At 39.0% G+C, this 144,179-nt stretch overlaps 1 pseudogene; it reads left to right on the top strand.

The window, feature by feature from the left end:
* Window positions 1-42,342: 42,342 nt before the first annotated feature.
* Window positions 42,343-102,155, top strand: LOC127195486 (igE-binding protein-like; annotated as a pseudogene).
* The last annotated feature ends 42,024 nt before the right edge of the window (window positions 102,156-144,179 follow it).

Genomic DNA, 144,179 nt, shown 5'->3' with positions numbered 1-144,179 from the left:
TAGAAGGGCCAGATTAGAGTCCCAGCTCTCACATCCCTTTGAAATTCCATTTTCTGGTGCACCAACATCTTTTTTTGGCTTCTGTAGGCACCCAGTGCACATGTGGTACGCAGACATACATACAGTGCAAAACACCTACCAACATAAATAAATATCTTTATTTTTTTAAGATAGCATTTCTCTCTTCCAGGTAGTATTGAAGAAATGCTTGGGCACCACAATGGAAGAAGCTTTACATTTCTTTAGGATGTCAAGGATGGTTTTTCAGAGAAATGGCATATGATAGAAGAACAGAACCCAGTGGAAAAATTAACCAGAAAAAGGCCAGATGAGAAGTAGGGAATTGGTACTCTAGGCCAAGAGTATGGTACATTCTACGTTTCTTTATTGAAATTGATCAATGTAGGCCTCCAGAATAGTTCTCAATGGCACACAAAAGGTGGAGGCAAGCAATTTGATTAAAAGGTAGTGAAAGATCAGGTCAATTATTTTATAATTAAGATTAAAATTTAGTTTTTTCTGTTCACTATTTGCTAGTATTGCATTGATAAGCAAGTTGAGATTTTTCATTTCTGTGGTCCAGAACTCTTTCTAATCTCATCATGTGGAACTTTTATCTTTTGCACTGTGCTTCAGCCACTTTGTCACCTACGCATTCACGTTATGTCAATGATGTCCCCAGTTTCCCACTCCTCACTTTCTTTTGACCTTTGCTGAAATGTCAGCTTCTCAGTCAGACCTCCAGTGTTCATTCTATTTGTAAGATCAATCTTTCTTCCTAACATTTTCTACTGGCTCCTCTCCACAGTCATATTTGCCACTGTCTGATATACTATGTAACTTATTTTTTTCCAGAGCTCTACTGCACACAGAGACTTTTGGTTATTGTGATATCCCTAGACCCAAGCGCACATGTGCACACACACACACACACACACACACACACACACACACACATGCACAAACACATAAAACACATACATATGACACATATAGTATATAGTATTATATATGTGTATATATGTGTGTGTGTGTGTATATATATATATATATATATATATATATATATATATATTTGTTAAAGACAGAAAATCTAAAACAGTTATAGGATGAATATTAAATCTTCAATATATAGTGAGATTGAGTAGCTGACCTATATCTGGAGATACAGGTTACAGCTACTGCAGATGTCCAGACAAGGGTGAAGGTGAGGTCTCAGACATAGATTCTAGAAACTTACAGAAAATTCAGCCATTAGGGATTAGGGCTTAGTGATGCACTGGATATGCTAGTGGTAAATGTAATAGTATCTGTAGATAACAGAAACAATAATATTTTAGGGTTCTCTATAGGGAAGCAGTCAGATAGATGAATATATGGATGGATAGACAGACAGACAGATGTCATTTGTGATTGGCTGTCTGCATATCAGAAAGATAGAAAATCTATCCAGGAGAGTCATTGTTGTTAAGTCTGTTTTGAAAGGCGGAAGAATCTGCAGTAACCAGACAATGGTAAGAGCCATAGACACTCATTCATAAAGAAAAGGGGTTTTCATCCTGCAATAAGTTTCTTTCATTCAAGCTGCCAACGCATTAGATGGTTCTGTCTACCATCAAGGCAGGTTTAACCCCATTAGTCACTATCTCATGCACTAATGCTTTCTGTTAGTACGTGGATAGTCACATGGGAGTGCTTTACTATTCCTATGCAACTCTTAACCTAGTCAAGCTGACAACCAAGACTAACTATGTCACTAAAACTGTTCAGCTGTAAGAGACTGCATTATTTCTACAAAATTATTTACTTCCACCCCAATTGCCGTTGAATTTTGCCAAGTTATTCACTTTTGCCAGTAGAATAGTTTTGGGAAAATATGTACAAATACCTTAAGTGGTTTTGCTGTCTTGTACACAAATGTTATTTAATGTGGTATCTGCTAAATTTCAGAACAGTCACTTTCTTTTCAGCCCAATATATATATTATGGAGCTGACCCAGAACCATTCCATAATTCTAGCCATGATAATTGATATAAAACATAAAACAGAGCTTTCCAGCCACATTTCACATAAAACAACCCCAGTGGCAGTCAACTTTTAGACATATAGTGTGGTAATACATGCTAGTGTATGTCAATGAATTTTGAGGGTGACATTGTACATTATCATTGTAGCAGTAGATAATATACCTATGTTCTGTTCTGGACTTGGTAGATAGTCAGTGCCTTCTATGGACATGAGAAAACTAGAAAGAGTAGGTTAAGGGAGAAAACCTAGGTTTGAAGTGCCTGTTGAGGCATCTAAATGATTTATTCAGTAGATATGTACCTAATTTGGTTGTAAGCCTAAGATTTAAAGCTAGCCAATGGCTGAGCTTTGGCATCCGGCACTGCACAGCCAATTATGAATACAGTGAAAGACCATGTGGCATGAGAAGAAAAACACAGGACAGAGGCCCAAGTGGCATCTCATTTTATAAGGGACGTACAGTGTTCATTTGAGCTAAAGAATGACCCAAAAGCTAAATTTGGGGGCTAAACTAAGAGCAGTGCATTTAGGTTTTGGTTTAGAAGATATGTGATGGACACGAGAAGTCCAGTCCTATGTTGACCGCTCTTTGATTTTGCCGCTTTCAACTGGTCATATCCTTCATAGTTCTCAACAGGAAAACATTGACCCAAAGGACATGACAGATCATTTTGTACAGTCCCTTCCCAGACTGCAGGCAAAGGTCATTTCTGAACTTCTTCTCTTTATGGAAACACATAACAAGTTACAGGTTTCTTTGATTATGGAGAAGGACATGGAAGGGCAGGAATGCTCTTGTATGCTCAATGACCCGTGCAACTTGAACAATATCCATTGTAGGCAAATTCACAGAAGAGATAAGTTGATGCACAGCCCAGCAGCTCTCATAAATGAATTTAGTTCAGGTTGAATTAAAGTGATCTGTGAAAATGTGTTTCAAAATGATTCTCTTCAGTATTTGGGACACCAAATCATTCTTAGAAATGGTTTATTGCTCTTAGTAACCATTTCTATGAAACTTCCAAAATTCCATAGAAGTTAGTCTAGGGATCTCTAATATGCTCTTAAAACAGATGAATACTAAATGCTTTTTAATGTTTGCTGTCACTTTCGGAGAGAAAAAAAGGAACTTTCCCTTCATTTTGTTTTTGCTGACTGACAGCTGCTATATTGTGAATGATTAAAAAGACCATATTTGCCAACTATAGGAAAAGAACACCACCATCAATGTGGTAAAATTGGAAATTAAAAATGATTGTTCTTGGCTTTTAAAGGGGGATTTTTCTTGTGGATATTTTTACCAGCAGAATTTTCATATTTCACGGAAAGTATCTGGGTTTCTGACTTGTCTTATTGCTTATTGATCTACCTATGTCAAAATCTTTTGAATTGCCAGATTCCCACACTATGATCTGCCCCAGGGAACAGGGAGATGTCAGGGAGCCTTGAGAAGTTTGTGACAGGAAGGAACACATCTGGAAGAGGGCTAAGCTACAATTTCCCTGGCTCCTGGAGAAAACGGGTTGCTCTCTCTGTTCAGTAAACTGGGGACTCCTTAAGTGTTTCAAATATGTAAGGACCACAGTAAGATTTATTTTTAAGAAAAGACCACTGGGTCAGCAATGAAACAGGAGGCTGCCCAGTAAGATATACTGAGAGACTGCACTAGGTTGAAAGTAGTGACTATGGACATGTTGTGTCTGAGAGACAGAAAGTAGCCTGGCAGGATATAAGATGGTGCAGGATAAAGTAAAAACCTGCTATACGAATCAATAACACATGGGATCTATCAAGAAAATTGTTCATTTCATTTAGATTTTCCAATTTCTTGGAGTACAAGATTTGGAGTTCAAACCTATTGTTTCTTTGGATTTCCTCATTGTCTGTTATGCCCTCCTTTTCATTTCTGATTTTGTTAATTTGGATATTGTCTCTTAAATTGGGTAAGGGTTTGTCTATTTTGTTTATTTTCTCAAAAAACCAGCTCTTGGTTTCATTGATACTTTGTGCTGTTCTGTTTGTTTCTAATTTATTGATTTAAGCCACGAGTTTCATTATTTCCTGCTATCTACTCCTCTTAAGTGTGTTTGCTTATTTTTGTTCTAGAACATTCAGTTGTACTATAAAGTCATTATTGTTAGATCTCTCCAATTTCTTTATAAAAGCACTTGCTACTAAGAACTTTCTTCTTAACACTGCTGTGATTGTGTTCCATAAGTTTGAGTATATTGTGTCCTCACTTTCATGAAAATTTAGGAATTGTTTAATTTCTTTCTTTGTTTCTATCGTGACTCAGTTATCACTGAATAGAGCATTTTTTAATTGTGTAAGTTTTCTCTTGTTCCTTTTGTTTTGAAGTCCAGCTTTTATGTATGGCGACTTGATAAGATGCAAAGGGTTTTTCAATTTTCTTGTATTGGTTGAGGCTTGGTTTGTGACTGACTACTTATAAACTTAAATCAAGACCAGGAAAAGAAAAACAATGTCTTATAACTCCTAATGAAATAGAAATAGTCATTAAAATACTCCCAACCTAAAAGACCAAGGGCCAGCTAGATTTAGTGCAGAATTATACTAGACTTTCAAAGATCAGCTAATGCCAGCACTCTTCAAAGTATTCCACAAAATAGAAACAGAAAGAACACTGGCAAACTCATCTTATGAGGCCATAGTCACCTTGATACCTAAACCACACAAAGACCCAATAAAGAAACATAATTTAAGACCAATTTCCCCTATAAACACTGGTGTAAAAATATTCAATAAAATACTCACAAACTGAACAATCCAAGAACACATAAAACTTGTCTACCATGATCAAATAGGCTTCATTACAGGGATGCAGGGATACTTTAACCTATAGAAATCTATCAATGTAATGCACCATATAAACAAACTAAAAGAAAAAAAAACACATGATCATCTTATTAAATGTTGAATATTTCACAAAACTCAAAGCCCCTTCATGTTAAAAGTTAAAGAAATTCTACTACAATTATGGACAAGACAAAGCTTCCCACTCTTTCCATATCTCTTTAAAATAGCGCTTGAAGTCTTAGCTAGAACAATAAGGTAGTTAAAGGTCAAGGAGATACAAATTGGAAAGGAAGAAGTCAAAGTATTGCTATTCAAAGATGATATGATAGTATATATAGGTGACCCCCAAAATTCTACCAGGGAATTCCTAGAGCTGATAAACACCTTCAGTAGTCCTCCTGAATACAAATGACAAACAGGATGGGAAAGAAATTAGGGAACTAACACCCTTCACAATAGTCACAAATAATATAAAATATCTTGGTATAGCTTTAACTAGGCCAGTGGCATACTGGTATGACAAGTCTCAAGTCTCTGAAGAAAGAAATTGAAGAAGATATCAGAAAAAGAAAGATCTCTCATGATCATGGATTGGTAGGATTAGCATAGTAAAAATGGTCGCCTTACCAAAAGCAATCTATAGATTCAAGGCAATTCTCGTAAAAATATCAACACAATTCTTTTTTCTTTTTCTTTATTAATTTAATCTTTTTAAGCTTGTTCCCAACCTCCTCCCTCCTCTCCTTCTGGTCCCACTCTTATTCCCCCACCACCTTCTCCTTTTTCTCAAAAAAGTGAGGCCCCCCCAAGGAATATCAATGTACCTATGCACCTCAAGTCACAACAAGACTAAGCACATTATCTCCCACTGGGGACTGACAAGGTAGCTCAGCTAAAGGGAAAGGATCAGTGGCAGGCAAGAGTCAGAGACAACCTCTACTCCTATTGTCAACACATTCTTTACAGACCTTGAAAGAGAAATTCTCAATTTCATATGTGAAAACAAAGAAAAAACAGAATAGTCAAAATAATCCTGTACAATAAAAGAAGTTCTTGAGGAATCCCTATGCCTGATTTCAATCTGTACTACAGGGGAATAGTAATAAAAATTGCACAGTATTACCATAGAAACAGACTGGTTGATCAATGGAATCAAACCAAAGACCAAGAAATAAACCTACTCACTTCTGGACACTTTACTTTTGACAGAGAAACCAAAACAATATAATGGAAAAGAGAAAACTTCTTCAATAAATGGTGCTGGTCTAACTGATGTCTACATGCAAAATAATACAATAAACCCATATTTATCATCCTGAACACTCAAGTCCAATGGATGAAAGACCTCAATACCTCAATATAAAACCAGATACACTAAATCTGTTAGAAGAAAATGTGGGGAAGAACCTTGAACTCATTGGCACAGGAGACAACTTCCTGAACAGAACACCAACAGCTCAGGCTCTAAGATCAACAGTTAATAAATGGACATCATGAAACTGAGAAGCTTCTGCAAGGCAAAATAACCTGTCAATAGAGCAAAACTGCAGCCTGCAGATTAGGAAAACATCTTCACCAACCCTATACCTGAAAGAGGAGTAATATCCAAAATATATAAAGAACTCAAGAAATTAAAAACCAACAAACCAAATAATCCAATTAAAAATGGGGTACACAGCTAAACTGAGACTTTTCAACAAAGGACTCTCTAACAGCTGAGAAGCACTTAAAGAAATGTTCAAAGGCTTTTTCATCATGTGATGAAATGATAATGCGATATACAACTGACAAACTGACTGAGACAACATGCTTCACAATAGTCACAAATAATATAAAGTATTCTGGTGTAACTATAACCAAGCAAGTGAAATACCTATATGAAAAGAACTTCTAGTCACCAAAGAAAGAAACTGAAGAAGATATGACAAGATGGAAAGATCTTTCATGTTCAGGGATCAGTAAGATTAACATAGTAAAAATGCCCATCTTACCAAAAGAATCTACAGATTCAATGCAATCCCCACAAAAATATACCAAAATAGTTTCTTAAAGACCATGAAAGATTGATTATAAAGTTCATGTGGAAAAATAAAATGCCCAGAATAGCTAAAACAATGCTTTATGATAAAAGAATTTCTGGACATATCGCCATATCTGACCTCAAGCTATACTACAGGTCAATAGTAATAAAAACAGCACTGTACTGGCATAGAAATATATTTGTTGATGATTGAAATGAAAATGAAGACACAAAATAAACCCCTAGATCTACAGCACTTGATCTTCACCAAAGGGACTAAAACCATACAATGGAAACGAGAACATCTTCAACAAATGATGCTTGTCTACCTGGATGTCTACATGTAGAAAATGTATATAGAATGATATTTATCACTCGGAGCAAAACCCAAGTCCAAGTGGATCATATACCTCAATATAAAACTAGACACACTAAGCCTATTAGAAGAGAAACTGGGGAAAGTACCTCAAAATCATTGACACAGTAAACAATTTTCTGAACCGAAACCAACAGCTCAGACTCTAAGATCAACAATTAATGAGACCTCTTAAAACTGAAATGCTTCTGTGAGGCAAAGTAAACTGCCAAAAGAATGAAATGACAGTCAACAGAATGAGAAAACATCTTCACCAACCCTATATCCAACAAAAAGCTAATATCCAATATATATAAAGAACTGAAGAAATTAAACAAATTCTGTGCTCAGTTTAAAAATGGCGCACAGAATTAAACAGAGAATTCTCAGTAGAGGAATCCAAAATGGCTGAGAAGCAGTGTCCGTAGTCATTAAATGCAAATCAAATGACTTTAAGATTCCATCTTATACCTCTCAGAATGGCTAAGATAAAAAATCAAGTGACAACACATGCTGGTTAGGATGTAGAGAAAGGAGAATTTTCCTCTATTGCTGGTGGGAGTGCAAACTTGTACAACTACTTTGGAAATCAATCTGGTACTTTCTCAGAAAATTGGGAACAGTGATATCTCAAAATCTACTCTTAGGTATATATCCAAAAAATGTTACACCATACAATAGGGACACTTGGTCAATTATGTTCATAGTAGCTTTTGTCATAATAGCTAGAATCTAGAAACAACCTACATGTCCCTCAAATGAAGAATGGATAAAGAAACTGGCACATTTACATAATGGAATACTATTCAGTTATCAAAACCGAAGAAATCATGAAAATTTCAGGCAAATGGATGGAACTAGAAAAGACCATCCTGGGTGAAGTAACCCAACCCAGAGAGACACAAATTTTATTAATTTATTCAGATTACAAATAAATTTTTATCCCATCACTTATATCTTTCTATTCCTCACTCCTTCCAGTTTTCACCTTATTCCTCTCCCTTAGATCTATGACTGAGGGGGGCTCCTCCCCCACTATATGGTCATAGACTATAAAGTCTCATCTTGGTAGCCTGCTTCTTTTTCTTTGAGTGCCATCAAGCCTCCCCATCAAGGGGAGGTGGTCAAATTTGGAGCACCAGAATTCATGTCAAAGTCAGTCCCCAATCTCCACATAACTGTGGAGAATTTCCTGTCCATTGGGTATATCAGAGTAGGGGTTCAATGTTTACTACTGTATTGTCCTTGGTTAGTGCAATAGTTTGAGTAGAACCCCTGGGCCCCAATCCACCCATCAGGATGTTCTTCTTGTAGCTTTCTAGGATCCTATGGGTCCTTCTATTTCCCCATCTCCTATATTTCTCTTACCTAGAGTCTCAGTAGGATGTCCTCACATCTATTCACAATTAATAAATGAAACCTCATGAGGCTGAGAAGCTTCTGTAAGGCAGGAGACACTATCAACAGAACAAAGTGACAGTCTACAGACTGGAAAAAGATCTTTACCAACCTTACATTTGACAAATGTCTAATATCCAAAATATATAAAGAACTCAAGAAATTAAACACCACCAAACCAAATAATCCAGTTGAGAAATGGGGCTCAGAATTAAACAGAGAATTCTCAACAGAAGAATATCAAATGGCTGAGAAACATTAAAAAAATGCTCAACGTCTTTAGTCATCAGAGAAATGCAAATCAAATGACTCTGAGATTCCATCTTACACCCATCAGAATGGCTAAGATAAAAAAATTCAAGTGACACCACATGCTGGCGAGGATGTGGGGAGAGAGGAACACTCCTTCATTGCTGGTGGGAATGCAAACTAGTACAACCACATCGGAAATCTATCTAGGACTTTCTCAGAAATCTGGGAATAGGGCTTCCTCAAGTCTCAGCTATTCCACTCCTTGGAATATACCCAGAAGATGCTCCACCACACAACAAGGACAAATGCTCAACCATGTTCATAGCAGCCTTATTCATAATATCCAGAACCTGGAAACAGCCTAAATGTCCCTCAGTAGAAGAATGGATAAAGAAACTCTGGTACATTTACAATATGGAATACTACTCAGCTATTAAAAACAAGGAAATCATGAAATTTGTGGACGAATGGATGGGACTAGAAATCATCATATTGAGTGAGTTAACCCAGAAGTAGAAACACCCACATGGTATATATTTACTTATAATTGGGCACTAGCACAAAAGGCGCACCCCACAAAAGCATGTACTCACTTATAAGAGGACTTTAGCCATATAGCTCAGGATAAACATACTACAAAGCACAGAGCCAAAGAAGATAAGTAACAAAGAGGACCTAAGGTGAAATGCTTAAATATCACCCAAAAGGGGAAGTAGAATAGACAATGGTAGTGGATGAATAGAGGGAGCAAGATAGGAGAGGAAGCACATAGAAAATTAAGGGTGGAGATCAGACATGGGGAGAGCAGGGTGGGGCTCATAGGGGGTAACGTATGTGAAGGGGAAGGAGAACAGAAGAAGAGGGAGGAGAACACCAATGCACCTACACAAACTTCAACCTAAAACTCACCATGCCTACAAAGCTGTGCAGGGATATAGATAGACCAGATAGAGCAGAGATTAAGAGAATGTCCATCCAATTCCTGAATTAAGCCAAGACACACAAAATGGGAGAGAGGCAGTCCCTGATACTATTAATAATACTCTGATATGCTTGCAGACAGGAGCCTAGCAAAATTGTTCTCTGAGGGGCTCCACCCAGCAGCAGTTCAAAACAGATGCTGGGACTCACAGCCAAACATTGGACAATGTGCAGGAAGTCTTGAGGAAAAGTGAGGGGAAAGGAGAAAAAGTCCTGGAGATGACAGAAGCTTCATAACAAAACCAACAGAGCCAATACTAACCAGGGCCCAAAGGAGATTTGCTGAGCCTGAAGTATCACCCAAAGAAGGCACATGGACTTGACCTAGATCCCCTACAAAGACAATGAGCAGCTCAGGCTTTATGTGGGATCTCTCATAAGCGGAGCAGGGGCTTTCTTTACATGGATTCTGTTGCCAGCTTTTGATCACTTCTTCCTGGTGGGACTGTCTTGCCAAGCCACAAGGAAAGAGGACATGATCAGTTCTGATGCAACTTGAAGAGCTGGCATAAATTGAAAATAGTGCTCCTCTTTTCTGAGAAATAGAGGAAGGGGAGGAAGAAGCAGATGGAAACTGGGAAGTGAGAAGGGACAGGGCTATGACCAGGATATAAAGTAAATCAATCAATCAATAAATGAATAACAACAACAATAATGAACTATAATTACATAGAAAAAGAATGTTCAACATCTTTAATTATTGGGGGAAATGCAGATCAAAATGACTCTGTGATTTCATTTTACACACATCAGAATTGCTAAGGTCAAAATCTCAAGTGACAGCCCATGCTGGTTAAGATGCAGAGAAAGGAGAACTCTCCTCTACTGCTGGTGGGAGTGCAAACTTGTACAACCACTTTGGAAATAAATCTTGTGCTTTCTCAGAAAATTGAGAATAAATGATACCTCAAAACCCAGCTATAGTGCTCTTGAGAATATACTCAAAAGACGCTTCACATACCACAAGGACATTTGCTCAACTATGTTCCTAGAAGCTCTTTTTGTAATAGCCTGAAATTGGAAACAGCCCAGATGTCCCTCAACCAAGGAATGGATAAAGAAAATGTGATACATTTACACAATGGAATAGTACTCAGCTATTAAAAACAAGGAGATCATGAAATTTGCAGGAAAATGGATAGAGCTAGAGACTATAATCCTAAGGGAGGTAATCCAGACTTAGAAAGAGTACATATGGTATATACTCACTTATAAGTGGATATTAACTAGATAGTACAGGATAACCATTCTAAAATCCACGGAACCAAAGAGGCCAAAGTGGGCCCTAGGAGGATGTTTGAATTCTACTCAGAAGAGGAAATAAAATAAACATCGGAAGTGGATGAAATGATGGAGCTGGGTGGTATAAAGTGTTGGGAGGGTGGGAATAATTTGTGGTAAGAGCAGAGGTAGGAGGTGAAAGGGTGGGAGAAATAAGAAAAATTGAGGAGTGGAGGGAATCTCTGGGATAAGCTTGAGACCTGCAACAGCATAACTTCCTACAAGGATGTGGGGGTGACTCCAGTTGACACTTCTAAAAGATGGAGTCATAGAAACTTATGTGGCCACCTCTTAGCCCAGTAGGATTTCCAATGGAGGGAATGGGACATTAACCCATCCATAAAACCTTTGACCCAAAATTTACCCTGCCTATAATTTGTGCAGAGATAATGATGGAACAGAGACCGAGAGAAAGACCAACTAATGACTGACCCAACCTTGGACCCACCCCATAGTAGAGAGTCAACCCCTGACACTATTAAAGATACTCTTCTATGCTTACTGACAGAAGCCTAGCAGAGTTCTCCTTTGGGAGGCTCTACCCAGGAGCAGATCAAAGCAGATGCTGAGTAAAACATCACGTGGAGCTTGTGTAGTCTTGGGGAAGAGTGGGCAAGAAAGATAGAAGGGCATGGAAAAAACAATAGCTCCATAAGAAGACCAATAGAGTCAACCAACCTAAGCCCATGGGGGCTTACAAGACTGAAGCACCAAGCAAAGACCATGCATGGAATGGACATAGGCCCCTGACATATATGTAACTGATGGGCAGATTGGTCTTCATGTGGGTCCCCTATCAAGTGGAGTAGGGGCTTCTATGACATGAACTCTGTTGCTTGCCTTTGGATCACTTCCCTGTAGCTTCGGTGCCTTGTCTGACTTCTGTTGGAAGATGATATTCTTAGTTCTGAAATGACTTGATGTCTGTGGTGGGTTGGTATGAAGTTGGGGGTGAATTCCCTTTTTCTGCTGGGATGGGAAGGGAGACAAGGGCAAAAAGGGTGGGAGAGTGGGGCCCCCTCTCTGCCACACACCACACACCTTCATCCTCAGGACACTGAGGCTCAGAGAGGTTGTGAAATAAAGTCCATAACTAAGAAGCAAGCCATAATCAAACCTCATCTCCAGTCAAATGCATAGTAATGTCCCATTGCCTCTTGTTACCCATACTTTGGTAAATATGGTATGTAACACTTTTCCAGTCATTGGTGAACACATTAAGAAATGTATTATTTCCAGAATAAAAGATAAAATAATAAATACAGATGAGGATGTGTCCAAGATGTAGGTAGATGCATAGCACATTATTCTCTAATTTATGCATTATTAATTTTAATTTATATGGTGCCATATTATTTGTATTTGTGGGGATTTGTTTATATTTAAAATAAACCCAATGAAATTACTTTGAAAAACACCAACAAAAACATACAAACAACAACAACAAAAAAGAACCATAGCAAGTTGACCAAACTCCAAAAGAGGAATGGGCTTTGCTATTATTTATTCAATAAAGTTGTATGTATGGTGGGATGACATTATACAAGATGATCACACAGTCTAAGGATGAAGAATTACTGAGACATCAAAGGATAATACCTAGTAGACAGGCAGAGGTGTTGGCCTAGATTTCTTAGATATGCTTGTGTGGAGACATAAGGACTGTTGGGTAATTTGCATTGGTTCTAATTAAAGCTGAAGTCATGGATCATATCTTAATGCCTAGGGTAAAGAAGATAAGATTTGGAGATTGCACAGGTAAAAGGAGAGTGAAATAGACACCTCGAGGATAGGGACAGAGGGCTGTGAGAGAGGGAGGCAGTTAGCTGCATCCATAGTATGAGAACGAGGTCTACGATTCTATGAAGAGAAGATGCTGAGGAGAAAGTACATTGCCATGAAATATGAATGATGAGTTCATTGGACTTCTGAGGAAAATTTGACTGTGAAGGGATTAGAGAAATGGAATCTTAGATGAATTGGGAGGGACATGCCTACTCTGAGGGTTTGAAGAATGAAGTTCATAGAAAACAAGAACGCTGAGTTTTAAAAAGGGGTTTTATTATAGGGAGAATATATAAAGAAGAAAGAAAGATGTAATGGCTGCAGAAAGAAAGCAGAGCCTTGGACAGCCAGCAAGGTCAGAGTAGGTTCTATATGGGAGGGGTTGCCCTCAAAGAGGGAAAAGCCTACAGAGTTATGTTGCAGGTGCATTTTTATAGGACTTGTGAGAGAAGCTGAACAAAGATAGAGGTAACTTCTATTATGTATGGTTAATTCATATATCCTCTTCCCTGTTGAGCGCAGGGGGTCCACAGACTGTATGCACTTTCTCCTGGCCTAACCAAGGAGACACCCATGTACACTATTCATATTCAGCTCACTGATTAGGCGAGTGTTCACACTTTGAAGCCCCTGCCTTCTGATTTGGTAGCTGTTGCCTTTGGTTTCTCGGCTGGCCCTGACAGCATGGCTACTGTCTGATCTGTGGAGTCTCGAGGTCTTAGGTTCTCGGAGTCTCAGCCTTTGGTACTGATTGCTAGGTTAATCAGCCTGTGCTTCCTTTTCTCTCACATTTATATAACCAACTTATAGTTTTACTGTTGCAGAAGGCTAACTCTATTAAAGCTACCAAGACATAGTTGCAGTTTTCTTGTTTATTTGAATCTCACTTCCTGTCTATAGGGTCATCTAAGTGCTCTTCCTTCATGAAGAGGTAGACGCTTCCTGTGAATGGTAACAGAACCTTGAGTCTATTCCATTGTCCGGGCAAGAGAAGCTCCCATTGTCTACATCAGAAAAGCTGTACTGCCAGGAATGGGTCATTCTATTAGTAACACAGGAAGCTGCTATAGATATTCATAGGTCCAAAAAGTACTTAGTAAGCAGATGGCTACAAACTGTCCTTTTCACCCCAACTTACTGCCTGGTACCCACTAAAAGAAATATGCCAAGGCATCTGTTAGTACTCAGACAAGCAGATGTTTTGTTGTTGTTACTCCCATATTTGTATGCATTTTTCCTCCTTGAGATGTACTTAGCTTAGTTTGAGGGAGATTAGACAATTTGGTTTTCTCATCAAAATGTTGAAGCAATAGAATATATTTCTCAATGAAAAATTTTAACTAGAACTTTTTAGTAACTGGCTAGCTGAATCAGGAGTAGTAGCAGGAATTCTGAGATTGAGTTTTGACAGCTTAACAGAAGTATATTATTCATAGACACCTATATTGCCAACTGTGATTTTAGAATCTGGTTCTAATATTTTCCCCTCCCCCATCTCATATATATAACAAGCATGAAGGCTAACAACTGCCAGACAAGAAACATGAGCCCACCCATAGCAGAAGAATTCTAAAGGTCATAGTTATTACAGCCAATGGCAGAACATCTCTGCCCAATTTGTTATAAGAGTAAGAATGTAACAACGACTTGAGATCTCAAAGTCACAGTCACATTGGAAAAGTGAAGAAAATGTAATTTTCCAATGTCCCCATTAGAGCCATCTGTGCTTTCTTAGTGTGGGTCCCTGATGCGTTCCAATGCAAAATAGCCTCTTCCTTGTTTATTTTGGAACACAGCTGTTGTCTTAATTGAGCCTAACAGATAATAGAAGCATTGTTGCTTTCTCCATGCTCACCACTTCTTCAGTGAAACAGTTTGACGGATATGAGGAAGACTCAAAGGAATCAGTTTTCCTAGAAAATCTGTCTGTCTGTTTTATTTCTCCAAAGGTGAATACTGTTTTACAAATAATGCATGTGAGCTCAGTGTGGTGGTGTACACCTTTCATCCTCCCAGCACACAGGGAGGCAGAGGCAGGTGGATCACTGTGAGTTTGAGGCCAGTCTGGTCTACAAAGTGAATCCAGGACAGTCAAAGCTACACTGAGAAACCTTGTCTCAGAAAAACCAAGTAATAAACAAAAAATAAATAAATGAATGAATGATGAATATGGACTATACATGTACATGCAAATGCATATTGTATGCAATTACATGTGTCCATGTGTGCACAGTATATGGGTGTCAACTCTAATGAACTTTGAACAATTGCTATTCCTTTTTGATAGACACTCAATCCCACAATGCCATATTCCCACACCCTTATCACACGAACCATTAGCGGTACAGGTTGAACCTTAAGCTTTTTCCTTTGGCATTTTCCTTCTTTAAACTGAAGGTGTTAAAACAATAGTGCATAGGTTGATCTGCTCTTTTCTCCTTATCTGTGCCTCTCTGAAAACCCTGTGCTGTTCTTTGAGCCTTTGAGCAAAAGTTAAACAACTTCAAATTCAATTCTTTTCTTGATTGCTAGAAAGTTACTTAATGTTGTCGCAGGTATTTCAGTCTTGTGAAAGAGAGGTTTTGGCAACCATAAACTGTCCATAATCTTACAGGCTCTCATTAAAGGGAAAAGCACAAATGTTTAGAGTTAATGCACATAAAACTCAATAAAAGCAAAGTTTTTGTTAACTGCCTAAAGCACCTCTATAAAAATCATTCTGTCCCTAATATTCTAGTTCCACAGAGTTTGATTATATTTTCATTTGGCAAGAAGTTTATACAATTATTTTCTATTGAGGGAATAAAAAGATGAAAGTGTTTCCCCTTGGGTTTTTTTTTTTATAAGATTATAGCTAGTTATAATATATAAAATTTGTGAATCAACACAGAGCTACACCGACTGTTTTTAATATTGCCACAAGTTAGTGCCATATAAATATACACATACACAAACATACAGACACAGAGACACAGAGACACACACATATGACGATTACTGTCAAAATAGAAAATGAAAGGAAATGTACAAAATTTCCATCTATGGTGTGATCGGTTCTAGTCATAAACTGTAACCCTGGGCAAATGAATATGAAAGACGTTTTTACATACTGCTCCTCTTATGAACAGAAGACCCCAGATGCATGGCCTCACATCCACCATGGCTTTCTGATGGATCGCTTTGCTGACCTGACCCAGAAGCAGTGCTGCAGCAAGAGCTACGAGTGGTGGTGGGTGAGGTTTATGGAACCCATTGGCAAGCTCCAGGAGAGGGAAGAGCTCTATGTACGGGTATGCAGATGTCTTCAACCATGACTAAGGAAGGGTACAGGATGAGATTCCTTGAACCTTTTCAGAACAGCTGCCATGAAGAAGAAAATGAAGTTAAGTTGTGAAGGCTCATACTGCACTGTCTAGAATTAGCTGCTCTCCCCCAGCTAGTATGAAAAAGGATGTGATCTTGTGAATATCCAATTTCCTATTGAAGACACCAGAAGGAGCATGCCTTTGAGTGTGAACAATTCCCTAGAAGAAGGGCAGCTCTCAAAGTTCAACAGTGCAGCGCCTGCGCTGCATATACCCCGATGTATCCAGCGAGGGACAGCGGGTTGAAGAATCACTCCAGACAGCGGATCATCCATTCTAAGAGAATGCAGTTTAATGAGGAGGGACCAAGGCCTTTTACACAGTACAGAAGCAGGTGGAAAAATATAAGACTATGTAGATGGAAAGTCCCCAGGACAAGAGGAACCATGTAACCAAGGTAACCAGGGTGCAAAACAGGAACTTGTGGTCAGCTCAGGGAGGCACAATGTTCACAACAGGAAGCTGCCAGGACAGAATAACAATTGCATACCAGCCAGGGCATGGCCCCAGGGGGCGCAAGCCTAACAGTTCCCAACACTACAGGATCACGGAGAATTGCCAAATTTTTAACTTCCTGTCCTCTAAGAGAAACAAAACAAAAGCAGCTCAATGCTCTTTAGTGGAGGACAGTATACTCCCCCTCATGCCGCCCCACATACACACTAAATCTTGTATAATGTCCTTTGGATTTAATAATACAGAAATTATATAGATAATATTGCTAACTATTTAAAAATTCAGGCCTATAAGATTTCAGTGAGTAAAGATGCTTGATGCAAAGCCTAATGACCTCAGTTCTACTCTCTGGACTGGCATGTGTTAATCAGGAGCTCTTACACCTTACACCTTGTCACTGATCTGCACACATGAGCTTTGACACTCATGCACACACACATACATGCACACACACATATGCACACTCATTCACAGATACTTATGCACATTCACAAAAACAAATAAAAGTGACAATCTGGGCTTTTTATTTAAAATATTTACATTTTAGTTCATTAACCTTTTTGCTTATTATTTAGTATGTCTATGTTTTGTGGTGGACAGGCACATATTTGCCAGAATATACTTGTGGAGGTCAGTGGAGAGTATTTTGGAGGTGCTTCTCACTTCGCTCCTTGTTGAAGAAAAAATCTTCTCTTGGTTATTTCTGTTGGGCTCTCTAAGCTTCCTTCTTATTTCCCAGCCTCTAACTCATGTCACTAGGTAGGAGTTCTGGGATGACAAATTGTCCCCACCGTATCTGTTTTCCATAGACTGAAGTGTTGTCAGGTTTATGTAGCCTTTTACCCACTGAGCCGTCTCCGCAGCCCCCCTCAAAGTCAAGACATATGAAGAAACATGAAGATCCATCAAGGGCAGTGACTGGTGTGGCAATTAAAGAGTCATTAGAAATTGTGGTTTGTAATTTAGAAATAGCATAGAGGCTGGGAATGTGTTGTTGAAAGATCCTTGCCTTCACTGCATAAGAAAGTCAACTGAAAATGGTGGAATGTGACTGCCAGCATTAGCTACTTGTGGACTATGACAAGTCAAAGATGCAACCCCTAAAAAGTAAAAACCTCAGTACAGTGAGTGCAATTTACCACTTGATATTAATTTGAAATTTCTGTGAACCTAAGGCATACCTTTAAAGTTTCTAAAGCAAAAATGGACAAAAGTAATGAAAGAAATAAACCCACAATTATAGTTGGAGATTTTAATATTCTACACTCAGCAATTGTGGAATGAATTGTTAGAGGAATTAAATGGCAAAAAGATGCAAAATCATAATGTTCAAGAATGCAATACAATCAATTCATGCACATGACTTACACGTACAGAATAGTATCTCCAATAAACATGGAGCACATATTTAAAAGACTGTCTTAGCTAAAGATAGCTCAGTGGTTAAATCTGGGTCCTGCTCCTGAGGGAGAGGGCAAGTGTGGTTCCCAACAATCATGTGGGGTGGTTCTAACTGTCTAGTAATTCCAGCTCCAGGTGACTCAACTCCCTCTTCTGGCCTCTGCATGCACTGCAGTCATATGCACACACACACACACACACACACACACACACACACAAATACATTTAATTGCAAATAAAATTAAAGTAAAGGTAACTAAACTATCAGAACATTTGGAAATCTTTAAATCCTACAGCATTCTTCATCTATAATGTAATTAAATTAAAAATTAACAACAATAAGATGCTTATAGAACTCCCAAATAATTAGAATTTATAAAACATTGCTAAATACCTCATGAATCATTGAGCAAATCACTTGGGCACAGATTTCAAACTGAATAATAAAGCAAAGATAACTCTTTGCAAATTTTATAAAATAAAATAATCAATTCTTTGAGCTATATTCATAGCTAAACTGTGTACTTTTAAAAGGAAATATGTTTAAAATTAATAATCTGGGTTTGTACACTAGGAAACCAAGAAGGGAACAGAAACTTAATCAATGAAATCAGATAAAAGACATTAATGATGCAGTAAGAACCAATGAAAGTAAGCAGTTAAAATCAACACAGCCAAAATTGAGTACTTTAAAAAGCCTGGGGTTGGGGGAGGGAGAGGAAGACACACATTTCCAATACAAGATGAAAGACTAAATGACAATACAATTTTATAACTACAAAAAGTTAATAACATTTATGAATAACTTTGTATTTGGTAAATCTGATAGCAGAGATGGAATCAAATATTTACCAGGAACTATTTATAGCTAGAACCTATAATGATAGAATAAAAACCCTAAATATTAAAGTCAGGGATGAAATTGAATCTATAACCAAAAATCTTTCCTGAAAATACATCTGTGTTTATATAATATTGTATTAATAAAGTTTGTCTTCTATATGAAGAAATAATTTTACACTCTTAAGATTAAAAACTACTAATTTATATTTATTATGTCAAAAATATCAATGATATATTAAAATAATATCTCATAATAATATTAGAATATTAGAAAATATTTAACTCTATAATATACAATTAAAATGTCATGAGCAAGAATTAGGGTTATTATAAAAAATAAAAAGAATTAAAGCATTTGAAAGTCATTCAATCTTGGTTATCCTATAATAATAGAATAAAGGAGAAAATCATATAATTCTGAAAAGAAAAACAAAAAATTAATTTTCAAGACTGACTCATGAGAATCAACAAGAATCAGCCAAACATCAACCCTTAATATAGGGAACTCATGGACACAATGTGTGCTGTCCCACAAGACTGCTGAAAGATGATGCTGGTGACTTTAACATTATACCAAGTAAAATGATAGAGGCTCTACCCAATATAATTATCAGGAAATAGTGTACAGATGAGAAAGAAAATGCATGTTTTATAAAGAGTATATTAATAAATATAAAAATATAAAATTTAATAAGTGAATTTGATAATGACATAGAATGAAGAAGTCAATTTATGAGCTGGAGAGATGCCTCAGTTTTTAAAGGATAGGCTCAAAACCAGAAATGTAAAAAGTCAATTTACTTAAGTGAATAATTAGAAAGGAAAGTAAAAGTAAATTGTATCATCAAAAAATCAAATGTTTAAATATGGATTAAAAATCTGCACAGTTAATTTGAGTATTTATGTATATATGGATATAAAGTATCATACACACATATATTGATTTTTTAAAAGTTTGTTTATGTTTAAAAATGCTGAACGTCACCTGGTTTCTCATTCACATGTAGAATGTTTTTTGTTTAGTTTGGTTTGGTTTGGTTTAGTTTTTTGGTTTTTTGAGACAGGCTTTCTTGGTGTAACAGCCCTGGCTATCCTGGACTCACTTTGTAGCTCAGGCTGTCCTCGAACTCACAGAGATCCACCTGCCTCTGCCTCCTGAGTTCTGGGACTAACGTTGTGAGCCACCATGCCAGAGCCATATGTAGTTTTATGATTTCTTATGTCAACTGAGAAAGAAATCCACAAGAGAAAATGTTTAAAAAGAGGAAAGGAATTGTTTTATATAAAGTTGTATAATAAGTATCTTCAGTTAAGAAAACCAAATAAGCAGAACCAAACTAACAAGTGACAAAGGACACTTTTCCATGAGACCACAGAGAGTGATGTTGTCTCCATCACACAGAAGAGCTCATTTGCCTCAGGCTCACACATACTGAGCTAGAGTTGGCTATTGTTATGTGATGGCCCAGTACTTCCAGAGCTTCTGAATTTTTAGAGGACAGATACTAGGATGATTGTATAAAAGCTTCCAGTTGTTAATTTTTAGAATAATTCAATGTATTCCTTGCTAAGGGAATAAGAAAATAAACTGTGATGTGAGGTTCCTATAGAATCTTAATGTTCCATGATGCAGACTCTAAGACATACAGTTTTACAAAAAAAACAGTGTATGAAGAATAGAGTTGAATTTGAATGGAAAACATAGTACTTCTATATGTCAAGCAATGACTTCCTTCAGGTAAGAAAACTAAGTCTTCAAACACTCAAGAGGAAAGCAGGAGGAATGGCTCAGTCAGTGATGCACCTTCTACAAAAGTATCAGCATCCAGTGGCTGTAACTCACATGAAAATGCTGAGCTGGGCATAGTGGAATGTGCGTTTAATCCCAGAGCTGTGGAGGCTGAGACTGGAGAAAATCTAGGGCTCAATTGCTGGCCAATCTATTGTGATTGGTGCACTTCAGAGCAATGAGAGACCTTCTCAAAGGAGATGGGCAACGTTCACGGGATGACACCTCTCTGTCTCTCTGTTTCTCTATCTGCCAGTCTGTCTATCCATCTCTGGTTCTGTCTCAGTCTCTGTCTCTGTCTCTCTGTCTCTCTGTCTCTCTGTCTCTGTCTCTCTGTCTCTCTCTGTCTCTCTTTCTCTCTCTCTCTCTCTCTCTCTCTCTCTCTCTCTCTCTCTCTCACACACACACACACTCACACACAGAGTTAAAAACAGTGTATACACAGTAAAGAAGGATTTGTGTTACTTGTATTATTCTAGAATAGGAACACTCAACTGTAAAATATTTCTCCTAGTGGAGAGTAAAGTCCTAGTACAGAAAGTTTTATTACTATGGAGGGAAATTTTTACAGAGTGTGTCCCTTATTGTCCATGAGTGTGTCTCCTCAAGAGGTGTCTGTGTACATCAAGAGCAAAACTTTTCTCACAAGGCCTGCCCCTAGACAATCGGCACACTGAGAACATTCCTCCGAGAATGACACTTTTGATGTTTATCAACTGTTCTGCATGCAAAGCCCATACTCTTGATTTAGAGAGCATAGCAATTTTAAGACAGGGAACAGATAATCTACTTGAATATTTGTGAGTCTATCAAAGTGAAGTACATTATCGATTGCATTCTATTTATAAAGTCAGAATGCAACTATGGGCTCATAAAGCATGTTTATGCAGGACATCCAAAAGAATTCTCCTCAGTCTGATTGACTCCCAGGCTTTCATTTTCATCACCAAGGACATTGACCAGTATTCCAAGTATGAATGTCCTCACCCCCAGAAAAGCCATGTAGGTCCTCATGCAAACTGAGGTTGGGGTTTCCTGCTATGGCATGAAGAGGAGAAAATCAACTGAAAGATGAGGGTGATAGATCAGCCTGTCCTACTTAGTAGGATCTTTGGTGTCTTAAGATGCACTCTATATTTTCCACTCACCAATACTTCTCTTTGACTTTTATTGCATCTGCTTCTTAATTCTCCCAACAACTATTAACATCAGAAATAGCAAGATTAAATGTGAAGCAAAGTAGTTAGTCATGAAATGTTTCAACATTTCTACCATGGAGAATGCTGTTGACCATGATTGTAAGGACAGTTTCTAAAAGTGATGTACATTCCTTAGAACGCTCAGAACCAGTGGATGAGACAGACACGGCTACAGTGTAATCAAGGTTGCAGGGAAACGTTCCGGTGCTGAAGGCCTGTATGAGTAGAGACAAGGAAATGCTCCTTTGTTTAAGTTGGGTTTCTGGGTTTCCTTTCAGTTGCTGTTATAAAATACTCTGACCAAAGTCAGCTTACAGGAGGAAAAGCTCCATTCAGCTTACAATTACAAGTCCGGTTAGAAACTCTAAGCTAGGCCTGCTTGCCCCTAACCAAGGAACTCATTTAACAGTTAAATAAGTGTGGCTGACACCATGGAGAGTGCTGCTTGCTGGCTGGCCAGTAAGCTTATGTCCGGCTACCCTTCTTAAACATCACTTTTTACACCTACTAAGAGTCAAGGCATTCTCCCACAGATAGGCCAATCTGGACAAGGCCATTCCTTGATTGAGATTCTCTCTCTCTCTCTCTCTCTCTCTCTCTCTCTCTCTCTCTCTCTCTCTCTCTCTTTTAATTTACTTATTTATTATTATGTGCTTTGCTTGCATGTACTCCTACAAGCCAGAAGAGGGCGCCATATCACAGTACAGATGGTTATGAGCCACCATGTGGTTGCTGGGAATTGAACTCAGGACCTTTGGAAGAGCAGGCGGTGTTCTTAACCACTGAGCCATCTCTCCAGCCCGATTGAGATTCTCTTTTCTGATAATTCTAGGTCATTTCCAGTTGAGAGCTAAAGCTACCAGGTAATGGAGGTTAGAACAATACAACTGGCGGTCTGCACAAGGCCAAGAATGTCTCTCTCCAGTCCTATTCACAACCCAGTTGTGCAATAAAAACCTCTCTATGAGCTACTGCCAAAACTGGAGCCATTTCAATGATAGTTTTTATCACATGCTGGCATACCTTCCTATTCTCCATCCAGTCCTTTAGGTGATAATTGGCTTGTGCCTTCACAGGAGGGTTATGAAACATCCTGCTGACTGCAGAGGATTGTCCCTCCTTGTGGAGAGTCTGACTCTTTGTTCTGGCTCTTTCTGTGATTTATATTTGGTGAATGCAAAAGTAATTATGTTTTTTTGCATTGTTCAAGTTTGCAATTTGATATTGGAATATCTTCTTAAATAAGTTGGTTATATTATACATTGTTTTAATAAGTATTTCTTGTTTTACGGTGTTTTGTTCTTGCTAATGACCCATTACTCACTGTCTATTTTCTAATTATTTTGTGCTATGGAAATGATATTAGATAGAAAGCAAATTTAAGCTGATGATCTAATTTGACTTCAAAATGGATAGTAAATAAAGTGATGGAAATAACTTGGAACAGCAACAACATATTTTGCACGGGGACTGCAGAGGGTCATACAGGACAGTGGGTTTCAAGAGGTTTTGGATCAAAAGAGGAATCCTTGGAGAAGAGAAGCACGGGAGTTCACCATGGGAAGCTGACAAGGACCAACTGAGAGCAGTAATCAAAACTGATCCTTTTACAACCACAGAAGTTGTCAAGAAATCCAGTGTGGACCATTAAAGCTTTCTTAAATCCGGTTGAAAATGTAAATGCCTTGATTAAGTAGGCACTTTATGAGTTGACTATTTAAAACAAAAATAAACAAAAAGGTTGTTCTGAACTGTTCTTCCTCTCTTATTCTATAAAACATAATCAAACCATTTAGCAATTAGATTGTAAGAGGCATGGGTTGCATTGGACAAATAGCAAGGGTTGGCTCAGTGATTGAACAGAGAAGTGCCAAAGCACTTCCCTAAAAAAATTTGTGCTCACACACAAAGGTCTCAGTCACTGGTGATTGCTGGTGCTCTGATCCACTACTGCTTCCTGAATTCTGGGGAAACCATTACAGCTAAGATGTGTACTCAGCAAATTATTTAGATGAGCACAACACTGACATGCTGGCTGCTGGCGCTGGTCAGCAGGAAGGATTTCTTCATGATAATCCCTGACCACACAGCCAGTGCTTCCAAAGGAGGAATGAGAGTAAGGGCTGCACATTTTGTGTCACCCACTGCATTAACTTGCTCACCAACTGACTACCACTTCTTTAACCATTTCCACAACCTTTTGCAGGGAAAACACTTACTTTCATAACAAAGAATGTAGACAATGTGTCTTCCAAGAGTTCACAAATACTGAAGCTCAGAATTTTGGGCTATAGGAATAAACAACCGTTTTTTCTATTGGCAAAGCGTGTTGATTGCTATGTTTCTATTTTGTTAATATAGATGTGTTTGGAACTAGTTGTAACATTTTAAAGTCCATGGTCCCCAACTGTAATCCCTTTGCACTAACCTAATAAGAGGTGGGCTTCACCATCAGGCGACACTGGGCTTTCCTTGGACAAGTCACCCATGCTCTCTTAATCTTAGTTTCCTCTTATCTAAAATGGTTATGATGATGAGGCTGGAGAGTGGAGCTGAGTGAGCCTGTGTAAAAGTTTCAAAACAAGCATTAAAACAAGCAAACAACACTTGGTAAAGAGGAAGGTTGCAACCTTTCCTCCAAGTAGATGCAATCACTGGCACAGAGGCACTCTGACGATAGTCTGGGTAGAGATTTAAGGTGTTAATGAGACATGTGCCACTTGAAGTTGTAAATACATGTGACAGAACATGTGGGAGAGAGCCCACCATGACAGCTCTTTGTGCAGCCAGGCCATTCAGGCTGCTTTAACTCTTTCTTTGTTCTGTCCTGCTTCTTCTTTTGCAAGTGTGTCTTCCTTAGTAACCTGCCCCTGTCTTGGCTGCCATTGTGTCTCTGCTCAATTATTTGTTATAAGACACAAGAACCTGGGATGCCCCTGGAGGTAGGTGAGCACCATCGCCCCTGGAAACAAGTTTAATAGCTGTATCTCCTACTTCAGAGTTGAGAGTATTTAATGAAATCGTGCCTAATGCTATTTAACATAGAACAGAAAATACAGAAAAATTTCAAAAAATATAATTGCTATTTACTGTACCAAGTGCCACCAGTAACACATAATAGATGTTTGCTGGTCATTATGCAAATCAACAGGGAAATATCGAAAATAAGGAGACACACAGACCACTGCTAATAACACACAGGCACACACGGGGGAGATGATTATAGTAACTGAGTGAAGTGTAGGGAACCACCCTGTACATTGAACCTTCTGCAAAGCTGATTAACTGATTAGATTCTGGAGGTATTGGAACGCTACATGACCAGAGCTACAGTACAATTTATCTCAGCCTCTCTTTGGTTCCATGAAGAGTCATTCCTTGTCTACCTCTGTTTCTGAATTAACAGGCAAACTCTTATGGACTGCATTAACCTAAGAGGTCACAAGCTTCCACAAAGGGTAGGAATGTTACCAGACAGCATCTGGAGCCTATAGTAGGCATTTTTCTTGATTTGCTTGAACCCGACTACCTAATGTGTCCATCGGTGTGTTTGGATTGATGACTGTCTTTGTTCTCATACTAGAAAACCTCATGAAATGGTTAGCAATTAATTACATTAGTACGTGAGATCTGATATAGACCTGAGTCCGTGTTATGAGGCCACTAACATGGGGCTTCAGAATAAACTCTCCCTGATCCCCTTTGATGTCAGAGTTTGACCTTTTCATTGACATTATAGGGAAATCTGCTGCCTATTTTATTCTCACAGTTTCCTTTCCTTGCCTGGAATACTACAGTGGGCTGACCAGAAGAGAAAAGATCTCCATTGCTCTGACTTCTGCTGTATTGAGGCTAGAAGCCATTACTCCATTGGTCACAATCTCTGGCTGTGTTGGAGTGACTTACTGAAGCAGTGAGATCTGCCACCTCTCAATTCAGAAACACTAAACAACCATGTAATGCAGTGTGGAGATTAAGTCTGATATGCTATATCAGTCTTAGGCACATTAGCATACATTGAAAATGGCTTCACACTTAGACATTTTCAATGGATGATAAATAGGGTTAATGGACTGTGACTGAAATACCCCTATCCTACTAAGTCTTCCAGGAAGCTTTTTTAAACTGGTAAATACATATTCTTCATGATGGCTTGTGAAAGTCTTCTCTAATTCAATTTCAATCTGCTTAGGACTGTGCAAAATGCAAAAACCTGCTTTCCCAGACATTCAAGCCTTAGCACTTCAAAAAAAAGAGAGAGATAAAAATATTGGAAATGAAGCTCTAAATGATATACCCAGCTTTGGAGGCTTTTGCTGTCCTGCACATTAGCATTGTCCAGTAGATTCTGACGTCTATTGTTTTGCTGTTTTATCTCTGAAAGTGTTGGAATGGTCAGGGATGTTCTTTGAATACATTTGTGTAATGCTTCCCAGGTTTGGAAAGCAGAAAAGGGATGGGGAAGCTGTGTGTACTGTCTTGTGGGAAACAGTGCATCTTGCTGTCCTGTGTGGAGCCTTGGAAGAGCTAGACATGATCACGTTGGCCAGAAGAGGGATGCGATAGACAGCCACACTGGGTGGAGCTGGTGTAGGCTGTTTGAGTATTAAGGTCTTTCCCTGCTCTTGATCAGCCGAACTCCAGGAGCTAGAGTGGCAAGTAATGAGTGGCAATCAAAGCCACCGTGACCCAGGGCCTTCTCCATTCATAGCCTCACACACAGGAAGATTTACGACATACAGCAAGGAGTAATTAAGAAAAAGTAAGAAAGAGCTCGTGAGCATCAGAAGGATTTTAAGGGGCTAACGGCAATGTATTGTTCTGTTTAGTGTCTCTTTATGAGTCTTTTGATGTAATCTGCTGCATGACTTCTAGTCCCAGCTGAAACTGTGATCATGTGTTACTTCTCCACTCAATAAGGTCGTCAGGCATCATGGTCACCTTCATCTATTATTTCCTCCCCACTGATTTTACTTATTTTGTAGGTTATTGACTTTTACTTTAGGCCACATAATTGGTTCCTTTCTTGTTCTTAGGCTACATGAATAGCCTAAAATCTAACATGGATTCTCTTTATCTTTTTTTTTTTTTTTTTTTTTTGAGAATTATCTCCTGCCTCAGAGTTATCTGGCATGGATTCTTAAGTATGGCTTCCAGATTTTCATGGATATAGTTCATGAACAGCTTTGTGATCCAGTTGCTAACCTGAATTTTTGGTAGATCAAAGGTTTCTGCCTGAGTTTCAAGGGAGACACTGAGACAGATTGTCTTCTTGAGTGAGACTATTTAGAGAAGAAGAGTTTTAATGCATGAGTAGATAGACAGACAGACAGCAGCTTTTGGGTGTCCTGAAGAGAGCTCAAACTTGAATACATAGTCCTTTCCTATCTGTTTCTGAGAGACTGGGAAATTACACTGTGTGGATGATGTGTAGTCCATAGTATGTGCCTGAAATAAGGCTGTCTTTAATTCCCTCGCAGCAGAGAAAGGGAGGGAAGCTCTCATTCTGGGAATTGGGAAGAACAGTCCCATTAAGTTAATTTGTATCCATTATGTATGGTGCCACTCACAGCCTCTGAAAGCCTGGAGCCTGTTCATCTGGGGCCCTTACACAGAGTCAGGTAGGGGAACAGAGAAACACAGCTGTACATGGACATGATCTCAGCAGCAGCCTGATCTGTATTCTAACCGTAGCCATCTGAGGTACAGCCCTTGAGTGATAGTGATGAAATCACTAGTAGTAAGATACCCTGGCAGCAGTATCTATGGGAGAGATTACACACCAGGCACCAAAAAAAAAAAAAAAAAAAAAAAAAAAAAAAAAGATATGATATTTTAGCTATCTTGCCAAGAATATGGTGAACCCTAGATACTAAAAGCCGCCATGCCAGGAACTTGAAGTATGAGTGATGATCAGACTGCTAGTTAGAAATTATCAGACTCGAGGAGGATCATGGAGAGGAGAGCTCTCCTCCTAACCATTTTCTCCCTTCCCCTCCTGCATTAAGAGATGTGCACTAATTTTAAGGAAGTGTAAAGTATCAGAATTATCCATCCTTAGACTCTGAAATAGTATATGAAAGTAGGAAGGAAACATCATCATTGCCTCTGGCATCTGGACTTTGCTGGGCTTTGAAGGCAAGCTGCTTTCTTCTGTTTGTGTTTTTTGTTCGTTTGCGTTTTTTTGTTTTTGTATCCATGTACATCTTCATTTCTTCATTCTTTTAAACCTAGTTTGTTATATGACCTTTTTGGTGAAAAATATGGATAGGAATAGAATCTTTGGCCTTGGATAAAGATAAAAAATTGCACCAAAGTTTGTAACATCTAGTAAAGACTTTCTGGTAAAACACAAAATACATTGTATTACGCTCTTCTCTGAGAGTTAATAGAAATGCACCTATCAGTCACTTGCACTAGTGATGGCATGTCAGGACATCTATTTACTGCAGAGACTTTGACAACAATGTAAAGTCTATGGGCTGAGGAGATAGCTCAGTGGATAAGCTGCTTTCTGAGCAAGCCTAAGGACCTGAGTTCATATGTGGTAACGGGCTCCTGTGGTAATATGGCAGGTAGAGCAGCTCAGGGGCCAGCAGACACCAATTTTGAGTTTTTTGTCTGACTTCCACACACATACCATATGTACCTACATATGCATACATACATACATACACCCATAAAGAGATCTTAAAGAAGAGAAAATAGTGCATATATTGATACAATATTCTCTATAGTAATGGCCACTCTCTCACTGTGAGAATGGTCTTTTGCTGTGGCTCACTCTCTTCCCTTAAATGTGTTTCCCTTCCTTATCAGTCTGTGTACCACATCTGCATTAATTTGGAAGAGAACGTGAAGATGGGGAAGCCAAGGGTAGTTGAGTGTCAGATCCTACTAATAAGGCAGTTCAAGTTGTGACCAGATAGATTTGCCTTTCTTGAACTTATTTTGTTAGAGAGAAGAGGTAATGGGATCCACTGTTCTTCAAACCACATCCCAGGCATAACAGAAGTTATTCTGCTGTGTGACATGGAGGCATATGTAAGTGAGTAGGGAATCTTTGAGTATGAATCGACTGGAAATTTAGAGAAGATAAAACTAAAGGGGCAGTTGAATGCACAAGCCCCAATAAATAATAGCCATGAGAATCCGGAGATTCAGTCCCAAAGCTGTTCATCAGAAAAGGCGGAGGTACTGGATGGAGGAAGTTCCCTGTGGATCACAAGGAAGCAGAGTAGTAATGAGGTCACAGTTCTCGCATTTTGGCTGAGAACAAGAGTCAAGTCCTTGTCTCTGAACTGCCCCAGCAATTCCTATTCTGAGTTCACATCAGAAGCGCTGTATACACTTTATAGTCCTATATAAATGCTAATTATCTCCATTAACACAAGCATTAATTTCTTATTAGGAAATAAGCTGAAAAGAATGATTTATTTATCTTTATCAGGAACTGAACTATAGACTGCTAACATGACTATTGATTCTTTGTGAATAAATCATGTAATTTCCCACAATTTAGAGTTGTACCTTGATTGGATGTTTCTTTCAAAACACCTACACAATTAGCTAATTAAATACAATTTCTCCAACGATGTTGAGATACCAGTGTTAAATCCATTATTTTTTTGGTCTTAGACATATTTCCAGGGGGTGTAAAGGAAAACACTTGGTGGAGGTCAGCTTTTATACTCTGTTATTCCTGTTCCCTTCCACACTCCCCCTCCTCTCTCCTCCCTTTCTTCTCTTTCTTCACCTTGTTCCTTCCTGCACGCTCCGATTTTTGCTTTCCCTTTTTTTCTTCCCCATTCTGAAATCTTTATAGTTTTCAACAGCTCAGGAATGGAGAAAAATTTTGGAACAGATAAGAGTTTCCATATTTTATTTGACAGAAAAAAAAAGAAAGAAAGAAAAAGAAAAAAAAAAAGAAAACAAAATCGTCTATGTACATTTATTCTCATTTCAAAAGGACTGTTTCAACCCTTTTTTCAAGGCTAGAGGAGCATAGCAAAAGGTTTTTGTTGCTGCTGTTATGTTTTTCTTTTTAAAATGCTGTTGAAAATGTGATAAAAACCTTCTTGTGTCCTATGGAAGTCTAACGTTTTCAAGACAAATAGGGTCTGCGTGTCAGCATTTGAAATAGGTTACTGTCGTGTGCTGCATAGTGATGCCCCAGTTAAGAACAGATGACAGAAGTTATATACATACCACCAGGTAACATGACAGCCACTTCTTTCTGGGTAAGTACATTCTATTTACAGATGGAATTGCTAACGACTCTTTTCTTAAGATGTACCCTCAGCATTAGCCAGCACAAAAACACACACAGGTAGCTCAGTCTTCTGAGCCATCTCTCAATCCCAGAATCCCCTCACATCTTCTCTCATATGTCTAAGTGATACCATCTTCAGAAACAAGGACAGATGAGATAATAAAATTCATATTCCCAGAAGCTAGTAACTGTTATTATGGCACTTCCTGGAGTAATTGATTTCTTATTGCAGTGGGCATTTGATGGCCACACTCTTCTCTGTGCATGCCTTTCATCACAGACACAGAAACCAAACCACTTAGGATAATGGAATAAAGTACTGCATTAGGATCTGCTAGCATATGTGCATTTTCCATAACAATGTAGAATAGAATTAAAGCATTTAAACTAATTGCACATGTATTCACCATATAATTTAATTAGCAGTTATGGAAGGCACTGTAACGGCTCTTATTACAGTGTTTCTATTACAAATAATTACAAGTAAAAAATTTTTGGTAGCATTAGGGTTGGTGTTCCCTTTGTGATCACAAGAAGGTAATTTATTTAAAAGCTTCACTGACGTCATGCATACAATAGCTATGTACTGTTTCAGCAAAATACAATGAATGATATTTTCCACAGGGAATAGTATTTGTCAGTGCAGTACTTCACATTATTTAAAGTAAGTATACACAGTGAGGACGATAGTGCTAACTAATTGTGATCTACTTAAGTCATCTTGATTTTAAAATGAAGAAGGAATTTTGGTGGAGTAGAAGGTATGTTTAAACTTTGTGTAATAGTAAAAACAATAACCAGTGATTATTGGCTCGGTAGCTAGAGAAAACATCTATAATGTCTCTATTCTTTAAAACAAGACAAAGTCTTACAAGTAATGCTAACTTCACTTATTAGAAAACTGAAAATCACACAAAAACCTGGATAAACCGTACAATGCCAAGTTAAAGGGCTCAGTATGTAAAGTTATGCCAAACTATTAGTATTACTTCCAGCATAGAAAGCTGTCTTTACTGAAGCATTGCCGTCCTGTAAATGAAACATGGAAATCCATAGTGATTTTTCCCTAGGTTTCCTTTTCAGGAGACCTGATGGGTCTAAACTATGTGCAACAATGTGTCAATGATCCTTTAAAAAGTTACATGAGTTTAGAACACTTCAGTTATTTCCTTCTGGTAAACAAACATTCCTACTACCTTAGAACAAACAAAAATGGCCTCCTTCATTCTTCATAAAGAAACACATTTTTTTTTTCTTTCTGGGATCAGAGACAAAAGCACAATCAAAAGATGTCTGGCCACTTTCGAAGCCACAGGGGACCTGGTTCATGTTGGGACCTCACTGTTTCAGGGGAATTGCTCATGATCATAATGGTGGCAGCATGACAGCAGGCAGCAGGCATGGCACAGGGGCAATAGATGAGAACTCACATTTTCATCTGCAAGTGGGATGCATAGAAAGGCACACTGGAAATTGTGTGAATTTTTAAAACCTCAAAACTTGTTCCCAATGACATAACTCCTTCATTGATGACATATCTTCTAATCCTTCTCCAAAAGTTCAACTAAATAGGGACAATACATTCAAATATATGAGTGTATAGGGGCCAATATCATTAAACAAAATGAAACAAAAACAAACAGACAAAAAGCACCAATTACTTCCTGTTTTCCTTTTCAAATATTTATTTTTTATTATGTTTCTTTTTAACAGATACATTTATGTTATTACACATAGGTAAAATAAACTACATATAGCAAGAAGAACCTTGAGACATTCAGGAATTATATAAATGTTACAGTCATAGTGATTTGGCTGTTAGGATTTGGCAAACTTGAAGTAAACATCTCTCCTATCTTGTTGGGTCTAAATTTCTGAATGGAGATTAATATCTATCATATATCATCTCCATTAGCTTAAAACATCTATCTTGATTTAAAAACATCTTAACCCCTAACCTACTAAGCTTAATTGACAGACTAAACTATCTGGTCTTCAAACCCATCAGAGACTTGAGAAGGAATAAAAGTTAAATATTTGAGTGACCCAGTGGTCAGGTTAAAGCTTCCAAAATGAAAAAAATGACTGAGACATTTTACTACCTGAAAAGTCACCCAGCACTCTCTATAACATTGGAGCATCATCTTCAGCCTTCTGGCCCAATATCTCTGACAGACATATTTACAAGGCAGAAATTATTGAGGACTTGCTTACCCTGTCTTAGCAGAATTTGGTCATCGACTCTGTCTGCATCCAAACTTGCCCATTTTTAGGCAGAATTTTTCTGTAGCAGAAATGAGGACATTCTTCCTCGTGGCTGGTTTGCCACATTCGAAGCCAACTCCATAGGAGGTTCTTTGATGCTTATCTTCTTTTTTGAGGCAGACTGGGTGTTGCCAGGAGCTAACTTGTCTTGTTGTCAAAGAATCTTTAGAACAATAAAAACATCTTTAAATGTCATAGTCTGTCGGTCTCTGAGGGTTGTGAAGACCTTATTAAACTATTTTACCTCATGTATCTATAGAATTATATCTATTAGACCTAGAATATATATTCTTGTGATAAAATTAGACTAGCTTTTGACATGAGCATGATTTAAATCAATATACAAAATTTATCTTGCACCATCCATGATACAGGCCCAGGTGCCTCAGTTGCAGGTACCCATCAGAACAGGACAGCATTGTAGAAAGCTTCTGATCCCAATTGGTCCAGCAGTTCAGAGTGTCCCACGCAGGACCCCTATTAAGCCTGGAATTTCATAGCCTTAAATAAAAAATGGACCACAAATGCTATCCCTGGCTTACTTAACCATTTTCCCCAGTTTTTTTTTTTTTTTTTTTTTTTTTTTTTCCCGTGGTGGGGGGGAGACTTCAAAGGAATTATTCTCTCTAAATCAATCTGAAGAAATCTTAAGAGAATGATGTCCCTTTCAAATATTTTAATGACTTCCCAAAATCATAGCAGGGCTACCTTCAGGCCATTTATTCAAGAGAATACCAATTTGTTGAGTGTTGGCTCTGTTTCTTAACAATTAAACTTTATTATACAACCCAATTAGCTTACACAAAAGAGAAAAAAGGTTAAAGGGAAACAAGAGTGAACCTTCCAGTATCCGTTCCACAGGATGAGTCCCTAGGTGTCTCTGGCCTGCTTGCTGATCCGGCCTGTTCGCTGATCCGGCCTGTTCGCTGATCTGGCCTGTTCGCTGATCCTCTTCCTGATCCATATGCACTCAAGCTCTGTCTGAACCTGCTGCTCCTCTCTGTCCTTTCTGCCTGCCTGTCTCTCACGTGCAAGGGGCGGTCTCCCTCTCCCATTGAGGATCAATTAGAAACACAATAGTCCAGGTGGAGTCCCTCAGTCCCCTTCCTGGATTCCAGGCACAGGATGGCTCCACCCAGTCTATCTCAAGGTTAATCTCAGGGAGTATCCATGGTGTGTCAAAGGGCAAAGCCAGCCAAGACTGCTTTCACCTGTGACAAAGTTTACAATCCTTCTTACAGTTAAGTGGATGCACACATATGTTTTTGCTAGTACTTCAAAATGCTTTACTTAATGGAAATTGTCAAGTAATACTTTTAGATTGCAGGCTAGGACTTTAGTCTGTCTAAGATGAGAGGTCTTACAGTCAGAAGAAATCAGGCAGTCTTTCCTTGCAGCTCTCTTTCCAAGGGTGTCTGTAGACCCAATTATGTGGGCTTCTGTTTACCAGTCATCTGATTGTTACTGTTGCTGGTTGACCACCTGTCAGCAGCAGAGGCTGACCCAGAGCTATGATGCGATGTTTCTCAAGGAGACCAATCACACATTTAGTAGCAACTGACTATATTGGCGTGCTTACATCCTGAAAAGGACAGATATTTGTTTTAACAATAACAAATACTAATTCCAGGCATAAGTTTGCCTTTCTGAGTGGCACTAAGCCTGTATGACTTTTGTAGTGACTTCTATAGTTCAACCTACCAATATAGAAGCCTATGTATAAAACATTGGAGTCAGATATATTCATAAAACTCATTTTAATAATACAAATGCTGTGTGGACCTGTGAACTTGGGATCCACTGCTAGATCATACAGTATAGCATGGAAGAACCTGCTATGAAGGAAGCAAATTAAGAGGTATGTGAGCATCAGTAGGGTGCCAAAGGACATTTAGAATGAATATCAGAGGAAAGAAAAGTACAGAAGTGTAGCTTCTCCAACTTATTTTCTCTTCAAAATTTCCATCAGACATAGAAACCCAAGGGAGCACTAGAAGGGACTAGGAAGTATATCCGAGTCCCACACAGGGGATGACTGTGAGAAGCAATGATATGTGCTGCCCAAGTCCTCCTGAAAGGACAGCCAATCTTGCCCCAGCTGTCAGAAGCCTCAGCATCTCTCTTGTCTCCTGAATGATATTTGTACTAAAGGGTCACTCTTTCCGAGTCAGCCTGAATGCAATTAATGACGGAAGCATTTGTGCACAGGTCTTGTTGATTAGGGTACATGTACTGTGATGCTACATTAGGCACAGACTTACTGATTCCCTGCTGGACCCAAGTCTAGCCTCTTCCTCTGTAAATCTTGCTCTTCCCCCTTCCTTTCACAATTTTATACTGAAATACCCTTAATACTAATCTCCATTCTAACCATCTGCTTCAGGAGACCCCGTGAGGACAAGGATCTTCTAAACAATGGGTAGGGAAAGGTTGTACAAAACTAGAGAGAATGATTCCCATAGTTTTACTTACTAAATTCTGCAAAGGTAACATGTTTTTGGAATTATTGCCCCTGTATTTCCCACCTGAAATGGTCCAACTCAATTTTCTTTTATTTTATGCCTGATCATTAGCTTGGCACATGGATACAAATCAAATAAGAAGAAAGACAGGATGAAAGAAAGATAACATTAAATAGTTTCTCATGAGGCATTACTACCCCTGGAAAATATACAGGACTCTGTGGCAGGCTATGGTTCCAAGAAGATAGTACATTGCTTAGGACCTCTCAGAAAGAACAAGAAACAGTCAGTTAGAGATCATGATGCAATGGTCACAAAGTCCTTCACGATTAATATCCAAATGAGGTAGTCTAAAACTACATGCCTTAGAGGCCAGTGCTCACATAAAAGAGGCTGTAGTCAGCACACTAACAGAGAACACGAGAGAGAGAGAGAGAGAGAGAGAGAGAGAGAGAGAGAGAGAGAGAAACAAAATCAATCAAACAACCCCCCCCCAAACCACAGGAAATGAAGAAAGGAGGGAAGGAAGAAAGGAGGAGTAACTTTTAGCCATAGGAGGGATCTGAAAAGACTTGCGTGCTTCCTTCTGAATATAATTGTTCCTGTTTGAGAACAAAATGCTCATATTTTATTTACACAATCTCCACTGTTAAGGATGAGTTTGCAATTCAGTGGTCTTGCACTCACCTCACATGTATGAGGCCTTGAATTCAGTTTTCAGCTTGACAATAATATAAGATATATAATATAATGAAATCCTTACATTTCTGAGGCCTTGGAGCTATGTTTCAAGTATAGAAAACACTATGAACTAAAGCATTCCCCACACCTACTCTTAAAAATGTATTCATTGAAAGCCTGACCTCCAGTGTGAGTCTATTTGGAGACAGCGTTTTTATAGAATAATTATGGCACAATGAAATAATAAAGGTAGGATCCACATTGGATAAACCTGGTACTTTAAAGGATGGAAAGAAGAGGGGAGGTAGAAAGGAAGGATGGAGGGAGAAAGAGAGTCTGTGGGAGGAAGCTCAAGAGAGAAGGAGATTGGTTTCTTCTCGCTCTCATAGCCAGGCAGTAGAAGGCAAGACAGGTAAATGCTGGTGGAGTGGGCCTGGGAGCTAGGGTGGGAAACCTAGAATCAACTGATTGGCCCTTGGAATCTTAGCCTGGAATTACTCAGTCTCCAAAACTGTGAGAAAATAAATGTATGTTGTTAAAGCCACTCAGTTGTTAGTTATTATCTGGACAGCCTCAGCTGAAACAGAAATTATTCTAAACGATGAAACAGCTTCTTTAGGGAGTTCAGGACAAAACACTGGCAAGACCCATGTCAAGTGGAGATGGCATAGTGTGCAAGCAGAAGAGGAGGTGGGTAAAACTCTCAGAATGCCACTGCACCTCAGCTGCATGGAGAAGGCTTATTTGATTGTAAGGTATTTATAATTTTATAATCCAGCAAGTACAAAATGAACACAGGAGGGAAGGGAATTTTTCTTCGAGCCAGATCAAAGACTTTACAGAGAACTCCCAGCATCTCAGGGATGGAGGTGATGCAGGATACAGACCGACAATGATCCTTTGTTTTGCATAAGATCAGGCAATCAAAAATGAACAGAAGCCAGCACTCCTAAACGCAGAGCCACAGTGACATAGAAACAGGAACAGTTCATGTTCAGAAATGTCAGTTTTCTATAAATACATAGGTTCAGTCATTACCAGCAGAATTATTCATTATACTATGATTCAAAAACAAGATGAATCCTGGGCCAACATTAAGACTCCAATCCCTGAAGAGACCTTTAATGTATTTTTCAGAAATGACTTTGTCTATGCAAAAATAGAAGTTAGCTGAGTGTGGCACAGTCAGTAGACACTCGAGAGGCATTTAACTGAATTGTACAAGACCTTAATTTTAAAATTATTTTCAGTCTAAGAATTGTAAACATGAGAGCATTAATGAATTTCACACTTCAGTTGCCTTTGATCCCCTCCCCTTCTTACACACTTTTGCTCAATTCTCTGATTTCCTGTCGCACTTCTATTCTGCAAATCCAGAGACTGCTCATCCTTTCAGTCATTACTTGTGTCTTGTTTGTAGGATTATTTAGAGCACTGTGCATGGACACATGTGTGTGTGTGTATGTGTGTGTGTGTACATGTGTATGTGTATGTACATGTGTGTTGCATGCATGCATGCATGTGTGTGTGTGTGTGTGTGTGTGTGTGTGTGAGAGAGAGAGAGAGAGAGAGAGAGAGAGAGAGAGAGAGAGAGAGAGAGAGAGAGAGAGAGAGAGAGAGAGAGAGAGCTTTTATACACATTCACAGTTTTTTAAAAATCCTGTTTGACGTTTGAACATTTGAAACTGAAATTCTCTCTCTACACCTATTGCTCTTTTCTTAACTTTGTCACAGTCATCTCCTAGTCTCTATATCCAGAGCTCCCACTAGATGGACTACATCCATCTATGTTCCTGAGTGTGCAGATTTCTTAGATATTTCTTCTTTTCTCCACTTGGTTCCATAGTCACTACCACGCCACAATTTTTTAAATCCTATTCAGCAATCATACTTATAAGTAGGTTAAAAGTATCCATACACTTTTCTTGTCTTCTGTAATTTTTATCAAGGGATTCTCAGTTTCTATGTGTATATTAGTCTCTAATCTCATAGACACTGTAAATTTAAAAGTCTTCTTTTTTCAGACATCACAACTAGCTCAGCTTCTTCTAGGATATGGGTTTCTGTTTATTCTTCTCCTTTCTATTGTGTGTTGTCTATTTTACTAAAATGGATGATGGTCTTTCTGTTTGGTTTGTGTCCATGCATGAACTAAGTTAATGGATTCCCAGCCCATGGGATGAATCGAACCAGGGCTCACCTGAAAGAGGGAATGGGGCTTGAAAGTGGGGTACAGAGACAGGAGAGAAATAATAAGTCAGGTCTGGAAATGTCTGATCAAGACTCTCTTTAGTGCTACCGAGTAAGACTTTTTATAGCAAGGTCAATAGGATCTATTCTGATCCCCCCCCCCCCTTCCTTGGGTCCCAGGCAAGAAGAACACAATAGCCTGAGTAGCTCCTTGTAGGAACTTCCTTAATCCTCTGGGTGTCTCTCAGTAGGGATTTCCCTACTTCTTTCAAAGGTAAATAGTCCAAAGCTCAGCAATTGAAAGGCCACAGCATGCAGCCTAAGCACCGGATTTCAGACACTGCAGAATTTAACATGGCTCCCCACATCATGACACAGAGTTTACTTACACTTCTTCCAGATTTTTCTACCATATATTTCTTCCTGAATAGAAGGGCCCAGGTGAGTTCTTGGTATGTAGTCAGGTTGTTACACCACCACCCTAGACATGGATTTTTCTTATGGTCAAATATAGACATTTCTTTGGATAGCAGAGAGCATTGGTGTGCTTTTCTTCTCAGCAGAGTGGGTTACTGCTAACTCTCTTCTCTCTCATAGGCTCTTGGGAGTTTCCCCGCAGATTGAGTCTGTGCTTTACCAATGTAATCAGCGCTGGTCTCTCTCTGTCTATCTGTCTGCCTGCCTGCCTCTCTCTCTCTCTCTCTCTCTCTCTCTCTCTCTCTCTCTCTCTCTCTCTCTCTCTCTCTCGCTCGCTCTCTCGCTCTCTCCTCTCTCCCTCTCGCCTCGACTCCACTCGCTCCTCCCTCTCGCTCTACTCCTCTCTCTCTCTCTCTCTCCTCCTCTCTCTCTCTCTCTCTCTCTCTCTGTCTGTGTGTGTGTGTGTGTGTGCACATGCACACACATATACCAAGTCTGCCTAGCCTGAGTACTTTATTTATACTCCCTTAATAAGTAGCTCTGTTGTCTCGCTTTGCCTTGTTTTGCTCATGTGTGTCCTGAGTTTGGTGTTTCTCCATCTATGATCATCTTCAGGATGATGTTCACATCCTTATGCTTAGGATGCAGTTTCCCAGGCTCATTAGGCCCAATCCATCTGCTTTTTACGTTTCAGTACTGTTACACAAACTCTTAGATTTTCTTGTTTTCCATCTGCTAGGCCTCATGATAACCTAATCTAAAAAATACATATTCTTGTAACTTATTTTACTTACTTTGTTGACTGGAAAAACTGTAAATGAGAAAATAGAACTTCATTTTATCCCCTAAAATGTTAGTGTCTTGAATTTTTGAGAAGTATCAACAAAGAAACAACTTTGCGAACTCTTTTGGACAGAATTAGATCTTGGTCATATCTCGAGGCTACACAGACCTCCAGGCTGTTCATTACTGGCTTGAGATGTTTCTACTCTCAGGGACACATGCTCTACGGTGGGGAATTCTTGTAGCATAAAAGCCTTCAAAACTAAAAGAAATTAATCTCCAAGTGTGAACTTAGAGATATTACAATGAGGCTCTTGGGCAAAAAGGGAACAGGATTTTCAAATGGAAGGTGTCCCTCCACCTGTAAATTGTACCTTGTTTGTCATGAGGCAAGCTTCAATTGGGAATAGTAGAAAATTGTCTAACTCCATATTTCCTATAGGATGTGAAATTAATTTTCAACAGTCAAAAGTAATGAAGGAGTGTTAAGAGTTCGCCAAATTATTTATCAATTGCTTTAAAAAGCACACACCAAGGCTTTTATTTTTTACAGTGATATTGTTGATCATGGCACAAAATGCAACTCTGAATGATTACCTAGCTCAAACAATCTTCTTGCTCTTATTCCACCAAAGTTTGACAGATGACATGTCTGAATTATGCAGTATTGAATGCTACCAGGCAATGCTGGATGGAACCCATGAATCTGGATGCAGTGCTGGGCACAACATCAAGTATTTTGAAGTAATTAGTAATCTTGATGTTGGTACTCTTTTGAGTTTGATAAATGGCCAAACTTCAAAATTCCTATAAAGAAGACAGAAGTCATAATTATTAAATATGTGATTAAAGAAAACATTTTTGGTATTGGTCATCCCACAGACTGGCAAAGCAAATAAATAAATAATTCCATGAAATGCTTCCTAGAGATATTCTGCTATACCCATAGACTGGCACCTAGCCTAATTGCCATCAGGGAGACATTGCCCAGCAACTGATAGGAGCAGATGCAGAGGCTTACAGACAAACACCAGACACAGCCAGGGGAACCCTGAAAAAGAGTTGAGGGTAGGATTCTAGGAGCCAGAGAAGTCAAAGACACCTTAAGAACACAACTCATGGAAATCAGCTAAGCAGGGTTCCCAGGCCTCACAGAGACTGATCCAACAATCACAAACCCTGTATGGGTCAGAGCTAGGTTCTCAACATACATGTTATGGTTGCTTTGCTTGGTGTTCTTGTAGGACCCTTAATAATGGGAGTGGGGTTAGGTATCTCTGACTCTTTGCCTGCACGTGGGACCTTTTTCCTGCTATTCACCCAGCCTTGATAAGAGGGTATGTACCTGGTCTTATTGTAATTTGTTATACCATAGGCAGATGATAGATCTGGGAGGTCTGCTCTTTTCTGAAGCATAGTTGTCTTCTGAGAGGTTCCACCCAGCAGTGGATTGAAAACAGATGCCGGGAGTCACAGCCAAACACTGGGGAAAGTGCAGGGAGTCTTGTAGAAAAGTGGACAGGATAGAAGGACCTGAATGTGATAGGAGCTTCACAGGAAGACCAACAGAGCCAACTAATCAGTGCCCAGAGGAGCCTGAGGAGGCTGAAGCTCCACTAAAGAAGGATGAATAGAGTGGACACCTATAGAGCTGCAGCCACTGGGCAGCTCAGGCTTCATGTGGGTCCACCAGTAAGGGGAGCTGGGGCTAGGGGCTGTATCTGCCATCAACTCTGTTGCCTGCTTTTTGATCACTCCCTCATGATGGGGTTACCTTGCCAGGCCAAAGTGGAAGAAGATGTTCTCAGTCCTGTTGTGACTTGATGAGCTGGGGTGGGTTGATAGGAAGGCTCCCCTTTTCTGAGGAATAAGAGATGGGGGAAGAAGGAGGGAGTATGGGCTTGTGAGGAGGAAGTTGGCTATGATCATGATGCAAAGTGAGTAAATAAATGAATTTTTAAAACAAATAAACAAAACAAAAACAAAAAACTCAATCCAACCCAACCCAAACCAAACTAAACAACAACAACAACAACAACAACAACAACAACAAAACCCTCCAGCCTCTGTCTTCCTCCTTTGCAGCACCTATCAGACTGGCAAATGAGGCAGCTGTCACAAGGCTTCTAGAAATAAATTAAATTCTACTTTTATCTAAAAAAATAATAAAGACAAAAATTCTCATCATTGTGGGCATTTTCTCTCTGAACATTGAGTCCAATGATCACACTCTTGTATTTTCATGAAATGCCAAAGCTTTCTTAAAGCTGTAACTTATCTCCCTTTATCAAGTAGTCATTTTCTTAGCAATATCTCCTCTCCAAAATGAATTCCACACAGATGCTCAGAACTGTGGTAAGCTTTTGTGAGTGCTGCTGTGTGTCTGTTTTCTTGTTGGTCTTAGCTTATAACTGTCTGCCTGCCTTATTTCTTCTTGACTATAACAAACATTATTTTAGGCTGCTCTGGAAACAACAGATGTCACAGATAAAAAGAAGCACCTTTTAAGTCATGTGTCACAGCTAGAGCAGGTGCACCCTCAAGGGGAAAAAACTCTTGTTTTCATGCAATTATCTTTTTTAATGAGAATAAATGAAGGGGAAAAACTCACAGGACCATATCAGCATCAGATCCTTCTACACTTCTTCTCCCAAACATTTTTCTCTGAAGCTGAAACAGCTCTTTAACCTATTCAGTTCTTGAATTGTCTCTGAAGTAAGAGCTCATCAGAGCAAGTACTAAGGTCTGAAAAAAATCTCTCAGTGGTTCAGTTCCGTGCATATCCATTTACACCCACTCATAATGACAATTTAAATCAAACTCTTACTGGTAGGGAGGATTCATGAAGACGGTGGGTCATATACACGAGGTTATTAGAAATGCAGAGAGAATCTGGGATAACAGACATGAGAAGACATTCTAAATAGTGCACTCGAGTGTATTTTATGCTACAAGGCAAGAGGGCAGATGAGGAAGAAATATGAGATCATTATAGTCTAGAAGGAGAAATTAAGGAATTAAGATGCTTGGGTCCCAGTAGCAGATTGAAAGAGGTGTGGAGACTTACAGATAGACATTGGATGAAGCGTAGGGTGTCTTGTGGAAAAGTGTGTGTGTGTGTGGGGTGATGATGACTGTAGGTGACAGGAACTTCATAAGATAACCAAGACAGCCAACTAACCAGGACCCAGAGCTGACATCTCCCCCTACTCTAATACAGTGATGGGTGGGCAATTGCCAATTAACATAGTCTAGTCTCTTGTCAATCAAGGTCTCAACCCGGAGAGCGCTCGCCGTCGGGATGGCGGAAGGCGGAAACCAGCGCCAAGTCAGGGCATGGTACTTCGAAGCTCTCTGTGTTTTGCCCAAGTTTGACGAAACGGGTGAGAGTAGAGGTCTGATCTCCAGAGGGCACTGATATACGCAGGGCTGTCAACCCTGTGATCGGCCCCTATATGGCCACTAATATGCTCAGAGCTTAACTGAGTGCTCGGCCCCAGCCTGGCTCTGAATCCGACCGACACCTTTTGTCTGGAGGTGGGACATTGGGTGTCAACTCACATGCAATCAGACATGCTCCCCAGGAGGCCATTAACAGCAGGCAATGTACCTCCTGTGCAGTGCTTTGCCTCGCAACCCGAACGTGATGAGAATTAGGGCTTAAAGGCTGTCAGCCAAGCCTAAGGAGGCTACCTGGCCTTAATGGCAAGAAGGCATGAATAATAAGGGCATGGTCTCCGTCTGTGTGGACACCAGCCTGTATTAGAAAACCCGACTGTACAGTAGAATGAGGGGAGATTTTAGGGAGGAGCCACTAAGAGGTGTTTTTGCGGAGCCCTGCCAGCCAGCAGCCTCCTAGCCACTGCTTTTTGTCCAGGGCCCTGAAATTGAGGGGGCGGCCAAACGAGATTGGCCCAGGGTTGGAGGAAGTCCTGGGTGTAAAGTCAGCTGGGGGGGTCTTCGGTGTCCAAGCGATGATAATGGACCTGAACAGGGTTGGTAGCCGCATCCACCTGTGCTTTAACAAAACTGGAAAGGCGGTTAAGGGCCCAAGGACCAAAGGAGAGGAGGAGAATAATGCCCACAAAGGGTCCCAGAAGGCTGGGCAAGAGGGGTGGTGACCCAGGGGGAGGAGGAGAACCAGTTCTGATACCAGGACTCCTGTTTCTCTCTGGCTCGCTGGCGTTCCTCCAGGGCCTTGGAAACTTTGTCAAGGCTCTTTTGTGCTAAGCCTGTTTTACTGACATAGAAGCAACATTCCGCTTTAGGAGCAGCACAGAGCCCCCCTTCCTTGAGGAAAAGGGGTCGAGGCCTCTGCGGTTTTGAAGAACTACCTCTGCAAGGGAATCAAAGGAGTCGGAGGGAGGGAGCTCGCGGAAGGCCACAGGCAGCGAGAGGGTCCCATCTTCCGGAATTAGTACTGTTGAGGTGGTGGCACAGAGGTCCAGTCCTGGGCTGGGGGAAGGGGGGGACCAGACGGGAAGCGAATTGGCAGCGGGGAGAGGGATTAAAGGTGGTGGAAGGCTGGCTGGCGGCACCGGAGTCTGCTGGATCTGTCCCGTAGCGACTTTTGGAGACTGAGGCACCAACCAAAGACCATGCATACAATGGACTTAGGCCCTCTACACAGTTGTAGCAGATGGATAGCTCAAGCTTCATGTGGGTCGCCTAGTAAGGGGAGTGGGGGCTGTCACATCTTGTTGTGTACTTTTTGATCAGTTCTCTATGGTGGCACTGCCTTGCCAGGCCCCAGAGGAAGAGGATGTGTTCAGTACTGATGTTAATTAATGAGCTGGGCTGGAGGAATCCCCTTTTCTGAGGAAAAAAGGAGGAGTGGTGGGAGAAGAGGGAGGGAGAGAGGAATGAGGAGAAGAGGGAGGGGTTGCAATCAAGATTTAAAGCGAATAAATAAATAAATAAAATTTAAAACATTTAAAAGATACTGTCAGATATATTGAGTCAGAAGGCTGAAGATGATGCTCCAATGTTACAGGGAGATTTCGGTGACTGTTCAGGCATCAACCCATCCATGTCATTTTCTCATTGTGGAAGCGGCTTACCTGTACTTTCTGTCTACTCAGATAATTAATTTTATTCCTTCTAAAGTCTCGGATGGGCTTGAAGACCAGACAGTTTAGTTTTACAAGTAAGCTTAGTTGTTTAGGGCTTAAGATGTTACTAGGTCTAGATCAATGTTTTACGTTGATAAAGATGAGATATGATAGTGATTTACATTCAGAATTTTAGATGCACCAAGATAGGAAGATGTTCTCTTTAAGGTTGCCAATACAAATAGCCAAAACACTATGAATATAACATTTATATAATTCCTGATTGTTTTCTGGTTCTTCTTGCTATAGGTAGCTTAGTGTGTGTGTGTGTGTGTGTGTGTGTGTGTGTGTGCACTCTTCCAAAGATTCTGGGTTCATTTTCCAGCAACCACATGGTGGCTTACAACCATCTATAATGAGATGCCCTCTTCTGGCATGCAGACATATATGCAGGCAGAACACTGTATACATAATAAATAAATAAATAAATAAATAAATAAATAAATAAATAAATCTTTTAAAAAAAAAATATTTAGAGATTTGAGCAAAAGTACAAAATAAAAGAAGCCTTGAAAACAGATAGTCAATTATGAGAGATTGATCAGTGTCATATCTTAATGCACTTGAGCCTGTCTACATTGTAATGCGAAACACTGGCCTCAGAGCCATGTTGTTTATCATTCTTGTGTATTTTAAATGGTCCACTTTTGCTCATTTTCTATTCCATCAAGATTCTTTAAGGTCTATCTCTAAACATCCTTACTTCTTCTTTGGCTATTCTGTTCACATAGTTTTCTCAGTTGATGGTGTCAAAAAGTGAACAGTGCAATTAATAGAAAGGCATATCTAATCTGCTGGATATCTTATGTGTGTATTTGGATTAAACAAGTAGGTTGTTATTGACCAGAAATTAGGGTTAACATTTATGCTTATCTAGGACACTATGAACAGATCAAAACTAAGAATAACAGGAATAGAAGAAGGAGAATAATTCCAGCTTAAAGGCCTAAAAATATTTTTAACAAAATTATGGAATAAAAATTTCTTAACCTAAGGTAGGACATGTCTAAAAGTGTACAAGAAGCTTACAAAACACTAAATAGATTGGAACAGAATTGAAAGCTCCTTTACCACATAATAATCAAAACACTAAACATACAGAACAAACTAACGATATTAAAAATGTAAGGATATAATTTTAATCTTTAAGAATCATGTAAGACAAGAAATGAGAGGTGTCAGGATGAAGAGGAAACAGTAGTGAAGGAAAACAGGCTTAAACTTTGATTCAAAAGAAAATGCAAAATTCACAAGGACCAGAGATGTAGGGGAGTGAATCAAGAAGAAGGAAGAGAACTAGAGGAATAAGGGTAGGAGTAATGGCCCTCTTGAGGGAAGGGTGGACTTTAAAAATGCTAATATGATTGTGATCCTCTCCTGTATAAACTCTGCAGTGGCTGCTTATCATAAGTAGACAAGGTGCAAGCCACCTCCGTGAGCTCCAGGACCACACACCAGGCACAGTCTAGTGGCTTTTTGCAGCTCAGCATCTAGATAATTTTTATCCATTCTGATCCAGCCACTGACCTACTTATTTGCTGAGCAATTCAGGAAACAAGATAGTTGACACTGGAAAAAAACACTTTAACTCTGTGTAGCATTTTCCTCTGTGTAGAATGTCCTTTCTTTCCTACATCTTTGCCTGTTTAGTATCATTCAAGTCTCAAATCAAATATTGCCTCAGAGGCTTCATTTTGTTCTTTAGTCATAATAAGTTAAATAGTTAGTTTGTTAAGTTTTGTTGTGTCTGTATTTTACTGCAAGCTCAGGTAGAGTATGACCTATATGAGGGACTAGACCTTTTTTAGTCATGCCGACTGTTGAATCATAAGCATCTACCCCAGGCTGTTGCTCAGCACTATAAACTATACTTTGAGAGATTATGAGATCACTCAGTGAGTGAAAGCACTTGCTGCCAACACTCTCTGGGATTCAAATGCAGCCACAAATTGTCCTTTTTCCTCCACATATTTGCTGTGTCATGTACACACATTAATATAAACAAATTTAATAAAAAGTTTAAGATGCAAAAGTCTATGAGTTTCTTGTCATTAGTTTGACAAAAATCTGACAAAAACACAATGAGTTTTTCAATTAAAATGATTTTCTAGTGTTAGAGACATTGGCTGCTAGGTCATGATTTTGCCAGATGCATTGCCACAGGTATGTAATACAAGTCTTCTGTGGTGAGATTAGAGATGGAGACAGAAGAAATCATGAAAATTCTAAGGTCAGCAAGCCTGAACTGGCAGCTTTGAATAATAGACCATATATCAAACACACACTCACACACACACAATTGAGAGTAGTGATACGTGCTTTAAAATTCCAGGACCTCAGGAAGTGAGTCAGGGAGATGGAAAGCTCAAAGCCAGAAGATGAAGACAAATAGGAGGAAGATGCACAAGAAGTTATTTCTGTACTTCCACTAAAAACAATGGTTAAAATAAGCAATAAATAAATGCATGTACTTACATGGTTGATTTATGTATTCTATTACAAGATTTCTGTCTGTTCATAGTGTCTAATGATTTGTGGCCTTTTATTGTCTATAGACTCAGTTTTTCGATAACCCCTGAACTAGCTTATAGAAGGGTGTAAGATTTTGTTCCAGAAAAGACTAGAAGATAGTAGATGAGTGACCACATTCAGTCATGGGTGAGGCATGAGATTAAATATAGAGTGAACAGTGCTCCAAAGTGTTCTTTGTGTGTGTGTTGATATGTGTGATTGCCATAAAGTTATAATTTTTTGGTCATAGTTATAAAAAAAGTCTCATATGTTCTTTCATGAGGCTGGCCTTTAGAGGCTGAACCATACATCTCAGTGGGGAAAGAACTTACCCTTAAGGGTAGGCTGCCTGCCCACCACCACCTTCTTTCATAAAGTTCTGACAAGGCTTTTTCTTTTATTTTTAAGTTTTATTATTTATCTATTACCCCTCAACTCCACAGGTCCTTTGTGTATATGTTATACCTTCCGGACTTGTTTATTTTAATGGAATTCTTGAGTTTGTGAATGAAAGGGTTGTTACTATATTGATTTCCTGTGCTTTTTCTTGGGCTCTTTTCCTTCTGTTTGTTTTGTCCTACTCTGATGTGATTGTTCTATCTTATATTGTATTATAATTTTATCCTTTAAAAGCCCGTTTATTTTCTAAGGGGAGACAAAAAGAGGTGATTCTAGATGGGCAAGAAAATGAAGAGGAAGTGGGAGAGATAGAGGGAGAGCAAACCATAACCAGGCTATATAATATGAAAAAAATATATTTTCAATAAAAGGAACAAAAGTCTCTACTTAGGAATTCTTTTTTTTTTTTTTTTTGTATCTTGAACACTTTCCAGATTACCAAATTCTTGTAATAAGAAGATATCATCTGTTTCTGAATCAAACCTGTTAAGAAGGGCTTCCTCATGTAAGTCTACATAATGTGAGTTCATCCTTAAAACATTTTAACCCCTAAACAACTAAGCTTCATTGTAAAAGTAAGCTACCTGGTCTCAACCCCATCAGAGACTTGAGAAGGAATAAACTTGATTACTTGAGTATGCCGGGAGTGCAGGGTAGTATCTTTCCAAATGAAAAGATGACAGAGACAGTTTGCTACCTGAATAGTCACCCAGAACTCTCTATAACATTGGAGCATCTTCTTCAGCCTTCTGGCCCAATATAACTGATAGACATATTTGTGAGGCAGGAACTATTGAGGACTTGCTTACCCTGTCTTGGTAGTGTTTGGCCATCAACTCCACCTGTATCCAAGCTTGCCCTTTTTTAGGCAGAAATGAGGTAGAAATGAGGACATTTTTCCCAGTGGCTTGTTTGGCACATTTGAAGCCATCTCTACAAGGAGGTTCTTTGACGCTCATCATCCTTGTTGGCTCTGCATCTTTAATGATTCTACTTTATTAGTAATTTATTAAAGGAATGTACCTCCCTTACAACCCTACTACCCTAAATAGGTGGGAAAGGAGATTAAGGAGAACAGGAATGAAACCCCTGGGTATCAGTTCCTCGGGGCAAATCCCCTGGCATAATTCTCTGGAGTCTAGCAGACCCTCTGTCTCACAGAAGAAGCTGCACCCTCAGTGGTGGACCGAACCTGGAGGAATCCACCAAGCTCTCTGCCTCTCACCAAATCCTCTGACTCCACAGGCAGTAGGCAGGAACCTCTGATCTCTCTGACTCTAATTTCCACTTGTCCTTTCTCTCCTGCTTCCTTGTGCCAGCTTCCTCCTCCTAATTGATGGTACTTTTTGCAGTACAATACCCTGGGCAGAGTTGCCTGAGCCTGTCTTTTCTCTTGGGCTAAAACTTCTTCTCTCTCTGAGTCTATCTGAGATCTTTATTAGTTTGTAGAGACAAAGTCTCAGTGGGGTCAAGCCACCCAAGATAGCTTTCAGCTTGGGCATAGCCTAAGGCAAGGTTACATTCTCTTTGAGGTAGGCTGGGTGTTTCCAGGAGTTAACCTGTCTCATTTAGATGTTTTAGGTTGATAATGATTAGATATGATAGATAATCAATTTACATTCAGAATTTTAGACCCACCAATATAGGAAAGATGTGTTCTTCAAGGCTGTCAAATACAAATAGCCAAAACACTAAGAATGTAACATTTATATCTTTCCTGATTGTGTTATGGTTCTTCTTTCTGGAGGTAGTTTATTGTATATAACATTATATGTTAAAAATAAAAAGTGTTTAATAAAAAAGAATGAGTTCATCATGAAGAAGCCAGAGTCTTGTTCACCTCGACGCTGTGCTGTTTGGTAGTGTGAGGAAGGAAAGGCTACTGAAGCATTGCTTTAGAACACTTCCCACAACTTTTTTTCTAGGTTCAGCTTTGTTACATAGAGGAATTTTTTTGACACTGCCTTGCCCCTCCCAAGGCTCTGAAAAACTGTTCAACAAACTGACCTAAAATATTAGACATATGATTAGGGTCCTGTGGTAGAATAATGTCCTGGGGATGGAAAATCTGAATGAATGCAGTGTCATTCTCTGGGCAGGCAGCAGGAAGCCAGCTGTAAGCAACACCACTCTCTGAACAGCACACACTGTCTCATAATCAAATGGATAAACGTGGCTTTCAGAGTGAACTCTTCATATCAAAACCAAATGCATTAGGATTTTTTTTTTGTAACAATGAGTTGTTATTCTGTCTGACATTTTGGCATGTCACTCTGGCTGTTGAATTTATAAAAGAAAAAGAGAGAATCACACATCGGGTGTCCATGGAGTTTGACATGATCCTGAAGAAAATTTCAGAAACTGAGTAATTAAAGTTGAGAGTTAGCAACATGTTCTTCTATGTTCCCACTTTTGGCTTTGGATACAATTCAATTCTATATCTTCTTATGTCCATTGGAGAATGAATCTTTTGAAATCTACCCATGCCATGTGACTCTTATAACACTGTTAGGATCTCTTTTCCCAACTAATATTTTTAAGTGATTTAAAAATAATTTTGAAGAAAACAGTGAGACTATTTTAGTAAAGTGAATAGTGTATGTTTTCTTCTTGCCTGTGGGTATTTACATAGCATTGTGAAGCATGGCTGAGTAGTTTAATTATTAAGTTTGAGGTTGGTGAAAGTAAATCCTAAATGGAAATGTTACATGGCCTTGTGGTGAGAATTTTATAACTCTGGTTTCTTTAACACACACACACACACACACACACACACACACACACACACACACACACACACACCACATACCATATGGAGAGAGAGAGAGAGAGAGAGAGAGAGAGAGAGAGAGAGAGAGAGAGAGAGAGAAGAGAGAGAGAGAGAAAGAAATGTTATGGGAGTACACTTTCATTTTAATCCCAGCTATGGGGATATGGAACTGCTTCATAGCAGGCGACTATGATTTGCCTTGTTCTTTAGTAGGGGTGTGGTTTTGCCGGCTGCAGATAGTTTCTCTGAGTGTGCGATGTTTGGAATTTTGAGAACATTTCAGAAGATATATAGATGCTAGGGCCCCAAAAGACAGCATTGCTGGGTTTGTGGTTGTTGCTGTTGGTAGCTGTTTGTCAAGTAGTTGTGTGCAAGGAAACAGAGAAATCAAACTTGCCCCCAAGGAACTCAATACCACTAATCAGCAGTAAGTAGTTTAACAATAACTTTGTTCCCCTTCCCCTCTATCTGTTTTTTTTTTTTTTTTTTTTTTTTCTCCTATCTATTGTTAGTGGGTTAATAAGGGTTGAAGAGAGAAGAAACCCATGAAGTAAAAAAACCAAACCAAACCAAACAAACAAAAAACGCTGTGGCTACGTGGCCTGACCAGAATACTATATATTTGACTGAACTTATGAGCACTTATAAAAAAAACTTCATGCATTGCTTTAGTAAAAAATATAAAAATAAAAATAGGAGAGGTGTATTGACAGGTGTTTGCCTATCATTGGTTTATGTTCACTAGAGGACTATCAAGGCTATTATGAGAGATCAAGGATGTGAGGAACGGTCTTGGCCAGCTGCTATGAGCATATTCTGTTACAGTGTGAGGGTAGGAAGATAAATGAAACCTGAAAATGGGATGTCTCTGCTGAAGGATGCTTCCTATCTGTGTTCTCTCTAGATGCAGGCTGCTGTCACCAGCAGAGCACTCTCCTGGCCTGGATGCTCTCACAGTAAAGATAAGCCATGCTAAAGAAAATGAAGTATTTCTGCCAGTTCGTCATGCATGTAATTATGATATGTAGCTTTTGGTTTTCACTGCTTTGTTGTGGGACTGTAAAGAACGGAGGTTCTACTTCTTGTGTCTGATCTCTGCTTAAGCAACAATCCTTCCCAGAGCAGAAAAAGGAGAGAAGACGGGTCAAGGGTCAAACTACAATGAGGATGATTTATTCTTGTGAAACATGCATAAAGCATTCCTGTCACCTTGTCAGCTGTCAAAAATGCCACCAACCTTTTTATTTACTTGTTTCAGTACATGCTCCTAGAAATCATCAATCTTTGGAATTGGCACTTTAATTAAAACCTGAAGGGAAGCAGTTCGTGTGAGTGCACACATGTGTAAGTGCCCATGTGTGAACATGTGCTTTTAGATGCCACTGGTGTTTATGTGTGTTGCACGTATGTTGAAAGATTTATAATACATGTGCATTTCTAAGTGTCACTGTACTTTATGTACTTAGAAATTTTCAAAGGAAACAATTTTTGGCTTTTCAAGCACTGTAACTCACTGCAGTAAATTTGAAATACTATATTCCTTAAAGGAGACCTGCGGAAAAGTCATTCAAAACAAACATTTGTTCTAAAATGTGGGAACATTTCTCTCATAACATTGATGTGTTTTCATTACAGCTTTCTTAAATTTTAGATAACAAAGCCATGGGTGATGGTCCTGACTCTGTGAGTGCAGGCACAGTGAGACCCAAGGATTCTCCCAAATGGACCAATGCCTAGGAAGTTGGCACCTTGAGTCTCATATGTGAAGTGAGAGTTCTGCATAGGATTTTCAACACAGGGCTATCCCCAAGCAAGATGATAATATTTATGATTCTCTTCTCACAGTTCATGGACTGGGTTCCCTGCTTCTTGATGTCCCTTGAATAATTAATCAATTCTGATTGTTTCCCATCTAGCACATCAGACTTCAACCAGGAGAAACGTTCTCTTTTTACTCCAAACACTACCAGAAGTCTCTTTCAAGAAATTATATTTAGCAATTTCCATGCTAAAAACTATTCTTTAATGTAAAAATGTATGGAGGTATACCAAAAGGAATGTTTTTAGCTACCACAAAGGTATGGACAATATGAGAATGTCTATTGGAATGGCAGATTCAGCAGTTTAGTTTTTGAGACACATAGAGAACTTTTTCTTTTCCAAGTGCTTGTGCTCTCATTGTAGCTTAACTGTACATATATCATGTGCATTTAAAAAAGATATGTAATTGAATTTTGACTTAAAACAAACTGAGAGGTAAAGTTGGTTAATGGACTCAGATGTTCATTGTGTACACCAATAATAATAATAATAATAATAATAATAATAATAATAATAATAATAATAATTCAGTGAGCTTCCCGTGTCTTTTCTCTATTGACTTTTATGTGACAAGCACTAGAAACCACTACATGTTCTATCTTCTAGAGAAAATATTTTATTTAACCAAGCTTTCTTGAGTCAGGAATACATAAGAAAAAATATTATATTGCCAAGAAAGGAGCCACAAATAAGGTCTTTTTAGGACAATAGATCAAAACAAGGGTAGTGATGGGGGCAACAGAAGAAAACAACTAAATTGACAATTGATATTTGATGGGTTCTGTTTCATTGTGAATGCCCAGTCTGTAAGTAGATAAAGGATATGCCTGTCTTAATCCTTCAAGTTTCCATTCCTTGTTGCCCTGGTGTGAGTGATACTGGCCATCTTAGCAATCATCATTTTATGAAAAGGTGATCAAGAGAAAGATTTGAAAGGACAAGAAAAGAATACGTAAGAATTATTTTCATGAAATATGAGCATGGTATTTTTCAGAGTTATGGATAATGAATGGACAAACCTGATATGTTATGATATGATATGCTATGACATGACAGGACATTATAGAAAGCATTTCGGGGACTACACTGTATTCACCATTTTAGCAATATTGGCTCTTGATCTGTCTGGGCTATAATCCTATGTATTTGTCATCCTGCCTCATAATGCTGTCTATACTTCTGGTTGTATTAAGCTTTCATTGATAGTCATTCATGTAGTATAACTATATTCTAATGCTTATGCATCACTTTTGTATAGAGTTAGATCAGAAATACAAAACTAAATGCTTATGGGGAATGAGTATGCAGCATAAATTATTGATCTGGTCTAGGACAGGCCATGAGAAGTGTTCAAAAATGTGATGAGGTAGAAAATAGCAAAGTGCTATTGTGCTGCTGACCTCCAGATTATTGGAGGTGCTAGACCTTTTAAGTTTTTACTTATGCATTGTATGTGTTGGTTCATATCTGTGTGAAGGTGTGAGTACATATGTGTGCTTTTGGGGGCTAGAAGACTATTATGGTATCATCACTGGAATTGTCACCTATGTCCTGTGAGATGTGATCTTCCATTGTCTTTGACCTCATCAATCAAGGCAGACTAGCTGACCAATGAGCTTGAGGGATTCTCCTGTCTCTACCTCCCCAGAACTGTGTTATAAACACTTACCACAATGTGTTTTTAAAATCTAATTCCTACTAGTCAAACTCTGGTCTATGTACTTAAAAGACCATGTGTTTTAAAAATTAAGCCATGCCTCCTATCTGTGGAATTTCTACTTAAAAAAAAATTATCCAGGAATACAAATTTGAAGTAGATGTATACAATATTTAGATTTTGTGAACTATTGTAAAGAGGCCATTGTATAGACTTGCAGTCTATATTCCCTTATCAAGAATGTGTCTCCTATGTGCAATAGAGATAATGACGAATTACAATGTCTCATGTTGGAAAAAATAGGGTAGGGAGTACATTCTCTCTCTCTCTCTCTCTCTCTCTCTCTCTCTCTCTCTCTCTCTCATTTTCCTCTCCCTCTCTCTAATTATCTAGTGTCCTTTTAAGGAAAAGCATCAATATGTGTCCTCCTGAAAAAACGCCCTGATACTTAGAGTGAAAAGAAAAATGACATCATAAGAAATGCAAAACTGTTCATTTAAATCTCAAATCTTGAGTAGAGGGAAAGAAAGCTAAAGGAAGCAGAGAGAAGGGATGCAAAGGCAAGTCAGTCTATGAAATGGGAGAAGGGGTGGGAAGTCATATGAATATAAAAAAGACTTTATGAAATTGAGTGTGCCTGAGCTGGTATTAATACCTGAATAGAGTGTGGCCTTTGGTTTTAAGGTGAGATAAAGACAGAAACAGAAATTGTAGTTGTTTGGATAAGAATGAGTAGGTAGTGTGACTTAGTTGTGGTAGGTGTGACCTTATTGGAAAAAGTGTGCCACTGAGAGTGGGCTTTAAGGCTTCAAAAGCCCAAACCAGGCTCTATCTTCTTGCTGCCTACAGATCCAGATGGAGAATTCATAGTCACTTACCCAGGGCATGTCTCCTTGTGTGTTGCCATACTTTCCACTATGATGATAATGGACCAAACATCTAAAACTGTAAGTAAGCAAGCACCAATTAAATGTTTTCTTTTATTAGAGTGGGCATGGTCATGGTGTCTCTTCACAGCAATAGAACATTGACTAAGACAGTCTGACATTTGGAAAGCAGTATGGGATCTTAGATGAGAATTCTAAGAGCCCAGACGCAACTTCCACATGGTTAAATTAAACTAATTGGCTTTCTAGTGTGATTGTTCTAGGCTGAGTTTCCCAACCTTGTGATGTTTGAGAAAAAACAATAGGCCACAGTACAATGGCAAAGTCAAATAGCTAAAGTTTTTTTGGCCTTTTTTTTTTCCTTTAAGGTTTTTCTTTTTCTTTTGAGGTGTTAGGATAGAACTTAGGGTCTCCTACAAGGTAGGCAAACACCATACCACTGAGCTACACAATTTCTATGCCCTTTTTACTTGGAGATGGGCCTGGCTAAATTGCTCAAGCTGTCCTTGAACTCAGTCTGTAGGCCAGGCAGGCCTTGAGTTTATGGTCCTTCTTTGGTCTCTTGAGTAACAGGCCTCCACCAAAAGACCTATATTTAAAATTCTCTAATATAAAACAGAGATACAATTTTTTTTTCTGTTCAGGAATATATTATCTTTGTGAAAGCACTGAGTTCTGCAGTAATGCATAAAGCATAAATAGATGTGTGTGACTATGCTTGTATGGTGACCTGTAAAATTTTGTTAAGGATAAACCTTGGTGAAAGGCCATAGATTTCTGACCTCTGGTTTGGAGGGAAAAGCACACTAAGATAGAGAGGAGTGGGTGGAGAAAGAAGTTTATAAAGAAAGTGACTCTAAGTAAGGCAGGCACAGTAGTGGACATCTTCCAGAAGATGAATGGTTTTCTGAAACTCTGTTTCTAACTAAGGAAAAGGAAACAAAGTGACATCAGAATGATGAAAATGCGATAGTACCGAGTCAGGTCCAAGTGGAAAAGAAAAATGAGTCTGCTTGAGGAAGCTAATGGGAGAAGAAAAGCCAGAGCATGGCACTCAACTTATTTAGAGACACATTGAACATCAGGGCAGAAAGAAGGGTGATGATGTAATAAACTATTGCAATAAAAGCGTTCACAAAGTAGACACAGGTTCTTAATCTCCAGGGACTTCTCTGATCCAGGGGTTCACCGGCCTTATTAAACAAGGCCTGAGCTTCCTTTCAGCGACTGCCCTTGATTTCTTATTCCATTTCTAATCAACTATTCAAACCCTGGAAAGCATATAGGAAATTGAAAAATCATGGGGCAAGTTGGATCTCTTCTGTTCACGTTTCTCTGTGCCTCGTCAGCACCATGCCAAGTTAATATCGAGCCTGATTTCTGAATCAAGATTTGTCTAGTCTGGCAAGGAAGGTGTGGCTGATGCCACAGACACAGCATGGAGTCTGCAGAATATGGAGCCTTGCAGATGTCATTAATGCAATGTTCCCAGCTAATATAATAAATGCAGTCAGCAGGAGAACCATCAAATTGAGTTTATCAAGGGTACTGTTTTATTCTTATTATGTAGTTTAACAATTTGGGATCATCCCTTTTTGCCAATGTTTTCCCCTTTCTTTTCAAGATTCACCACTGAATCATTTCACAGTATGCTTTAATGACGGTGGATATGGGTTCACTGTTGTTTTGTAATAAATCTGCAGCTGCCAGACTTTTCTAAAGAATTACAGGGTATCTTTTCCAAGCACAAAGAATTGAAAATCACACCAGAAAGAAACACCTAGGATTTAAAGTAATGGCTCTTGATTCATCTTACAGGACAATGTTCTCTTTTAGTTTTTCTTCTACAGTGCCTCCTGATCTGAGATGATGCCATTTATGTGAAGTAGAGGATGAGGTAAAGATCTGGAGAGGATAGAGCTGCTCCAGTGCTCTCCATCTTCAACAAGCTCAATTGACACCTAGTTCATATCTCTGTATACAGGCTGGTGGCACCAACCTTGGTGCCTCACACATGAGTTCTTCAGTAAGTGGCAGGCAAGTCAGGCATATGATTGATTATAAATTTCACTGTTTTTCCCAGGCCTTGGGAGGCAGTGGAGAGGCCCTCCCTTCTTGTCATGACTGGGATGCATTCCAGGGATTTTTATTTAAGAACATGAAACCCATGCCACCCACTTTCTTAGTTTCTGTCACATGTAGACCAATTCTATGGAAATATTTTTGAAATGATAGACAACTACATCCTGTTTCTGCATCTCAGCTTACATCCTTGAACTTAGACCTCTAGTCATGCTTCAGGGAAGCTTGTTAATATCTATGCTAGGATCAGTACTAATTACATCCATAATTACTTTGAAATTATGCAAGTATTGTCATGTGGTTGGGTGTTTTTTCCTTAGGAGAAGCAAAGACAAAAAAAGATCATATTGACCATATTTGGATCACATTCTTTCTTTGTTATCTCTCTACTGTTTCTGCAGGTAATTAAAATCCATGAAAATTCAGAGCTAAATCTAGTGGTTAAATAATTCATTGTATATTTAACAGACAAGCTGTACTCTTCACTTATTGAAGGTACAATTAAAAACACATAAAACTTTAATTTATATAATGTTTAATTGGTAGGTTTGAAGGCAATTATGGTGCCAATGTACTCTTCTCTCAATTTTAACTCCTACATTATTTTTCATTAAAAATGTTAAATTAAAAGAAATTGACATTAAATAACAAAGAAAGCTGTCACTGAACCTAGCAGGAGGTAGATGTTTAAAAAGCTAGGGTTACTTACAGAAAAGCATCAGTGGACTTACTTTTAGATAATCACTATTAGTTAGGACAACACACACACACACACACACACACACACACACACACACACACACACACACACCACTGGCAATGTTATAATAAAATCCTAAGCATACATGTAAGGCAGAAAACTCGATAGTATCAGAAATATAAAGAGAATACTCAAATGGAGTAAGCATGAGTTAACATTTTTTAAAATAGTAAGTTAACAGGCTTAGAAAAAGATACATAATCCCTAAGAGTGGGATCACTCATCTTAAAATCTAGCTGTGGCAACATAAATCTCTTTAGGTTCTGTTCCTTATCTAGGAGAGTGTTTACATCTAAGAAAAGGGAGGAAAAACAAATCAAATGATGGCCAATTGTTAGGTTAAACACCTGATCTGCTAGAGACCTTATCTTTGTCCTTTGCTGTTTTCTTGAACTTCAGGGAAGGGTTGCAGCTGGTATTTGTACTTTTGATCAGAGGAATGCTAAAAAGCTGTCATTCACTGTTTTTGTCATCTCATTTTTTCCTCAATTTTTTTTTGTTGTTGTCTGTACAGATTTGGTAAAACACCTCAGTGAACAAACATTCTTACTAGAGAGTGAAGATGATATATGAGAATGGATAGAGTTAATGTTCTCATCAAAGAAAAATATAAATTAAATCACAGTTTTGGGCATCTATGCTTTTACTTCGTGGAAGTGCTTTCTAATATTGAGATGCCATATGTATTATTTGTGTCATTGCAGCAACAAAATACCTAACAAAGATGACCTAGGAAATAAGAGTTCGTCTTTGCTTAAGTTCCAGGGTGCACACTCTACAGTGTTGGAGAAGCATTACGTCAAGAACAGGAAGTGGCCATCACAGTGAGTCCACTGCCATGATGAGGTGATGAGTGCCTGTGCTCTGTTCCCTTTCTTCTCTTTATTCAGTCTTAGGTCACAGTCCATGGAATGGTGCTGTCACATTTAGGGTGGGTCTTCTCACCTTAGTTTATTCAATCTAAAGAATCCCTGACAGATGCACACAGGGGTTTGTTTCCATGGTAATTCTGCTTCCACCATGGACACAGGAGTAACTATCATGGGTGCTAGAGGATCCTTGAGGAGCTGCATCCTAGCTTTCTTGCATGATCACCTTCTGGGACTTGGTTTCTTTCTTTCATTTTTTTTTAATGAGAATTCTGCATTGGAAAGAATGTTATTTTACTTTATATTTCTTCTGAGACAGAAGACAGCCTAGAAACACCATAGTTTAGCTTATGCTAGACCATTTCCCGGGAAATCCAAATATCAGAAATTATGTACAGAACAGTTCCCACTAAGTAAAGTTTTCAAAATTGGGGTGCTCTAGAAATAATACAACTATAGTTTTATGACTCTGGAGCTGTGCCGTCGTCTCTGCTGCACTTAAACTTTGCTCTCCTGAGCTTGGAAGAGCTTTCAGACGTATTCAAAAGATGCTACTCCTCTCACCCTATCCATCTGCCCCCACCTCCACTAACATTTATGGAAAATGTCTTAGCCAGGCATGGTAGCACACACCCGTAATCCTCACAATTGGAGGCTGAAGGAGGTGGCTCTCAAGAGTGAGGCCAGCCTGGCCTATATAATAAGACCTTATCTCAAAACCCCAACTAACTAAAAACTTCTGGGACTAGAAAGGAGCAAAATCATGTGTGCTGACAGCAACTCTCTGGAGAAGAAATATAGAACGCATCTATAATGTGTCTTCGACTCAATCCCAGGCTTCTGTGTCCTTTGCCCTCTCCCATACTAGCACATCACAACAAGCTTTAGATAAATAAAGAGAGCAGGATTAGAATTCCCTATTCATAAGCATGTGTGTGTGTGTGTGTGTGTGTGTGTGTGTGTGTGTGAGAGAGAGAGAGAGAGAGAGAGAGAGAGAGAGAGAGAGAGAGAGAGAGAGAGAGAGAGAGAGAGAGAGAGGAGAGAGGAGAGGGAGAGGAGAGAGGAGAGAGAGAGAGGAGGAGGGAGGAGGAGGAGAGAGAGAGAGAGAGAGAGAGAGAGAGAGAGAGAGAGAGACACTAAGTTCTCACCAGAATGGAGAATATGACTAAGTGTGTAGTAGTCACCTTCCACTCAAATTCTGTGACCTGTGTGAGACATCACACCATGTCTGCCATGACTTGATATGATATAGTATTAGAATAGACATTCTGGATTTTGCTCCTAGCTATATTTCCTGTTAACTACATGCCTTGCTCTTCTTTTGCCCCACACTGGCTTTGAAAAATCTGTGTGGAGCTTTTTTTTTTTTTTTAGAATTGTTATTGGGATTTTAGTACTTTGATTAACAAATTACACAACCAAGAAAGGAAAACGGAAATCTTCCTAGGTTTTATGAAGTCTTTCCCGGAGCTGGTTTTCTCTATAGGCACTATGATTTTTAGTGATTAATTTGTAAAAAAATAAGATTTCTTGGAAATGTGTATATTGTGTTATAGCAGTTATGACTTCTAGTTTAAGTCAAGTACTTTCAAAAAGCTTACAAAAATAGCCCCAGGTTTATGCCTGAATCCTTGGACTCCTTCTTTTCTCTGGTGTTCCAAGATGTCATGATGTGCCTTTCTCTGGCTCTGCTTTCATTCATTTCACTCAGCACTCAGTGGGCACTTTTAGTCTGGAGTTATATATGTCTTTCACGGTTGGAAATTTCTGCTTGTATAATTTCTTTGATAATTCTCCTCTCATCATTTTTATAGAGCAACTATTAATATAATGAAAGCAGAAAAAAGTTTAAATGAAAGTTCCTCAGTTATATAATTCAAGCCTTAAAAATAGAAGTAGAAGGAGACAGACACCGGGTGTCAGCCAAAGAGTTGGAAAATATTTATCATAGGACTCTGAAGTTTAGTGCAAGCAATTCTTGCTATTATTTATTTAAAGTTTTCAATGACTAAATTATCTAAAATAAATCAGAGTATATAGAAGCTCATTATTTGTATAGTGCTTCCCTTTGAGCAAGAGGAAAATTTGGCTATTAAGAGCTGTTAGCAGAGAACAAAATGGAAAGGAGAAAATTAATGGTAAGATGACATGTAAGTAATATGCTCATGAACAGCCATTGCTGGGTATATGAGCTTAAATATAACAGCATACCCTTCTCCAGAGAACTGTCCTGTTCAGCTATAAGCTGTCTTTCTTAAGTAGCTCTGTGCCCACTCAATCAAGACAGCAACTATCTAGTGTTAAATGGCTGCACTCTTATCTTAAAGGGAGGTTGTTGCAATGGTGAGATGTATAGTATCATGTCTTTCTCAGTGGAAGCAGATTGAAAGACGCTCCCATCTGAGGCAACAGCCTTCCATAGGAGTTTCCTTGCCTTATCCCATGCTCTTCTACTGTCCAGAATAACCCCTATCAATCTATGGCTTAAACAAGAATCTCCCATCTTCTATGCATCCAGGTACTTGGCCTGAGGCAGCAATTAAAATTTAAAATTCGAAGAGTCCCCTTCCTTCCTATCTGATTATTCCTATTGCATAAGCATTCTGCTCCTATTAAAACAATGTGATATTTTGAAAGGTCTTTGCTCTATTATTTTTGCATCATATCTAATTTTCTTCAGTTGTCTGATTTAGTCTGTCCTTTACCATGCAGGATTTTATCAAATGACTTAAAGTTTTTTAATATATGTTCCTGCTTAAGACAGACACAGATACTGGAAAATTGTTTGAAGTTCTTTTTATCAAAGAGAGAAAAAAAAAAAAACTTTAAGAAGGGTGGATGGAGGGATGAATGCATAGACCAACAGGTACTTTACTACGTGAAGGTTTCACATGTTTGTGAAGGCTGGTATGGCTCACAGCAGGCTGGCTGCTAGCAAGAGACAAAGGAAACTAACTGGTACCATGGATAAGACTAAACATTGAAATTTCAGGGAAGTTAATGATCTCCATTCAGGGCCAAAGCCCCCCAAACCATAAATTTCAGATTCCTAATTCTGGAGAATACAGAGTTCTGCTATTTAGAGAAGGATGAACCAGCTCTAAGACAGATTCTGTTCCTTTCTTTTTGTTCTATATGAACTCCCATCAATCTGTTAGTGTCTGCAAACATTGCGATAAATCTCTGTTCCTCGGTCCAAGAACTCACGTACAAATTCCTTCAGGATTGGCTTCCTAGACATACCTGAAAATATGCTTACCAACTTTCAATCAAGTTGACATGCGAGATTACCAGCTTTAGATATTCCAAATGGACAGTGGCTTACATGGCTACCACCTGTGAGAGAGAAAGGAAGATAGACCGTGTACTGTCCGTGGGTAGGCCCAAATGGCTTACAGTTGAATTGTCACAGCTTTTCTGGAGGTGCCAAATCTGTGTCTCTGACCTAGGGTGTATGAGTTTGGCTGGCTGGTTCGTCTCCCAGAGTAGAGGAGCAGGGAAGGATTGTAGTCATTGTTTGATGTGGTTTTTATTAGGTCCTCTTATTTAAGTCCAGATGTTCATCATTACCTATGTCCAGCCTAATATTACTGCTCTCAAAGATTCTTACATTGTATTTTTCTAGAAGTTGAATCTAAATATCCTACAAAAATCATTTGAAGTAATCAAATGCCTAATTGCTGTAAGGACTTCCAGCTATACCCATTGTTTTAACAGACTTCTCTTTTTATGTCAACATTTCTGAATAGACTTTCCTTTTGTTATTCCCACCAGCATTTCTCTGATTGAAATAGATCTCTTTACAATATTTTACAAATGCTTATATATGACTTACTATCTATAATTGTGGAGCTAAGCATGGTTCAGACATATTCATTTCATTATCACAACAGAAGATGCTATTGTCACCAAGCAAAGGACCAGTTTCTCAAGCCCACATAGCCACTACAAGCAGTGCTAGCTTTCAAACTTAAGCAGTTTTGCTCCTTCTTATTCTGCTCTGCTTAGTCATTTGCCAAGTTGCCAAACCACCATTAAGACTTGGCAGTTAGAACACATGGGTCAGTCAAGGTAGAGTTTCTTTTTCCCTCTTGAGTTTTGGTATAAATTTGAAGAGGAAGGTTTTTGCAAGGTTTTCCCAGATGCTCTTTATGCTTAAATGTTTTGGCTGGATACAGATGTTTTTCCCAAAGCCATAACATCTGGTTAGAGGGACAGGAATATAAAAACAAATGTAGATTAGACAAAAAAAAAAAAAAAAAAAAAAAAAAAAAAAAAAAAAAAGCATAAAGCCACTTTGGTGAAGGGATTAGGTTCCTGGGCCTTTTGGTGTGTTCTCTGTCTGAGGAAACCATATGACTCTATATTTGTAACAGATTTACCAGTTATAACATACATAAGTAAAACATATGTAAACTATGTATTTAAAGAATACAGTATAATGCCTTGTCACATAATACTGAGACCATCATCCCAATCTAGATATCAAATATGTCAGTCACAGCTGTACTTTCTTTACCCCCCCCCCCGGCAATATTTCACGTGCTTCCTGTCTAAGCCAGCTCACCTCTCAGGCAGCTGATCCCAAGATGGCAGTGAGCAGTGTGGACCCTGTTTAGAAGCTCCAATAAACAATTCAGGGAATTGGACGGAATTCTTAACCAGGAACACCAAGCTCCCCACCCCACTACGGTGGGAGTACTCCACAGTTCAAAAGGCCCAAAATACAGAAAACCTGCATACCCATGCACATGGGAGGAGCACAGTTCTTGGACCACAGAGGCAGTGGGAGCGGCTGAGGTTTGCAGCTGGGAACCCTCCAACAGAGGTGATTGGTGACGTGATTGGTGGGAAGTGCTACGGGAGAGGGGACTCTGAAGATTCGGGCCCCGTGTCCCAATCTCAACTCAGAGCGCAGCTCACATCCAGAGACCCAAACTGGACTTAGCACATAGTTTGGGTGCAGAGTCCCTAGCTGAACTTGGCATGCGGTCCCAGCCCCCGGGACTCTGGCTGGCTCAGTGCACAGTTTGGGCTCAGAGTCCCTGGCTGAATGGGGCATGTGGTTTGGGCACAGAGTCCCTAGCTGAACTTGGTGTGCGGTCTCAGCCCCGAGACTCTGGCTGGACTCAGCGTGCCGTTTGGGTGCAGAGTCCCTAGCTGAATTAGGCACGTAGTTTGGGCACAAAGTCCCTAGCTGAACTTGGCATGGTCCCGACCCCAGGACTCTGGCCAGCTCAGCAAGCAGTTTGGGCGCAGAGTCCCTAGCGGAACTGGGCATGTGGTTTGGGCACAGAATCCCTTTCTAAACTTGGTATGCAGTCCTGGCCCTGAGACTCTAGTTGAGCTTGGCAAGCGATCCCAGTCCTGAGATTCTGGCTGAACTCAGTGAGCTCAGGGTATGGTTTGGGCCCTTGACCTTAATTGGACTCACTGCTAATGGGACTAAGTGCGTGGATTAGGCCCCAAGACCCATTTGGGTCCAGAGAGGCTAACTGGACTCAACGTTTAGGTTGGGTACATACATGCTAATTGGATTCAGCGTGTGTGCGGTTTAGGCCCTGTGACACTAACCTGGACTCTGCAAGCGGCCTGGGTCCCGAAACGTTACCAGGAACCACAGACTAGTGGAGCATCTGAGCTCTGGGACTAAGGAAATCTCAGGGAGACAGGGAGTAGAGTGGCCATCAGACCCCCTCTGCCTGACCTGTTTCAGGCCCTGGAGAGTTCTGGTGCTGCAAGGAGACCCAGAAGGCTGTGGACACTTTGGCTTGACTGAGAACACATTCTGAGACCCAGGACAACTACAGTGGAGCTGGGGATCACTGGCTGTGAGAGACCCAAACTACAGGGCTGGCCTCCTGCCATCCAGATCAGTGAAGCATCAGAGCTTCCAGCCTAGGGAAATCATGAGAAAACAGGTGAATTTATCTGCAGACTCCCTCACCCAACTGTGGAAGCTACCTGAGAAAACCAGAGATGGCAACCTGACTAAAGGACAGTGTAAAACCATGAGCAAAGAGCCCCAAAACAATATGGCGTCTCCAGATCCCAGCAATCCCCAAAGAAAACAACACAGAGAATTCAAAAACAATGGAAATACAGGAAAATGACATCAAATCCTTAGTAATGAGGATGGTAATGGAAGAAAGAAATAAATTCGTAATCAAATGAAGGAAGACGCTGCCAAACAGGTGGAAGACATAAAAAAGGCCTATAAAGAGGCACTGGAAAAAATTCAGGAAACAACCAGATGAAGGAAATCAATAAAGCAGTTCAAGATCTGAAGATGAAAATGGATTCAATGATAAACACACAGACAGAAGAAAGGTGAGCACCAGAGGCAAGCCTGTCTAACAGAATCCAAGAGATGGAAGAACGAATCTCAGGTCTAGAAGATACAATCATGGATCTTGAAGCAACCATTAAAGAAAATGCTAAATCTGGAAAAGTCCTGACACAAAACATCCAAGAAATCAAGGACACCACGAAAACAAGAAATCTGAGGATAATAGGCATTGAGGAAAGAGAAGATGCCAGACTTCAAGGCCCAGAAACTATTCTCAGCAAAATCATAGAAGAAAATTTCCCCAGTCTAAAGAAAGAGATGCCTATAAACAAACAAGAGGCTTACAGAACACCAAATAGAATAGACCAGAAAAGTAAGTCTTCTTGGCATATAGTAATCAAAACACAAAATATACAGAACAAAGAATAAATATTAAAAGCTGCAAGCGAAAAGGGCCAAATAATAGTTAATGGCAAAACTATCAGAATTACTCCCAACATCTCTGCAGAGACCATAAAAGCCAGAAGGGCCTGGACAGAGATCCTGCAAACCCTAAGAGATCACAGATGCCAGGCCAGACTACTTCACCTAGCAAAACTATCAATAGCCATTGATGGAGAAAACAATATTCCATGACAAAAACAAAATCAAACAGTACCTATCCAAAAATCCAGCCATACAGAAGGTACTAGAAGGAAAACTCCAAGCCAAAGGGACAAGCCACAACCAAAACTATACAGGAAATAGATAAATACACCATCGCAAAAACACAACCACACAAATGCTCTACTGGAACCAACATCAAAATTAAGACTCTTAACAGTCACTGGTCATTAATATCTCTCAACATCAATGGTCTCAATTCTCCAATAAAAAGACACAGACTAACTGAATGGATACATAAACAAGATCCAACATTCTTCTATACTCAAGAAACACACAGCAATAAGACAACAAAAGGAGATCGAGGGGATCCAAATGGGAAAGAGGAAGTAAAATTATCCCTATTTGCAGATGATATGGTAGTGTACATAAGTGACCCCAAAATTCCACCAGAGACTCCTACAGCTGATAAACACCTTCAGCACATTGGCTGGATATAAAATTAACTCAAAAAAGTCAGTAGCCTTCCAATATACAAATGACAATCATTCAGAGGAAGAAATTAGGCAAACTACACCCTTCATGTTAGCCACAAGCAATAATAAAATATTTAGGAGTTACTCTAACCAAGCAAGTGAAGGACTTGTTTGAAAAGAATTTCAAAACTCTGCAGAAAGAGATTGAAGATGACATGAGAAGATGGAAGGATCTTTCTTGCTCATGGATTGGGAGAATTAACATAGTAAAAATGGCCATCTTACCAAGTGCAATTTACAGATTCAATGAAATCCCTATCAAAATACCTGCATAATTTTTTAAAGGCATTGAAAGTTCAATTCTGAACTTCATATGGAAAAACAAAAACCCCAGAATAGCTAAAACAACCTTGTACAATAAAAGGTGCTCTGGAGGAATCTCCATACCTGATCTCAAACTCTACTATAAAGCAATAGTAATTAAAACAGCATGGTACTGGCACAGCAACAGGCTGGTTGATCAGTGGAATCGAATCAAAACCCAGATATGAATCCACACACATTTGGTCACTTGATTTATGATGGAGAAACCAAATCCATTCAATGGAAAAAGGATAGCATCTTCAACAAATGGTGCTGGTCTAACTGGATGTCTATGTGTAAAAAAATGCAATTGGACTCATATTTGTCACCTTGCACAGAACTCAAATCCAAGTGGACCAAAGACTTCAATATAAAATCAGAGACACTAAATCAATGAGAGGAAAAAGTGGGGAAGAGCCTGGAACACACTGGCACAGAAGACAACTTCCTGAGCAGAACTCCAACAGCCCAGGCCTTAAGGTCAGCAATTAATAAATGGGACCTCATGAGGCTGAGAAGCTTCTGTAAGGTAGGAGACACTGTCAGTAGAACAAAGCAACAGCCTACAGACTGGGAAAAGATCTTCACCAACCCTACATCTGACAAAGGTCTAATATCCAAAATAGATAAAGAACTCAGGAAACTAAACACCACCAAACCAAATAACCCAATTGAGAAATGGGGCTCAGAACTAAACAAAGAATTCTCAACAGAACAATATCAAATGGCTGAGAAACACTTAAAGAAATGCTCAACCTCTTTAGTCATCAAGGAAATGCAAATCAAAACAACTCTGAGATTCCGTCTTACACCCATCAGAATGGCTAAGATCAAAAACTCAAGTGACACCACATGCTGGTGAGGATGTGGGGAGAGAGGAACACTCCTTCATTGCTGGTGGGAATGCAGACGAGTACAGCCACTTTGGAAATCTATTTGGCACTATATCAGAAAACTGGGAATAGGGCTTCCTCAAGACCCAGCTATTCCACTCCTTGGAATATACCCAGAAGATGTGCCAGCACCCAACAAGAAAATTTGCTCAACCATGTTCATAGCATCCTTATTCATAATAGCCAGAACATGGAAACAGCCTAATTGTCCCTCAGTAGAAGAATGGAAAAAGAAACTGTGGTACATTTACACTATGGAATACTACTCAGCTATTAAAAACAAGGAATTCCTGAAATTTGTGGACAAATGGATTGAACTAGAAATGATCATAATGAGTGAGTTAACCCAGGAGTAGAAAGATTCAAATGGTATATATTCACTTATATATGGACACTAGTCCAAGGGGCATGTCCTATGAAAGTATTCACTCACCAGGAAAGTGGGTCAGAGGGGAGGACATCCTATTGTGACTCTAGGTGAGAGAAGCATGGGAGAATGGGGAAATAGAAGGATCCAGAGGGTCCTAGGAACCTATAAGAAGAACATTAAGATGAGCAGATTTGGGCCCAGGTATCCGGCGCAAACTATGGCACCAGCCAAGTACAATATGTGCAGTAAACTTCGAACCCCTACACAGATCTAGACAATGGATAGGACGTTCTTCACTGTTGAGTGGAGAGTGGGGTCTGACTTTCACACGAACTCTGGTGCCCCATATTTGACCACGTTCTGGATGGGTAGGCCTGGTGGCACTCAGAGTAAGGACAGCAGGTTACCAAGAAGAGATTTAATACCCTATGATCATATACAGGGGGAGCAAGCCCCCCTCAGTCACAGTCATAGGGGAGTGGAGTAAGGGGTAAACAGGAGGGAGAGAGGAATGGGAGGATATACAGGATGGTATAACCATTTAGATTTAATATGAATAAATTAATAAAATATATTTTAAAAAGAAAACAAATAAAGTATAAGACAAATCTTTGCATACATATTTATGTACAAATGTAGTTCTTACATGTATATACATATATTATGCTTAAGAGGCTTACTTCTTTACTCTACCTACATAATGAGATTAGCATAAAATTATATGAAAGTCTCAGGGATATTGGAATTTTTCTGCTTTTGATTTAGCTGCAGTAGATGAAGGACAATGAGAAATTCCTTACACAAGTTCAAAAAGTAATGATCCTGTATTCATTCATTTGCATGAAGGACTGTTGAAATGTAGATTTCAGAAATGTGGGAGCCACAGGGACAGGAAAAGAGTGTCCCACATGTTCAGGCTCTTCTCATTCAGTGTCATAATACATGGTTCCCTGAACACAAGCAAAATTCAATAAGACAAAGGAATAAAAAATCTAATTATATTAAAAAATTATAGGTGGCCATATAGAAATGAACAAGGATGGTAGAAAATACTGAAAGAAGTAAAAATACTATAAACATCATCATAATACTGTTGTAATTCAGCAGGAAAAGAGAAAGAAAACAAAATCCTTCATCTGTGTTTTCATCATACTAAAATCATCAGCAATGAGAATACTAACAGTTCAGTTGTCAAGTGGCTGTTTGCAGCCTAAAGCTCTCACAGCACTCCACCCCGCCACGCCTCCCATTTCTATTATCTTGGCCTGGTGATAATCGATTTGGAAAATCTTTTTGGCTGGATATTTTTTGGTCTGCCTTTTAACCCTGATTTTACCTAAGGTTCAATCTTGTTTGTTTCTTATTGATCACATTCTACAGTTGAAATTGTGTATTCCCATAGTATAATTTACTTATTAAAAATGAATGCTGTTTCCATGTATGTCTGGTTGTCAATTGCTTCCTCTAACACAGAACACTATCATTAACTACCAACTTAACATCTGAACTTGGTTGCCCCAAAGCACGTCAAGAGTGTATTTCATTGTTTATCTTTCTCCTGCTTTACCTATGCACTACACATTTTCCTCTGTACTTAGTGCTGGAAATACTTATTGAAATATCTAAATAAGCTAACGGTGAATAATTGCCATTTTGCTTTTCCCTCACACCATGTTCCCTCAGACATTTTTGACCGTGACACTTTAATGTTATGCCTGCTCATACTTCTACAACAAGAAATGTTCGTTCACATGTCTTGTCTCTCACAGAGTAAGCTTTTTAAATTAAATTAAGTTAAATTAAATTAAATATTTCACTTTACATCCCAATTGGAGCCCTGTCCCTCTTCTCTTCCAAATCCCACCCTTTCACCCTCTATTCCTTCCCCCCTTTTCCCATTCCCCCTCTCCTCAGAGAGGAAGGGCACCCACTACCAACACAGCAATTCAGTCACATCAGGACTAAGGGCATCCTATACCACTGAGGCCAGACAAGGAGACAAGCCCGGCTAGGAGAGAGTGATCCAAAAGCAGGCTGTCAGAGACAGGCCCTGATCCATTTCTAGGGGATGCACATGAAGACCAAGCTGCCCATCAGTTACATATGTGTAACTAGGTGCCTATGTGCAGTCCACGCATGTTCTTTAGTTGCTGCTTCAGTCTTTGTAAGTCCCCATGGGCTAGGTTAGTTGACTCTATTGCTCTTCGTATGGAGTTCTTGTCCCCTCCAGGCCCTTTTTTCCTTGAGCTCCTCCTAAGGGTTGGCTGTGTTGTCTCAGCATCTGTCTTGATCCACTTCTGGGCAGGGCCTCTCAGATGACAGTTATGTTAGGCTCCTGTCTGTAAGCATAGCCAAGAATCATTAATAGTGGCATGAGTTGGCTCTCTCTTATGGGGTGGGTCTCAGGTTGGGGCAGTCATTGGTTGGCCATTCCCTCAATATCTGCCCCATCTTTATCCCTGCATTTCTTGTAGGTAGAGTAAATTTTGGGTGGAAAGTTGTGTGGGTGGAAAGTTTTGTGTGTGGGTTGGCATCTCCCTCCCTCCACTGAAAATCCAGCTTAGCTATGAGGTGTCCACTTCAGTCTCCCCGTTCCCTGCTACTAGTTTTCTCATCTTGAGTCACCTCCATATCCTCCCAGGTGCCGATCCTGTCTCAAGTGTACATCTTGTCCTAGAGATGTGGCCCCTATGTTTCCTTTATCTCTCTAATCCCTTTTATATCTCACCCCTGCTTTCTCTACATCTGATCCTCATCCTGTCTCCCCTCCCCTACCAACCCCATTCTCACACTTCATCCATTTCCTATGTCTATTCTATTTTCCCTTCTGAGTGGGATAAAGGCATCCTCCATTGGGCCTTCCTTGTTACTTAGCTTCTTTGGGTCTGTAGCTTTTAGTAGGATTATTCTCTTAGTATATTGTTAAATCCCACTTGTAACTAAATATATACCAAGTATGTATTTCTGGGTTACTTTACTCAGCATGATCTTTCCTAGTTTCATCCATTTGCCTGCAAATTTTATGATGTCCTTGTTTTTAATAGCTAACTTGTATTCTGTTACAGTTTTTTTTTTTTTAGATAAAACTGTTTGTTTCTCAGTTTCTTTCTTAACCTGGCTATCAGCCAAATAATTGAGACTATATTATTTTAACAAGCTTCACAGCACAAGAACTGGGCAGTCATTAATCTATTCATAACCCTCTAAGCTAATTTGGTTTCCTCCCAGCATACATTCTAGAGATACTTGCACTTTGTAACTTTTTCTTTGTAACTTTCTCCTGGATCTCTTCAGTGACTGGATGCCCTATGTTTTCCTCTAGCTCCTCCTTCCCTGGCTGGCAGAAAGTCTAGCACTATTCTTTCCCCTGCTCAGCAAATGGAATTAGGCTGATTTATTAGCTTACCAGGGTACAATGGGGGGCAGTGTTTACACAACCCTGAGAAAAGAAATTCTTAGAACAACAAATTGGAACCAGATATGGGAGTAAAGAAATCAGAATTAAATGAAACAATAACCTTAATACTACAGTATTTCATTGTATAAATATACCACAGTTTCTTTGTGCTTCAGTTGAGGGACACCTGGGTTCTTTCCAGTTCTGCTATTATGAATAAAGCTGCTATGGACACAGTTGAGCAAATGTCCTTGTGGTATAGAGCATCTTTTGGGTATATGCCCAATAGTGGTATTGCTGGGTCTTGAGGTAGAACTATTCCTAATTTCCTGAGAAAATGCCAGGTTTCCAAAGTGGCTGTACAAGTTTGCATTCCAAAAAGTAATGGAGTAGTGTTTCCTTTTCTCCACATGTTTGCAAGCATCTACTGTCACTTGAATTTTTATTTTATTTTAATTTGTTCAGATTAAATCCTAATTCTTATAACCTACCTTGTATGTTCCTGTTCTTATCCTCCAGCTCTCTTTTGCCCTATTCCCCTCTCATAGACCTCTAACAGAAAGGTACCTCCTCCTCCACCATATTACCACAGCCTACCACATCTCATCTAGATAGCCTGCTTCCCCTTCCTCTGTGTGCTGGCCAGTGATCAAATAGGGGGCACCATAGTTCATGTCAGAGCCAATCCCTGCTTTCTCCACAACCATGGAGAATGAGCTGTCCATGGGCTATATCTGAACAGAGTGTCTAGGTTCACTGCATGTATTGTCTTTGGTTAGTGCAATAGTTTATGTACAGGTGCCCAGGAGTCCAGATCCATCAGCCTTGATGGTCTCCTTGTGGGTCCTGAACCCTCTGGGTACTTCCATTCCATCCCCTCATTGGGTAGGTATCCCTGAGATCTCTAAGACTTTTAACATGAGGAGATGAAAGTTTTGTGAAAAACTTTTTCAGCATTTAATGAGATGAGATCATATTTCTTTCACCTTGTTTATATGGTGGATTACATTGATGGATTTTTGTATGTTGAACCATCCTTGCATCCCTGGGATGAAGCCTACTTGATAATAGTGAATGATATATTTGATGTGTTCTTGGATCCAGTTTGCAAGTATTTTATTGGGCATTTTTGCATCGAAGTTCATAAAGAATATTTTTCTGAAATTTTTTTTCATGATTGAATCTTTATGGGGTTTAGGTATCAAGGTTACTGTAGATTTATAGAATTAGTTTGGTAATGTTACTTCAGTTTCTATTTGTTGAACAGTTTGAGGGCTATTGGTATTAGATCTTCTTTGAAAGTCTTGTAGAATTCTGCACTGAAACCATCTGGCGCTGAACATTTGTTGTTATTGTTTTGTTTTGTTTTGTTTTTGAGATAGAGATAAAGAATTTTAATGATTGCTTCTGTTTCCTTGGGAGTTATAGGACAATTTATACTGTCCTATATTAATCTAGATTTAACTTTCGTAGTGGAATCTATCAAGAAAATCATCTATTTTGTTTAGATTTTCAGTTTTGTGAAGTATAGGCTTTTGAAGTAAGACTTAATGATTCTTTGGATTGGCTCAGTGTCTGTTGTTATGTCCTCCTTTTCATTTTTGTTTTTGTTTTTTTGTTTTTGCATATTATTTGTCTGCCTTTTAGTTAGTTTGGCTAAGTGTTTGTCTATCCTGTTGATTTTCTCAAATAACCAGCTCTTTGTTTCATTGATTAGTTGTGTTGTGCACTTTGTTTTTAAGTTATTGATTTCAGACCTGAGTTTTATTACTTCCTGCTGTCTACCCATCTTTGATGTGCTTGCTTCCTTTGTTTTAGACCTTTAAGATGTGCTGTTAAGTTGCAAATATGGGATCTCTTCAATTTCTTTATGAAAATGCTTAATGCTGTGAACTCTTACCACTGCTTTCATTGTGTTCCATAAATTTGGGTATGTTGTGCCTTCGTTCTGTTGAATTCTAGAAAGTTTTTAATTTCTTACTTTATTTCTTCCTTGACCCCGTGATCATTGAGTATAAAGTTGTTCAGTTTTTATGTGTTTGTCAACTTTCTGTTGTTTCTGTTGTGGTTGAGTTACAGCTTTAATCCATGTTGGTCTAATAAGATACAAGGGTTTACTTCAGATTTTTTAAATCTGTTGAGGCTTGCTTTATGACTCAGTATATGGTAAATTTTGTAGAAGTTTCCATGTGGTCCTTAGAAGAAGATATTCTATTTTTTGCTTGGGTGAAATGTCTTGTAGGTATCTGTTAAGACCATTTAATTTATAATGTTGGTTAGTTTTTTAAAAAATATATCTCTGTCTGTATCATTTCCCTGTACACTGGTGAGAGTGTGGTGTTGAAGTCTGCTACTATTAATGTGTAGGTTAAATGTGTAATATAAGCTTTAGTAATTTTTCTTTTACAAATGTGGGTGGCCCACTATTTGGAGGCATAGATGGTCAGAATTGACATATTACGTTTGTGGATTTTTCCTTTAATGAGTACTAAGTGATCTTCCCCATTTCTTTTGGTTACTTTGGCTTGAAAGTCTATTTTATTAGAATTATAATACTACTTCTGATTGTTTTAGGTCTATTTGCTTGGAAAACATTTTTAGGCCTTTACTCTGAGATAATGTCTGTCTTTGTTGCTGAAGTGTGCTTCTGGTATGCAGTATATGCAATAGAATGATGGATCATGTTTCTTTATACTCTCTGTTAATGTTTCAGTGGTGGCTTTTTAATTTTAATTGGGAATTCATTCCATTAATGCTGATATATTAATAACCAATGATTATTGATATCTGTAAATTTGATATTGGTAATTGTAATCTGAGTGTGTATGCCTCTCTCTCTCTCTCTCTCTCTCTCTCTCTCTCTCTCTCTCTCTCCTGTGTGAAATTATTTATTTTTTGTGTTTTATTGGCTGTAGTTACTCTTGATATATTGGAGTTTTCCTTCTAGTATCCATTGTAGGGCTGGGTTAGTTCCTGTTCTCTTTCTTTGATTTTCCATTTCCAGGATTTCTGCAGATTGTGTTTTCTTTATTGTTTATATTTCCTCTTTCAGGTTTAAGCAGTTTTATTCATTACCTTCTCCTGTTTGCTTGTATTTTATGTATTTCTTTAAGGGATTTATTTATTTATTTCACTTGTTTGATTGCATTTTCCTTTATTTCTTTGAAGGATTTATTCATTTTCTGTTTAAAGTGCTCTATCATCATTATCAGATTAGATCTGGGGTTATTTTCCTGTGCTTCAAGTGTTCTAGAATATCCAAGGCTTGCTGTAGTATGATAGCTGAATTCTGGTGGTGAGATACTGCCCTGGGTTTCGTTGGGTGTGTTCTTTTACTGTCCTTTAGCCATCTGCTTGCCTCTGGTGTTGGCATGTGTAGACGTTCCTTGGTAGTCACTGTTGGCTTCTGCCTCTGGCATTGGAAGCAGAGCTGGGACCCAGGAACAGGTACCTCGAAGGCATAAGGCAGACCTCACCTCTCACTGCTGCTCATAATACCCAGTGACTGCTCTGGGGACTGCAGGCAGAGCTGGGGTCTGAGAAATCACACAGAGAGGTCACTGGGAAGACCTCAGTACTGTTGCTAGTCTTCATTGGCTGCTGTCTCTGGTACTGTACACAGTAAGTTTTTCAGATGGCATATTTAACATTATAAGACCCATCTTTAAAGATGTCACAAAAATGTTAGAGATTTATGTAAACCAGATATCTAGTTTGGACATCTTCACAGACATTTACTAGGTAGTACTCTGTTCATTGTATAGACAACTCAAGCATCAGATAATTGTTTTTTTCATCAGAACATCAGGTGTACCCTTCTACCCTTCTTAAACCACTGGATGATACATTTTTCCTTATCCTAACAAACTTGCCACATTGACAGAATTATCTTAAACCATATGCATATGGTCTCCCATACTCTGTAAATATCTTCCTTGGCTTTGTGGCCCTAAGAAGACTTTGTCAATGTGATGTTTATCCTGGTTTATGTATCTATGATAAATTCTGCATTTCCTGATCAACAGGTTTCTCTACTCGATGTTTGAGGGGTGTCAATAATTAATAGAACCAGTCAGTCCTAGACACATAGACACATAATCAAAGCTTGGCAAGTGTTGTTCATGCCTTTTTTCCCACCCCCTTTCCCCATTAAATAACAGACAGGAATTTGGCTAGGGTACTGTATAATATAAATGAGGGGGGGAGTAAGCAAAGAAGTAGAAATGAAAAGGAACAAAATTTAGTTGAGAAAAAGTGAGCCCTGCAGACCTACTGTATATCATAGTTACTATAGTAACACATAATCAAAAACTGAGAATCTATTTTTGTCATTTTGCTAAAATGGATCAGTTATCACAGTGTATTCTAAATATTTATATTTATAGACACAGATTACTTCTGTGCATAGCCTTGGTCAGAGAGCTTCTATTTGTACTGGGCAGATGAAGAGATCCATAATTGGTCAACATACTGAGAATAAATGACTGCCAAGTGATCAGCCCAATACATGTGTATCAAACACTCTGAGGTTTCAGATACTTTTCAGAAAAGGAACAGAAATGACGTCAAAGTGAGTGGATGGGGAATCATGCTGAAAGAGGTTCTTCTTAGATATGACACAGCCATTGCAGTCATGAACTCATCGTAGCAATGGTTACCTGTATAAGAGTTGAATAAGATTAAGCCCTCAAGCATTCTACAATGAATACATGATGGGCTTGGGAGTCTCTACTCCTCTCTGAAGACCAATTGGCAGGTAATAGCTATCAGATATGGGAGGAAGTGATTTCTTTAATGATATAGCTACTGGTTAATTTTTTGTGCTCAAATGACAATCAGCACATATTCATGAAAGTAACACTAGGTGGGTTACACAAATACAAGGACCTGGAAATAAGAGGGAAACTGGTTGGTAAGAGGGAGTCAGTGGTAGTTGAAAGGATAAAAGACATAATGTAGGGTGTACATGATCAGAATTATATACATATATAAAACTTTCTAAGAATAAATAAAATTAATTTGCAATAAAGTATGTATTATGTTAAATGTTTTTATCTCATAAAATATAAAAAGTAGCATGTTTTTGTCTATAATAGGTTTTGTTTCATGAGTATATATTAATATAGTTGTATATGCTAATTATGTACATATTTCTGAACATAAGAAAATAATTCTTAATTTTTGGTTGTGAGCTTAGCCTTTAACAGCTAAGCCATCTCTCCAGCCCAATAATCCTTAATTTTAAGAATAAAAATGCAGAAAGGACAGATGTGTCTTTCTATATACTTCAGAACTATTATATACATATTATTATATATGTATATATGTGTGTATATAATAGAATATATAACCTATATGATATATAAATTATATCTAATTATTTTATATTTTATATTCTGCATATATTATATATGTGTAAAAACTGATATGCACTAGAGTGTTATATATACTCAGTATTTGAACACTCTTACACTTGAAACAAATGAATGAACTGAGAACTCATTGGATGAGATTCATATAAAGAAAAAGATGAATAAATTAAATTTAACCAATCCTTCATATTCAGAAGGAATTGCCATGAAACCTTAAATTCCTGAATTACAAACACTTAATGGCCTTTGATCTAGCATTAAATGACTAAGTAGGAGTGCACAAGCAAATACTGTTGGATTTCAAACGTTATGTAGGTAAGCAAAAAGATACATTGTAAGCAAAATGTTCCCCTCTTAATTTCACCTCTACATATTTGTGAGACAACATCACCAAACCCATGCCTCTTCAGAATTCTCAATTGCTCCATTATAAGCTTTTATTGTAGTACCTGATGAAATAAGTACTCAATCTGAAAATGACAAAGTCCTGTACTAACAATTATACTCTCAATTACTCAATGGCAATCTTTCTGAGTCCTGAGCTCAAAGGTTTTTTCTTTTTCTCCTTGACACCAGCCATGAACACAATAAAAGTTTTTAATGAAGACCTAAATAAATTCTGCTAGCAGAAATGAAACATATAATGGTAATCTCCTGAGGTAACAAAAAAGTCAATAGTGCTGGCTGGTGAGGGAGACCACCCTTGACTCCTTCATTCCCATAGCTTAGGACGTGTCCAGAGTAAGAGCTTCGAAGGGGAGATAATAAATATGATCTAACACTGATCTTCTACCTCTGTATATTAAGTTGCATTAGCCATTTTTATTTTCTTTGGAACATGCTTTTCCTGGGTTTTGCTTGCTGGTATGTTTATTCTCAGTGGTCAATTTGTATTGAGAAATGCCTAAGGGACTAGTACATTATATGCCTAGCTGTGTCTCTGAAGGAATTCCCATATAAGGAGATCATGAGGGCTCTGGTTAGTTTACGGTTTAATCTACTGGTGAAGTCAGTATTGACTGACTAGATTAGGAGGGGGTAAAACAGGAAGACAGGGCCTAGTTGGAGGAAATGGTAGCTCAGAACATGCTTGTGGAGAGCAGATCTTGGCCTTTACTTCCAGGATACTGTACTAGGAGCAGCTTACCTCTGCCACTGTAGACTGGAGCCAGCCTCCCACGAAGTGACACCTCTGAAACCATGAGCAAGAATAAACCTCTTTTAGTCAGCTGTGTCAATTGCTTTGTCCTGGCATGGCTTACTAAAACAGAAGCTGGTTTGCTTCTTTTGGAGAGAAAGCACAAAAGCTAACTCATACAATGAAACATGTGGCCACAAAACTCAGAGAATTTGACTTCATGGTCTATAAAGTGCTAAAGCATTCACATTAGATTATTCATGTAGATTATTTACTAAATAAATAAATAAGGAAGCAATATGTGTGTGTGTGTTAGATGCACATGTGTGTGTGTGTGTGTGTGTGTGTGTGTGTGTGTGTGTGTTAGATGTACATGTGTGTGCTGGCTCACTCACTTATCAGATGAATAGATGTCAGTAAAGAATATTTTATGGCCTCCTCTATCACTCCTGGGTCATTCCTTTGAGGCAGGATCTTTCTCTGAGCCAAACACTCATGCCATACCAGCCATACTGCAAGCCAACAAGCCCTAAGAAATCCTCCTATGTCTACTCCTGTCTTAACTGAGGTTTATAGGAATTTATGGGGATGTCCAACCTATCATGTGGGTGCTGAGAGCCAAATTCCAGTCCTCATGCTTGTGTATAAAGTGCATTTAACTGCTAAGCCATATATTTAAACAAATAAACTTTCTTCATTTTCCAAATGGCTAAAGAGCAGAGTTAATTTAAAATCATAAGACCCTCACTCTCTGACCTTGTTGATTTCTCAGGAGAGGTATGTAATGTGAGAGATGGTTCTCAGCATTCTGGCTTTTTACAAAGAAAAGGCAACACCCATCCACTAGCTTTTGCAAGCGACACCATGAATTTGTCAAAATATCCTGCTTCCAGGACAGCTTTGTTCTGCACTTTTAGTTTAATATCAGGCCCCTGATTTGCCTGCATGGCCTAGTGGGAAGCAGACAGTTACTTACTCGGACATCTAGTGAGTACTTATTTATTACTTGGCATGTAAAAATCACCACTTTAGTTCCAGGTGAGACTGAGATGGATAGGACATACTAAAAGTTTTCAGGCATCTTTTGATATATTGAGCTATAGTTTTTTTTTTTCTCATAGAGAAGAAAATGAAAGTAAACAGCATTTTAGAGTTACACTATTCTAAAATAATGTTCATGTTCATAAGTCTTCAGACAATATCCTGTTGTTCCTCAAAGGTACCTACAAAAAGCAAAATTATCTTTTCTGGGAATATTCTTTCTGCTTTATAGAGACTCCTGTTAACTTAGGGAAACACTGTAGCCTGAGAAGCATTGTCAGTTGCATTTTGTGGCAGGGGAAACAACAAAAACCTTTTGTTGTGTGTTTTGTTTAAAGTAGCAGAACACTGAGTAAGTCTTGAAATGGAAAATGGCTCTTAAGATACCATATAAGGTAGTCATAGCCTTCAGCAAATACTGTACCCATCAGGCCACATTATTAGCAAGGCTCTTCAATGTGTTGAGTCCAAATCACACTCTGTCCTATAGATAACAGCTTCTAATGTCAGTGAATATTTTCTTGGGTCTTGGTGAGGACTCTAGGTGCAGGTCTCTAGGTTTTTACTTAGTAGAGGCGAAGAAACTTCAGCTGCTATTCTGGGAAGAAGAATGTTAGGGGCTTCCAGGAACTAAGCCATTAGTGCATCTATTGAGGTTTGTAAGACTGTAAATTATACTTTAGAAGATAACTGGTGCATGAAAGGAACTGAAAAATAATAACTCAAGTGATCTGACTGCCACGCATATATGGTCATGTCAAGAAAAAAGTCATGGGATTAGGAGACAAGGATAAACATTTAGGAGAGAATGGGAGGCCTGACTGAAGCAGACTAGAGACCTGGCCAGAAAGGAAGTCATTCCAGAGGAAATCAGCAGATTTACTTAGGCACATAATGCTTAAAGTAGATTTTACTTTTACTTATTCTCATTGTCAGGGATATGGAGCCAGGAGCTAACCACAAACAATAAGAGAATAAATTCATAGTGAAAGCTTCAAGTGCCTGACATGTTACAGAGAACAGAATGTGGCTTTAAGAGGAATGTTAGGAGCTCAATTGCAGGGCTAGATACTGTAGGAATGAGAAGCAGAAAATAATGCTTCTTAAAAGACAGCCAAGCAGAAGGTCTGAGAGGCAAGGCCAGTGATGCCAGGCTGGCTAGCCTGAGCAAAATCCTTGAGAAACATATGCTAGGCATGATGGCTTTTAAATATATTCTTTGTTTGTTTTCTTTCTTTTTTTGTTTTTTGTTTTTTGTTTTTTTGTTTTGTGTGTGTTATTTTGTGTTGTTGAGACAGGGTTTCTCTGTGTAGCCTTGGATGTCCTGAACTCCCTTTGTAGACCAGACTGGCCTTGAACTCACAGTGATCCTCCTGCCTCTGCCTCCCAAGGCTGAAATTAAAAGTGTGTACCACCACCCCCCACCTTGAATATATTTTTGCTCCCAATACAGACAGTATTAATGGTCTGAATTATAAATAATAATGAGTTTGAACAAGCATGAGAGACCCCAGACTATGCCATAGACAAAGAGTTAACTAAGAACAAATGTATCCACTTCTTTGAAGCTGAGAGGACCAAGAGAGCTCAGTATAATAAACAGCTATTGTGGGCTGGAAAGATGGCTGAGAGGTTAAGAGCAATGACTGTTCTTCTGAAGGTCCTGAGTTCAATTCCCAGCAACCACATGGTAGCTCATAACCATCTATAATGAGATCTGTTGCTCTCTTCTGGCCTGCAGGCACACATGCAGGCAGAATACTATATAAATAATAAGGAAAACCTTAAAAAATATTGTGATATCTGCAAGGTCAGATTTAGCAACACCAGCCAGGATAACTAGATAGCAGCAGTCACCATCATTAGCTGACAAAATACTTTAGGAGATGGACAGAGTGGCTCCAACCAGTCCTTCCTGTGTAGGCACTGTAAGAACAGAGCACATTCAAGTGTATTGTATATAGAGTGTGGGAGTCCTCCATTGGCTTGACCAATGGTAGTCTAAAGAGCTAACCAATCATATAGAAATTTCCCTAGCCTGATGTCCAATTTTTGGCATAATCCTATAAACACTCCAGGTGAGGAAATTTCTTGGCTTTTTCCTCTTTTGGAAACTCCTCCCACTCTTAGGACTTTCATTTTTCTTCATTTTTTCACTTTCCCTCAGTTTCTCACTTTGCTGTAATTGTTTTTGCATGCTTTTTGAGAATCTACATCTTTAGTCTTCACTGGAGACTTGGAGCCATTTGACTTGTGTTTCCAGCTCCTTATTTTCTTCATACAAGCATGAAGGGTATCGCCTATCCTGCTTAAAAACTCTGCTTCAAGGTGTTAAATAGTTTCATGAGAACAACCATTTTCTGTTTCCTCCACATGGAAGCATCTTTTCCCGAAAGGACACAGAAAGCTCATGCAACTTATAAACCCAAAGATCTCAGGAAATGAGGGTAACAACTGCTGTGGAGGAGACTCTCCATGCAGCTGATCTGCCTCAGAGATGTACAGGAAGCACCTAGAGTTTTCTGTACTGTAGCTGCCCTTGAGTGACCTCTGCTTCCATTAGTACTTCTAGTGAAGCTGCCACCTTGGCTGGCACCATTTCTTTGGTCCATCATCGATGGCCTATTATGGATGAATAGGCATCCTTTCACTTCTCTCTGAAGAAAATATACCACCATTCTTACTAAGAAATTCCTATTAAATATGAAAGAACAACATTCTCTTCTAGCCATTATTATGTTTTCATTAATCGGGTTCCAGATTCACTTTGAGAATTTTTCAAACTATGTTCATCAGTTTAGACATGGTTATCAATTCATATGGATGCTACAATTTTACATTTCCTGAAAAATATATTCCATGTTAATTTATGTTTGTTTCATCAATCAACTATATGTCACCACAATAAAGTTATCTAGTATAGTTCTAATACCTCATGCTGTTTACCTGTGAATTAATTAACATCCTTATCTGTCATGAGATTGTCAAACACAGTATTATTTTTTATGTACTGGAGTCACAGGGACCGGGGCAGGGGCAATGTGGCAGAATGTGCAAACACAGGATTTTGAGTTGACTATATCTGGCTTTGATTCTCAGGTCTGTCATTTATAGCTTGTGATCTTAAGCAACATATCTCACTTCCCTTGTGATTTGGTTTCCTAAACTATAAAATTAGCATCACTATGGTTACTCTGTAGTACTATTTTGAGAATGAGAATTAATAATTGAGAAGTGCTCAGAATGCTCCCTGGCTCTTAGTGGATGCTCAGTGAATAAGAGTTATTTTCAATAGTGTTACTAATTATTAGACTTGATTATTTTGTGGCTTTCCTTAAGGAAAGAGGGATGATGAGTGACACCATCCCCAGGGGACTAGGAGGATTCCATAGGAAAGTATGAAAAATGAACTCAAAGGTAAGTTCATAACCTGGTTTAATAGGATGGCATTCCAGCTCAAATCCTGCCTCAGCCTCTGGGAAACAAGGAGTTATTTGTAATTATACAGCAAGAAAGAATTTTAATCAAAGAAGTCAGTATTAGCAACTTCAATATTTTTAGCCTTTAATTATCAGCCATCATGCCTTCCACATTCATCTTTTGTCTTTTCCTGGAGCTTCTCACCTATGGTACTCCCAGTCCCATCTTACATGTACTTTATTCCTTGCTGGGTACACATTCACGATAAACATTTCAATGGCTTAACTGACAGCAAGCAAGCAAAAGCAAGAAAACGCTCAAGTCCAAATTCCAAATCCTTGTCCAGCACTGTGAACTAATTAGATGAGTCCTAATAAGAGATTTTATAAACTACCCAGGGAAATATTGTATCACTGAAGCTGAGAGAGAGAGAGAGAGAGAGAGAGAGAGAGAGAGAGAGAGAGAGAGTGTTTGCTTACATATGCTTTTAGAATGTTTCTTTTTTTTCTATAAACGGAGAGTTCAGGAAGACAGAGAACCTGTATAGGGCACCTGGCATTTAGACAACACAATTTTTAGCTCACTCTTAGCCTGAGTGACAATTACTACAGAGGTTCATGATGAAAAACCCTCATCCATTCTTTCTGTAGGTCAAGTGAGTTGACTAAGTTCTGCTTATACAGGATCAGAAATTCTGTATCTTTAAGAAACAGGCAAATAAACTTCCCAAATCTACCCAAATCAAAACCTACACAAAAAGTTTTCAAAATGCCATTGAAATGTGTTTTTTTAACTGTGATTTTGGCTCTTTAACTAAAATTAGTAAGTCATTGTGTACGTGGAATTTATTTTGTTTCTTAGGAATGAGTGGCAGTTGTGAATGGTTGGAATTTTGTAATACTCTTAGTGAAAGTATTTATTTTTATTTTTTATTGAAAATAGATTTTTATATAATATACTCTTATAAACCAACATAAAGAGCCATAGAAAAAGCATTAAAAAACACAGGCACTGAGACACACACAGAAAAGCCATAAAAGCAAAATTGAAAACTATAATATATAGGCAAAAGATTTTTAGGGGAAAATGCTCAGACTAAAGCACCGTAAGATAAAAAAACAACCATCACCCACAACATCAACCCTCCAAATACACCACTGAGTTCATTTTGTGTTGAGCCTCTACTGCTGGGTCTCATGCCTAACCTTGAGTGAGGTTTGTATACCCATTGAGTGGAAAATCTAATTTTTCCGTTATGAGCAGTAGTCAGTCAGAGCTACCTCCTGGCTAGGCATGGGCTTGTGTCTATTTCCTCTCTCAGCACTGGACCCCATCTCGCATAGGCCTGAGCAGGCCCTGTGGATCTTCTCAGTCTCTGTGAGCTCATTTGTCTGTCACTCCCTCTGTGTCTATAAGGAATTATTTCTTTGGTGTCTTCCATTCCCTCTGGTCTTACAGTCTTTCTGCCTTCTCTTCAGAGTTCCCTGAGCCCTGATGGGCAAGATCTGCTAGCAACATCCCACGTAGGACTGAATATTCCAAGGACTCTCACTCTCTGTGTGTTGTCCGGTTGTGTGTGGGGTAAGTCTCTGTATTGAGCCCATAGACTGCAGGAGGAAGCTTCTCTAATGATGGCTGAGCAAGATGATGGTCTGTTAGTCCAGAAGAATATCATTAGGAGTTATTTTATTGCTATGTTATTTTAACAGTACTGTAGTATTTAGTATTCCTCCAGCCGATGGCCTATCTAGTCTCAGGTTCTTGACCACCCGGGCAGTGCTGGGCATGGGTTCCATCTCATGGACTTAGCCTTATATCAAAGCAGGTAGTGGATGATTATGTCACAACTTCCATTTCACTATTGCAACAGTATAATCTGTCACCGTTGGACACTGCAGGTTCTTTTTGTTTGTTTTGTTCTGTTCTCTCTCTTTTTTTTTCAATCTGGGATTTAAAAGTGTTTTTTCAAAGTCCCTCCTCTTTATTTTTTCTTATAACTTATTCAGATTACATCCTGCTTGCTATCCCCTGTCTTGTATCTTCCCTTCCCCTCTCCCTTTTTTCTTATTCCCCTCCTTTAGACCTGTGAGGGAAAGGGACTCCTTCCCCACCATATGCTGCAGGTCTCATCCAGAGAGCCTGCTTCCCCTTTCTCTGAGTGCCACAGGGCTTCCGAACCAAGGGGAAGTGGTCCAACAGGGGGCACCAGAGTTCATGTTAGAGGCAGTCCCTGCTGTCCCCACCACCGTGGAGAATAAGCTCAACAGCTGGGTAAGCGTTTATCTTTCCCGTTGGTAGTGTGCAGAGGGCCTTTCGGTACCATGGATGAATCTGTAGGGTAAAGGCCCTAGGCAGGCACCAGCTCTGCTTTTCTGAGTTTAGTGAGTCTTATAGGTGTTGTCTTCAGCAACAGGTCCTTCACTGGTTTTTGGAGAACAACCGATAACCTTGACAATATTCTGGATTGTTTGGGAGTTTCCATAGGGATTGATTGTCCAACATTCCTGGCACGGGAGGCTTCATTTGGTGGTGAGAGAAGTCCATTTGGGGCTTTGTCACCCCCATTATTTGGTGATTCCAATTTAAATTTTTTTCATATTTTAAAAATCTTTTACCGAATTAGGTTTCCATGTTATCCCCAAAGTGGCTCTTAGTTTTAGCTGTCCCTTCCCTTACTCGGCCTTTCATTCTTTAGATCAACTTCTTTCTCCATGTATGCATAACAGATATCAATGAAGTTAAAGAAAAGCATATGAGTTTAGGAAATTCGCATCCAGAAATCAATTAAAAAAATGTATAAGGACATGTTCTTTCCTAAAAGTGAAATAGAACTAAGTTAATTTCTCAACAAACTCACCTTCCACTAGAGGTATGTGCTGGAACTTTGGAGGTTTTTCCTGCCTTCTAATTTACTCTGTCTCCTACTGTTAACTGTTTTCAAACATTTACACACATTAAGTGGGCTTCCACTTGAAGGCAGACAAAGCTCTGTTTTATTTTAATTTTTTAAAGATTTGTTTTGTTTTATAATGTTCTTCTTTAATGTAGTAAAGGTGTAGAGACAAGGAGACCTGGAGACTCTGTATTGACTGTGAGGGTGTTGAGGAAGTGGAAATAAGGTTGGGGTTTGGACCTTGAAGGCTGATGTTTAAAAGAGCCATTGCTACGGGTATATATCAATAATTCATGCTGATATTTTTAAACTTTTAAAATTGTTAATACGTAAGCTGTTTTCTTTGTTTATTAATCACCCTTTTTCCTGACTGCTTCCTCTCCATGAAAACTCAATATTGTATGTAGATATGCTATAAGTCTGTTTGTGCTCTGTGCTTCAAAAGGGTAAGAATTATTTTATTGTTCCCCCATGTTTGCTTGCATGGTATTACTGCTGCTCTCTGTGAACATCCGAAGCCCATGTGAGCTTACTGACTTTGAGAGATCAGTGCTAGAAATGATATGAGCTGGATATTTAGTAGGAGGTTGACAGGAGTCCAAACTACTGCACTATAGTAATTGAAAACTGCAGAATCAGTCCTCTGTCTAGGATATGAATAGCGGATCTCACTATCAAAATGTTCTTCCAGGAGCTACCTAACAGTGTGAGGCTGTTTTAAGGTATGAATTCACAGAGAAGATAGCTTTCTCAATGTATATGAAATCCATTCCTTCATTACACTAGTATGTATTTCTCCGTGTCTGCATTAGGGATTAAGGTATTTGCCCCATTAGCAGAGTCTGATATGTGAACACAGAACTGTGACAAGTGGTGTTGCTAATTTGGCTTCTTAAATAAGTTCTTGCTTCTCCTCACGGCACAGTCAGCTGTGGCAGGGGTTGCGTGGTGAGGGCCAACCAGCTGTGACAGTGAGGGAGCAGGCAAGTGTTCACACTGAGCATTCCTTCTGAGGTTGACTTACCTGTCTTTGGGGGAAAGGTTCCCAGGCACGGAAAAGGCCAAGTGTCTAAGACTCCCAACCTCCCTTGAGCAAGTCCTGTCCTTGCCTCATTACAACATTTTTGATTCAGAGACATTCTCCCTGATACTAAACCACAGGGCCAGAATTGATTTACATAACTCAGTGGGATTAACAGAATCCAACACGCATGCCATGGGCTCAAGGTTCTGACTCAGAAAGGAAGTGAAGATTAGCAAGATTCATTGTTCTGTCTAGTATAAAATCTCTCTCTCTCTCTCTCTCTCTCTCTCTCTCTCTCTCTCTCTCTCTCTCTCTCTCTCTCTCTTTCTCTCTCTCTGTCTCTCTGTCTTTCTCTTTGTCTCTCTCTCTCTCTCCCTCCCATCCCCCTCTGTTGTTAAAGATATAGATGTCTACATTTATTTTAGCCAGTTTTCTCAACAGGTTAAAATGTCAACACTCAGAGTGCCTTTTTATTTTCAGTGGTAGACGTTGAATTGCAATTTAATAGAAGTTGTTTACTTTTGTGAAGGAGAGGAAAATGGAGTGAAATCAACCGTGGGTTTTTAATGCCAGCTTTTCCTATTTAGAAGATTATTACTGATGATATGGCAGAAAACACATAGCTATATTAGCAAGGTCACTCAGTCACAAAATTCTGTTAATGTGGAAAATGACAACTCATGTTGTCTGCTGACAAATAAGGCCAGTGCTCACCTTTTCTTCTTAATATTTCTTTTCAAATAGTGATGGGAGGCTGGGAAAATGAATTCACATTCTAGGGATATGCAGGATCCTGGAAACAGCATTTCATAAATCATCAGTATGTACCAATTCTTCTAATTTTACTTTTTTGAAAAATGATGGCAGAAAACAGAATTAGGAAATAGAGTTTCAAATATACACTAATGTACACATTTAAAGGAACATGCTGTATAACAAATTCCATAATAAACCTGTGCACTAAAAATATCACTAATATGTTTGCTTTTGTCTTGTAACCAAATACACCAAATACTCAATTACATCTTTAAGTATTGTAAATGTTTTTCAGATTTAGTTGTAAATTTAATGAAGCTTAAAATATTGGTTTCAGCAAAACAGTAAAGTAGAAAAAAAACAAGTAGGGTTATTATAGCAGTGTCCCAGAGACAATTACTCAGGTCACTCTTGTTATTGATGAACTGTCTTTACTGATATGGATTGTACAAATAAGAACAGGATTGCCCTGATTTAGCTCAAGCAGGAAGAGAAATCTTGCTAGCTTATGGCATCATAAAACTATTCTAAATGTTCAGCATCCCTGGAAGAAGAGGCAAACAATGACGATACTATATTAAGGATGTAAAAACCAATACACTGGGGCAGGGGTTTAGTTTATACTTAGAGACTTGTTATCTCCATTCCTGTTTACACTGTGAAAGGTCCTCATTGGTTATTATCCAGTATGATAATACAGACATCGGCAACCATTTTACTTCTGAGTTTTAAGGTACCTATCTAATCAGTCATGGTGTCATGACTAACCTTCGTGTTGTATCCATGGTTATATAAATACTTTTTGGCTTTTCATTTTTGTTGACTACTGATAAATAATACACATTTTTGAGAGTGTAATGCTTTTCTACATAGTAGTAATTTAACTACTAGGACCTATAAAATACTCTTAATTTTGAAAGTTTTCCTTTTGACCTCTATATGTGTATGCCCATATCTACTCATTCATATAATGTACACATAAACCCACACACATATACACACCATAAATGTAAAAAAAAGTGTACAAACACAGAGAATATCTAAATCAAGAATTCTCATCCTACCTAATTCTGTGACCTTTTAATATAGTTCCTCATGTTGTGGTGACTGCCAACTATAAAGTTGTTTTTTGTTGCTACTTCATAACTGTAATTTTTAACTGTTATGAATTGTAATGTAAATATTTGTATTTTCTGAAAGTCTTAGGGGACCCTTGTGAAAGGATCACTTGACTTCTCCAACATGGTCGTGACCCACAGGTTGAGAACTTCTTGCCTAAAGTTCTTTCTCCATATTCTATTAGTAGTTCCAGAATAAAAGAGCAAGAGATGGTGTTACTCGGTTACTCCTACAGCCTCTTTCTTTTTTTAAACAGAAGGATAAGGAACTCTTGTTGTTTCTCCTATATTGAACATTCTTTTTTAAATATATTTATTAATTTATTCATATTACATCTCAATTGTTATCCCATCCCTTGTATCCTCCCATTCCTCCCTCCCTCTCACTTTCCCCCTACTCCCCTCCCCTATGATTAAGGGGGACCTCCTCCCCCTGTATATGCTCATGGGGTATCGTGTCTCTTCTTGGTAGCCTGCTATCCTTCCTCTGAGTGCCACCAGGCCTGACCATCCAGGAGACACGGTCAAATATGGGACACCAGAGTTCGTGTGAAAGTCAGACCCCACTCTCCACTCAACTGTGAAGAATGTCATGTCCATTGGGTAGATCTGGGTAGGGGTTTGAAGTTTACTGCACGTATTGTCCCTGGCTGGTGCCATAGTTTGAGCCGGACCCCTGGGCCCAGATCCGCCCATCATAATGTTCTTCTTGTAGGTTTCTAAGACCCTCTGGATCCTTCTATTTCCCTATTCTCCCATGCTTCTCTCACCTAGAGTCTCAATAGGATGTCCTCCCCTCTGTCCCAGTTTCCTGATAAGTGAAGACATTCATGAGACATCCCTCTTGGGCTAGTGTCCAGATATAAGTGAGTATATACCACTTGACTCTTTCTGCTTCTGGGTTAACTCACTCATTATGATCATTTCTAGTTCAATCCATTTGTCCACAAATTTTGGGAATTCCTTGTTTTTAATAGCTGAGTAGTATTCCACAGTATAAATATACCACAGTTTCTTTATCCATTCTTCTACTGAGGGACACTTAGGCTGTTTCCAGGTTCTGGTGATATTAACTTCCCTGAGACCAAACTTTGCCTAGAGAGCTACTACAACTGGGCTTCAAGACCCTGCTGTCTTTGTGTCACCTCAGCGAGCAATAGCGGTGGCTCTATAGGCTGCTGAGTGCTGTTAAGATCAAGACCTTCAGTTTGAGTCCCAGAAAGCTCCTCTGGGCCCTGGTTAGTTAGTTCTATTTGTCTTCTTGTGGCGCTCCTGTCACCTCGAGGTCCTTTTCTCCTTTCCCCCACTTTTACCCAAGAGTCCTTGCACAGCAGAACTGGATGCCAGTTTTTTTTTTATCACTTCCCACCTACCTTGCCTGGCCACAGGGGAAGAGGACATGGTTAGTCATGATGTGTCTTCATGAGCTGGGGAACGTGGTGGGGAGGGATGAGGGATGGGTCAGGGAGGAGAGGAAGGATTGGGTGATAACCAGAATGTAAAGTACAGATATGTAAAACTGACTGTGTTTCCACAAGCATTCATGAGGTACCAGAAGCTCCAAAGGAAAGAATGGGAATTGTGAGCCTTTCTTACTTTATACAAGAATGTGGAAAGACTTGAATATCAACATCGCCATCGTTGATGTGAATTTACAGTGGTGGAGTGATCCTATCATGTCCAAAAATTAAATTTTGCCGTTCTGTCACAAAAAAATCTTCAATTTGTACATATGGTCTTTTCCGTATACAAAACATATACTAACATACACGAGTGTGCTACTACACAGTTATCATAATAATGTGATAATGTTTGCTCTAGTTAATAACACATAAACCCTTTTGCCTCTAACATTACATTCATTATTTTCCCTGAGTGCGATTGATTGGTACTGACCCTACTCTTTAACTCCTATTAACAAATTTCATATTTCACAGTAGTGTTTCTTAAACACAAAATGACATATGACTAAATAAAAATGTATTGTATATTTGAAAATTATTCAATTAAAAAATCTTTTGTTTGCTACTGTGGTGATAGTTCTTTTGAAATCTGGTTTCTGCTTGAAATATGTGTCATTTAACAAATAGAGAAACTAATTACATATAGATAAACAAATTTTCTGTTTACAACAGAAGGTTTTACTAAGCGCATTCAGTTTAAGATCAGAATGATGACTCCACTGGGACATTTAAATTAGTCTGTGATTAGGATACAATTGGTTTGTTAAACTTGGGGTAAAACAATTTATGAGACTGCGTTAGTTTTAGAGGAAAGTTTGGGAAGAACATATTTAACATGTGTGTCTTCAAGCTGTCTTTAGGCGCTGAAAAAAAATAAGGTTGGTTGAATAAATGATATTAGTTATTTAAATAAAAACTTATCAATCACACCAAATACAGGTCCACATACCCACAACCACCTTAGTTTTTGTAAAGGTACAAAAGAAAACAAAGCCATATGTTGGAGAAAATATAGCATCTTTGGCAATGGCAAATGACACTTGGAAAACCACATGTCTATATGCAGAAGAATGAAATGTGATCCTTTCCTCTCCACCTTCACACAGATCAATTGAAGGGAACCAAAGACCCCACTGTTAGACCTGAAACTCTGAAGTGTCTAGAAGAGTAGGAAATATACTTTAAAAATGCAGGATCAGGTAACAACTTTTGTAAGTTGAATTCTCATCTGCCTTCACGAATCCACCAACCAGAGTCCATATGTGGGATTGACGTAGTCCTGAAGTGGAAGTTTCTGGTTTCTTTAAAAACTCAGTTGTGTCATGTGATGTTTTGCCAAAATATATGTTTTTCTGGAAACTGTCTTGTGAGAGGACAGGTGATGTTTTGCTAAAAATAGACATGTGAGAGTGTGTGCTTAGAAAGAATATAAATAAAGCCACACAGGGAGATGATGCTTTTGCATTGCTATGCAGTGCAATGCTTTGCTGGTCTTTGCAGAGAGAAAAGTTCCAGAGAACTCCTGGTACTCTAGCTAATTCTGGCCACTTCTGCTGACTTGTACCAATTTGGCCAAGCCTTGCTGTTTCTGATAGATTGTACCACCGCTATGGATTCCTGTTGTTGTTTGGTATTTGGACTGCTGATATCCTTACAACACCAAGTGGAATTGGCCTAAGAAATTGTGTCTAAACACGTCGAGGACTCCTTTTCCCCATTAGCATTCTTCCTTCCCTCCCTCTGGTCAGTGGGTTAGCGGTGAGGTTGAACTGTTAAAGAATCCTAAATAAAGTGTGGTTTGAAAAGTCTAAGCATACATAGGCCCTTTGCATAGATGTAACAGTTATGTAGCTTGGTCTTCATATGAAATTTATAACAGTGGGTGCAGCGACTGTGTTCGACTCTGTTGCCTGTCTTTTGGACTCTTTTTCCTAACTGAGCTACTTAGTCTAGCCTCAATAGGAGCAGATGTACTGCAACTTGATATCCACAGGAGGCCTCCTCTTCTCTAAAGATAAAGGGAGGGGTATGTGGGGTAGGTGGAGGGATGTGGGGGAAGAAGAATTGGGAGAAGAAGAGGGAGGGGAAACTGCAGTCCAGATGTAAAGTAAACTAATAAATTAATTAATTAAAATGGAAAAAATGCTTGTAAGGGTGTGGTGAAAGGAAAACCCCAAGACACTGCTTGTGGGAGTACAAATTGGTGCAACTACTATATAAACCAATATAATAGGCTGAGCATGGTGGCACACACCTTTAATCTCAGCGTTTTAGAGGCAGGTAGATATCTTGAGGCCAGCATGATCTGTATAGTGAATTCCAGGACAGCCAGGGCCATGAAGAGAGACCCTGTCTTAAACACACACACACACACACACACACACACACACACACACACACACTCACACATCAGTGTATTGTTTATCATAAAAGTAGAACTAGACATACTATATAACCGAGCTATATCACTTTTGGGCATATATCTAAAAATGACTTTGTTAACTACTACACAAATACATGTTTATTTATAATCATAGCTACAATAATCACAATAGTTATGGTACATAAACATCCTATGTGTCTGTCAACTGGAGAATTGATAATGATAGATGATATATGATATATATATTTATGTTCACATATATGGATTCAACTACAAAGAAAAAATTAACAAGAAAATTTCAGCTAAATTGATGGAGCTAGAATATGTACTGAATGAGGTTACTCAGACCAAGATATATAAATATTACCTTATTTCATACACATGTAGATCTTATCCTCAGATCTTTAGATTTGTATGTATAATTTGGAATACTCTATAGAATCCTCGAGACAAAAAATGGCCAATTGTTGGGAATGGAGAAGGAGAAGGAAGACATAAATGGTGGAAGAATAGTAGAGTACAGATAACATGAAGGTAAAAGGGCAGTGAATAATGGAAAGGGACGTCTAAGTAGGGAGAAGAATGGCATGATATAACAAAGAAGGATGTTAAAAAGAAAGATACAAGCAGCAATAATGTTTAGAAATGGTCTACCTACCTACTATTTTAAATTTTTTACATAGCTACATATATATAAAATTGTCTAGAATTACCTTACGCAGAGGATTATGTTCATCCTTAAGAGTTGTAGGTTGCCAAATTAAAAGCTCCATTTCATGAGTGAGATAACTTGTATCAGGTTGTTGGTCAGAGGTGTCCCTTGGATCCCTAAACAACGCAGGCTGTCACCTTTTGTCTTGGCTACCTACCATACTTGATGGCAAGAACCTATTGCAGAAGACACCACTCACATTAGTAAAAAGACATGGAAAAATCAAGTTGGTGTTCATCTTTCTCTTTGTTGGCTAGCTTCACAGTGCTAGAAGATCTTATGCAGGCCATGGTAGGAAAAAGTTCCATGAACTACAATAATGACCATCGTGGAAAGAGATGCTTATGAATAATGACATGGATGTTGTGGAGGGAACCAACCACTTTTTCACTCATACTTAAGGTCAGCTTCACAAAAGGAAATACTGATGAGAATTGTTATTCTGGCCAAGAATGTATATTTAGAAAGCTTATATGCATGAGGGACAAACCTACTACTATTATTTTGTTTGGTGGACATCATAACATCCTGTCTTCTTGATTGTGCTTTTATACCTGCAGATTGGTAATGGACCTCACATCTTGTTACAGAAGTTTTTGTGTGCAATGGATACTGGTTAACAAAGAAACTCACAATTGGCACAAGCATGATATTGTCGCAAAAACAGATATGATGGTTAATGGAATTGAATTGAACACTGAGAAATAAACACACACAGAGATAGACACCTGACTTTTTAAAATGAAGAATCCAGAAAAGATGGAATTTTCAACAAATGGTGCTGGTCAAATTATTTGGTTGCTTATACAAGAATGCAAATAAATCCATACTTATCACCCTGCAAAAAACTCAACTCCAGATGATTCAAAGACTTGGAAATGAGGCCCAGATACACTGAATCTGACAGAAGAGAAAATGGGAAATAATTTTGAACTCATTGGCAAAGAAAAGAACTCTCAGAATAGAACACAGATAGCACAGGTAGTAAGACCAATACTTCATGAAATTGAAAAACTTCTGTGTGGAAAAGGACACCATCACTTAGAAAAAGCAGCTACAAATGGAGAAACTATTTTAACAAATAACTCATCTGATAGGGGGTAATAATATCCAAAACATATAAATAACTCAAAAACTGATATCAAGAAAACAAATAATCCAATTGAAAATTAGATACAGATCCAAACAGAAAATTCTCAAAAGAGGAAACTCAAATGACTTGAAACACTTAAAGAAATGTTCAATATCATTAATCTTCAGGGAAATACAAATCAATACTACTTTGAGACTTCATTTCATACAAGTTAGACTGGCTCAGATCAATAAATCCAGTGACAGCTCATTCTGGTGAGCATGTGGAGCAAGGGGGAACATTCATCCATTTTTATTGGGAGGGAAACTTGTACAACCAGTATGAAAATCAGTGTGGCAGGTCATCTGGATGCTGAGAGTAGATGTATTTCAAGATCCAGCTATACCACTCGAGCATATACCCAGAGGAAGCTTAATTCTACTACAGAGATATTTGCTCAACCATGCTCACTACTGCTTTATTCATAACAGCCAGAAATTAGAAACAAGCTAAATGGAAATGGATAAAGAAAATGTGATATGTTTATTCAATAGTATATAACTCAGCCATTAAAAATTACAAAATCCATAAGTAAATTAATGGATCTAAAAAAAAGTAATACTGAGTGGGGATAATGCAGGTCCAGAAAGATGAATATGATATGTATTCTTATTATATATGGATATTAGCTGCTAAGACATTGATAAGCAATCTACAATTTGTATAACTAGAGAGGTTATGTATAGAATAATGGTCTAGTGGAGAAGGGTTGGATCTACATAGGAAGGATAAATAGAGTAGATAGTTGTGAATGGGCAAGGGGAAGAGGGTTGGATTGGGAGTCGCAGAGGGGAGAGGAAGAGAAGAGCGGAAGTAATGGAGGGAAGACGGAGAGGGAAAGATAATTAAGAGCTATTTGATCTCTTAATAGGAAACAATACAGTGAAGACTTTCTAAATTATATACATGTATCAAGATGATGTAATGCTATTACTAAGTAATGGGGGAGAAAAAGCCTCAACTAGAAACCTCTTCTCACCAAATGACACTTCTAGTATCAGGAGTGGGTAATTGAGTTGTTGGACGAAGGGGCCCCATGGAAACCCCCAAACAATGCAGGTCATTGCCAAGGCTATTGGTTGTTTTCCAAAAACTGATGCTAAACATGGAGCAGTCAATCTGGTTCTTATACAGGTGTTCACCCTATTAGACTAATGCTTATGGTACAGAAAAGAGTTCTTCAAGCTACCAAAGCTGAAAGGGAAAACCAGTCTAGCTACAATTTATTTTCTCTACAATGGTAACCTGTCTGAAAGATATGCTGGCGCAATAGTGACACAAATGTTGTGGAAGTAACCAACAAATATCTGCTTTGATTTGAGGCCCACCCCATGATTTGGAACCAATAACTGACACGTCTTGGGTGGCCAAGAACTTGAGATTATCTAGGCCAGGAATCTAGGAGAAAACCAAATATTGAAGTTCTGCTAAAGGAACATAGCATTAAGATGACTCCTAATGACATTTATTCTAAACTCACAGACTGTTCCTTGTATCATCAGAGACACTTCCTTCTGCAGCAGATGGGATCAAATACAAAGACTTGCAGCCAGGTAATGTGCAGAGTGAGAGACACTCAGCCCTAAATTGTTTGTCTCCATCAAATTCCTTCCTTTATGACTCACGGAACTTTGAAGAAGATGAATCAGAAAGAGTGAAAGTATCAGACGGAATGGTCGACCCTCAGGTAACTGAGGCTGCCTGGTCACCCCACAGACTTTCTCTCAGGGCAGCCTTCCAGACTGGAGCTGACTGTTACCGGCAATGGCTTTCACTCATAGTTGCAAACTGAGGGGCCAGAAGTCAATTGTTGATGGCAGGACAGTGCTTATAGCTTCCTGGCTGGGGCTTACAGTTGCCATGTAAGTTGGGGCTAGGGCTAGTGCACAGTGTCTAAAAACCAGAGAGAAAAGACACACACACACACACACACACACACACACACACACACACAAACACACACACACACACACACACACACACACTTGATGAAGACAGACGTCAGCATATAGGTTCCAACAAACTTCATTTAAGCTTCTCTTACTTTCCACACTCACACACACACATACATACACCCACATATACTCACATTAACGTATCTGGTGGATGGAAATGGATTCCAACGTCCTTATACACATGCATATACTCATACACACGTCTTGTACATAGAAACGAATTCTGGCAACATTACCTTTCTTCCCATAGTTTATATATCCCAGCAAAATCTTTCAAGCAGAACAAAAATCAAAATGGTTACATTCTATTTTTCTTTAAATGAATGATTACAATGAGTTTATGTGAGACAAACATGTTCCTCACTACCCTCACATGAACAAATGTTTTATGTATTATGGGTGAGAAACAAACATGAAAAACAAGTTATTTCCAAGAACCCATATACATTTGTAACTAAGCAACTTGATATATATATATATTTGTGTGTGTGTGTGTGTCTGTGTGTGTGTTTCGAGACAGGGTCTCTCTGTGTTAGCCTTGCCTATCCTGGACTCCCTTTGTAGACCAGGCTGGCCTCAAACTCACAGAGATCCATCTGCCTCTGCCTCTTGAGTGCTGGTATTAAAGGCATGCACCACCATGCTCAACTCAAGATTTGTTATATTTTAACAGAGGATAGGAAAGCAAGGTGATTTCTCAGCTAGTTTTTCTTTACCAGCAAGCTACAATTTGTGGTTACAAAGAAAGAATCAATTATCTTAAATAGTAATCTATAAAAATCTTAAAAGAATCACAAATCTAAAACTTCTGTATAAAAATAATGAGACATTTCTACTTTAAATCTTAAAGGTGCTCATCTACTCATTAATTTTTTTTTATTAAACCATATCAGGAAGTAGAGGGCAAAAATAAGAATAAGAAATTATGGGGCTGGAGAGATGGCTCAGAGGTTAAGAGCACTGTCTGCTCTTCCAGAGGTCCTGAGTTCAATTCCCAGCAACCACATGGTGGCTCACAACCATCTATAATGAGATCTGATGCCCTCTTCTGGCTTGCAGGTGTACATGTAGGCAGAGCACTGTATACAAAATAAAGATCTTAAAAAAAGAAAAAAAGAAAGAAAGAAATTAGTCACCTTGAAGCCGACTTCGGTGAGAGAGTCACGGCAGCTAGTGTGAACTGGCAGCTAGTGTGAACTGGCAGCTAGTGTGAACTGGCAGCTAGTGTGAATTGGCAGCTAGTGTGAACTGGGGTGTTGTTTTTGTTCACCAACCTTTAAAAGCCCCTAGCTTTACTATTAAGAGTGCACTTTTTCTTAACTTCAAATTGTTCCTTAAGATTTTCTGCATCAGAACAAGTTGCAAAAACATCTTTATCTAATCTTGCTAAACAATATATTTTTCTAAGAATAGCAGTCTACATCTGCAGGTTCTTTTCAAACGTGGTGTCTGAATCATTAACCTGCTCCAGCAGCAATGCCTGAAAGAGATCAAGCATTGTTACTGTGAGTGCCAAGTGATATTGCCCAGTGAGGGACTGGAAGGCCCCTTATAGTACTCACACAATGCATATATTAGGAGGACTGCAAAGGTAACAAGCAGAGCTATGTTCCATAATAGCATGAAGTCCTCAGAACACTTAGTGCCTGGATTTTTGCTTCCCCAAGACACATGTGCTAACTGGTGGGATGCATTCCATGAGTTCTAGAGATGGTTGGCTGTGGCTCCTGCATTGTCCCTGTCCTGCTAAAGGAACATAGCAATAAAATGACTCCTAATGACATTATTCTAAACTCTTAGATCTGTGCCTTGCTCAACCATCATCAGAGAAACTTCCTCGGGATCAATACAAAGACCCACACCCACATAATGTGCAGGGTGAGAGACACTCAGCCATAAATTGGATATCTCCATCAAATCCCTTCCTTTAAGACTCAGGGAACTTTGAAGATGAGGTGGAAAGAGTGTGAGAGCCAGAGGGAATGGAAGACACTCAGGAAAGAAAGCCTAAATAATGCAAGTCCAATACACATATGATCTCTCAGAGACGGTGGGACCTGAATCTGTCTGGACAGAAGTGGTCCTAGAGCTGAGTAAAGTGAGTACATGCCCCCTTCACAGCTCTAAAGCCATCTCTAATTGATAGCTACTTGCAAGTGAAACATTAGCTTTCTCCAAGGGAGTCCTACTGAGAAACAAACCTCTTTTAAAGATAGGCCCCATGCTCAGCAGGAAATGGCCAATGCAGAACAAACTCAACAGTATTTTTAGAGGTTGTTTGTTTCATATGCCAGGACATTTATTTTTTCTTTTAATATATATATATATATATATATATATATATATATATATATATATATATATATATATATATATATATAGAGAGAGAGAGAGAGAGAGAGAGAGAGAGAGAGAGAGAGTAGTCTTGTATTTCTTTGGGATTCCTATGTGCCTGAGTGTGTGTCTCTGTATCTCAACGTATTTCTTGTGTTCTTTTTTTCAATTGTTTCCCCCTATTTTAGTTTTATTTATTTTGTTTTACCTTATTTTATTTTTCTTCTTCAAATGTCCCTTTATGACATTTGATGGGAGAAAGGATGTGGATCTGGACTGGAGGGGAGGTAGGGAGAAATTGGAAAGAGGAAAAGGATGGTAAACTGTAATCAGAGTACATTTCATGAAAAAATCTATTGTCAATAAAAGAACAATATATGTTTAAACTACATAAGCAAACCCATGAATTTATAACTATAAAAATTGATGAGTAAATTTAAGAACCAGGCCTTTATGAACAACAATAGTTTTAAAATGTTCATGAAATTGTTACAAAGGCAACTGAGAAAAAAAAAAGAAAATAATTTTAAAGTATTAGATATGAGGAAGTAGAAAAAATCACAGATACAAAGAGCTTGTTTCAATGCAAATAAGATACCATCTGCTCAATCAGAAAATAAATCACATTATGAAGTTGCAATAATTGAATAGGGCCATTTCCGTGCAAGAATAAACTTACAGACTAATGAAACTGTAGGAATATCCAAAGACGCTCTAGATGCTCATGTAAATTAGATGCTTTATAAACATAGCAATGCAGGCCACCTAGATAAAGAAAGACACATAACTAAAGTGTGACAGTTGGGTGATCAATTATGAAATAACACACACACACTTTATATTATAAAACGACATTCTGGAAATGAACAAATTTCTATCACAGGAAAGCTAAATATTTTTATTAAAATTATTCAGCAAAAACAATGCTTTCTGTTTAGAAAACAATAGAACAAAATATGATTTGATGTAAAAACGAAACCTATTTTTCATTGCTAATGCATCAGTTATATGACGACTTTGAACATATGCACATGCAAACTTACATACAAAATATAAGGTTTTGAAATATATAAATGTTCATAAGTTGTCCCTGAGGGATTTTAGTTACAAACTGAAAATGGTTGTGGTCAAATGAGAAATGGAGCAATTGGGTATGAAAAGTTGGTGAATGGGTAACCATTTCTCTACAAAAAGATGCCAAACTAAACTTATATGATCAGGGCAGGACAGCAATATAAAGCATAGTCAAATCGGGCTACAGAGGCCTCTTCACTGCCTCTACTGACTATAAAAATTGTCTCGCTGCCTTGATAGCTTTCTGTCTCTCTCAGCACACACTAGAGGAAAGTAGGTTTACAGGAGAAGGCTTTATTTCAGCTCATGGTTTCTGAGGTTTCTGTCCATATACGTTGTTTGTTGTGAACTTGTATGTAAAACTACACTTCTCAGAGGTGATTGCAAGCTATATAATGGTAATGCAAGATAGGGTCAGAGTAATATATCTGCAGCAAAGACAAACTACTAAACTACTAATTACCTACTTCTTCCAACCTCGTCCTAAATTATTATTATTATTATTATTATTATTATTATTATTATTATTATTATCATCATCATCATCATCATCATCATCATCATCATCATTATTATTATTACAAATCCACCAAGGGATTAGTCCATTGCTTAAGTGAGACCTATCAGGATCCAGTACTTTCCAAAATTCCATCAACTCATAACCAAGCCTGCAGCAGACACTGCATATTTCATAACACTGCCATTGTCAGATGGAATTTTTCCCGTCTTTGATTCTTTGTGTCACAGAGGATTAGCCAAACCTTCAGTTTGGACCCCTGCCCTAGCAGCCAGGAAAGAGAGAGAAAATACCTGTTTGATTTCAGCTTCTGAATTTAGAGAGCACTGCCATTCTTACAACAACTTATTCTTTAAACTCAGAAAATACCTTGAATTTACAGAGTTGCTTGTGAATATTGTGTTGGGGGGGCACATATGCTAAGACTGCATTTGATATCATTATGTTATGAGGAAAATTATGCTACCAATAATGATATATGAAATATATATTAACTAGGACTTTACCAAATACATATCTATGTTGCCTACAAATGACTTTTCCTCATTGAGGCTTGTGCAGGTTGAGAAGCAAGAGTACCCTTTCTGGCATATCTAAGTTATGTAAATGTTTTAAAGCATAATATATTGCAAATGATAATTGCTGGGGATTTGCAAAGGAGGAATATAACTCATATGAACAGTTGAGATGTCACAATGGAGAAAGGACTCACTTGAATGGACTTTGAGGAATAATATTTATTACATAGTATCTGTGTATTAGTGTGTTTATGCTATTATATACGGATAAGTATAAGTGATAGTAATAATTATAAACATACTTTGATTGCTTAGTAAATTGTATATAGCTCATTTTCTGTGGGAATCAAATTTTCTCAAATAATGCTCAATTTTCATAATGAGTTCCTAAGCTAAAATAATTTTAATTATTTATAAGCTTATCTGTTAAGGAAATATATACAAAACTTTATATGCAAATTATAATATACATATCCTAATAAATTTTCTCAAAGTGAGTGCCTACTCGGAGACCCACACAGAGAAGAAATATATGATTTTGCTGGGTTGTGGTAGCACATGCCTTTAATATCAGCACTCAGGAGACAGAGACATCAGATGTCTGTGAATTTGAGGCCAGCCTCATCTACGGAGTGAGTTCCAAGACAAGCAGAAGCACATAGTGAAACCCTGTCTCAAACAACAAAACAAATAAACAAACATGGAAACATAATATCCTGTCATCCTAGGAGCTCCGTTGTATGCTTCAAAGCCACTGTCGTCGCATAGGTGAATGACATTTTTGGCAGTCATCATCATAGTGTAACACAGGTGGATGTGTTATTAATTTATATAAATAGAGGTCTGGAGAAATGGTTTCGTTGTCGAGGGCACATAGACCACTCTTGCAAGGAACCCAAGTTCCTAGTCTGTAAGAGGCCACACTCTTGTCCACCATTACAAGATGGCGTTGACAGCCTGTGCCCCAAACGGATAAACGGATAACCTGCGCGTGAGCAAAGGGACCTTCCACTTGTTGCGCTCTGCCTCTCCCGTGGCGTCATCTCGCCCGATGAGCAACAGCCAACCAGGGACTGACACATCCTAAGCGGAGGACAGTGTCCTATATAAGGGATGGGTTTCTTCAGTTTGGGGTCTCCATTTTACTCGCTGTAAGCTTATGCTCTCCCTCTCAAGATGCATTAAAGCTTTGCTGCAGAAGGATCCTGTACGTGTGCCGCGTCGTTCTTGCTGGCGAGACGGTTACGCGAGTCACATCTGGTGCCGAAACCCGGGAACTTGACCACATCATCGTCAGCACCTTCGGAGACCCCTTGACTTTAAGGAGGATTCAGAACTGCAGGGATAGGTAAGTTCGGAAAGGTATGCACGTTTCTGAACTTCTTGGGCCTATTCTAGGCATGATATTCCTTACCTTGGTTGCCCTTCTCTTGTTAAAAAATTGCCTAGAAGATAACAATTGCAGAGGGGCAATAGAGGAAGGACAGGTCGCCCTAGAAGAAGTTCAGGACAGCATGTCAGAAACCGAACGTAGTGAGAGGTTGGGTGCGCGCAAGAAAAAAGATACCCATAAAAAAAGGGAAACTAAGAACCCTCCCGTAAAAGGAGTGCAATCCCCCGATTCCCCAGAAGGGGCATCACAAGGACTTTACCCATTAAAAGAACTTGAGGTGTTAAATATTAACAGCTCCACAAGCTCTAGCCCTAATACCTCTGATAATGAGGCTCTTGATTCAGAGGAAGAAACAGAGCTGGAGGAGGAGGCTGCTAAATATGAGGAGGAGAGATATCATCCAGATGAGCGAGGAAGTAATAAAAAAACCCTCCCATAACTCCTCTCGTAGGGTAACACCCACTGCTCCTCCACCCTACGAACTACAGTCTGAATTTTCCTTTTGGCCGAGAAAAAATCGTCAAAAGTTATACAACATTTTTCCTGTTTATGAAACAGAGAATGGGGGGCGAGTACATGCCCCCATTGAATATAATTTGATTAAAGAGTTGGCTGAATCTGTCTGCAAATACGGGGTTAATGCAAATTTCACCCTGGTGATGCTAGACAGAATTGGCACGGGCACATTAACTCCTTCTGATTGGCAAGTGGTAGTAAAAGCAGCACTTCCAGATATGGGCCAATACATGGAATGGAGGGCTCTCTGGTATGAGGCCGCTCAAACACAAGCCCAGGCTAATGCTCTTGCCCTTACTCCTGAACAGAGAAATTGGACCTTTGACTTGCTAACAGGTCAAGGTCAATTTACCGCACATCAAACAAATTACCATTAGGGAGCCTATGTTCAAGTTTCACAAACGGCTATTAGAGCCTGGAAGGCACTTTCTAAAAAAGGGGAGGCCAATAGGCCCCTTACAAAAATCATTCAGGGCCCTGAATAATCATTTTCCGATTTCGTGGCTAGAATGACAGAAGCAGCTGGACGTATCTTTGGGGATGCAGAACAGGTTGAGCCTTTTATTGAACAACTGATATTTGAACAAGCCACTCAAGAATGCAGAGCTGCTATAGCCCCAAGGAGAAATAAAGGCTTGCAAGACTGGCTCAGAGTATGTAGGTACCTTGGGGGGCCTCTTACTAATGCGGGCTTAGCAGCTGCTATTCTTCAGTCTCAAAGGCGCCCTACGGGCAAAGCTAATCAGAAGACTTGCTATAACTGTGGTAATCCTGGACATTTTAAAAGAGATTGCAAAAATTTAGACAAAAAAAGAGAGATAACAACTCTCTGTAACCGTTGCGGCAAAGGATATCATAAGGTTAGCCAATGTCGCTCCGTGAGAGACATGCAAGGGAGACTTCTCCCACCTATCAACCATCAGTCGGTTGACGGCCACCAGGTTTCCGACATGCCAAAAAACGGGTCATCGGGCCCTCGGTCCCAGGGCCCTCAAAGATATGGGAACCGATTCACCAAAACCCAGGAGGACAACAAGGACGCAACTTAAAACACTCTTCAAGAGTGGACCTGCGTGCCGCCTCCGACTTCTTACTGATGCCACAAATGAATATTCAACCAATTCCTATAGAAACTATCACACCCTTGCCCCAAGGAACTGTCAGCCTCATACTTGGTCGAGGCGCACTTACTTTACAAGGCTTAATAGTACATCCTGGGATTATAGATAATCAACATTCTACAGAGATACAAATTTTATGTTCTAGCCCCAAAGGGATTTTTTTCAATTTCAAAAGGGGACAGGATTGCTCAGCTGATACTCCTCCCCGATCTAGGGGGAGGATCTTCTGGACCCAATATGACAAAAATGGGCTCCACAGGCAATGATTCAGCTTACTTAATGATCCCTCTAAATGAGAGACCAAGACTCCCTTTAAAAATTAATGGTAAGACATTTGAAGGCATTCTAGACACAGGGGCAGATAAAAGCATAATTTCATCTCATTGGTGGCCCAAAACATGGACCATCACCCAATCATCTCACGCCCTACAAGGGCTGGGATACCAGTCCTGTCCCTCGATTAGTTCAATGGCCCTAACATGGGAAACTTCCGAAGGCCAACGGGGAAAATTTATACCATATGTGCTTCCTCTCCCGGTCAACTTATGGGGGAGGGATGTTATGCAACATATGGGCCTGACCCTATCAAATGAGGGCGCCCCCTCTGAATGATACTCACCACAGGCCAAAAGTATAATGCTAAAAATGGGATATCAGACAGGAAAAGGGTTAGGTAAACAAGAACAGGGCAACATCGAACCCATCTCACCAACAGGAAACCTAAACAAACATGGTTTGGGTTTTTCCTAGGGGCCATTGAGGCTACACGACCTATACCTTGGAAAACAGAGGACCCTGTATGGGTTCCTCAATGGCCCCTGTCCTCTGAAAAATTGGATGCTGTGACACAACTGGTAAAAGAACAATTAAATTTGGGCCACATTGAACCGTCCACATCTCCATGGAACACTCCAATTTTCGTGATTAAGAAAAAATCAGGAAATTGGAGATTATTACATGATTTGAGGGCCATTAATGAACAAATGAATACATTTGGTCCCATACAAAGAGGTCTTCCTCTGCTGTCTGCCTTGCCCAGAGGCTGGAACTTAATTATCGTGGACATTAAGGACTGCTTTTTCTCCATACCTTTATTTCCCAAAGATAGGCCCAGATTTGCTTTTACCATTCCCTCCATTAATCATGCAGAGCCTGATAGACGCTATCAATGGAAAGTTCTGCCACAGGGAATGACTAATAGCCCCACTATATGTCAACTTTATGTACAAGAGGCACTGCTGCCACTACGGAGACAATACCCTTTATTGATTCTCCTTCATTATATGGACGATATTCTTTTATGCCATGAAGATCTGACAATGCTTCACAAAGCTTATTCCCTTTTAATAAAAACATTAGAGCGATGGGGACTACATGTGGCCACAGACAAAGTACAAATTGCAGACACTGGACAATTCCTGGGATCTATAGTGTCCCCCACAACCATTGTACCTCAAAAAATAGAGATTAGAAGAGACCATCTCCATACTTTAAATGACTTTCAAAAGTTGTTAGGCGATGTCAATTGGCTCCGACCTTTCTTAAAAATCCCCACGGCTGAATTAAAGCCTTTGTTTGACATCTTGGAAGGAGACTCTCATATCTCTTCTCCCAGAAAGCTTACGTCTGCGGCCAGCCAGGCCCTACAAAAGGTAGAATTGGCTTTACAAAGTGCACAGTTACAACGTATTGATAATACACGACCTTTTAATTTGTGTGTCTTTAAGACACATCAACTGCCAACCACTGTGCTATGGCAAGAAGGACCACTTTTATGGATTCATCCAAATGCTTCTCCTGCTAAGATTATAGACTGGTACCCCAATGCTGTTGCACAGTTAGCCCTTAGGGGACTAAAAGCTGCAATTACCCACTTTGGACAAGAGCCCAAACTTTTAATTATACCGTACACTGCTACACAGGTTCAAACCCTGGCGGCTACTTCCAACGACTGGGCCATTTTGATAACTTCCTTTTCAGGACAGATTGACAATCATTACCCAAAACATCCTATTTTACAATTTGCATTAAATCAAGCCGTGGTTTTTCCACAAGTGACCGCTAAGTCCCCACTTACAGGTGGAATAACAGTATATACAGACGGTTCAAAAACTGGAATTGGTGCTTATGTAGTTAATAATAAGATAGTAACAAAAAATTACCAAGAAACCTCACCCCAAATAGTAGAATGTTTAGTAGTTTTAGAAGTATTAAAAACCTTCCCCGGGCCGCTAAATATCGTTTCAGACTCCTATTATGTGGTTAATGCTACAAATTCATTAGAAGCAGCAGGAATCATTAAGCCTTCTAGTAAGGTCGCCTCTATTTTCCAACAAATACAATTGGCTCTACAGCATAGAAGAGCACCTATATACATTACTCATATCAGGGCACATTCGGGCCTACCGGGCCCGATGTCCCAAGGCAATGATTTGGCGGATAAGGCCACACGGCTCATAGCTACTGCACTGTCCTCCCAGACGGAGGCAGCAAAAAACTTTCACCAACACTTCCATGTGACAGCTGAAACTCTCCGCCGCTGCTTTGCCATAACTAGAAAGGAAGCTAGGGACATTGTGACTCAATGTCAGAATTGCTGTGAATTTTTGCCCACACCCCATGTGGGGATAAATCCACGGGGCATAAGATCCTTACAAGTCTGGCAAATGGATGTCACACATGTCTCTTCCTTCGGCAAACTTCAATATCTACATGTGTCCATTGATACATGCTCGGGCATTATATTCGCCACACCACTTATGAGTGAAAAAGCCACTCACGTAATACAACATTGCCTTGAAGCATGGAGTGCTTGGGGGATGCCAAAAATTCTCAAAACTGACAACGGACCTGCATACACCTCACAAAAATTTCAACAGTTCTGTCATCAAATGAATGTGATTCACCTAACAGGCCTTCCCTACAACCCTCAGGGACAAGGGATTGTAGAATGTGCGCACCGCACACTCAAATCCTATTTAATAAAACAAAAAAGGGGAATAGAAACTGCTCTCCCATTAATACCAAGAGTGGCCGTCTCCATGGCACTTTTTACCCTAAATTTTTAAATATGGATGATAAAGGCCATACTGCAGCAGAAAGACATTATTTGGAGCCTAACAGGCCAAAAGAAATGGTCAAATGGAAGGATGTTTTGAGTAACCAATGGAAGGGACCGGATCCTATTCTCATAAGATCCAGGGGAGCGGTATGTGTTTTTCCACAGGATGAAGACAATCCATTCTGGGTCCCAGAAAGACTTACCAGAAAAATCCAGATGGTTTCAGAGGATGCTGATACTCGGCCTGATGATGACCCAAGCGATAGCAGCGAAAGAGGAACAATGCTGGGGGATCATGTCAATGTTCCCACTCCCGATGCCGGTGATGTATAATGCACAGGTTTTCTTCCGGTTCTTTTTCACCAATAAGGAATTGGGCCTCACCTACCTGCCCAAGGACAACCAAATAGAACAGCTAAAGGAAAATAGATCAATACCCCTAAGAGCAAGTCTTTGTTTTACCCTGACTTATAACTCCAGTCAAAAGTGTGATGATCTGGGTCTAGACTGCATGATCTTTCTTAACAAACCAATCAGCAGCCTGGCTAAAAGAGGCCACCTGGGGAAAAAGTGGGAAGATAGTAGCCGCCAATGCCTCTGTCCTCTACGGATGGTGGCCCATGTTACAAAAGAAAAGTGAGTCCGATATCGTGCCCAATCAGCCGAAACTGGCTCCCTTTTGTACAGGAACACAAAGCGAAAATCTGGCATGGGCCCTCCCAAATATAACCTCCTTTTCACCCAATCTAGGAGAAAATTTCTTAAATCAGTCTCTTGATACGGTTAATTCGAACCCTTTTGATCAATGGCTTCTATGTGGAGTTAATGGAAGCTGCATGGACTTTACACCCATGGTTATGATTGGGGAGAAAAAGGAGAAAAGGGACAATTAGAATATGATTTCAAAGGCACATTATCGGCCACCCTAAAGAAGGGTCAGGGCTCAGGATCATTTACTTGGAATATGGACCAAGTTAAGTATATGCCACACAGGTCACAGACCTATCCTCCTTCCCCCGTGTGTGTTTGGCCCCCCTTTCTATGGATCATCGCTAATGATACCAAATTGATTTCTAATGGCAGCCTAAATTGTAATTCAGGAGGTTGCTTTTATACCCTATGCTGGGATGCCCAAAATTACCCCGTTGCCGTCGTTACTCGCTTACCCCGCTTTGTGCCCGTTCCTGTAAAATCCACAGGAACCTTAGCGTTGTTCAGAGTCAGGAGAGATTTTGGTTTGTCAGCAATTATTGTGGGAATTGTGGCCGTCGCTGCGGTGGGCGCCTCAGTCACCGCCTCAGCCATGGCCCTATCCAATTCCGTCCAAACTGTGCAAACCGTCAATGATTTATCTGCATCTGTAACAGTGGCCTTGGACCATCAAACTTCGGCTAACACTCAAATACAAGGCGGTCTTATGCTGGTTAACCAGCGCATTGATTTAGTCCAAGAACAATTGGATATATTATGGCAATTGGCTCAATTAGGCTGTGAACAAAAGTTTCCTGGATTATGTGTTACCTCTATCCAATATGAAAACTTTACCAGAGCAGCTAATCTGTCTAGGAGTCTTTCTCAATTTATATTACAGAATTGGACAACAGAATTCGAGCAGACGTTACGAGAATTAAGAACTGCCATCATTCAAGTTAATTCTACACGCTTAGACCTGTCGCTTACAGAAGGACTTTCGTCATGGATCTCTCCGGCTTTCTCCTATTTTAAGGAATGGGTTAGGGTTGGATTATTTGGAACTGCGATCCGCTGCAGGTTGGTGTTGGTCCTATGGTTGGTCTGTAGACTTAGGGCTCAAGCAAAAAGAGACAAAGTGGTTATTTCCCAAGCTCTTGCTGCAATTGATAGTGGGGCCTCCCCCGATATATGGTTATCCATGCTTAACCAATGAGCCGCTGTCTACTCAGCTCCTGCACCCTCAGAGTTCCCGCTCATTGCACGAGGTGGAGTGAGTAAGTCTCAGCATCCTTAGAGAGTTACTCTATGACTCTCTCTTGGATGTCTCATTGTGTTCTCAATATATGTGGGCAACGAGTTCTCCTTCCTTCCTTTCTCTGCGTGGCCTTTGCACTCGACTGGGCCTAGCTCCCATTGCACGTCGAAAGGCACCCTATCTCTATGTGCTCCCTATGGCCATTGCACCCCGCAGGGAAATTTGCCCATTGCACGCGGGCTGGCATTGGGTAGCACCCCTAATGTGGTCCTCGATCGGCTGGTTCTTAATCATGCTCCAGCCTTGATTGGACCACTTCCCTTTCCTAAGCTCGTTGCTGCCGTATTTAACAGAAAAGGGGGAGATGTAAGAGGCCACACTCATGTCCGCCATTACAAGATGGCGTTGACAGCCTGTGCCCCAAACGGATAAACGGATAACCTGCGTGTGAGCAAAGGGACCTTCCACTTGTTGCGCTCTGCCTCTCCCGTGGCGTCATCTCGCCCGATGAGCAACAGCCAACCAGGGACTGACACATCCTAAGCGGAGGACAGTGTCCTATATAAGGGATGGGTTTCTTCAGTTTGGGGTCTCCATTTTACTCGCTGTAAGCTTATGCTCTCCCTCTCAAGATGCATTAAAGCTTTGCTGCAGAAGGATCCTGTACGTGTGCCGCGTCGTTCTTGCTGGCGAGACGGTTACGCGTGTCACACTAGTCCTCATGCTAGGCAGCCCATAGGTGCCGGTAATACCCATCATGTTACACCCATTACAGTTAGAATGTAACTCCAGTTGCATGGGGTCTATCTGGCCTCTGTGGGAAACTGCATTCACAGGAACATATACAAAGAATGTACATACACTCATCATTAAAGTAACATAATTTTCACAAGAACTTCATACAATAGAGCCACAGCCATGTAGTTTTTTCACCCAACACTACATTTGTGAGATTTGACCTTGTGAGTGTATAGCAGGGCTTTTCCCTCTACTCATAGATGTGTGTGGTAGGCTATTGTATGACTTACACTTTAAAATCCATTCTATTCAGCTTAATAATATGGCTTCTGTATTTTGGCTTTATAAACAATCATATGCACACTTTTTGGGTGAATGTGCACACACTTATTTGTTATACATACAGGAATGAAATTCCAAGCTTCTAGGGTTTGCATATTAAGAGGTAGTATATGTTATCAAGGTGGTATTAAAAAGTATCTGCTTCAGGACTGGGATGGTGAATAAAGCCTATAGCTCTGATATTGAAGAGGCTGAGGCAGGAAGAGAGTCTGAAATAATTGTGAGACCATGAGTTAACACTGCTTCCAATAAGGCCCCCAAAGTAAACACAAAGTGTTCATATGAATGCCTGAGTTCATATTCCTTCCTACTCCATAGATGAGCTGTCTGTCTGAATCCTTGCTGATGCTAACTTACGTATTACTTCTTTCTGTATCTACATCTGATGTTCTGGGATTTATTCTGTGCTTTCTCACTATAGAATGCAACTAATTTCTTGGGAAATCAATGAATTAAAGACCCTTTTCATGACCCAATTAGGCATTTTATGCCTTTATTTTTTTCAGTGAAAAGTCTCTTCTTATCATTTGAGCACTTATCATTTAATCATATGTTTGGTTATTTATATATTTTGGAGGATGATCCTTTATATCTACATTGAAAATATACACTTCTCACCTTTTTATCCTTTGATACGTCTTTTGACTAACACAATTTTTGTTTTAAGAGGGTGGGATGGTGTGTGTGTGTGTGTGTGTGTGTGTGTGTGTGTGTGTGTGTTTGTGTGTGTGTAAGGCTATGTTGTAATTGATCAAACATTAGTTATTGATTAAAAGCCATTATCTCACAAACATGATGCATTAGAATGTTTTTATTAATCAAATGACTGCATTTGCTTAACTCTCCTTTATTTTTTCTCACTTTTTTGTTCCAGTGGTTAGCTCATGTATTCTTGCTCATTTGGAAAATGCATCTTTAGATGGCAAGTGATGATAATAACTCAGTTTCTAGGCAAAGATTTAATCTTGGACACTCCAGCGAGCAGGGCTGAAAGATACTGTCACAGATGTTTGTAAAGCCCTCTCTCCTTTCTTTCCTTTAATCAGTCATTAAATTGACAGTGCTCTGGCCAAACACACTGCCACTACTTCAGGTCTACGTCAGTTCTTGCTGATGACATCACAATCTTCTCTATTTTATGTACTTTTCACATTTTGTTGTTGTTTTGTTTGTTTGTTTGAGAGGAATAGCTCTTGAAGCACACACTTAGGCACTAAAAAACAATTTTTTCCCCCAAGGAAGCACACTAAAATTTCTGGTACCTGTCACCAAAACAACTGTGACCAAGATCTGCATCTACTGAGTCTAGTACCTTTTGCACTTGCATTCCTTTTTGGAAAATTGTTAAAGGCAATCAAATGGATCAGGTACATGTATTATCTTGTATGCATATCAAAACATATTTTTAAAATTTTAGAAAAGTTTGTATTAAGAGTGTATTGTCATTATGATGTCAAACAAAAATTAATTCTTTTTAGTGCCATTTAATATTAAATCTTTATTCAACTTTGCATAGTTATCTAAGAAATGGCTTATAACATTTGCTTTGAACAAAGTTGCAACAAAATTCATTCATTGCATTGCTGTTTATATCTCTTTATCTCTGGATTCTTTTTATTCTTTCTTTGGCCCATTCACTCTTTATTCCATTTATGCTATTTAATTTTTTTTTTGTGAAAGGCACATTAGGGTTCATGCACTTTCTGGTGGTTGTTTTTCCCATTAGCGTCATGTCATTAACACCCATGTCTCTGCTTTTAATGAAGTTAGCTGTGAATTTTGATTATATTTAGCTTCAATGTTTAATTTCATTTGTTTTGCAGGTATACTTTGTAGGTAATTCTGTGTGCCATATTGCTTCACATCTCAGGACCACAGTGACTGCTCATGTCACCTTTATTGATGCTCAGAATAATTATTGAAGACAGGTCCTGGCAATCTAACCCCATCATTATGAAATATCTTTTAAGCTCTCAGCTTACTTTTTCATTAATTTATGATCATTGTCTAAATCCATTATTTATTTCACTAGGAATTGCACAGCAGAGATTTCCTATTCTATCATTTCTTCTACATTTCCATTTGGAATCTTCAGCAAAAAGGAGATTTTTCCTTCATCAGCCAGGACACTTTGCTTATCTTGAAGACAGGATACAGTGTGATGGCGTTCCTGTCTTATAGCTAATATTCAGACATGCTGCATTGGCCCTGCCATGGACACCTTAGGTGACATAGCTTTCCCATCCTCCCTTTTGAAAATCATTTAGAATTCATAATTCTGTATTTGATGTGTCTTAATTAACTACATTCATCAGAACTTTGGTGCACACATGGGTCCCCATTTGACCACCTGAGGCCTTGTAGTTGGCTTCCTTCTATCTATGCCTACTAATATTGAAAATGGCTTTCATTCTTACACAGATATCTTTGGAATCAGCCACAGACCTGGAATCAGCCACAACTCTAAAAAGTCCAGGGATTCAACTTTCTCCTTCTAATAGTTGTCACAGATTGTCTTTTTTCCAAAACTACAAAATTTTTAGCACTGGAAATAACATGAAATAATATGAAGTATGTGCAGGACAGTTTTATGTAAACTTGAAACAAGCTAGGGTCATCAGAGAGAAGAGAGCCTCAATTGAGAAAATGCCTCAATAAGGCTGTAGGGAATCATGTAGGGCATTTTCTTAATTCATGATTGATGGGGGAGGGCCTATCCCATTGTGGGTGGTGCCACCCATGGGCTCATGGTCCCGAGTTCTGTAAGAAAGCAGGCTGAGCAAGTCATGGTGAGCAAGCCAGTATGTAACATGCCTCCATGGTATCTGCATCAAGGCTTGCCTCCAGGTTCCTGCCCTCATTAAGTTCCTGTCCTGGCTTCCTTTAGTGAGGGACTGCCATTTGAAAGGGTTGGTCATATAAACCCTTTCCTCTTCTACTGATTTCTGATCATAATGTTTCATCACAGCAGTAGTGAACCTAACTAAACCATAGACGATGTGTCAAGGTCTACCATGTGGGTCCTGGGGACCCTAGGACTGCCATTAAGCACCTCATAGGCCTGACAGTTACATTTTCTATTTGTAGTCATATAGCGTTTTATTTAATTTCTTTTTCTTTTTAACTTTTATCTATATATCAATTTTCTTTTGTAACAAAACTTTTGGTAGCTAAAACCGGTATTATGATATATTATTTCATTTTTACTATAATATAAAAATCTGGATTAAATGTTAACTGCCACTGAAATTATGCTACAGTAAAAAAAAAAAAAAAAAAACAGTATATGTCACTAGGCATGTTAAAATAGAATAAAACTTACCTGATCAGAGTGGGTAGTATAAATGTATAAGGACACATAAATAATTTATATCCTTGTACATTTATATAATAATGACACACATCCAATCAAATATGAAGTGATCCTCCCCCTTACTCTGGCCCTGTCTCATCATTAGATTATTCACAGAATTATCTTTCATTTCTTGAAGATTCCCTCAAGTAAAAAAAAAAAATCAGTGAAGATTTAAGAACCAAGAAATGTATTAACTTGGAAAAAAAAGAAATAATGTCCTAAAATGATCACAGCTGGATTTGAGAGCTCAACTAATCCAGGCTGAAACAGTCAACCCAGGATTCAGTCAGGCAAACAAAAGAAACAAAATCATATGCCCTGTAGGCAGTTTTAGTACAATGCTTGGGATAGTGAAGTAAGTCAGATGCAGTTATGACTCCAAATAGAAGAGACTGAGACACAAACCTACAGAGCCTACAGCTCTCCTTTGTTTTAAGGGAAGGAGATTATAGGACAGTCTTGGGACCTGCACTGAACATCCCTGGAGGGATAACAACAGTTTAATGTTACTGATTGGCTTCTTATATTTAGCATCAGTAAAAGAATAAAGTACGGTTAAGGAAAACAATATAAATATTCACAAGATCAGGTACATGAAATGCAAAAAGTGGACTTGTGGAGGGAAAGGGAGAAGCACAGGCAAAATGAAATGAAGAGACACTGTTTCTTAGATACAGAATTCAATGTATTATTTAAGTATAAAAGGGTCTTTACAATCGTAAAAATAACTGAAGCAAAAACTATTAAAATTTGTGATTTTCATTGAGTCAGGATTACAACCAGAGATAGATCAGACAACTGCAAAAATTTAAAATAGTGATTTACGTGCTTATGTATACAGCTACATTGCTTATAGTAAATAGCGAACACAGACACTTATTTGGCAGTTTTAGATGATAAACAGACCTGTTCAACAAATATATATCACAAAATTAGGCAAAGTTAAAACCTCAAAGGATGACAATTAAAGATTAAATTATTAACTGGGACAGAGGGGAAGGCATCCTATTGGGACTCTAAATGAGAGACGCATGGGAGAATAGCAAAATAAAAGGATACAGATGGTCCTAGAAATCTACAAGTGGAACAATGTGATAGGCAGATTTGGGCCCAGGGGTCCTGCTCAAACTAAGGCACCAGCCAAGGACAATACAGGAGGTAAACTTTAAACCCCTTCCCAGATCTAGCCAATGGTCAGAATATTCTCCACAGTTGAGTGGAGAGTGTGATACGACTTTCTCACGTACTCTGGTGCCTCACATTTGACCATGTCCCCTGGAGGGGGAGACCTGGTGGCACTCAGAGGAAGGACAGCAAGTAGCCAAGAAGAGACTTGATACCCTATGAGAATATACAGGGGGACGTAATCCCCCTCAGGAACAGTCATAGGGGAGGGGAATAATGGGAAAATGGGGGGCGGGGAGGAATGGGAGGATACAAGGGATGGGATAAACATTGAGAAGTAACAAGAATAAATTAATAAAAAAAAATAGTATTCACGCTAAAAAAAAAAAAAAAAAAAAAAGAAAGCAGTCGAAAAATAGATAGTCTAAATGAAAAATATAAAATAAAGTATACCATTATGAATAATAGCTGTTTCTATGTCAGTATATGATACAGAAATTAAATAGTAGTGTTCAAAGACAGAAATAAAGCCTAAGTGACTGACAAAATTCTGAATGAAAGTTTAGAAGTGATTTGCTCTTTTTTTGAAGGTAGATTCTTTTTCATGCAATATATTCTGATTCTGGTTTCCCCTCCCCCTATTCCTCCACCCACCAAAATGAGAATCAAGTTTTATAGAAGGCAATATTGAGACATATGGTAAAATATGAATAAATCTATAAAAAGACAAGAGGGCAAGAGACAGAGACAGACAGACAGACAGAGTATGATGAATGTCTTGTGTCAAGCTTGTATTTCAAGATGACATATAAAGACTATGCTATATTAAAATTTTCTTTTTCCAAAATTTGAGTACTTATTTTCAGATTTGTGAATCTGAGAAAGCAACAGTGATAATCAGAGATTTTGAGCTGAAGGAAAGTTGTTTACATATGAAATAACCCTAAATAAATAATTGCATGATGTATATATATTCATATTTGTATCCATGTTCATAAATGCAAGCACAATAGCAGATAACTAGTCACTGCTGTGTGTTTAGGGCTCATGTGGTGGAGGCCAAGTTCTTACTGAGTTGCATTGAGATGGTGAACTATTGTGTGATGGAGGAAATTAAGTTGTGAAACTCTGCCCAGGAAGGGATTTACACTGGTATTGCAGACTAAGTTATTTCTCTTGAGAGTGGATTGTGATAAAATGAGGCTACCTGAAACTTTTGGCTTCATTGCATAGGGCTCTTTTCATCTCTTTATCGTGCTGTGACTCAACCAAGGGGCCTTTACCAAAGGCCAAACTGGCCCATTCTCCAACTTGACTTTCAGCCTTCAACATTGAACAACAACAAAAAAACAAAAACAAAAACAAACAAAAACAAAAACAAAAAACAAAAAAAAAAAGAAAGAAAAAAAGAAAAAAGAAAAACAAACAAAAAATTATTTCCAGCCTTAAGTAAATATTTGCCATGGCAACAGAAAACAGACTAACATGGTCGTGGTGAAAGGTCTCAAATTAAACCCTTAACTAGGATTTAGCTGGAATCCTAGCTAAGGGAAGATAGAGAATGGGAGGATCAATATTTTAAGTAATCAGACTTGTTTGCTTTTCTAACCTTGCAGAAGACATTAAGTCATAGAAGCAAGAAGAACTACACATTCCAAATGATATAAACAGAAAAGATCAGCTGAGAAGAGCATAGTGGAACTTCCAAAGGCCTAGTATGAAGGAAAGTTAAACAGAGTCATTAAAAAGATGATCCAATAGCCTACTACCTACCAGTAGGATCTGTGTAAGACCACTTCCTCAAAACAGCTGGTAGGCTAGAGAAGCCAAGCTGTACACACAAAAAAAATGAAGATGAAAAGACATATCTTGAATGGCCCTAAAATTGTGAGAATTATTAGTAGGCCTACAGCAAAGAGTTGCTTCAGAACAAAGAGAAAATGGTTCCTGCTGGAAATGTAGAGGGCCAGGAATTAACACTGCATGATAAGGGTAAACTGAGATAACTAAAAAATGTCACACATGTGAAATGTTTCATGGTGTTTACAGAGAGTATAAATGTCTACAACTTGCTAGCATTGTTAAAATAAAGCCAATCTCTCTGTTTATAATATGTGTGTGAGGGGTTTGTGGGTATGGGAGTGAGTAGCATGAATAATTGTGGATGTCAGAGGACAGCTTGTGGGAATCAGATTTAACCCCCTTAGGTTTCAAGGATGAAGGGCCAGCTTCATCAGACTTGTCAGGGAACACCTTTATTCACTAATGTTTTACTAATTTATTCCACATATGCCATCTGAGCTCCTGAAAAGGCTGGGTTAGTTTTCATTTGCATGACTGATACAGAGTTCTCCCTCACCTTGACTTCTTAGATAAAAACCAAGTTTAAATTTACCCTCTCCCCATGTCTTTATTTCTACTGAATACTTCTGTTTGCCCTTGCAGCCACATTTAGAACCTGGATGTGTGCCCCGAGGAAAGGAGTTGTCCTCAGTGCTGCAAATGCTTACTGTGTGGCAGCTGTCCAGATCCTCCATTTTATGTTCTGGGAAAGTTTATTTCAGCGTTCTCAGGTGTTTTCTGTAGGCAGTTTGACTTACATTGCATAGTGTGCAGTTACCAAAAAAGGCTTATGCACACACACAGAACTTACCAAATGCTGTCCATGTTATTAAAATTTCCTATTTTTTTTCAAAATCAATGAACAATAAATAAATATGTAAGCAGAACATGCAAAGATACAACATAACAAAGCAACATAAGAATCAAGTATGAGGCAAATTAAATGATATAAGAAAAGATGTATAACAAATAAAATCATCAATATAAACGAAGGGAATCACTTTCTTTTATTTGGTAGCAGGAACAGAGCCTAGTGCCTTGTAAATGCAGGTAAGCATCCTACCACTGAGTTATATCCAAAGATCCAGAGGTGTTAATTTCAATAAGCAAAAGATGAGCACAGAGAAATAAAAATTTAAATCAACCTACAAAGTACATATAAAGCTAAAAGAAAACCTCAAATATAAAACATATTACTATAAGTTAGAGATTTGAATTATTTTTCTCAAGATAAAGGTAAAATATTGTATCATTTACACATCTGCATAATGCTTGCCAATAGTTTCTTTATAATTACTATGAGGTCAAACTGAATCTTCAAAATTCATACAATAAAACGTTAATCCCAAACATGGTAGTGCTAAGAGATAGATTCTTTGGGGGCATGATTGGTCCATGCAAATGGATGTCTCTTAAAGGGATTTGTGGCCTTGAAGAGAACCCAGAAACACCCTTGTACATTCCAATATGTGTAGATACAAAGCAGCAGTCTACAAGATGGTAAATGTAAGATCCACACCAGAACCTTACCAAGGTAACATCTTCATCGCTATGTCCAGCTGTGAAGTTGGAAAAATATCCTTTTTTGTTTAATCCATACATTCCTGGAAATTTGTGATAGAGCCAGCACAAACACAGACAAAAGCAAAACAATAACTGCTGAATTGCACAGATATACCAAGACATTTAAGAAAAAAAAAATGGGCGGGCAATAAAAATAGTTGAAAAATTTAAGATAGAGACACCAAAACACCTGCCCTGATCATGGCTGCTAGGAACAGCCAGAAGAAAGACACCCAAGAACCTTCTGCAAGCACCACTACAGTGAACAAATATGTGATGAAGAGATGGGAAAGATGAAGCGGTTGAGAGGTGGAAGAGAAAATGGAGCTGAGGGGTTTGTATGCTATGGAGAAAGGTGCAACGAAAAACTCCCTAGCAGTGAGGCACAGGCAGATATAAGGAGGCCATGTTGAGGTCCTCGCCTAGGTTGCATCTGAGGGCCATGCCTGGATTTTGGTCCTACTGCAGCTGGGGTCTGTGTCAATTTCTGTGGCTGGAGTTACAACCAATGGCAAAGCAGATGTCCATGAGGTGGGGCACCAGAGACCATGTGGCTATCTGAGGGTAGTGTTGTCATGGAGACTCATGCTTATCTGAGTGGCCTGCCCTGCCACATGGGCAGTTGCATTGGAGCATCTGTGTCTGGGCTACTGTGGAGTGAAGGCTGGGGGGTGGACATAGGAACCAGAAGGCATGATCAAGGGTGAGCTGGCCCCACTCCTCATTGGTTGCTGTGCTAGGGAGAGCAGAGCCTGGACCTTTCCTGGGCATCACAGTAGAGCTGTCCCTGGTGGCAGAGATGCAAGTGAGGTTGGCCCCTGAAGTCAGGAAATCAGGACAGCTGACCCTACCCCATACTGACTGCAGCACTAGGTGAGCTAGCTATGGGAGTGATGGTGAGCTTGATCCAGTGGTGCAGGCTCAGGACAGCTGGTGAGCTGGCCAAATCAGTTACCTCCCAGGACCAGCATCTGGGTTGGCCTGGTGGTGAGTTGGCCACCCTAGTAGCATCTACCCATCTATAAACTGCTAGAGCATATGAAATGGCCAGTCCTTTAGACCCAAAGCTGCATGATCTCCATGATATAGGGCAACAACAGGATATCTGAAAGGATTCCCCATGGGGATCCAGTATAGCAGAAGCCAGAGGCCTCAAACAGACCAAGACTCATTGAAATGAATATTTGTAAGTAAAGATGGGTGGAAAAAATGGCATACTGTGAAGCACACTACAGCTCCCACAACAGATTCTTTATTTTTTTTTTCTCATTTTTTATTCTATATTATTTTATTCTCTTTTGTATGAAGGTGCAGGGAGTTTTCAAGGGCAACAGGAGGACACAAAGGGATGTACAGATGAATAGGACTGGGGTACGTGAATGTGAAATTCATAAGGAATCAATAACAAGTTTTTAAAAAATATTTTCTCTTTGTTGTTGGACAAAACCAACCCAAACCAACCAACCAACCAAACTAACTAACAAGCCTAAGACACAGATTAAACATGAGCAGGAACTGTGGCTGTAACAACTCAGCTCCAGCTCAGTAACATTTCTTTGCTTTAAGGGTATAGTTACCGGGATCCAAGATGGCGGCGAGCAGTGTGGACCGTGTTTGGAGGCTCCAGTGAACAATTCAGGGAATTGCACAGATTTCTGAGCCAGGAACACCGAGGTCCAAACATCACGGCAGCGGGAGTGCTCCACGGTTCGGAGGGACCAAGGTGCGGAGGACCTGCGTGCCCCTGCACACAGGAGGAGCGTGGTTTTTCTCTGATCGGAGCGGCAGCGGCAGAGGCAGCAGCACCAGCGGCACCAGCAGCGGCGGCTGAGGCACCACCTCAGCTCAGCGGCAGCTCCCCTGCGGTGACACAGTCCGGGCGAAGCACTTGTTCCACCACTGGCGCTAACTCAGAGCAGCCGCAGTTCTCCTGCTGTGGCGCAGGCTTGGTGACGTGCTCGGTTCCATCCTAGGCACCACCTCAGCTCAGCGGCAGCTCCCCTGCAGTGACACAGTCTGGGCGGAGCACTTGTTCCACCACTGGCGCTAACTCAGAGCAGCCGAAGTTCTCCTGCTGTGGCGCAGGCTTGGTGACGTGCTCGGTTCCATCCTAGGCACCACCTCAGCTCAGCGGCAGCTCCCCTGCGGGGACACAGTCTGGGCGGAGCACTTGTTCCACCACTGGCGCTAACTCAGAGCAGCCGCAGTTCTCCTGCTGTGGCACAGGCTGGACAGAGCTCTCGGTTCCACCAGCTCTAAGACTCTGGTTGGACACAGTGTGCAGTTTGAATCCAGAATTCCTGGCTGAGATTGGTGGTCAGTTCGGGCCCTGAGTCAATAACTGACCACAGCACGCACTTTGGGCCAAAAGGCCCTAGTGGAGCTTGGTACGTAGTCCCAGCCCAAAAATTCTGGCTGGACCCTGTGTGCATTTTGGGCCCAAAATCCCTAGCTGAGCTTGGCAGACGGTTCAGGCCCTGAGAATCTAGCTGAGTTCTGCCCGTGGTTCGGTCCCAGTGCTCCTGGCTGGACTTGGCAGGGAACACAGAAGGCTGTGGATACCTTGGCCTGACCCAACGCTCATTCAGAGACCCAGAACAATTGCAGGATCCACAGCAGAGGGGGACTGAGGATCACTGGCTGTGAGAGACCAGAACAACAGGGCTAACCTCCTAACATCCACACCAGTGAAGCTTTGAGCTCGCAGCCTAGGGAAATCATAAGAAAACAAGTGAATCTATCGTCAGACACCCTCCATTCAACTCTGGAAGCTACCCAACAAAAACAAAGACGGCAAGATGTCTAAAGGACAACGAAAAAGCATACGCAAAAAACCCCAAAACAACATGGCGTCTCCAGTTTCCAGCTATCCCAAAGAAAACCACCCAGAGAACTCAAATACAACGGAAATACAAGAAAATGACCTCAAATCCTTAGTAATGAGGATGATAATGGAGGAAACAAATAAAATTCGTAATCAAATGCAGGAAGACGCAGACAAACAGGTGAGAGACATAAAAGAAGCACATAGAGTGGAACTGGAAAAATGGCAGGAAAATGCAAACAACCAGATGATAGAAATAACTAAAACGGTTCAAGCTCTGAAGACCTATAAAGAGGCAATGGAAGAAACTCAGGAATATACAAAAAATCAGATGAAAGAAATCAAAAAATCAGTTCAAGATCTGAAAATGAAAATGGATTCAATGATAAACACACAGACAGAAGAAAAACGAGAACGTGAGACCTCAGAGAAGAAGGCGAGCAACACAGAGGTGAGCTTTTCTAACAGAATCCAAGAGATGGAAGAACGAATCTCAGGGCTAGAAGATACAATCACAGATATTGAATCAACCATTAAAGAAAATGCCAAATCGGGAAAACTCCTGACACAAAACATCCAAGAAATTAAGGACACCATGAAAAGAAGAAATCTGAGGATAATAGGCATTGAAGAAAGAGAAGACATCAGACTCCAGGGCCCAGAAACTATTCTCAACAAAATCATAGAAGAAAATTTCCCCAATCTAAAGAAAGAGATGCCTATAAACATACAAGAGGCCTACAGAACACCAAATAGAATTGACCAGAAAGAAAAACTGCCCGCCACATAATAATCAAAACACAAAACCTGCAGAACAAAGAAAAAATATTAAAAGCTGCAAGGGAAAAGGGCCAAATAACATTTAATGGTAAAACCTATCAGAATTACACCTGACTTCTCAGCAGAGACCATAAAAGCCAGAAGGGCCTGGACAGAGATCCTGCAAACCCTAAGAGAACACAGATGCCAGGCCAGACTACTTTACCCAGCAAAATTATCAATAACCATTGATGGAGAAAACAAAATATTCCATGACAAAAACAATTCAAACAGTACCTATCCACAAACCCAGCTTTACAGAAGGTACAAGAAAGAAAACTCCATCCCAAAGGGTCAAGCTACAACCAAAACTACCCAGGAAATAGATAACTATCCCATGGCAAAAACACAACTACACAAACGCTCGACTGGAAACAACATCAAAATTAAGACTCTTAACAGTCACTGGTCATTAATATCTCTCAACATCAATGGCCTCAATTCTCCAATAAAAAGACACAGACTAACTGAATGGGTACATAAACAAGACCCAACATTCTTCTGCATCCAAGAAACACATCTCACCCATAATGAAAGGCATTACCTCAGGGTAAAAGGTTGGAAAAAAAATATTCCAAGCAAATGGTCACAAGAAGCAAGCAGGTGTAGCCATTTTAGTATCGAACAAAATAGACTTTCAACCAAAATTAATCAAAAGGGATGAGGAAGGACACTTCATACTCATCAAAGGTAAAGTCAACCAAGATGACATCACAATTCTGAACATCTATGCTCCCAATACAAGGGCACCCACATATGTAAAAGATCTCCTAAAAAAGCTTATAAACCACACATCGATCCCCACACAATAATAGTGGGAGACTTCAACACCCCACTCTCACTGAAGGATAAGTCATTGAAACAGAAATTAAGCCGAGAAATAACATCATTAACCAATGCCATGGGTCAAATGGATCTAACAGATATCTATAGAACCTTTCACCCAAACAAGAAAGAATACACCTTCTTCTCTGCACCCCATGGAACCTTCTCCAAAATTGATCACATCGTAGGTCACAAAGCAAGCCTCAACAGATACAAGAGGATTGAAATAATACCTTGTATCCTATCAGATCACCATGCTCTTAGGCTGCAATTCAACAACAACAGAAATAACAAAAAGCCTACACGTTTGTGGAAAATAAACAACTCTCTGCTAAATGACACCTGGGTCAGGGAAGAAATAAAGAAAGAAATCAAGGAGTTTCTGAAATTCAATGAAAATGAAGAAACAACATACCCAAATTTGTGGGATACATTGAAAGCAGTGCTAAGAGGAAAATTCATAGCACTAAGTGCCTTTAAAAAGAAATTGGAAACATCGCACATAAGCATCTTAACAACACAACTGGAAGCCCTAGAAAAAAAAGAAGCAGAAACACCCAAGAGGAGTAGACGCCTGGAAATAATCAAACTCAGGGCTGAAATTAATAAATTAGAAACTAAGAAAACAGTCCAAAGAATCAACAAAACCAAAAGCTGGTTCTTTGAGAAAATCAACAAGATAGACAGACCATTAGCCAAACTAACTAAAAGGCAGAGAGACAGTATTGAAATCAACAAAATCAGAAATGAAAAGGGAGACATAACAACAGACACTGAAGAAATTCAAAGAATCATAAGATCCTACTTTGAAGGCATATACGCCACAAAATTTGAAAATCTAAGGGAAATGGACGATTTTCTTGATCAAGTTCACTTGCCAAAGTTGAATGAAGAACAGATAAACAAGTTAAATAGTCCCATTTCCCCTACAGAAATAGAAGCAATCATCAATGGTCTCCCAACCAAAAAAAGCCCAGGGCCAGATGGTTTCAGTGCAGAATTCTACCAGACCTTTAAGGGCGAGCTAATACCGATACTCTTCAAGCTACTCCAAAAGATAGAATGGATGGAAAATTACCAAATTCATTCTATGAGGCCATAGTCTCATTGATACCTAAACCTCACAAAGACTCAACAAAGAAAGAGAATTTCAGACCAATTTCTCTTATGAACATAGATGCAAAAATACTAAATAAAATACTTGCAAAACGAATACAGGAGCACATCAAAGATATCATTCATCATGACCAAGTAGGCTTCATTCCAGGCATGCAGGGATGGTTTAATATACGGAAATCCATCAATGTAATCCACCATATAAACAAACTGAAAATAAAAAACCACATGATCATCTCCTTGGATGCAGAGAAAGCATTTGATAAAATTCAACACCCATTCATGTTTAAAGTTTTAGAGAGATCGGGGATACAAGGCACTTTCCTCAACATAATAAAGGCTATATACAGCAAGCCAATAGCCAAAATCAAAGTAAATGGTGAGATACTCAAGGAAATTCCTCTCAAATCGGGAACAAGGCAAGGCTGCCCACTCTCTCCATATCTCTTCAATATAGTACTCGAAGTTCTAGCCAGAGCAATAAGACAACAAAAGGAGATCAAGGGTATCCAAATGGGAAAGGAGGAAGTCAAATTATCCCTCTTTGCAGATGATATGATAGTGTACATAAGTGACCCTCAAAACTCCACCAGAGAACTCCTAAAGCTGATAAACACCTTCAGCAAATTGGCTGGATACAAAATTAACTCAAAAAGTCTGTAGCCTTCCTATACACAAATGACAAGCTTGCAGAGGAAAAAATTAGGAAAACCACACCCTTCACATTAGCCACAAGCAATATAAAATATCTAGGAGTTACCCTAACTAAGCAAGTGAAGGACTTGTATGAAAAAAATTTCAAAACTCTGAAGAAAGAGATTGAAGATGACCTGAGAAGATGGCGTGATCTTCCTTGCTCATGGATCGGGAGAATTAACATAGTAAAAATGGCCATCCTACCAAAAGCAATCTACAGATTCAATGCAATCCCTATCAAAATAACTACACAATTTTTTAAAGACATTGAAAGTTCAATTCTGAACTTCATATGGAAAAACAAAAACCCAGAATAGCTAAAACAATCTTGTACAATAAAAGATGCTCCGGAGGAATCTCCATACCTGATCTCAAACTGTACTATAAAGCAATAGTACTTAAAACAGCATGGTACTGGCAACAGCAACAGGCTGGTTGATCAGTGGAATCGAATCGAAGACCCAGATATGAATCCACACACATATGGTCACTTGATTTTTGACAAAGAAGCCAAATCCATTCAATGGAAAAAGATAGCATCTTCAACAAATGGTGCTGGTCTAACTGGAGGTCTATGTGTAAAAAAATGAAACTGGACCCATATTTGTCACCTTGCAACAAAACTCAAATCCAAGTGGATTAAAGACCTCAACATAAAACCAGAGACACTAAGCCACTTAGAAGAAAAAGTGGGAAAGAGCCTGGAACATATTGGCACAGGAGACAACTTCCTGAACAGAACACCACGGCCCAGGCCTTAATGTCAACCATTAATAAATGGGACCTCATGAGGCTGAGAAGCTTCTGTAAGGCAGGAGACACTGTCAAGAGAACAAAGCGACAGCCTACAGACTGGGAAAAAATCTTCAACCAACCCTACATCTGACAAAGGTCTAATATCCAAAATATATAAAGAACTCAAGAAATTAAACACCACCAAACCGAATAACCCAATTGAGAAATGGGGCTTGGAACTAAACAGAGAATTCTCAACAGAGGAGTATCAAATGGCTGAGAAACACTTAAAGAAATGCTCAACCTCCTTAGTCATCAGGGAAATGCAAATCAAAACAACTCTGAGATTCCATCTTACACACCCATCAGAATGGCTAAGATCAAAAATTCAAGCGACACCACATGCTGGCGAGGATGTGGGGAGAGAGGAACACTCCTTCATTGCTGGTGGGAATGCAAACTAGTACAGCCACTTTGGAAATCTATCTGGTGCTATCTCAGAAAAATGGGAATAGGGCTTCCTCAAGACCCAGCTATTCCACTCCTTGGAATATACCCAGAAGATGCTCCAGCACACAACAAGAAAATTTGCTCAACCATGTTCATAGCAGCCTTATTCATAATAGCCAGAACATGGAAACAGCCTAAGTGTCCCTCAGTAGAAGAGTGGATAAAGAAACTGTGGTACATATACACTATGGAATACTACTCAGCTATTAAAAACAAGGAATTCCCGAAATTTGTGGATAAATGGATTGAGATAGAAATGATCATAATGAGTGAGTTAACCCAGAAGCAGAAAGAATCAAATGGTATATACTCACTTATATCTGCATACTAGCCCAAGGGGCATGTCCCACGAAAGCCTTCACTTACCAGGAAACTGGGACAGAGGGGAAGGCATCCTATTGGGACTCTAAATGAGAGACGCATGGGAGAACAGCAAAATAAAAGGATCCAGAGGGTCCTAGAAATCTACAAGTAGAACAATATGATAGGCAGATTTGGGCCCAGGGGTCCCGCTCAAACTAAGGCACCAGCCAAGGACAATACAGGAGGTAAACTTTAAACCCCTTCCCAGATCTAGCCAATGGTCAGAATATTCTCCACAGTTGAGTGGAGAGTGTGATACGACTTTCTCACGTACTCTGGTGCCTCACATTTGACCATGTCCCCTGGAGGGGGAGACCTGGTGGCACTCAGAGGAAGGACAGCAAGTAGCCAAGAAGAGACTTGATACCCTATGAGAATATATAGGGAGAGGTAATCCCCCTCAGGAACAGTCATAGGGGAGTGGAATAATGGGAAAATGGGGGGGGGGGAGGAATGGGAGGATACAAGGGATGGGATAAACATTGAGATGTAACAAGAATAAATTAATAAAAAAACAACAACAACAACAACAACAACAAAAAATTATCTATATAATCCCAGATTAAAAAAAAAAAAAAGGGTATAGTTACCCAAGCCACACTCAAAGATATAGCTCCAGTTCGTCTGAGTGGTCCCTAGGTGTTATTAGTTTATAAAAATCTCCTAGGAAGTTGTAATGCACAGCCCAAGTAGAGAACTAATGAAGTAACACACAGAATCTGAATGTTATTTTAATAAAGTTAATATCACACTGTATACTATACACAGTATCCTACAGAGAAAATCCTTTAAACACCATTTACAAATTATTCACATAAATTGCTCACACAAAGTCACAAAGAATCCCCAGTAAAACTAATAATGTAAAAGTAATATAGGCTTAAAGACTCTAAATACGCTTTGATGAAGTGACAAGGGAAACAAAACACAAAGTACATTTTAACCATTAAACATGAAACAAAACTCCAAACTTTAACCTAATATTTGGAAAATAGAACAATGATAAGTTATACTGATTTTTAATAACTGTTATTATTACTGTGTATATATAAAATGTATGGCTGAAAGTTTCCTGTGAAAAAAAATTAATACTGTTCAATTATTTCATTACTAAATGAAACTACAGCCATACCACCATGAACTCACCCAATTTAATCATTACTAAGTAAAACATAGGTTAAGAAAGTAAGCATTAATCACTTGCTTTGTCAGTCAGTCTTTTCAGTTAATGGGAGGATACACCCAGAGGGGAAAGTAGTGCTTGGTTAAAGTGCTTGACAATTAGATTTTTTAGTAAATAGATTAGGGTCTGAAACATGGCATAATTGGTAAGTGTGCTTGCCACCAGGTGTAATGTTTGAATTCAATCCCCATAACTCACATGGTAAGCATAGAACCAACCCCTGCAAGCTGTCCTCTGGCCATCACCTTTATGCTTTGGTAAATGCGTAACCACCTGCCTCAACACCCACACTCATACACACAAATAAATTAATTCAATAAAAAGAAAAGACAGACTACAATTTCCATGGGGAAAAAGATTTTAAAGTATATATAATATTTTATTAATTATTTGAAAATTTTATAAATTGCATTAATTTATTTTGATCATATTGACCCTCTTTCCTTCCCCTAACTACTTGCAGATCCATATTACACCTCAACTCATCCCAACTTCATATTTTTTCTTTTTTTTAAGTCATTGAGTCCAATTTCTGCTGCCCATAAACTTATAGGTGTATGGTCATCTACTAGAGTGTGGTCAGCCTACCATGGAATACAATCTTAAGGAAAACTGATTTCCCCTCTAGAGACCATCAGCTCTCACTTTCTTCTCAAGTACAGGTGGCATCTCTGAGCCCCTCCCCACTTTGTGCTTAGGTGTTCTCTGTCTTGATCACCTGCAGATCTCATTCAGAGTGCAGACAACCATAGCTACTCTGGGTTCCACAGCGCAGCAGTTCTTCTGTGATCAGAAGACGTTAGCTCCCATTTTGCCCAGGCTCTGACTTTCAGGATCTTTTTGGTGTTTCTCCCATGATATTCCCTAATTTTTGTAAGGAGGGGTAACATAAGTTTCTTTTATGCAACAGAGCCTTCCACACTCATACTCCCCACTTGGACCAGCTGTGAAGTTCTGTGTTTACACAAAGCAACTTCTTTGATGAGGTGTGAGAGTTGTGCTAACATGGGCATAGAGATATGAATTTAGAGCACAGCTTGATATTATATCCATTTATCCAAACAATAGTAGTAGTTTCATGCACTTATGAGTTTCTAAACTATGGATTCACAGCTAAATTTATAGTACTGAGTATGCATTTCCTAGTGTAGATTAGGTCTTATGTCAATTTTTTAAGTGGCTTGTTACTCCCAAACATTTGTGCCATTATTTCACCAATAGGCATATCTTGCGATGTAGGTTGCTATTGTAGCTCATGGGGCTCATGACTGAGATAAGATTATTGGTGACCTTTGTCTCTCAACATCATGTATATAAACTTAAATTACTATAAAAGTTAACCAATAAGAAGAACTCTTTCTGGTCAGAAACAATTTGACTTCTCCATGTCTTGGGACCAATGTGTAAATGGTTTTCAGCATTAAGGTCTTCCTATGAAGTTTTGGTGGGTAATAAAGAACAACGGTGACAGCCTATTTTATTTTGAGGGTCTCTGAGACAAATCTGACCAACAATTTGTTGAGAGTATCTCGAACATAGCACTGGGTTTTTTACTTGTCAGTCTAAAACTTCTGAGAAAAAGACTTATCTTCAGCCTAAAGAAACCAATAGAATGTTTCTATGTAAATATATTGTGTGTGTGTGCATGTGTGTGCATGTATGTGCATGTATGTGCATGCACACATGTGTGGATGTGTGTGTGGGTGTGTTCGTGTTTTTTAGAAAATTATAAATTAGTAAAGATTATTAATCTACAGAAAGCCCTTAAGAAAATATTACTAGTCAAAAGCTATTATTTTATTAAAATGTATTAGCAAGCACAATTTTGTTAGAAAACAAAATGTATTCCTTTCACTTTTCAAACATTCATTTCTTTGAATCATGCATGTCAAAGAGAAACTTCTCTGTTCATTCCAAGAAGTGTGCAAACAGAATTCTGGGTACCAGAGATACATTATGAATGGAGAAATGTCACTATAGGAATCTTATTTTATTATACTTTTCACTTCCTCAGTGTGATGGTTCTAGATATTTTTCATGTGAGTTTATTCCAACCCTCAGAATTCCAAGTCTTAATCAATGTAGTACTTAAAACAATATAATTTAGAACTAAACGTTGTTATATTATTATTTATCAATGTAAAATATTCAATAATGCTGAGCAACAAAAGAAAATGGCTATGCTATTTAAAATTACTGAGATAAATTAATTACTAGAGCTATAGAATTATCTAGAGAAATCAACGAAATAGGACATAGAGTAAAACTTCAGTGCTATAATACTATAAAAATAAAAATTATATATAAATTTTGTCTGAAAAAATATAAGCTCATTAATGATATGTAAAGATACCTATAGAAAATAAATTTTAAAATCTTATTTTAAAATAAGATAATAGTAAATTCTTCAAATATTAATAAAAACATCTATATTACCCACATAAAAACTTAAAATCTTGTCTCACTTTTTGTTTTATAACACATTATTAACAATGCATTAAACATGGTTCTATTTAATAATGAAATTTTGGAAGCTATAACAATGAAAGCTTATATATAATTCTCAAGATTTCCATGACATCAAAGACAAACAATAAAATAAATATTATAAATATGCCTAGGAAAATATTTATAGATCCAATATAGTGTTAAAAAGAAACTGGTGAATTTTACTTTGGTTGTTAATGGAAAAATAAGGACTAGAATTATCTTACTATCTTAAACAAATTATAAAAGTAAATTATATAAAATAGTGTTTGGGTTTTTTTTTTAACTTTGGACAACAGGCTACAGTGGGAAGTGATTTAAAAAAAATTAATTTATTGAAATTTATTCAGATTATACCCCGATTCTTATCCCCATGCTTGTATCTTCCCATTCCCACCCTCCATCCCTCTTCCACCCTGTTGCTCCCCTAGACTTCTGACAGAAGAGGACCTCCTCTCCCACCATATGACCACAGCCTATCAGGTCTCGTACATATAGACTGCTTCCCCTTACTCTGTGTACCAAAGGGCCTCCCTACCAAGGGGAAGAATGATGCTTCACCATAAAACAAGGACATTTTCTCAACTATGTGTAGCAGCCTTACTCTTAATAGCCAGAACCTGGAAACAACCTAGATGTCCCTCGCATGAAGAATGGATAAAGAAAAATGTGGTACATTTACACAATGGAATACTATTCAGCTATTAAAAACATGGAAAGTGATTTTTTAAAAGGATGAATACATGTCAGTTTCTATTGATTGCAAATAATTTCAAGGTTGCAGATCAGGGAAGTAATCTAAATAACCTGGTGTTGTTCCTAGATTGAGGCAACTGAGTCAGTAGTTGAGGATCATAAACCAGCTACAGTTCTCAGGACAGAGGATGGGAGAAGAGAGTTATCTATTCAAGGAGTTCTGTAGGCATGAAGAGCTTCCCTTGGATGCCAAGCACGAAATGTTAATGACCTAAAAGTCTTAGATGGACAAAGAAACTCCTGACAAGAAAGTCAACTTGACTGTTGGAAACTATAGATACTTCCGGTAAGAAGATCCACATACCAACCCTGCTCAGTGTCTACCACTTCAGGACTGTAAAGTGGAGCCAAGAAGCAAGCTGGACTAGCCATTCTAGTAGCTAATAAAATAGACTTTAAACCAAAATTCATAAAAAGAGATGGGGAAGGACACTTCATTTTATCAAAGAGAAAATCCACCAAGAAGACATCTCAATCCTGAACATCTATGCCCCAAATGAAAGGGCACCCACATTTGTAATAGAAGAATTATTAAACCTTAATCCATATAGATCTGCAAACATTAGTAGTGGAGACTTCAACATCCCACAGTCATTAAAAGTCTCCCATCCAATAAAAGCCTAAGGCCAGATGGCTTCAACATAGAATTCTACCAGACTTTCCAAGAAGAGTTAATACCAAAAGTCCTCAAATTAGTCCCCCCCTCAAAAACCAGACGGAATATTGCCAAACTCATTTTATGAGGCCACAGTCACATTGATCCCTAAAACACATAAAGACCGAACAAAAAAAGAGAATTTCAGACCAATTTCCCTTATGAACACTGATACAAAACACTTAATGAAACACTCACAAACAAATCCAAGAACACATCAAAAATATCATCTACCAAGATCAAGTAGGATTCATCCCATGCAGTTAGGTATGGTTTAACATATGAAAACCAATATTATATTTTGATCAGTGACACAAAAATTCTTCCCAGTTTCTCAACAGATTTACATATTACTGAGCCTATTAATTACTTTTAAAAAGAGGATACGGTTGAGAAGTTCTACTTCAAACAAAATCTTACGTGGATAAGAAATATATAAGCTTCAGATTCTCCCAATAACATGTTTATTCAGTCAGTAGCAATCAATGTTGATTTTTCATGCTTGAGTTATCAGCTTTTTTGGGGGAGGGGTTCATTTTGGATACCAAACTTACAGCCTGGATGATTTTGAAATACATGGGATATTCACTTGGTCTTTGTAGGGCCACAACGTTCCTGGTGCTCACAGCACTTTATCAGTATTTCCTTTGCTCTCCTTTATGATCAGATTTACAGCTTGTTGTCCACAAAGCCGTGAGCACAACACAGACTCATGGCTCTGTCTTATTATTGTTGAAAATAAGCAGTGATTTTATTCTCTCTCCTCAAGAAATAGTCTTGTCACAATAGAAGGGTTTTATAGAAAAAGATAGCCATTGGTTGCTTTCTATCTCCCCTTCCCAGTCACAAGAAAAAGAAAAAAAGAGCACAAAATGAAGCAGAAATAAAACCTCTCATAAAAAATGAGATTAGATTCAGTCAAATAGAGTGTCTTCCTCTTGTTTGCTATAAAAGTATTTCCCTGACCAAAGCTTATTAAGAAATGATTTCTAGGATGATGTATTTCCTAATTATACCATGACAGACACAATGTGATTTTTTTCTTTTGTAATGGATGATGCTATGGAAATTGAAAGATAAAATTAAAAGGAAGCTGGAAGGAAAAGTAATATTTCCTTCTCAGGTCATTCATAAAATGTTTGCTTCTTAGAAGAGTGATGAAAAATCAAGATTTATTTGAAAAGATAGGAACTTAATATCAATATTATTTAGTGTCTAGAAATAGCAAAAATTAAAAAAAAAAACAATTCATGACACACAATGGGTGAAACATCTTTGGAAGTACTGAAGAAATTTTGCTCAGTTGTCTGAAGTATGTATCACAGTGACTACATCAAAGTATCTGCCCTGAGTGACACTGAGTAGATGGATTTAATACTCAGATCAACCTTTCTATGATTCTTAGTGTCCCTAAAACAGACAACTTAACAAATTATGTTTGATACCTCAACACTTTGAAAAGATATATAGCAGTATATAAGCTGGATTTTAATTTACTCTGGTTTTATCCTCCCAATTGCCAGGATTACAGACCTGTGCTACCTTGCCTAGCAACAACACTATGTAAAAATGAAGATGACCTTGGACAAAACATGAAGTGTCTCCATTAGATACAATTACTTGAAAAGGGGGCATGAAACAGAGTGCAAAATGTTTATTTCATTGAAAAAAATGATACATACACACGTGCACATGAAGATTCATATGCTTAATTTTAATAGAAGCACATGAAAAACATTAAGTAAAAAGAGTTACGCAAAATAAGAGGAACATGAGCAACTTCAAAACATATTATTTTTAGTATAGTGGCTTAGTGGAAAACACTGAAATCACAACTAAGAGTGAAAAGTCCTCAACTTTGGCCAGTAGTCCGAACAAAAGCAGCAACAACAGTATTGCTTGGAAACAATTTTATGTGTGTTATAGAACAATATAAGAACATAGCCATAAAATCAAAACATTTAATGTACATTTAATCTGGAAATATATTCAGGGACTCTTGAGTTTTTTCTTTTTTAAAAAGTTATGTCTCGGGCTTGGAGATATGGCTCAGGAAATACAAATCTCATATGTGGGGAGATGAGGAGGCCCTGAGTGAAAAGATGGATGAAGTCTAAGTGCATCTGTATCGTTTGACATGGCCATGGCCATGTCAAGGATCCCCTGCCTCAGACCAATGGCAATGGCAACAGCAACGGCAAAACCTTCTACATATGGGTCTGTCTGGGAATGGGCGGAGCTGGCTTCTGGGTGGAAGGTGAATGTTGGCACTGTGTACAAAAGCTAGCAACTGCAACTTCCACTTTCCCTACAGAAACTTCCCATTAAAATCGGTGAAGTCCATATGCTGTGCTGCACATAAAAACCGTGCTGAGGTTTCAGGGTTTGGTGTAGGATCATAGTAGGTGTGTTTTGTCAGCGCAAGCACAGCCCACCTGATCCCAGCTTCTCAGTGTGTGTGCTTGTGTCTGTCCTTTCCTCATTCCCTTGCTGCCCTGTCAGGTTTCCCAGTCCTTCATGTTTTGCATGCACCCCTGGTACTATTCGTGAAGAGGATATGAATTCAGTTCTCACCACCCATGTCTAGCAGCACACAACTGCCTGTAACTCCAACTTCAGAGGATATAAGATACCTACTGACCTCCATGGTCACATGCAGATACACGGACATGAAGACAAACATATATGTATAATTACCAATAAAATAAATTATTTAAATTTATCTTTGGAACTCTCTTGAAGCAATGGCAGCACAATTGCAATGAGTACATTAAGAGCCCAGATAGAAGTTTTAAGAAAAACCAGAAATAAGATGGTGTTCCTTGAATAATAAATGACTCCATGATGGAGGTTGAGAATATACAGGGTGAACTTACTATGTATTTTTTGTGATAAAGAGCAGCATCACTCTTGGAGTTACATGACAGAAGCACAGTTACAAATATGGAGAAAATCTTCTGTTCAAATTTTAGATAATTTCGGTGTGAAAAAGAAGAAGAAACTCAATTGTGTATAATACATTGAATAGATTTTAAAATTATATGTTTTATGCTACTAAGATAAAACAGCAAAAAACAAACAAAATAAGGAAGTGCGATGGCATGGCAAGAAGAAAGCAAAACTTCACAGGACATAGGGGGAGTAACCCGGATATGAACCCCTTAGTCAGAATATTGACCAAAGGAAAAGTTTAAGATTTATCATGCCATTCATTTATAGGTTATAGAGCTTTGTAATCAGACTAAACGAATAGGGGAAGTTCTATATTATGGAGAAAGAATAATCCTTTTAGAAAATATCATTTCACCTTCTCATAAGATAACTTCTTTTATCCAGTTATTGTTACAGATAAAAATATGCTAGCCATTCATAAAGGAACAGATTGAGGCCTCTCTGGTCACCCTGAGCTGCACTCTGAGTAATAAGCCACTTTTTGCTTGTGTGAGACAGCTAGAACTCTATAGCATCATATTACAGTCATGTTTAGCTGACATACAATTAATAGGCATCATTATGACATATTAACACTTACATGTCATTGCAATTTGCTTATTTTTGTAACAGCAGTGCCCTCCTCCATCGCCTTCACTGGATCTTCCCTACAAATGGTCTCCTTTTACACACATACAGAACACACACACACACACACACACACACACACACACACACACACACGCACACACACACTCACACTCACAAACACACACTCTCACACACATACACTCACTCACAAATGCACACACACACACACACACACACACACACACACAGATTTTAATGAAATTTTGGACCTGTCAATAATTTCATAAAGTTTATATATCCACCATATTTTTATGTGTCTAGCCTTTCTTACATATCTTAAGTAACTTTATCCTGGTGAATGGTGGGTTTGCTCAGAACTAATTCACTGAATATTAGCTCCATCTACAGCCATGAGCAACTCAGTGAAGACCAGATACTTAACGAGCTTAAAACATAAAAGAAATATTGATTTTTACTGTAAATAATTGTCAAGTCTCAGAAGTTAGGTTTCCAACAAATCAAACTGATGTCCAAACTTGGGAATAACACCATGAACTTCTTTAGGGTACATTTGTGTCCTGAGTCTAATAAAGCATGTTTTGGGAAGAAAAATGAACTATTTTTAAGTAAAAATCTTAAAAAAGTTTTATTCTATTTCTCATCCTGTGTCCATTTTCTATTGGTTTATTGTAACATTTGAAAAATGACACACCACTCTGAGTGTAAATAAACTTTTTACATTTGGCTGATTCAGAGGAGGCTTTTTACATTTGGCTGATTCAGAGGAGGCTTTCAAGCCACAGTTCCTGGACTATGTTTCAATAATCTAAATACAAAAATAGGATTAATTAATATTTTCTACTAAAATGAAGTAGTTTTGTCACTCAATCCACACAAAGTTGCTCACCCATTCCTTTCGATTAAATAATCAATTTGATCCATTTTGCAACATAATTATATAGAAGAGGAATAACCCTAAAGTTTAAAAGTCTCCATTCATTTGACATCAACAATGAAACACATCAATAAAAAGGTAAAAGGTGAGGTTGATGACATATAGAAATTCAGCTTTATTGTATCATAAAGCTTAGGCACTGAAGAGCAAATAATGTTTGTGGTTTTTAAAACTTTATCTTTGCAAGGTTGTCTTTAAATTTTGATGAGAAGAGTTTTCCGTAAAGGTTTTAATGGTTTAATATGGCCCAGGATATGACATATATTGATAAAATAGTGAGTTAATTGCCAAATGAACCTCATCTTGTATGTGGGATAATATGTTTTGCCTCATGCATAGGCAATTGCAGGTTTAATACATTTGGTGTTGTGCATCAATCTTGTTAAATCAATCATTACACATTATCTCAGAAAGGTGCCTGCAATTCAATGACAGAGTCTAAGTGCAAGCTGACAAGGCTCACCCAAATGGCAGTAACACAGAGTTTTCTTTTATTGTTGCTGAAAAGCATTCTCAAGGAATATTAACGAAATCCACATTTGAGAGTCAACATTCATTCAGCTAACCCTTCTTTGCCTTTTAAAGACGCCTAAACCTTGCATGACACTAGGAGGCTTTGTTTATTAAGATTTCGTGAGAAACAGTCTTTAAGAAGTTGGTAGATCCAGGTCCAATTCTTGTAGCTTACTTTCTTGGTTGTAAGAGTTGGCAGTTCTCTTCAGTGTGAGTTGCTACAGGTTCCTTGAGTCCTGGTAGTCATATTCCTGTAAGGAAATGTTATATAGCTTTCTCTCACTAATAGAGTTTTGATGATGATTAAATATTAATTTGTCCACTGCAGTCTGAAATAATAGATGCAAAGTTCTTTGACTTCTGATTCAACCATAAGCTCATTCAGAAAGGAGGAAAATGAAAAATATTCCATTTTTTTCTACCCATCTAGACTCCACTGGCCATTCATTTTATTTTATTTTTCAAGCTTCTCTGCACCAGAGATCTTAGAGAAATCATCACCATGGGCCACATCTTGTTATATGACTAGGAAATCCTTATTTCTTTTTTCTTACACAGGTTGATAAATATGTGTCAAAAACACACACAAACACACAGACATGTATTTCCAAATACGAATACATATCTCCCTGTAGTCTGTAGAAGCCAGCTATCTACTCATTGCCCTTGCTTCTCCTTCTTGTAAGCAGTACCCAGGATGATTTCAACAAAGAGCATCTTTCAGAGGTTAGAACAGACAGAATTAGAACTCTTCTCTGGGTTCTTTTACTCACTCACAGTTACATGACCGTATCTCCTAAAAAAGGGGGGCTCACTGGGGCAAAGATAGACATTAATATGTGTATATACAATTGGCCTTATGCTTTGGATTTTCTTATGTGTAAATTAAAAGAAAAAGTAAAGGTGAATTGATAAACATTTTACCATAGTACAGTAGCACTGCAATGAAAGAAACCCTTCATGATTCTGGCTTCATTTTGTCACTGTTCATTTTCCTATGTGGATCCCTTTTGAAGCTGCAGTCTCTACAGGCCAGCAACAGGCTTCTCTGGATGAGAATATCTGAGACTGCGTGAACAGCCACCTACTATGGCTGTGTGATGGTGACAGGTGGACACAGGACTCAGGGTATGAAAATCTTTTTCAGCCAGTTGTAAGTTGCTTTCAGGACTTCAGTCTTCTTAATGGCATCTGTACTTACTGCCCAACTTGACTTTGAACCTAAGCCATCAAATCTAAATATTTAAAAGCATGATGAACATGCATAGAATTAGTTACACTTCTTTAATTTTGAATAAAATGTCTCTGAGTAACTTAAGAGGCCAGCTTGGCTCCAGACAGTATCATAATAATGTACATCATAGCTTAAACGAAATTCCAATGTTTTCTAATTTGCTTTCATATGAAAATGAGGAAGGGCTTTCAGCCTACTAAATTATTCATTGTTACTATGTGTTCTCTAAATTTATTACTCTTGGCTGATTTGCAGATTTAAATATAAAACAAACAGTAGAATTTAAAGCAAAATGAAGTAAATAGAGCTGGCATTAGCAGTGACTGTAAAGACACGTCCATGTTTATGACTCTTTAACAATGACTGCATGTCATCAAATTTGTCTTGGTAAAAAGTCTAAGGAGTAAAGTGAGCAGAACAGATCTAAATAAGCTAGTATTCAGTGCTCTAACTTTATGACTACATGTGGGTAAGTAATCACTTTTTTTTCTGTTAATTGCTTCACACATATTCCTGTTTTTAACACTTCTGAAGCAAATTAGACAAGACTACTAAATGTGTTATGGAAGTGGTGTCAAAGATCACATATTGCCCTACTTGGTTTTTGCACTGTTATGGCTTATTGAGAGAGGAGAGAGAGAGAGAGAGAGAGAGAGAGAGAGAGAGAGAGAGAGAGAGAGAGAGAGAGAGAGAGAAGTAATGAAAGTAAAATTAGATGGGAAACATCACAAAGTAATTTTTAAAAGCAAAGTTCTAATTTGAGCATTGCCCTCATCTAGTTTTAAAATGATTATTTCAATAGAGTATTTCTTTTTAACATTAACTTTTAACGTTATCATACAAAGTCATATGTTCTTTTTGGCATCCCTATACATGTATGTCCTTATACAGTTTCCTACATGTCTCCCTCCCCCACTAACAACACTGACTGCTTCTTTTCTTCTCTACCCCCACAAATAAACTTCCATTCCTCATGCACGTCTCAGTTCATTCCTTTCCATTTCCACCCTAGTCTTCCCTTTCATTAAATTCCTTCAGTTTTGGACACAGGTGTTCTCTTCTCCCAGGCTTTCAGTAGATTTACTTAACAGCAATGATGACTATGTGGGAGAGCAATAACAAAAATACTAACTTATACTCATTGAACATGCTGTATTTGATGTTGTGCTGAGGGCATTACCAGAATGAGTATTTTTTTGTACAGCAGCCACAACTTTCCTATAAATTATGCTTTCTGCACATGAGAAGTAATGACACACATGCAAGAGTCAGAAACTCTTATACTGGCACTTGGGTCCAGTGGTAGCATGTAGCATGTTAGATGTCAGATGTGTTTTGGGCTCAGAACATTTTTATCAGCTTCCCATCATATTTACCATGAAATTTAAGCCTACCTTAGGCTAGAGTTCCTTTCTCTCTACCCACACCTCCTTGAACTCAGCCTTTCAATGCTAGAACAGTTTCCTTGACTTAGCTACCATGAGACACACACTGAGCCTAGGGATTTGGCTCTGTGGCTACTTCAGAGTCAGGTTTTCCTCATGTTTGTCTTCTTCCTTTATTTAACTCTGTGCTCAAATGATGGATAGAATGTAATGCCCTCAGCATTCTGTCTAAGATATGAGGCCATTTGTACTCTTTAGTTTCACTTTTATTTGTAAGAATTCTTATCTCACCTTGTTATATACTGATAGGTTTATTTTCCAGACACAGGTGAAGCTTTAAAAGAGCAAGACCTTTCTCCAACCATCTCCCCACTGGATGTCTGGTGTCTATGCTGCTGTGGTACGTAGGGGTTGTTAACTTGTATCTGTGAAAGGAGAAATAAAAGGAGAAATAAAGAGGAGAGTGAAACACAGATGAAAGAATTTTGCAAAGCCACCACTTTCTGTAGTGCTGAGGATTCTCCTGGCTCCATCTTCCTGCTGTTGGCTTTGTTAGCTCCTTGTCAATAACTTACTTCTAAAATATAGGAATGCTTTCCACTTATGGCTCCTTATTGCCTGCTTTTCAGAAACTTCTTTTTCTGTCATTTCTCCTATGTTTAAATAATATCATTTACAGAGTTGATTCCTGTTGTCACGACACTCCTTTAACTAAGGATGTGAAGCACTCTGAAGTTGAAAACTCACCCTCCTTTCTCTTAGGTGTAGTGAAAACCACTGAGCCGATAACTCATTGATCTTTTCTTTCCCTGAGCTTGTGTAAGAATGTTTGAGAAGGAAACACACAACCAAGCTGTAAATTTCTGGCTTTGAAGCAATGGCAGAGACTGTCACACTGTGAGGGCTGTGGTTAGTACCAGGCTGGAAGCAGTGATGTCTGACCTCATTTGACCCTCATCTAAACTTTAGGGCAAAGATTAGTTACTTTTTCAGTTAGAGATATGTAATACTTCTCTCCCTCCACTGCTTAAATCCAGGAGTACTGAGCAGCTCTTTCTCATGCAAGTTGGCTAGGAAGACAATCCTACAGCATCAAGAATAACAATGAAACAACGTGGAGCTTCAAGTCAGAGACTCAAAGTAAAGGCTAAACTCTGTCCCCACACTGAAGCCTTACATAGAATTTTGACACAACTACAAGATGACAAGAATGAATAAATAAATTAACTTAGATTTTAAAAGTATTTTTGTGTATTTTATATGTGAGTACCGAATATCTATTCCATACTGTATTTCTATTCTATACTTTCCCTACTCCAATTACTTTGTCCCCAAACCCTCTTAAATTCATTACCTTTTTATTAATCATTATATATATATATATATATATATATATATATATGCGTACATGCACATTTATGAGTATATGAATATAACCTGGTGAATCTATTTCATGTTACCTATATGTATATTATTTAGGGCTGACCACTTGGGATGGGATAACCTATCAGATTTGTACCTGGAAAATGTTGATTCTCTCTTTCTTAGTAGCCATTAATTGCCTATAGCTATTCATCTAGGGGTGGAGCCTAGTGAGATTTGCCCTGTCCACATTGGCATGCCAAATGGTGTTGCCATTCTGCAAGTCTTTTGTTACAATTTCATGGGTAGAGTTCCCTATCTTAGATACAATACACTATTTCATTGCGTATTTCTAGTCCTATGGCTGTTATAATCTTTTTTCCCTCTTTTCCATGATGTTCCCTGAACCAGAGGTGGAGAAGTTATATTGTAAATGTATCAGTTGAAGATGGAAACCTTGTAATAATTTCTTCTATGAATTTTGACTAGTCGTGGATTTCTGTTATCTCTGTCTTCAATAAAAAGAAACTTATTTGATAAGGAGTGAGAGATCCATTTATTTGTAGCTGTAAGGATATGTACTTAGAGCATAACTGTGATTTATACAGGATTAGGAAACTAGAAGTAGTAGGTTCTACTCAACCATCCATGACCTCACCTGCCACAGGTAGTAAGCCAGGTTTACAGTACCAGGAATGGATTGCCTCCTATAAAATGGCCTGTAAGTTTAATTTGATGGCTGTTACTTCTCCCTCATGATATAAATGCCTTCATTGCACCGTTGGGTATATCATACCACGCTGGCTATTATTGTGGTTTGTAGCCTTTGCAGCTATGCGGGACTATGAATTGCTTTTCTCTCCTGGCAGCTTGCATAGGTACTATAAGGGCTACTGCCGGCCTTTCTGCTCTAAGATGAGAGGGTATCCCAAAGGAAGGGAATCCTGAGATGTGGGGGCCCAAGAACCTCACAGCTGTGAGGTAGCACAATGTCCCACTGGAAGGGCATCCTGAGGCATGAGGACCCAGGAATCATACAATCTGAGGTGTGACAGTGTGACTATGGAAGAGTATCCTGAGATATGGGAGCCCAGGAACCCCATAGCTCTAGAAGAAGCCTGCTCAGCAGAGGCACTACAGTTCCCAAAGAGGGTTTCCCTGGTCCCAGCTAAGCTGAGGAGCTCAGGGGCCTTAGACTGGTTCCTTCTTTGCTTCTTTTCTGGGTTTCTTTAGACGAAAGAGTCATGTTAAAAGAGAGGAGGGACAAATCTATGAGCAGTGGCCTCTGCTCCAAAAAGACAGCAGTGAACTGAGCAGACACAGATTTTTATATAGGATTTATTCTAGGGCCAAGATTTCCAGAGTGAGGATTGGTGGGATTTTAAGTCCTGAGCTTGGTGAAGCTTAGGAATTGACAAATTTCCTGTTCAGGGATTGATGAGTTTTTGTTTAGACTTTTCACCTAACATCAGTGTAATCTGGGAAAAGTCCCACTGAGGGGCTGGAGATGGCCTCTGTGTCAGAGGCTGCAAATGCCATTATGGTAGTTAGAGAGATGTGGGGAAGGGCCTGTTAACTCATGCCTCAAGGGGTCTTCTCAGACTTGAACTCTAAGCTAAACAAAACAACTTTCCTTAACTAAACTATGAATTTATAGTAAAGGGTCAGACTCCTGTTCCTGGTCCCTAGCTGACAATACCAGAGGTATGAAGCTCTCTGCTTAGTGGGAACAGCTAGTTTATACTTTGTTGCCAAAGGGATTTCAGAGCTCACAGACTAATTTTAGTTAGACACGCCTCAGTCTCCCTGAGTTCCCTGTCAGCAGCAGCCATAACTGAAGCCTTCAGCTTCTCAGTTTCTCCAGGTGTCTGATCTCAGTGCTGTGGAGATTTGGCCTCAGTTGCCCTGGAGTCCTGAGGTATTGCCGTTTGGAGGTGTAGAGAAGTCAGCAGTACAGCCTGAAGATCTGAGCACCCCTTTCAGGGACCACAGGGGACGGTACCCCAGGGGAGCTAAAGAGCAGAAGAGTGGGAGCCCCGGAAAAGATATAGGGGGATCCCAGAGGCAAAACTTGAAGCAGCTGGGTCTGGGTGCTGAAGCTTCTGGGAGCTGGGCATCTTCCTGCAAAGTATACAAAGTTTACACAAAATTCAAAGTTTACAAAGTTTACAAAGCAACTCCCTGCTGCTTGAGTTAGTGTGAACAGCCAACAGCTAGTCCTCAGGAAGAAGACTTCCAAGTCAGTTACAGCACAGTTTGTCCAAGTCCTGTTTACAGTGTGTGATATCTTCAGCAATACAGTATTACCTTCCAGTTCTCTAAGGCAGCCAAGGGCAATGGCAGTAGCCTATATTATTTGGCGAGTGTCTTGGATTTTTCTGATCTACAATTCCAAGAGATGTTTCCCGTGCCTGATTCTAGAAAACATACAAATGACGAGAACACAAGAAATACCACCAAATGAGAAACTACAATTGCTCTAGATGCACATAAATGTTGTGATTTATTGATTACCCCCCCAAATCCTTATTGTCCTATGAGCAAATTCTCATGTATATAAAATGACCTTGTCTAAACCTTGCCTCCCAGCTTATTCTGATTGGATAATAAAAGTTGCTGACAACCTATAGTTGGAGAGAGGGAGGAGAGAGAGAGAGAGAGAGGAAGGTGAGGCTTCTGGGAGAGAGAGAGAAACTCTGGGAAGAAGAACGAGGAAATCCCTTCACCAAGAGACAGAAGAGATGGACTTAACTACAGGCCTGAAACTTATAGCTACATGGCTGGATAGGGTTAGGTGGACAGATTGAATTAGATGATCTAGTTGAGAGTCTGCCCAAATAAGGCCTAAGCTTTGAAGTATTAAAAGGTTTTGGGGTTTTAGTGTCTTCATTTATATGGCCTAAAGACCATCCTAGGTCTTAGACCTTTTCAACAGGAGACATAAGCTCCTGGTCTTCTATACATGGTTATATCATTAGCTCTATCTATCTATCTATCTATCTATCTATCTATCTATCTATCTATCTATCTCTATCTATGACATATAACTAGGTGATATAATTAGTAATATCATCTGTATTTAGAACAGTACATATATACAGAGAATGACTATTAAAATTAAAATATTCACTTTATAGTTTTATAATATAACCCTGAAGATTTCTGGGAATTGTTTTTAAATTTTTTTTAATTAATTTATTCTTGTTACATCTCAATGTTTACTCCATCCCTTGTATCCTCCCATTCTTCCCTCCCTCCCATGCATATTTTCTTTACTCAGATTTTCATTTTAATTTATTATAATTGATACAGATTACCTCCTGATTGGTATCCCCTCGCCTGTATCCGCCAATTCCCAGCTTCCCTCTGTCTTCCATCCTATTACCTTCCTCTAGACCTCTGACAGAAGAGAACCTCCTCCTCTGCCAGATGACCACAGCCTATCAAGTCTCATGCAGACAGTCCTCTTCCCCTTCCTCTGAGTGCCCAGCAGACCTTTCCCCCCAAGGGGAAGTGATCAAATTGGGGGCACCAGAAGTCATGTCAGAGGCAGTCCCACCATCACCATAACTTTGGAGAATGAGCTATCCATTGGGTATATCTGAACAGGTGGTATAGGTTTACTGCATGCATAGTACTTAGTTGGTGCAACCATTTTTACAAGCTCCCCTGTGTCCAGATCTGCCAGCCTTGAAGGTCTCCTTGTGGGGCTCCTGAGCCCCTGGGTCCTTCTGTTTCCCTAATCTTCCTTACCACTTTCAGCACTCCACCCGGAGTCCAGCGTCTCTCCGTATCCCCTGTTTGGTGGAGTCTCTCAGACGACATCTATTATTGGCTAATATCCACTTATAAGTGAGTGTATACCATGCATGTCTTTCTAGATCTGGGTTACCTCATTTAGGATGATCAACTCAAGTTTCACTCATTTGCCTGCAAATTTCAAGATTTCGTTGTTTTTAATAGCTGAATAGTATTCCATTGTGTAAATGTCACAGTTTCTTTATCCATATCTCAGTTGAGGGACATGTAGGTGGTTTCCGAATTATGGGTATTACCAATAAAACTGGTATGAACATACCCAAATAAATGTCCTTGTTGTATGGTGGAGCATCTTTCAGGTATATGCCCAAGAGTGGAATAGCTGGGTCTTGAGATAGCAGTAGTTGTAATTTTCTGAGAAAACACCAGATTGATGTCCAAAGTGGTTGTACAAGTTTGTACTCCCACCAGCTGTTTCCTTTTCTCCACATCTTCATGAGTATGTGATGGTCACTTTAATTTTTTATCTTAGCTATTCTGGTAGGGTTTTTTATTATTATTTTACTACTTTGTTTTTTAGTTTTAAAAAATTTTTAAAATAAATTCATTCATATTACATCTCAATAGTTATCCCATCCCTTGTATCCTCCCATTCTTCTCTCCCTCCCGCTTTCCCCCTACTCCCCTCCCCTATGACTGTGACTGAGGGGGACCTTCTCCCCCTGTATATGCTCATAGGGTATCAAGCCTCTTCTTGGTAACCTGCTATCCTTCCTCTGAGTGCCACCAGGCTTCCCCATTCAGGGGACATGGTAGAGCTCATGTCCCTGTTGTGTGCTGGAGCGTCTTCTGGGCATATTCCAAGGAGTGAAATAGCTGGGTTGTGAGGAAGCCCTATTCCCATTTTGCTAAGATAGTGCCAGATAGATTTCCAAAGTGGTTGTTCTAGTTTGCATTCTCACCAGCAATGAAGGAGTGTTCCTCTTTGTCCAAGTCCTCATCAGCATTTGTTGTCACTTGAATTTTTTATCTTAGCCTTGTATCCCCGATCTCTCCAACATTTTAAACATGAATGGGTGTTGGGTTTTTTCAAATACTTTTTCTGTATCTAAGGAGATGGTCTTGTGGTTTTCTTCTTTTAGTTTGTTTATATGGTGGATTACATTGATGGATTTTCATATATTAAACCATCCCTGCATCCCTGGAATGAAGCCTACCTGGTCAAGATGAATGATATCTTTGATATGTTCTTGTATTCATTTTGTGAGTATTTTATTGAGTATCTTTGTCTGTGTTCATAAGAGAAATTGGTCTGAAGTTCTATTTTTTTGTTGGGTTTTTGTAAAGTTTAGGTATCAATGTAACTGTGGCATCATAGAAGGAATTTGGTAATATTCCATCCATTTCTGTCTTTTGGAGTAGCTTGAAGAGTATTGGTATTAGCTCCTCTTTGAAGGTCTGGTAGAATTCTGCGCTGAAACCGTCTGGCCCTTGGCTTCTTTTGGTTGGGAGACTATCAATGATTGCTTCTATTTCTAAAGGCGAAATAGGGCTATTTAATTTGTTTATATGATCTTGATTCAATTTTGGCAAATAGAATCGATCAAGAAAATTGTCCATTTCCCTTAGATTTTCAAATTTCATGGCATATATATATGCCTTTATAGTAGGATCTTATGATTCTTTGTATTTCTTCAGTGTCTGTTGTTATGTCTCCCTTTTCATTTATGATTTTGTTAATTGGGATAGTGTCTCTCTGCCTTTTAGTTAGATTGGCTAATGGGTTTTCTATCTTGTTGATTTTCTAAAAACAAAACAAAACAAAACAAAACAGCTATTGGTTTTGTTGATTCTTTGAATGTACTTTTTGTTTCTAATTTGTTGATTTCAGCCCTAGGTTTGATTATTCCCAGATGTCTATTCCTCTTGCATGTTTCTGCTTCTTTTTTTCTAGGGCTTCCAGATGTGTTATTAAGTTGCTTATGTGGGATGTTTCCACTTTCTTTTTAAAGTCACTTAGTGCTATGAATTTTCCTCTTAGCACCGCTTTCAATGTGTCCCACAAATTTGGGTATGTTGTTCTTTCATTTTCATTTAATTTCAGGAAATCCTTTATTTCTTCCCTGACCCAGTTGTCAGTATTTAGAAAGTTGTTTAGTTTCCACGTGTCAGTAGCCTTGTTGTTCTTTCTATTGTTGTTAAAGTCCAGCCTTAAGCCATGGTGATCTGATAAGATACAAGGTATTATTTCAATCCTCTTCTATCTGTTGAGGCTTGATTTGTGACCTACTATATAATTAATTTTGGAGAAGGTTCCATGGGGTGCT

This window comes from Acomys russatus, chromosome 1, assembly GCF_903995435.1.
Source record: "Acomys russatus chromosome 1, mAcoRus1.1, whole genome shotgun sequence".
In the NCBI taxonomy this organism is placed as follows: Eukaryota; Metazoa; Chordata; class Mammalia; order Rodentia; family Muridae; genus Acomys; species Acomys russatus.
Note: the sequence above shows the minus strand (reverse complement) of the source record. Positions and strands in the feature narration are given on the sequence as shown.